We start from the raw sequence: 144,179 nt of genomic DNA, 5'->3' as shown, positions 1-144,179 counted from the left end.
CCTTTCAAATTAGTCCCCTTGCAGATGCATTGAGAGTACACTCAAAAATAATTGGTACATCTTGGAATCCGTGTTAGGATCAGCAAGTTGTGGAAACACTGTGCTACTCTGTTGGTTTGACTAAGGGCAACCTCTGAGAGCATTATCTATGTAGCATCCCTTCACCTTTTAACCTATACGGGGACGTGGACTTTGCTGCGGGGAGACTACCAGGTCACGTGATCTGTTAAGGTTTTCCGGGTTTGAATAGTGGCTGGCCCAGCAGACCGGGATACAATGGTCTAGTACACCGAGGGTACAAGCACTGGCAGATGATATGTTGGCAGACAAGTGTGGATCAGAAGCCACAGTCTGTAACCGGTAGTAAGTCTCAGGCTTGTCTCAGGTAGTTGGATACAGACTGGCAGTAGATAGAGTAATGCAGGAGGATGGTGGGGAACAGGATATGGACTGGTAGCAGGAAGCAGGAGGTATACTTGTAGCGAGTAGCTGGATACAACTGGTAGTGGATAGCTGGATACAGGCTGGCACTGGATAACTGGATACAGGCTTATAGCATATAGCTGGATGTAGGCTGGTCATGAATAGCTGGATATAGACTGGTAGTGGATAGCTGGATACAGGCTGGCACCAGATAACTGGATACAGGCTTATAGCATATAGCTGGATATAGGCTGGTAATGAATAGCTGGATATAGAGTGGTAGCGGACAGCTGGATACAGGCCGATAGCAGATTGCTGTATACAGGCTGGTAGTGAATAGCTGGATACTGACTGGTAATGGATAGCAGGATACAACTGATAGCAGGTAGCAGGGGGGGGGGGGGGAGACGAACAAGTGTTATTAATGTGTGCCTAATCGATGATAATAATACAGCTGATGGGGAGGATCGACGTATAGACTGAAGGAAGTGTGACTGCAAGTGAAACGCAATTATTTCAATCTCTGATCCAGACCCTTAAATTAATAAATCAAAGACCAGACCCCAGACAGACCCCAGAACAGGCCACCTAAATTACTTTGTACCCCAGATCAGACAAAAAAATAATAATTACTTATCGCTTCCCAATCCCCACTCCTCTTCTAATCTGGGCACTGCCACACAAAGGATCCTGATGCCGCCCAGCATCAGGACATTGTGTGCACTGCCACACATAACGTCTTGATGCTGGACGTCAACAGGACCTAGTGCGTCACAGCTCACCTTCAGCCTGTTATGTCAAGACGCTGGGTCGTTTTTGGTGGAGGCACTGCCTATAATCCGGTTTTGGTCATCTAGAAGCAACTGTGGCGTTGAGAAGCTCTTTGAAATTTGCTGGTTTGTGTAAACCATTCTAGATTTTGTACTGGAGAAAGGAGGTACACAAATGTTTTGAGGTAAATCCAATTGCGGCATTTTGGAGCAAATTATGATATATTTTTTTTAAATCTAATAGTTTTTATTAATAGTTTTCAGAGAAAATACAAACAAAAGAAACAATACTTACAAAAAGGTAAATCATACAGACAATACCTCACAGTACAAATTATAAATCCCCCACCTCCCACTCAACTCCCCCTTCCCCGAGAGATTAAGGAGCACAAAGCACACCAGTTCCCCAGAAAATAGATGTTTTTTTTAAAATCAACATGATGTCTATTCATGCAAAGTAGAACAGATATTTGAAAAGAGCTTTGCGTCAGAGGAGAGACGTCATGGAGAAGACCTACAGCAGGTAAACCAGGTGTCTCTAACAAAACTGACCATTGTCCCTCATATTACACCCCTTTTCAAATAAATATGTTTTTTCATATGAATAACCCCATTAGCCACATTAATAAGTTCTCTTTAGTATGATGGGTTAGCATCTAGCCAATGAATAGCAAATAATTTGCGTGCTTGATACAATATCTTTTGAGCAGTCAGTTTCAAAGGAGCAGTCTATGTCTAAATCTATGTGACTCCAACAGGGAAAGTAAGGGTCCCTCGCCCAGTAGATGAACCAGCAGTTTACAACTGGAGTCCCCAGGTTGTCCTACTCCCCATCCTTTAAAATGCTGTACTTGTGAAGCTAAAAAAATAAGCCCAAGGGTTGGGAACTGCTAAACCGCCATCATCAATTGGAACCTGTAGTGTTTCTAATTTTATTCTGGGTACTCCACCTTCCCAATTGAATCCCCAAAACAATCGATCCACCCTTTGGAATAATGAGTACGCTAAACATACCGGTGCATTATGTATAATATCTAGGAATTGGGGCATAAGTATCATTTAAATTAAACTAACTTTCCCAACCACTCCCAAAGGTAGCTTCGGTCTTGATTAATCTTGCCAAGTAGGGCTAAAAGATTTAAGGGGCCAAAGTCCTGCGTGTAATCTGTATACCCAAATAACGGAATTGCATGGCAATTTGTACTATTTCCGCTTGGTAGGGGATTCACTGAAGGATCTATAGGAAGAAGCATCAATTTGTCCCAATTAATGGAAGCAAATTAATTTGTTTTTCTTCATGCACATCAGTCCTGAGTGCAGGAGACTGTAGAGTGGCACCTGCAGCTTTGCAGGGACTCTGTATGCTATCATATGGTGCTTCTTAAGGTTAAATATGTTGGGCCTTCGTAATTTGTATGGAATCTGATAGAAAAAAAAATTCTACGCCTCCATATGAAATATGAGGAATATGTTGGTATGGTAGGGTCCTATAGAAGTCCATGGGTGGCCTATTACAGCTCAATACAAGATTGTACAGAGATTTATTACGGCCATGTGCATGGGGCCTAAATCCAAATATAAATGGGATCATTTTTTTTTTTAATACAAAAGTATGCTGCAGAACACCACAACTTCTATATAGTGAGATGTATACATATATACTAATTAGAAATTATTTGATCTAATCTGCAGCTATGCAGGACTATATATATAGTGTATATAGTGACTATACTGTAAATATACATAATATACTGCAAATAAAAGAGTATGCTCTCTGAGAGAAAGTGAATAGTAACTCATTCTGTATAAAAAAAATTAAGATTCTCTACACATACACATAATTCCTACTTGTATAAATTTCTAAACTCAACCATACCCTCTGAAGGTCGGTCACACAGAACTTGAGTACCATTTAATACCATAGTAGCATTAGTATGAATGAGCTATATACTATATATACACATACTAAGAGCGATCAATACAAATGCAATACTAAAAAGCCAAGTCAACATCGGCAAGGTGAATGTCTAAATGGATGAACCCAGAAGAACTTGAAGTTAAAAGCATTAATGCATTTATTAAGTAATCTGTGACTTTAAAGGACGTTTGTTATGTTTATAACATTTCCCATTACTCGGCCTGGCAAAGTGAAAAATGCATTGAAAGCAAAAGAAATAGCACTGTGGCTTAAGTAGATTTCCTATTCATTGAACAGATAAATGAAGCTAGTGTGATGTGTTATAGAAAGTGTTGTCTTGACTGCTACTCTATTACCTTGTGATATCCTCCATGGGATATAGTCTATCACAGGTACCTACTGTCAAATCCAGTTTCCAGCCAGGAAGCCATGCCCCCTACATAGACTTAAATGCAGCAGTTTGGCGATCATCAATTTATTATATATGTAAAAATGAAATAGAAATAGACAGCTTGTGCAAAGTAATTTCTTTCACAGCCAGTGACTGACAACAGAAATGCAATAAAGCACCTTATGCAAACAGTTAAAGAATTTATACAAGATGTTTTTCTATGAGTTCGGCCATATAAACAATGGGGAGAACTCTTAACTACACAGGGGGGTAAAGCATCCTTTATACACTATCACAGCCGAATGAACAACTTTCCTAAACAACTGGGATTGTTTGACTATGTTTATATTGCTCTAAAGGCCCAGACTTATTATGTAATTTATTATTATCTGTATTAGTTAAACAATATTTTACTTGCTGCCAGTTGCGTCTAACATGATGCAGAAACACATCACAATACAGATTATAATTAAGTTTGTTTCTTAAGCTCCTATATCTAAACATAGCTTTTGTGTGCGCAATCATTCTGAATACAAGGACTGAAAATAAAAATAATTCCCAGAACTTCTTCAATTCTATATAAACAGCATTGATATCTCTGCTGTGTGGTCTTACATGTATTGAAGGGTTTTTACCACCATTAGAAGTGATGGCATGTCGCTAACATATGCCATTACTTCCTAATTGGTGGAAGTCTGATAGTCAGGAGTCCCCACCAATTCCCAGAATGAAAGGGCTATGGCTCCTTCACAAGTTTTCTTGCACAATAGCTGTAATGTCCGTGGCTGTGGGCTGTCAGCTCCAGCCTCCCGCTGACAGCCGCAGCCACGAGTCGGCAAGCGCTGGCCCCAGCCTTCTCCTCAGGAGACGCCAGCGCTTGCATCCACTCACCTCCGCCGGAGGCCGCAGGGTGCGCGCGCACGCTCGTCCCCGCTCTTAAGGGGGCAGCGTGCGCACCGGACATCTTGAACGACGTTTGACTCGTGAGTACCCTGGGCTATAAGAGGGGTCCAGCCCCCTAGTTCGATGCCTGAGCGTTGTTAGTCTTTCCCAGTCTGTCTCGCAATGGTCCCTTAGTGTCTCCCGTTCCAGCTGTTACCCGTGCCCTGTTACCGTTCCTGTATTCCTTATTGTTCCAGTTCCTGTGCCTACCAGCGTTGGAATAGTGTCTTCTGCCACGTCCAGTGTTGTCTGCCACGTCAAGTGTCTTCTACTTCATCGGATACTGCCCACCACGTCTGGTGCCACCTGCCGCACCAGCCTCCATCCGTGCTGGAGCCACAGCCACCGCCCGGACTATTTCAGGTACCCAAGCATTACTGTCTGCCATTGACTTCCGTGTAGACTGTGACCTGGTCAGCTGCCTCCCCACTACGGCGGAGCGGCCTAGTGGGTCCACATACCCTGTGTCCATGACAATAGCGCTCCCATCCACCGTTGTGCAAGGGAAAGTCCAAAGCGTCTTCTACCCCTTTGTAGGGATCCCAAAGGTCAGAGCCCCACCAATCATAAAGTGATGGCATATCTTAGCATTATGTTGTCACTTTTTATTATTGGAAAACTTTATCATTAGAAAGTGTCAGTGCAGAAACATTACAGATTATCATATTATTGTATTTGTCGAAAAGTCTCGAATAACTTGTCATATGATCCTATATTTTTGCTATAGATATATATATGTGTGTGTGTGTATATATATATATATATATATATATATATCCAAGAAGAAAATTCAGCAGCACTCCGATGATAATGAAAAAAAGGTGACGTTTATTGTGCCAACATGGCAAATGCAACGTTTCCGTCCCACCTTGGGACCTTTCTCATGCTTGAGAAAGGTCCCAAGGTGGGACGGAAACGTTGCATTTGCCATGTTGTCACAATAAACTACACCTTTTTTTCATCATCATCGGAGTGCTGCTGAATTTTCTTCTTGGATATGTGTTAAGCCTTTGGATCAGGACTATCAGCTGGCACCCTTTATTACTTGATATCGTATTTGGAAACAGAGTGCTGCCGTTTTTCTACTGGTATATATATATGTACGTACGTACGTACGTACGTACGTACGTACGTACGTACGTATGTGTGTGTGTGTGTATATATATATATATATATATATATATATATATATATATATATATATATATATATATATATATATAGTGAAGAAAATAAGTATTTGATCCCTTGCTGATTTTGTAAGTTTGCCCACTGTCAAAGACATGAACAGTCTAGAATTTTTAGGCTAGCTTAATTTTACCAGTGAGAGATAGATTATATTAAAAAAAAAACTGAAAATCACATTGTCAAAATTATATATATTTATTTGCATTGTGCACAGAGAAATAAGTATTTGATCCCTTTGGCAAACAAGACTTAATACTTGGTGGCAAAACCCTTGTTGGCAAGCACAGCAGTCAGATGTTTTTAGTAGTTGATGATGAGGTTTGCACACATGTTAGATGGAATTTTGGCCCACTCCTCTTTGCAGATCATCTGTAAATCATTAAGATTTCGAGGCTGTCGCTTGGCAACTCGGATCTTCAGCTCCCTCCATAAGTTTTCGATGGGATTAAGGTCTGGAGACTGGCTAGGCCACTCCATGACCTTAATGTGCTTCTTTTTGAGCCACTCCTTTGTTGCCTTGGCTGTATGTTTCGGGTCATTGTCGTGCTGGAAACCCAGCCACGAGCCATTTTTAATGTCCTGGTGGAGGGAAGGAGGTTGTCACTCAGGATTTGACGGTACATGGCTCCATCCATTCTCCCATTGATGCGGTGAAGTACTCCTGTGCCCTTAGCAGAGAAACACCCCCAAAACATAATGTTTCCACCTCCATGCTTGACAGTGGGGACGGTGTTCTTTGGGTCATATGCAGCATTTCTCTTCATCCAAACACGGCGAGTTGAGTTAATGCCAAAGAGCACAATTTTAGTCTCATCTGACCACAGCACCTTCTCCCAATCACTCTCAGAATCATCCAGATGTTCATTTGAAAACTTCAGACAGGCCTGTACATGTGCCTTCTTGAGCAGGGGGACCTTGCGGGCACTGCAGGATTTTAATCCATTACGGCGTAATGTGTTACCAATGGTTTTCTTGGTGACTGTGGTCCCAGCTGCCTTGAGATCATTAACAAGTTCCCCCCGTGTAGTTTTCGGCTGAGCTCTCACCTTCCTCAGGATCAAGGATACCCCACGAGGTGAGATTTTGCATGGAGCCCCAGATCGATGTCGATTGACAGTCATTTTGTATGTCTTCCATTTTCTTACTATTGCACCAACAGTTGTCTCCTTCTCACCCAGCGTCTTACTTATGGTTTTGTAGCCCATTCCAGCCTTGTTCAGGTCTATGATCTTGTCCCTGACATCCTTAGAAAGCTCTTTGGTCTTGCCCATGTTGTAGAGGTTAGAGTCAGACTGATTAATTGAGTCTGTGGGACAGGAGTCTTTTATACAGGTGACCATTTAAGACAGCTGTCTTTAATGCAGGCACCAAGTTGATTTGGAGCGTGTAACTGGTCTGGAGGAGGCTGAACTCAATGGTTGGTAGGGGATCAAATACTTATTTCTCTGTGCACAATGCAAATAAATATATATAATTTTGACAATGTGATTTTCTTTTTTTTTTTTTTATATATAATCTATCTCTCACTGGTAAAATTAACCTAGCCTAAAAATTCTAGACTGTTCATGACTTTGACAGTGGGCAAACTTACAAAATCAGCAAGGGATCAAATACTTATTTCCTCCACTGTATATAAATTACTTCTATCATAATAATACAGTATATTAATGCCCAAGCATAAATATGTATTATGCTGGATTCAAACCAAGATACGAAATATGGACATAGCAGAGTGGACTTTTCCTGGGACTCCATAATGGGAAATATTTTACCCAAACTCTTTGCTTTGCTGCAGAGACTGCTTAGCATCAGGACAGGGCAAGATTTCAGCCTCTGGAGGTAATAAGTATTTCAGTGCCCTGGCACAATACATAAATCTTGAAAACTGTGATTAAAGAAGTTTTTACATCTGGACATCCATTGTCCATATATCTTAGTAAGGCATAGATGTCATAGCGGCAGTGTCTGCTTCGGGCCCCCTTTTGAACCAGTGTAATTTTATAAAACGACTTGTTAAGCTCTTGAATGTTTATGGAAGTAATGGATGTGCTCAGAAACTGAATTTGTCCAGCCATTTCTATCAGCACACTTGCTTGAGAGACAAGCATCCACTCTTTTAATTAACCCAGTTTACACACATTTATAGTCATAAGCCTCTCTTGTTGTAAGTATCTGAATATTATTATCTGACAGATTATTCCTTCATAGACACAATCAATAAGATGAGAATGGTTTAATGGCTTTGCAAAGTGAATTAAGGATTTGTAATACTGTATAAAAGAATCAATACAAAAGTGAATAAATGACTTTTTTTGCTGACATTTTACCTCCTTGGCCATGGGTTAAAGGTTAATAATCCTCATTCTGAGAAAGGATTTAGGGAAAAGAGCAATCATTTTAAATGTACATTATGTGAGTTTTACAAAATTATACATTGCCTTAGAATGAAAAATGAAAAGATTTCACGTGAGTTTTTGTACCAATGGACAAATTTATCCATATAATTTGAAATTGTATAAAGATTATTCTTTCTTCTTGTATCGTTAAGATTAACAGAAATGACATTAATATGTGAAGCTGAAGATACAACCTATTACAGGTACTGTAAATTAATATCTCCCCACCTCAACAGCATGACAAGATGCACATGCATCGATATCCAGAACATCCCATTTTTTTTGTGTCAATGGGCTGGTCTAGGTTCATGGTTTTCATATATTATTACATTGGTATGAGCTCAGGAAACCCATCCACAGGGCTGTATTTACAGCTCACACTACCCTAGGCACTAATGCTGAACATGACTACATTAAAAGGCACATTTAGATTTGACAATTGTCTACTTGATTCACTTGTTTCTGAGCAATCGTAGTGATAATTGGTCAGTGTTAAAAGAAAAATAGTTTATCATTGATCATCAGTTGTGATGCCATGAGATAATTATTTTGCCGCAGACATATTTTGCTCCATGCTTTCCCAGTACATCCCCATCCATTTCACAAACACCCATCGTGTTGCCGCCTTTAATAATGCCATCTTGCTGTTACCCCTAATAATATGTCTGTTGTGCTGCTCAGTGCCCCCAAACACTGTACTGCAGTAATAGTCAGTGCCTCACAGTAAATAGTGGCATACACATAGCACTCCCAAAAGTGTCCAACAGTAAGGGTATGTGCACACACACTAATTTAATTACGTCCGTAATTGACGGACGTATTTCGGCCGCAAGTCCCGGACCGAACACAGTGCAGGGAGCCGGGCTCCTAGCATCATACTTATGTACGATGCTAGGAGTCCCTGCCTCGCTGCAGGACAACTGTCCCGTACTGTAATCATGTTTTCAGTACGGGACAGTAGTTCCACGGAGAGGCAGGGACTCCTAGCGTCGTACATAAGTATGATGCTAGGAGCCCGGCTCCCTGCACTGTGTTCGGTCCGGTACTTGCTGCCGAAATACGTCCGTCAATTACGGACGTAATTAGTGTGTGTGCACATACCCTTAATAGAACTATACGGATAGTGCTCCATAATTAATAGCATCATACACATAGTGCCCCCTTTAAAGTGCCCTACAGTAAATAGTGCCATATGGACAGTGCTCCACAATAAATGATGGTGTACTCACCTGACTTGTAGTTTCAGCAGCTAAATAAAAAAGCAAATGTAAAACACTCCTGGCAGCTTCGGATACTATAAGCAGTGCCAGTGACAATCCCTACTTTTTTCTTCTCTACAGATGAATTCTTGATACCGGTTATAGCATGAGATCTTGGACAGTGGAATCATGGCTGTAGCTCTATCACCAACCCATTACTTTAAGGCATTTATGGGAGTTGTGGATCCCATCAGTACAACACCCATAGGTAAGTGTGTAGATTCACCCACCACCCAAATTCCTGTTTCTTAATTCTGTTAAGCACTTTCTTTTTCTTCTCTTAGCACTGTACATATAGTGCCCCATTTAAACATTTTTCATATACAGTGAAGGAAATAAGTATTTGATCCCTTGCTGATTTTGTAAGTTTGCCCACTGTCAAAGTCATGAACAGTCTAGAATTTTTAGGCTAGGTTAATTTTACCAGTGAGAGATAGATTATATTTTTAAAAAATCAGAAAATCACATAGTCAGAATTATATATATTTATTTGCATTGTGCACAGAGAAATAAGTATTTGATCCCCTACCAACCATTAACCCTTTCAAGACCGAGCTCATTTTGACCTTCATGACCAGCCCCATTTTCTCAAATCTGACATGTGTCTCTTTATGTGGTAATAACTCCGGAATGCTTTTGCCTATCCAAACAATTCTGAGATTGTTTTCTTGTGACATATTGTACTTTATGTTAGTGGAAAAATTTGGTCAATAAATTGATTGCTTATTTGTGAAAAACACCAAAATTTAGAGAAAATTTGCAAAAATTATGATTTTTCTCATTTTAAATGTATCTTCTTGTAAAACAGATAGTAATACCACACAAAATAGTTACTATTTTATATATTCCATATGTCTACTTTATATTTGCATAGTTTTTTGAACATTATTTTATTTTTCTATGACGTTACAACGTTTAGAACTTTAGCAGCAATTTCTCACATTTTCAAGAAAATTTCAAAAGGCTATTTTTACAGGGACCAGTTCAGTTCTGAAGTGGCTTTGAGGGCCTTATGTACTAGATAGACCCCATAAATCACCCCATATTAAAAACTGCACCCCTCAAAGTATTCAAAATAGCATTCAGAAAGTTTCTTAACCCATTAGGCGCTTCACAGGAATTAAAGCAAAGTAGAGGTGAAATTTACAAATTTATTTTTTTTTTGCTGAAATTCATTTGTAATACGTTTTTTTCTGTAACACAGAAGGTTATACCCGAGAAATGCAACTCAATATTTATTGCCCAGATTCTGCAGTTTTTAGAAATATCCCACATGTGGCTCTAGTGTGATAATGGACTGAAATACCGGCCTCAGAAGCAAATTAGCACCTAGTGGATTTTGGGGCCTCCTTTTTTTAGAATATATTTTAGCCACCATGTCAGGTTTGAAGAGGTCTTGTGGTGCCAAAACAGTGGAAATCCCCCAAAAGTGAGACGGTTTTGGAAACTACACCCCTCAAGGAATTTATCTAGGGGTATAGTTAGCATCTTGACCCCACAGGTATTTTGATATATTTATTGGAGTTTGTCTGTGAAAGTGAAAATCTACTTTTTTTCTGAAAAAAATATAAAAAAAAATAATATTTGCAAGGAATAAAGATTAAAAAGCACCCCAGAACTTGTAAAGCTACTTCTCCCGATTACGCCAATACCCCATATTTGGTACTAAACTGCTGTTTGGACCCAAGGCAGAGCTCAGAAGGGAAGGAGCACCATTTGGATTTTGAAGCGCAGATTTTGCTGGATTGGTTTTCCACGCCCTGAAGTAAGCAAAACAGTGGAATCCCCCCAAAACTGACCCCATTTTGAAGACTACACCCCTCAAGGAATTGTTCTAGGGGTATAGTTAGCATTTTGACCCCACAGTTTTTTTGCTGAATTTAGTGGAATTAGGCCGTGAAAATGAAAATCTACTTTTTTCAGAAAAAACATAGAAATGTTTCATTTTTGCAATGAATAAAGGAGAAAAATTAGCCCAAAATTTGTAAAGCAATTTGTCCTGATTACAGCAATACGCCATATGTGGTAATAAACTGCTGTTTGGACCCACGGCAGGACTCAGGAGGGAAGGAACAATATTTGGCTTTTGGAGCTCAAATTTAGCTGGAATGGTTTTCGGGTGTCATGTCGCATATGCAAAGCCACTGACGTACCAAAACAGTGGAAACCTCCCAAAAGTCCCTTTAGGGGACTGGAATGAGCGATCATTAGGTCGCTGGTACAATACACTGCAATACTAATGTATTGCAATATAATGTCATTTTACAGGCTCCTGTAACAGCGCGATCGCTGTTCCTATCCGTTAGTCCCGGGTGTCAGCAGTAATACACAGCGGGCACCTGCAGAATATGGAGCATGCACAGAGCATGAGCCCGCTCCATAAATAACCCCTTGCACCACGACATGCTATTAAGTCGTGGTGCACCAAGGCGTTACTGCGCAGCGGATGGTGCAAAGTGAAAATTAACATTTTCCACTGATATGCCATTTTAATGCACAATATATTGTGCCCAGTTTGTGCCACTGAAGATAAATACGTCATACAATGTTGAGCGGGTTCTCCCGGATATAAAATGTCATATATGTGGACGTAAGCTGGTGTTTGGGCACGCTGTGGGGCTCAGAAGGGAGGGAACACCATTTGGCTTTTGGAGCGCAGATTTTGCTTGGCAACTGTTCTGTTTGGGGTTTTGCTGGTATTTCAGTTTATGATGTGGGGGTATATGTAATCTGTGCGGAGTACATGAGGGCATAATAAGAGGGTATAATAATGGGGTACATAAATAATAGTTCGCAGATATGTGGCCGGTGTCGCACTGATAAATGGCGCCCTATCTTATCCGCTTTTGGAACACTCTGCACATTTTGCATCGCCATATTCTGAGAGCCAGAACTTTTTTATTTTTTCTCCAACGGAGCTGTGTGAGGGCTTATTTGTTGCGGGACAATCTGTACTTTTCATTAGTACCATTTTAGGGTACATGTGATTTTTTAAATCACATTTTATTAGATTTTTTTGGAAGTAAAGTGACAAAGAAACATAAATTCTGACAATGATTTTTGTATTTTTTTTTTTTTTTACAGTATTCACCGTGCGGTATAAATGACATTTTACTTTATTCTGCGGGTCGGTACGATTACGGAGATACCATATGTATATAGGTTTTTTATGTTTTGTGGCGATTGCGCAATAAAATCACTTCGATAAAATTATTTATTTTTTGTGTCACCATATTCTGAGAGTCATAATTTTATATTTTTCCGTCAAAAAAGCGGTGTAAGGGCTTGTTTTTTGCGGGACGGGTTGTAGTTTTTATTGGTATTATTTTGGGGTACATGCGACTTTTTGATCACTTTTTATTCTATATTTTGGGAGGGTTGATGACCAAAAAAAAGTGATTCTGACATTGTTTTTTAATTATTTTTTTTGCGGTGTTCACCGTGCGGGAAAAATAATATTATAGTTTTATAGTTTGGGTCGTTATGAACGCGGTGATACCAAATATGTGTACTTTTTTTAACATTTTCATTTTTTTCCTATAATAAAAGACTTATTATAGGAAAAAAAGCATTCTTTTTTTTTGTAACTTTTATAACTTGTTTTTACACTTTTATAAAACTTTTTTATTACTTTATTTTTTACTTTTTACTTGTTTTACTTGAAGCCTGGCAGCACTGATCGCTGCTATAATACATTACACTACCTAGGTAGTGTAACGTATTATAAACTGTCAGTGTGACGCTGAGAGTCACACTGACAGGAAGCTTATGAGATCCAGCATCCGGCTGGTTCTCATAGGCTGCTGTGCATGGCAGACCCGGGGGCTGTTATATGGCCCCCGGTTTTGCCTTATAACCGACTGCAGCACCCGCAATCGGTCCCCGGGAAAGTTTGTTGTAGCAACAAACTTTCCAGTTTGTTATAGCAACAAACTTTCCAGTTCGTTGCTACAACACACTTTCCCTGCGATCACATGACCGGGACCTGAACTAATCAGGTCCAAACCATATCTCCGGGACCAGAGGCAGGTGATAACAACGCGATCCGGGTGTCAGCGCTACTCTGAGACACCCGGATCGCGCTTTTAACACCCACGGTGAATTCACGTCAGCACTGCACAGAGCCCAGCAAGTGCCGACGTGAATATACAGTGGGCGGTCAGGAAGCGGTTAAGAGTTCAGCCTCCTCCAGACCAGGTACACGCTCCAAATCAACTTGGTGCCTGCATTAAAGACAGCTATCTTAAATGGTCACCTGTATAAAAGACTCCTGTCCACAGACTCAATTAATCAGTCTGACTCTAACCTCTACAACATGGGCAAGACCAAAGAGCTTTCTAAGGATGTCAGGGACAAGATCATAGACCTGCACAAGGCTGGAATGGGCTACAAAACCATAAGTAAGACGCTGGGTGAGAAGGAGACAACTGTCTGTGCAATAGTAAGAAAATGGAAGACATACAAAATGACTGTCAATCGACATCGATCTGGGGCTCCATGCAAAATCTCACCTTGTGGGGTATCCTTGATCCTGAGGAAGGTGAGAGATCAGAAGAAAACTACCCGGGGGTACTAGTTAATGATCTCAAGGCAGCTGGGACCACAGTCCCCAAGAAAACCATTGGTAACTGTAAAGGATCTGCCAGGTACTACGTCTAGGTATACTCCTGGGATTAATCAATCCACACCTGAGGCCAGACCTGTTAGACTGACACCGTCTCCCACCAACCAGGGTGGCAGGCTCAGGAGTGGGAGAGCCTATCGCGGCCTGGTCAGTCGGAGTTAGCTCCGCCCCCTGTCCTTTATTACCTGCCGTGTTCTCTTCCTCGGTGCTTGTAATTCTTCTGGATTCCTTGCCCCACTGCTGCTTGCTCCAGCCTGCTTCTGCCGTGCTTCTGCCTTGCTGCAGTTCCGCTTTACCTGCTTCGCTTTGCCCCTGGCTTGCTTCCTTCTCCGTGCTCACGTTGGTATACTCCACTTCATCCTGATCCTGACTGGCTCGTTCACCGCTCCGTTTCCTCGCGGCGTTCCGTGGGCTACTGCCTTTTCCCTTGCGTGTTCCCTGTTTGTTCTCCCGTGCACTTAGACAGCGTAGGGACCGCCGCCCAGTTGTACCCCGTCGCCTAGGGTGGGTCGTTGCAAGTAGGCAGGGACAGGGCGGTGGGTAGATTAGGGCTCACTTGTTCCCTTCACCTCCTTCCTGCCATTACATAATTACAAGCCCATACCTAGTCTACCATTCTCCTACGCTGACGCTATCATGGACCCCCTTGAGACCCTGACCCAGCAGATGCAGGGCCTCTCCCTACAGGTCCAGGCCCTGGCCCAGAGGGTCAACCAGGGTGACGCTGCCTTAGTAGTACCCCTCACCTCACCTCTAGAACCCGACCTCAAGTTACCTGACCGGTTCTCAGGGGACCGTAAGACGTTTCTCTCCTTCCGGGAGAGTTGCAGACTGTATTTCCGCCTAAAACCCCACTCCTCAGGTTCCGAGAACCAGCGGGTGGGTATCATTATATCCCGACTCCAGGAAGGGCCCCAAGAGTGGGCCTTCTCCTTGGCTCCTGACGCACCTGAACTTTCCTCTGTTGATCGTTTTTTCTCTGCCCTCGGACTCATTTACGACGAGACTGACAGGACTGCTTTAGCCGAGAGTCAGCTGGTGACCTTACGTCAGGGTAGGAGACCGGTTGAGGAATACTGTTCTGATTTTAGAAAGTGGTGCGTAGCTTCTCGGTGGAACGATCCGGCCCTAAGGTGCCAGTTTAGGTTAGGATTATCTGACGCCCTGAAGGATCTGCTGGTTAGCTACCGCTCTTCTGACTCCCTAGACCAGGTTATGGCCCTAGCAGTACGACTTGACCGACGTCTCAGGGAACGTCAGCTTGAACGTTTCAATGTGCTCCCCTCTGACTTTTCTGCGATCCCCCCCGAGGTCCCGTCCCCTCGCCCCTCCACGGAGGACTCGGAGGTACCTATGCAACTCGGGGCCTCCATGTCCCCTCGACAACGTAGGGAGTTTCGCAGAATGAATGGTCTCTGCTTCTACTGTGGGGACGACAAGCATCTACTGAACACCTGTCCCAGGCGCAAGAATAAAAAGCCGGAAAACTTCCGCGCCTAAGTGATCATCGGGGAGGTCACTTGGGCGCACAGGTATTTCCCGTTAATGTGAAACGCAATAAAATTTTGCTTCCCTTTCAGGTCTCGTTTGCTGGCCGGTCTGCCACTGGCAGTGCCTTCGTGGATTCTGGCTCATCTGCTAATATCATGTCTGTGGAATTTGCTATGTCTCTAAAGATGCCTTTTATTGATTTACCTTATCCTATCCCTGTAGTAGGTATCGACTCCACTCCTCTTGCTAATGGTTATTTTACACAGCATACCCCTGTTTTTGAACTCCTTGTTGGTTCCATGCATTTGGAGCAGTGCTCTGTACTGGTGATGCAGGGATTATCGTCTGATCTGGTATTAGGTCTTCCCTGGTTGCAGTTGCATAATCCCACGTTTGATTGGAATACTGGGGATCTCACCAAATGGGGTAGTGAATGTCTGATGTCATGTCTTTCTGTTAACTCTATTTCTCCCCGGGAGGAGGTAAACACGCTTCCTGAGTTTGTTCAGGACTTCGCCGATGTGTTTTCTAAGGAGGCCTCCGAGGTGTTGCCCCCCCATAGAGATTACGATTGCGCCATCAATTTGGTGCCTGGTGCTAAGCTTCCTAAGGGTAGGATATTTAATCTTTCATGTCCTGAACGTGAAGCTATGAGGGTGTATATCCAAGAATGCATGGCCAAGGGTTTCATTCGCCCCTCGACTTCTCCTGTAGGTGCTGGCTTCTTCTTCGTGGGGAAGAACGATGGTGGTCTTAGGCCGTGCATTGATTATCGTAACCTGAATAAGGTCACCGTAAGTAACCAGTACCCACTTCCTTTGATTCCGGATCTTTTTAATCAGGTTCAGGGGGCCCAATGGTTTTCTAAGTTCGATCTACGGGGGGCATATAACCTTATCCGCATCAAAGAGGGGGATGAGTGGAAAACGGCGTTCAACACACCCGAGGGTCATTTCGAATACCTGGTCATGCCCTTTGGGTTGTGTAATGCCCCTGCTGTCTTCCAGAATTTTATTAATGAAATCCTGAGAGATTACCTGGGTAATTTTCTTGTTGTGTACCTTGATGACATACTGGTGTTTTCCAAGGACTGGTCCTCCCACGTGGAGCATGTCAGGAAGGTGCTCCAGGTCCTTCGGGACAATAATCTGTTTGCTAAGACTGAAAAATGTGTCTTTGGGGTACAGGAGATACCATTTTTAGGGCAAATCCTCACTCCTCATGAATTCCGCATGGACCCTGCCAAGGTTCAGGCTGTGGCGGAATGGGTCCAACCTGCCTCCCTTAAGGCGTTACAGTGTTTTTTAGGGTTCGCCAACTATTACAGGAGATTTATTGCCAACTTCTCGGTTGTCGCTAAGCCTCTTACGGACCTTACTCGCAAGGGTGCTGATGTCCTCCATTGGCCCCCTGAGGCCGTCCAGGCCTTTGAGACCCTCAAGAAGTGCTTTATCTCGGCCCCCGTGCTGATTCAGCCCAACCAAGAGGAGCCATTTATTGTGGAGGTTGACGCATCCGAGGTGGGAGTGGGGGCCGTCTTGTCCCAGGGTACCAGCTCCCTCACCCATCTCCGCCCCTGTGCTTACTTCTCTATGAAGTTTTCGCCCACGGACAGTAACTATGATATTGGCAACCGCGAACTTCTAGCCATTAAATGGGCTTTTGAAGAGTGGCCGCACTTCCTGGAGGGGGCCAGACACCAGGTAACGGTCCTTACGGATCACAAGAATCTGGTTTTCCTAGAATCGGCCCGGAGGCTTAATCCTAGACAAGCTCGGTGGGCACTATTCTTTACCAGATTTAATTTCTTGGTTACCTATAGGGCTGGGTCCAAGAATATTAAGGCTGATGCTCTGTCACGTAGTTTCATGGCCAATCCTCCTTCCGAGAAGGATCCTGCTTGTATTTTACCCCCTGGTATAATCGTTTCTGCCACGGATTCTGATTTAGCTTCTGATATTGCGGCTGATCAAGGTTCAGCTCCCGGGAACGTCCCTGGGGACAAACTGTTTGTTCCCCTGCAATACCGGCTAAGGGTACTCAGGGAAAACCATGACTCCGCTCTATCTGGTCATCCTGGCATCTTGGGCACCAAACACCTCATTACCAGAAACTATTGGTGGCCTGGGTTGCTTAAAGACGTTAGGGCTTACGTCGCCGCTTGTGAGGTTTGCGCTAGGTCCAAAACCCCTAGGTCCCGACCTGCGGGCCTACTACATTCCTTGCCCATTTCCCAGAGACCTTGGACCCATATCTCCATGGATTTTATCACCGATTTGCCCCCATCTCAGGGCAAGTCGGTGGTGTGGGTGGTAGTAGACCGCTTCAGCAAGATGTGCCACTTTGTGCCCCTTAAGAAGCTACCTAACGCCAAGACGTTAGCTTCTTTGTTTGTGAAACACATCCTGCGTCTCCATGCGGCCCCAGTCAATATCGTTTCTGACAGAGGGGTACAATTTGTTTCCTTATTTTGGAGAGCTTTTTGTAAAAAGTTGGAGATTGATCTGTCCTTCTCCTCCGCCTTCCATCCCGAAACTAATGGCCAAACGGAAAGGACTAACCAATCCCTGGAACAATATTTAAGGTGTTTCATCTCTGACTGTCAATTCGATTGGGTCTCATTCCTTCCCCTTGCTGAATTTTCCCTGAATAACCGGGTCAGTAACTCGTCAGGGGTCTCCCCGTTTTTCTGTAATTTCGGGTTTAACCCAAGGTTCTCCTCCGTTTCCCCTGGTTGTTCCAATAATCCTGAGGTAGAGGATGTTCATCGAGAACTGTGCACAGTCTGGGCCCAGGTTCAGAAGAACCTAGAGGCGTCCCAGAGCGCACAAAAGATTCAGGCTGATAGTAGACGTTCTGCTAACCCCCGGTTTGTCGTCGGGGATTTGGTCTGGTTGTCTTCCAGGAACTTGCGCCTTAAGGTCCCGTCCAGGAAGTTTGCTCCCCGATTTATTGGACCTTATAAGATCATTGAAGTCCTCAACCCTGTATCCTTCCGTCTGGAGCTGCCCCCATCCTTTCGCATACATGACGTCTTCCATGCCTCCCTCCTCAAACGCTGCTCCCCGTCCTGGTCCCCCTCGAGGAAACCTCCTGTTCCCGTTCTCACCCCTGAGGGGGTGGAATTCGAGGTGGCCAAGATTATGGACAGTAGGATGGTCCAGGGCTCCCTCCAGTACCTGGTCCATTGGAGAGGATACGGGCCGGAGGAGAGGACTTGGGTACCTGCCCGTGATGTTCACGCTGGGGTATTGATCAGGAGGTTCCACCTTCTCTTCCCTACTAAACCGGGTCCTCTTAGTAAGGGTCCGGAGGCCCCTCATAAAAGGGGGAGTACTGTAAAGGATCTGCCAGGTACTACGTCTAGGTATACTCCTGGGATTAATCAATCCACACCTGAGGCCAGACCTGTTAGACTGACACCGTCTCCCACCAACCAGGGTGGCAGGCTCAGGAGTGGGAGAGCCTATCGCGGCCTGGTCAGTCGGAGTTAGCTCCGCCCCCTGTCCTTTATTACCTGCCGTGTTCTCTTCCTCAGTGCTTGTAATTCTTCTGGATTCCTTGCCCCACTGCTGCTTGCTCCAGCCTGCTTCTGCCGTGTTTCTGCCTTGCTGCAGTTCCGCTTTACCTGCTTCGCTTTGCCCCTGGCTTGCTTCCTTCTCCGTGCTCACGTTGGTATACTCCACTTCATCCTGATCCTGACTGGCTCGTTCACCGCTCCGTTTCCTCGCGGCGTTCCGTGGGCTACTGCCTTTTCCCTTGCGTGTTCCCTGTTTGTTCTCCCGTGCACTTAGACAGCGTAGGGACCGCCGCCCAGTTGTACCCCGTCGCCTAGGGTGGGTCGTTGCAAGTAGGCAGGGACAGGGCGGTGGGTAGATTAGGGCTCACTTGTTCCCTTCACCTCCTTCCTGCCATTACAGTAACACATTACGCCGTAATGGATTAAAATCCTGCAGTGCCCGCAAGGTCCCCCTGCTCAAGAAGGCACATGTACAGGCCCGTCTGAAGTTTGCAAATGAACATCTGGATGATTCTGAGAGTGATTGGGAGAAGGTGCTGTGGTCAGATGAGACTAAAATTGAGCTCTTTGGCATTAACTCAACTCGCCATGTTTGGAGGAAGAAAAATGCTGCCTATGACCCAAAGAACACCGTCCCCACTGTCAAGCATGGAGGTGGAAACATTATGTTTTGGGGGTGTTTCTCTGCTAAGGGCACAGGAGTACTTCACCGCATCAATGGGAGAATAGATGGAGCCATGTACCGTCAAATCCTGAGTGACAACCTCCTTCCCTCCACCAGGACATTAAAAATGGCTCGTGGCTGGGTCTTCCAGCACGACAATGACCCGAAACATACAGCCAAGGCAACAAAGGAGTGGCTCAAATGAAGCACATTAAGGTCATGGAGTGGCCTAGCCACTCTCCAGACGTTAATCCCATCGAAAACTTATGGAGGGAGCTGAAGATCCGAGTTGCCAAGCGACAGCCTCGAAATCGTAATGATTTGCAGATGATCTGCAAAGAGGAGTGGGCCAAAATTCCATCTAACATGTGTGCAAACCTCATCATCAACTAGAAAAAACGTCTGACTGCTGTGCTTGCCAACAAGGGTTTTGCCACCAAGTATTAAGTCTTGTTTGCCAAAGGGATCAAATACTTATTTCTCTGTGCACAATGCAAATAAATATACAGTGAAGGAAATAAGTATTTGATCCCTTGCTGATTTTGTAAGTTTGCCCACTGTCAAAGTCATGAACAGTCTAGAATTTTTAGGCTAGGTTAATTTTACCAGTGAGAGATAGATTATATAAAAAAAAAAAAAGAAAATCCCATTGTCAAAATTATATATATTTATTTGCATTGTGCACAGAGAAATAAGTATTTGATCCCTTTGGCAAACAAGACTTAATACTTGGTGGCAAAACCCTTGTTGGCAAGCACAGCAGTCAGATGTTTTTAGTAGTTGATGATGAGGTTTGCACACATGTTAGATGGAATTTTGGCCCACTCCTCTTTGCAGATCATCTGTAAATCATTAATATTTTGAGGCTGTCGCTTGGCAACTCGGATCTTCAGCTCCCTCCATAAGTTTTCGATGGGATTAAGGTCTGGAGACTGGCTAGGCCACTCCATGACGTTAATGTGCTTCTTTTTGAGCCACTCCTTTGTTGCCTTGGCTGTATGTTTCGGGTCATTGTCGTGCTGGAAGACCCAGCCACGAGCCATTTTTAATGTCCTGGTGGAGGGAAGGAGGTTGTCACTCAGGATTTGACGGTACATGGCTCCATCCATTCTCCCATTGATGCGGTGAAGTAGTCCTGTGCCCTTAGCAGAGAAACACCCCCAAAACTTAATGTTTCCACCTCCATGCTTGACAGTGGGGACAGTGTTCTTTGGGTCATAGGCAGCATTTCTCTTCCTCCAAAAACGGCGAGTTGAGTTAAAGCCAAAGAGCTCAATTTTAGTCTCATCTGACCACAGCACCTTCTCCCAATCACTCTCAGAATCATCCAGATGTTCATTTGCAAACTTCAGACGGGCCTGTACATGTGCCTTCTTGAGCATGGGGACCTTGCGGGCACTGCAGGATTTTAATCCATTACGGCGTAATGTGTTACCAATGGTTTTCTTGGTGACTGTGGTCCCAGCTGCCTTGAGATCATTAACAAGTCCCCCCCCCCTCCTGTGTAGTTTTCGGCTGAGCTCTCACCTTCCTCAGGATCAAGGATACCCCACGAGGTGAGATTTTGCATGGAGCCCCAGATCGATGTCGATTGACAGTCATTTTGTATGTCTTCCATTTTCTTACTATTGCACCAACAGTTGTCTCCTTCTCACCCAGCATCTTACTTATGGTTTTGTAGCCCATTCCAGCCTTGTGCAGGTCTATGATCTTGTCCCTGACATCCTTAGAAAGCTCTTTGGTCTTGCCCATGTTGTAGAGGTTAGAGTCAGACTGATTAATTGAGTCTGTGGACAGGAGTCTTTTATACTGGTGACCATGTAAGACAGCTGTCTTTAATGCAGGCACCAAGTTGATTTGGAGCGTGTAACTGGTCTGGAGGAGGCTGAACTCTTAATGGTTGGTAGGGGATCAAATACTTATTTCTCTGTGCACAATGCAAATAAATATATATAATTTTGACAATGTGATTTTCTTTTTTTTTTTTTATATAATCTATCTCTCACTGGTAAAATTAACCTAGCCTAAAAATTCTAGACTGTTCATGACTTTGACAGTGGGCAAACTTACAAAATCAGCAAGGGATCAAATACTTATTTCCTCCACTGTATATAATTTTGACTATGTGATTTTCTTTTTTTTTTTAATATAATCTATCTCTCACTGGTAAAATTAACCTAGCCTAAAAATTCTAGACTGTTCATGTCTTTGACAGTGGGCAAACTTACAAAATCAGCAAGGGATCAAATACTTATTTCCTTCACTGTAGACATTGCCCCCCTAAGTGCCCCATATAAAATTGTGACCTATGTAAATAGTGCCCTTATATAAAGTTGCTACCGGAAAACGTAGGTAAGAAATAATAATAATAATAAAATAAAAAATCGAAGTGTACAGCCTAGAGTATATCCAAACAGTTACAAATTTGTATTTGACACCAAAAAAGGTTTGGTGGTTTCTGTCTACATTTCAGAAATTGTTATATATTAAAGTGATATCCTTACTGGGATTTCTCACCTAGTCTGGCAGGGCTTATTCATCTTGGGGCTTACACACACTTTACGGTGTATCTTATTGTGTGGATCACTGTTTGTAATTTGGTATACAACACTTTTAAATTTGTCTTTGATTTTGTGTGTCAAATAAAATTTTGTAACTGATATACTCTTGGGTGTGCACATACATTTTCTTTTGCCCTACCTTTTCTGGTAGCTACAGTTGTTTCTTTCATATCTTTTCTCTTATCTAAGGTTGAGGCATATGTAGTGCCCCATATAAATCTGTGCTATATAGAAAGTAGCCCTAATAAACAGTGACAAGTTTACAGTATTTACATATTCTCGTTCCCAAGAGGAGTCAAGCGCTGTCTCCAATTGTCCAATGCTTAACAGTCAGCAGCCTCACGCTGGTTGGAGTGATAACATTACCACATCACGCTAGCCAGCATGTGGCCATGAAGAGCACCGAATAGGCTGCCCCCAGACAAAACCCCAGAGCAGTCACCCAATTCCATTCAGACCACTAAATTAATTCAGATTCCTGACAAGACCCATAAAATAAATCAGACCCCAGACCCCTGAATTAAGTTAGACCCCAGGCAAGATTCCTAATTTAGTTCAGACCCCAGACCAGACCCCAAAACTAAGTCAGACACCAGACCCAAACATAAATCATACTCCAGACCAGACCCGTGAATTAATTTTGACCCCAGACCACTAAATTAATTCAGACCCAAGGCCAGACTAAATTAATTCAGACACCAGATACCAAAATTAAATTATACCCCAGACCAGACTCCTAAATTAATTATGACCCCAGACAAGACCCTTAAATTAAATCAGACCCAAGACCTCTCTCTAAATTAAATAGGACCTCAAACCAGACTCCTAAAGTAAATCAGACCCCACACTAGACTCCAGATTTAAGAAAAAAAATATATTCTATTCACTTAACTCTCCTGACTTTTCTTTACTTGAGGACGCCACCACAAGGAAGGTCTTGGCGTCGGCTTAGTGTCAGGACCTTGTATGCGCTGACTCTTTCCTCCAAAATAAAGGGGCTTGTGTTAAAAAAAATAAAAAAAAAAATATATATATATATATATATATATATATATATATATATATATTTCATTAACACAAGACCTTCACTCAGGGTGGAAACAGGAGACGCCACACACCACATACTGACACAGGCAATCATCAAGACCTTGTGTGCCTTGTTGCACACAACATCCTGACGTTAGCCAGCTTCAAGACTCTGTGCACTGCCCCAGGCCCCCAAAGCCAACCCTCCCTCCCCCAAAATGTGCAGCTTGTAATATATATATATATATTTATTTTCTTGAGAACCCCTCTAAGGACTGCCCTAGTAAGTGGACCTCCAGTACCTAGGGCAAAATACGGTCAACTAATATTAACTATTGTGATGTATGGTAGCATGAGATCACCTAAGTTTAGATAAGTTGTACAAAGGGGTTAGATTCAGGATACACATGTACTACAAAGCTTTTCCATCTCCTGAAGAATCATGTACTACACATTTTTTAGTAAGCTGACTAACTAGATTGATCTTCATCGAGTAGTCCAAGATGCTGAATAAAATAGAGAGTAAAATGAGCAGTATGGGGCGCACTTCACGATGAGTGTTATGGACCTGTTCTGTATTTAGGTTTCTATTTCAAAATACCTTCACAAGGTCACAAGGACATCATTTTCTTTCAATTATATACATCAATCTATTAGCTTTCAATTCTAACAATCGATAAATTTTTTATTTTTTTTCAGATTCAAAATTTCTTATTGATTTTAATACAAACAATACAAACACAATTTGGGAGACATGTCCCCGTAATAAGCAGAGCATGACAAAGTGGGGCACAGTCCAAACATGAGGGCGAACATCACCACCCGTAAACAGCTCAAGATATGACATCTAGATGAGTAAGGATAATGGAAAGAAGCATAACTTGACAAAGAAAATAAAAACAGCAATTCAGCCTCCTATACATCCTAAAATGCCGTGGAAATAGTAGGTAAGCGTATTCACCGAAAGCAAATGACCACTTAAAACGGACACTAGAAAGGAAGGGAAAGATAGAATGGAAAACAAACAAGGACAAAGGAGAAGTTCATCGTGAACCTGGACTCCAGCCCCGGATCTATCATGGATAAAGAAGAGGAAGTAGCTACGTACCTGGTGGATATGTAATCGGAGCAAGCAAACCTCCACTCCCCCGCATGCTGACCCCGCCCAGAGGAAGTCTCATGGGAGAGGAAATGCAGCATGTCTCAAGTCACTGCCGTTCGGTAAGTGGAGGAAGAGAGGAACGTGAGCCACTGAGACCAAGTGTCCCTGTATTTTATAGAAGCAGCCGAGGAATGAGCCAGAAGGTGCTCCATCCGCTGTATCAACGCAATTTCCTGAAACCACTCATCTAGCTGTGGAGGGACTGCCATTTTCCACTTGCGGGGGACAACCAATTTGGCAGCTTGGAGAAGGTGTCTAATTAGGGAGCGTTTGTAAATGGGTAGTGATATAGGGAAAATAAATAAAAGGGCCGCCTCGGGAGAACTAGGGACCGAGAACCCAGTAACTTCCAAGATAATTTTAAGAACTGTCTCCCAAAAACTCTGCAAGGAGGGGCAACTCCAGCAGATATGAGACATGGATCCCCACGAACGCACCACAGCGCCAACACATGTCAGGTACAGATGGGTACCATTTATGCAAGGCAGTGGGGACTCGATACCACCTAGAGATGATTTTGTAGCTAGTTTCCTGCGCCCGTACGGCAATTGAGGCCATCTGGGAAAGGGAAAAACAACGTCTCCATTGCGCATCAGAGAATGACGTGTTCAATTCAGTCTCACACGCCCTACAGAAGGATGGGAGACTAGTAGATCGCTGGCAGAGGAGTAGTTTATAGAGTGTGGAGATGGTATATGTAGGGGGCACAGTAGAAACACATAGGTGCTCAAAGTCAGTAAGCGGCTGGTGAAGGTGAGTCTGGCGCCTAGTAACTCTATAGAAATGTTTAACTGTGAATATTCAAATATGTGACGCGGTGAAGGCGTATCAGCCGGACAGATAGTGGTTAATAGGAGAAGAGAGGAGTCAGATAGAACCTGAGTAAAGTACATGGGGTTGGTGGAAGACCTGCACAGGAAGGAGAGATGTCCCTCTCCAGCGGGAAAGGCAGGGTTGTCAGTAATAGGGGTCAAAGGACCCAGTGGGTCAATGAGGGAGCCCCCGATCCCAGAGGACCGCAGCGCCAAGAGAGTATGGAAGACAACAAAGGAGGCAGGCGCCAATCTGTTCCCAGGCAGGGTCCATGGCAGAGTAGATTTGGTACAAGTACAGAGTTGTTGGGCTAACCAAACCCAAGAGTTTAGAATCCTGAGTATGAAAAAAGTCAAGAACACGAGCATGTGTCGATGCCAGATAATAAAGACAACCGTCCGGCAGACCAACCTCACCCCCGTCCCTGGAGCGAGTAAGGATTGCCCTACTCAGATGGGGACGACCCGTTGGCCATATGAAGGATCCAAAACATTGTTGGATGCGTAGCCAATACGAGGATGGGATGGAGATAGGGATCGTCTGCAGGAGATACAACAGTCTGGTGAGGAGTGACATTTTAAAAATATTAATCCGACCAAACCATGAGAAATCCCTTTTATGCCAGGAGGCGAGATCAGCTCGAAATTTGGCCAATAAAGGGACGAAGTTATTGGTAAACAACTGTGAGAGATCAGAGCTGATACGTGTACCCAAGTATGTTATACCCCTAGCAGGCCAGGAGAAGGGAATATTACTTTTAAGGAGCGATAAGGTCAAGAGTGGGAGGGAGACATTCAAAGCTTCAGACTTGGAAAGGTTAATCTTAAAGCTGGACCATGTGCCGAAACAGGACAGCCTGGACATTAATAAGGGAAGACACATATGCGGGTTCGTGAGATAAACCAATAGGTCATCAGCAAATGCAGAACACTTATATTCTGTCCCGCCAATAAGAACACCCTAAATATCCGAGCTGTTCCGGATAGCAGCCATGAGGTGCTCCATAATGAGGACATACAACAAAGGGGATAAAGGGCAGCCCTGTCTGGTGCCATTATGAATAGAAAATGGCGCAGAGAGGGAGCCATTTATTTTCAATTGGGCGGACGGGGACTGATAAAGGGCCATTATTTTACTCGTAAGGGAAGGTCCTAGTCCTATATGTTGAAGAATTTGGTGAAGAGCGGGCCAGGATATCCTGTCAAACGCTTTTTCGGCATCCAGAGACAGGATCATGAGTGGGATGTGGTGAGTCTGGGTGTGATGGATAATATCTAAAGTTTTAAGGGTATTATCTCGCGCCTCCCTACCAGTCACAAATCCCACCTGATCTGGATGAACCAAGTTAGGGAGATGTTTATTCAGTCTATTGGCCAGCAACTTGGCATAAATTTTTAGGTCGACATTAAGCAGGGAAATGGGGCGATAACTGGAGCAGAGCTGAGGATCCTTGCCCGATTAAGGGATGACCATGACATGAGTCAAGGTGGAGCCAGTGGGGAACAAGACGTCAGGGGAGATAGAATTAAAGGCTCGAAGCAGAAGGGGTGCCAGACAGTCAGTCAATGTTTTGTAAAATTTGCCCGTGTACCCATCTGGACCGGAACTCTTCCCCCTGGGAGGTCCTTTATAACTGCAAGGATCTCCGGCAGGGTAAAATCAGCATCCATCTCCTCGGCTATCTCACCAGACAAAGGCGAGAAGGTAGAGGGGAGAGAGGCCCGATCCGGGGGGAGGTGGCAGCGGAGGGCCTAAGGTTATAGAGGTCAGAGTAAAATTTGTGAAAGCAGTCCGCAATCTCGGGGGTTGTATGAACAACATGGCCAGAAGAAGATTTAATATGAGGTATATGGGATTGGGCAAGCTGAGCCTTTAATGCTCTGGCTAACATGCGTCCGCTTTTGTTGCCAAATTCATAAAATTTGCTCTGACAGACTTGGAGGGCACGCTTTTGAGCCGAGTCTAACAGACATCGGGCCTCTTGTTGGAAACTCTGTAGTTCCCTTAAGAGCGGAAGGGAAAGTGCACGCTTGTGAGCCAGTTCAAGGGAGCTAATTGTGCCCTTTCGCTTTTAAGGCGGGCCCCATGCTTTATGAGGACACCTCGGAGCACACATTTAAGGGCCTCCCACTGCATCATACGGGATGTGGAGTCATGGGCATGATCGGATGTGAAGAGCTCAATTGTTTGCAACAGTTCCGCACTACAGACCCCATCAAGGAGCAGAGACTCATTACGTTTCCAAGACCAGGGACCCTTAGTGAGAAAAGGAAAGTGTAAGGTACAATACACTGGGGCATGATCAGACCATAAGATGTTGCCGATAGCTGTGGTAGCGGCCCAAGGAAGGGCATGGTGTTGAAGAAGAATGTAGTCCAACTGTAGGTGCCATGCGGAGAAGAGTAAAAGCTATAATCTCTGTCATAAGGGAGTTGAAGGCGCCAAGCATCACAGAGTTGCAGCTGCGAGAGAGCGCGTCTCACCCGTTTGATAGCACCATAGGCAATACTGGAGCGACCAGTAGAATTATCCAAAGTCGGATCTAAAGTAAGATTAAAGTCTCCGCACAGCACCACAGTCCCACGCACAATCGGAAGGGCAACATCCATGAGATGAAAAAGGAAAGGGACCTGACCGGTATTAGGGGCGTAGGCATTGACCACAGTGAACTCACGCCCACCAACGTTTAGAACTAGGATGATATATCTAGCATCAGAGTCAGTGACAACATTTACGACCTGATGAGTGAGGGACTTATGGAGAGCTATAGCTACTCCACAAGACCTGGAGAAAGAGTTGTTACTAAAGTGCCAGTGTGTGTAAAATTTGTGTCTTATAGCAGGGGAGTGACCCTCCTTAAAGTGCATTTCCTGAAAAACAAGCAATATGTACTTTACGTTTATGAAGATGGTGCAGGATTTGCGCTGTCTTTTTAGGCATGTTCAACACCTTCACATTGAAGGAGGCTATTGGACGCAGGCGAGACCGCTTTCTGAAGTATTCCGGAAAAAAACAGGAAAAGCAGGAGTCCAGGATCACCACAAGGAAGAGAAGGAAGGGATACAGTCTAGGGCAGGGGTCTCAAGCACGTGGCCCGCGGGCCGCATGTGGCCCCTGGGGAAGTCATCTGCGGCCCGCGGGACACAGAGCCGCTAGTATCGGCTCTGCTCCGAGACTCTGGAATTCCCTGACATCGCTGTCCACATATGAACAGCGATGTCTGGGGCTTCCCCAGAGCCAGAGTCCCGGGCAGAGCGCTAGTACAGGCTCTGCTCCTGGACTCTGTGGAATTCCCTGACATCGCTGCCCATATATGGACAGTGTGTCAGGGTCTTCCACAGAGCGGAGTCCCGGGCAGAGCGCTAATATCGGCTCTGCTCCGGGACTCTGTGGAATTCCCTCACATCGCTGCCCATATATGGACAGTGTGTCAGGGTCTTCCCCAGAGATGAGTCCCGGGCAGAGCGCTAGTATCGGCTCTGCTCCGGGACTCTGTGGTATTCCCTGACATCGCTGCCCATATATGGACAGTGTTTCAGGGTCTTCCCCAGAGCGGAGTCCCGGGCAGAGCGCTAACACTGCGACAGCATCCACAGAGGGTACAGCGGCAGCATCCACAGAGGGCACTGAGGCAGCATCTACAGAGGGCACAGCGGCAGCATCTACAGAGGGCACAGTGGCACTATCTAAAAAGGGGCTGCCCAATCTTGACATGTGTGTCTGCCAAATGCTGCCAACTGAGCCGCCGGACTGCATTTAGCGACACTTAAACTGGAAAACTGGATTGCTGAAATAAGCACGTGGAGAAATATCTCAAATTTTAAACCTAGCGGTATTATTATAGTAATGTAGTATTGTAGTAATGTAGTATTATTATAGTAATATAGTGTTATTGTAGTTCAAATAGCTGATTAATAATAATTTTGTATTGTATTAAATTTGAAAGTAATGCGGCCCGTCAACTTCCCATTTTTTCTATATGCGGCCCACTTACCCGGCCGAGTTTGAGACCCCTGGTCTAGGGAAAGAAATCACAGCATGAAAGAAAAACATAAACATCAACAAAAAATATACAAAAATGTGAAGGATCAAGAAGCGTCCACTACGCTCAAGGTTGGTCTGGTACCTACAAGGGGAAAATGGCAGCTATGCATAAGAGCAACGCATGCTCCCCAGCGTATAATAACATAATGGTAACCAGCTATTATTATAGACAAACTGAAAGTAGAGGGGAAAGCATGTTAGAACAGTAGGAAAAATAACACCTAAGGCATAATGCAAATTAGATAACCCACATGAAGCAGGAGCGAAAGAAAATTTCCAGGAACACAATCAATTACATGTTGTGAAATAAGTCCTAAACAGGGGATCGTACACCTCAGACCCTCAAGCTGAACGGGCAGGGTCCCTGGGCAGTGTGGGCTCCCTATCACGTCCACGACTAGACCGACTTCTGGGACTTCGCGCGGGGCGACCCCCAGCAGGAGGTGGATGTGAATAAGGAGGGTGTCCACATGAGAGACTCTGCCAGCAGAAGACAACAGCGAGGGCCATTCTTCTATAGCAATGGAAGGGAGGCCTAGGTCCCGCAGGAAATCAGGTAAGTCACTCGGAGCTCTGAGCGTATAGGTATGACCTTCTTGCCTGACCATTAGGGCAAAGGGGAAGCCCCATCTACAAATGATGCCTCGATTCCGAAGTACCTCCAGAAGGGGTTTGAGGACTGCCCGTTGCGCTAAGCTGTGTCTTGACAGGTCCGGTAAGATACTTATCTGCGTACCCTGATAGAAGATGGTAGGTTGTTGCCTGTTTTTTTGCAGGATAGAGTCTTTTATGGCATAAAAGTGAATCCGACAAATAACATCTCGGGGCCGCTGGTCATCAAGATTCAGCGTGCGCAGGGCTCTATGAGCACGATCAAGTTCAATATGAGTATTTGGTGGATAACCCAGTATGTTGTTGTAAATGGTAGACAGTGTAGAGAAAAGATCAGATGCAGGGATAGATTCAGGCAGCCCCCAAACACGAAGATTGTTCCTCCTATTACGATTCTCTACATCATCCAGATTCTGTTGTAGAGCAAACAATTGAGCAGAATGCTGTTGCAGAGTGGATTGTATAGTTGCAATTGATGCAGTGTCAGCGACACGGTCATGAGCGAGAGAGTCCACGCGTGTAGAGAGTGAAGAAAGTTCAGCACGAAACTGGGTAAACTCCATTTTACATTCGTCCACAATTTACTTGGAAAAGGAAGACATATCAGCTCTAGTGGGTAACGTTTGAACCATCTGACGAATATCCGAGAGTGTGGCCAGTCTATTTTCACAGAGAGGTACGGATGAGGCGTCTGGATGACTTAATCTGAAAACAACCGGAATATGGTCCGGATTGTGAGAAGAGTCCAGAACAGGAAACAGGTGGTGAGGTGAGGGCATAGACCAATGGTGCGCGGGGGAGACCGCTGAGGCAGTAAGGGCGGTATGGTCGGCCGGACATGGGGGGGCTGAAGAAGCCTGTGGACCAGGCGGGGATGCTGGGTGACCATCTTGTTCCCGTGCCTCAGACCGTGGGGGAGCCCGCAACTGCATTGGGGTCTGTCTTCCATAAAATGTCCCGATATCACCCTGCGGGGATGAGGGACGGGTAGAGGAGGGTGCCTTCGTCTTTTTGGATGCCTTCCCCATGATGTAAGCTGGATGGATAGTGATTATAGGTAGGCTGGTAGAGGAGCTCAGGGAAACACGTCCTTACTCTCCCATAGCTGGCCACGCCCCCAAAAAATCTATACATTTTATAGAAAAAAATATCCAGCAGTTGAACTGTTTTTAAGGAATCTACCAACTCAGATACTATATTCCCCATGTTCCACTCTTAAATGGGTTTTCTGGAGATAAAAAATAGGGTGAGCCATCAATATCTGATCAGTGGGGATCTGCGTGCTTCCTCCCCTTCCTTCTCTTGTAGCAGTGGTTCACAGCATTAAAGTTTTCTCCCATTCAAGTGATTGAGAAAAGGGTGTAATACTCTGACCCGCCGCTACTAGTGCATCGCTATTTCACACTATTGAGAAGCTTGAGCAATAAAGGGGAAGCAGCTGATCGGCAGGGGAGTGCCGAGAGTTGGACCCACACTGATCAGATATTGATGGCTTATCTTGAGGAGATGCCAGCAATTTTCTCTAACTCAGAAAACCCCTTTAAGTGAGTTTTCATAAGTGACTAGGCAGACAACACGTCATCAAAGGCTCTGGTTGCATCATGAACAGTCCAAAGCAGGATACTAGAAGAGTAAGACCTATGTAGGGAGTGGGAGACTGGTCCACGTCTGGAGAAATGTGCATTTCTAGTTTAGGCTAAAATTTTGCACTTTCATTATGAATAGGAATTTACATAAATTAAACATTGATATTGGGAACAATTATTCAATGCAATTCATTTATATGGGAGAATTTATTATGCACTCTACTGGCGTAGAAAAGTTGCAATTTGCACAAAAATGTAGACTCTTATTTTTTACAAGAAGTGGGTGTGGCCTAGCGGAAGGGTCTCGGCCAACCGCGGCCTGGCAATATCACTATAATTTATGCAATAAAACGGCGGAAATGTACTCCAGATCATAGCTGGCGTAGATTTCCCTTCTGGTACATGGACTTTTGACTATGCACCAAATTTATTAAGAGGCCTGCTACTCTTGAATAAATTAGGTGCATTTTACTCCAGTATTCTTTATATTAGGATTGGCATATGAAACGCCAGTCTTAATAAATTTCCCCTATGGTATTATGGCTAAGTAATTTCCTTTGATAGCCCAGAACATTAAAGTGTGAATATTTTAAACAGGACGATAAATGTACAGTAAATTAAGCCTTTAGGGTGCAAGCACTAAGATGTATCCTTGAAAAAGGGAAGAGTCCAGGGAGGACACAACACAGACAGAAATAATAAATTCTAAGTATCTTAAACAACAAGGAGAAAGTAGACTGGGTGCTCTCTTTAGGCTGACGACAGCTTTTTTACATCCAAGGTCTTTTATCAATGCAATGATGCCAAGCTTAAGCCATGCTTCATGAGCATTGCTGAAGAGTACTGATAAACTGCAGCTTCAGTTCCAGCATCAACAAACCCTGGAGGTTGTTTTCTATGTTATGCTGTAGAAAGCAAAAATGGTTAATGTTTTTCTCTGGTTTTATATCCGTAGGTTAAATATTAAAAAAATAAGATATTGCCCAATGTTTTACCCATATGCATGTGTACACATTATTAGGGCTGATTCAGTCGAACGTTGCGTTTTTGCGGGCGCAAAAAACGCGGCGTTTTGCGCGCGCAAAAAACGCGCCGTTTTGTGCGCGCAAAAAACACTTGACAGCTGCGTGTGTCATCCGTGTATGATGCGCGGCTGCGTGATTTTCGCGCAGCCGCCATCATAGAGATGAGTCTAGTCGACGTCAGTCACTGTCCAGGGTGCTGAAAGAGTTAACTGATCGGCAGTAACTCTTTCAGCACCCTCGACAGTGAATGCCGATCACAATATCAATAAACCTGTTAAAAAAAAAGAAAAAATTCGTACTTACCGAGAACTTCCCTCCCGGCCGTTGCCTTGGTGACGCGTCCTTGGTGACGCGCCTCTCTTGACATCGGGCCCCACCTCCCTGGATGACGCCGCAGTCCATGTGACCGCTGCAGCCTGTTCTTGGCCTGTGATTGGCTGGAGCTGTCACTTGGACTGAATTGTCATCCCGGGAGGTCAGACTGGAGGAAGAAGCCGGGAGTTATCGGTAAGTCAGAACTTCTTTTTTTTTTTTACACGTTCATGTATATTGGGATCGGAAGTCACTGTCCAGGGTGCTGAAACAGTTTAACTCTTTCAGCACCCTGGACAGTGACTATCTCCTGACGTCGCGTACCGGAAATTTTTTTGCCGGGTTCGGCCAAAACGAGTTCGGCCGAACCCGGTGAAGTTCGGTTCGGTTGTCCGGGTTCGCTCATCTCAAAGACACTCCGTTTGGATGTTTGGAAACAGAAAAGCACGTGGTGCTTTTCTGTTTACATTCATCCTTTTGACAGTTGGTGGCCTGTTTCAGTCGGTTCGCACGGAAGTGCTTCCGTGCGACCTGCGTGTTTTTCACGCACCCATTGACTTCAATGGGTGCGTGATGCGCGAAATATGCAGAGATATTGAGCATGTCGCGCTTTTTGCGCAGCGGACAAATGCTGCGCAAAAAGCACGGACTGTCTGTACTGCCCCATATACTTGTATTGGTCTGTGCGTGGCGCGTGAAAACCACGCGGCCCGCACGGACCCAATACACGTTCGTGTGAATCCCCCCTTAAAGTGGCAAATGTTCTGTTTTGTCCTTTGTTACATGCAGATTTCTAAGTGACACTCAGCATAATACCGTATATGTGTCCATGAGGCCACATAACAAAACTCAGAATGGGGCACCACTCCATGATGGCTTCTTTCAGCAACAAGTTAAGAACATGAAAGCTTAGAACTATTTTAGTTTCCACTCTGTCTCATCACTGTGCACATTATCCCTGGTATTGTAATAGTGAAGGGATAGTTAACTTTATGAAGTTACAGCACAGGAATCATGCACTCAGTTATGTTACAGTACAAGGATAATGCACATAGTAATGTCACAGTGCAAGAATTAGCTACTGAGTGAAGTTACAGTGCAAAAATAATAATAAAAACTGTGATGTCAAAGCAAAAAATAATGCACACAGTGATGTCACAGTACAGAGATAATGCGCATTATATCATAGCTCTGACATAGTGTCAGAGCAGCTTGTGCTGTGTGATCTCTCTCGTGAGATCATACAGTCTTGTCTGTAACGTCTATGGCCGCAGCCCGTCGTCCTGACTTACCCTCTGATGGCCGCGGCCATGGACGAGTGAGTTCTCCGCAACATCTCCCGCAGGGCGCGCGCGCCTGCGCGTGCACGACCTTAAAGGGCCAGTGCGCGCACAGTTGCAGAATGTCTGCAATTAGCCCAGAATGCTGCTGGACTCTAAAAGGGGCTCTGCCCTCTTGATCATTGCCTGAGAGTTGTTGTATTACCTAAAGTTTGTCATTGCAAATGATCTCCTAGTGTTTTCCAGTTCCCAGTGTTACCCGTTCCTGCTGCCTGTACCCTGTATCCCGTGCTGCCATGCCTCTGTCCCGTCAAGAGTTGGAGTCGTGTTGTGTCTTCCACTGCATCTATTGTGTCACACACTGCTGGGTGTCTGTCTGCTGTTGGAGCCTCATCTTAGCCTGAATCCACCGCTACTGTCTACATTGCCTCAGGTATCCTTTCTGGACTATAGACATTGCATTATACCTGTTTGGCCAGCTGCTATCCCGCTACGCGGTACGTCCAGTGGGTCCACAACCCGCACCGTGACATTGTCATCGCTACGTGTCTCACATGGGATTGTTATTAACTGGATCCTGTGTGTCAGAGACATGCAGGACCCGAACTCAGCTGAGACATCAGGTTAGCTGAGCTGACATAATCGGCTGGGACAGTACAATACAACTTCTTTGTATACAGGATACATAGAAACTGTAGTGTAAAACATTTTAAAAAATGTAATAAGTCAATCTATAGTTTAAAAACACATTAGAAGGTTTGTTTTTGTTTGTTTTTTGTTTGTTTTTTAATCAATGTTTTAAGGTGTACATAGCCTTTAATGGGGATCTAACTTTGGGCTAAATTATTTTATTTGCGAGAGAATTTAAGTTTTCCAGCATTTCAAAATATACCTTAAGATGCTGCCACTAAAAGCAGTTAATTCTAAGAAAATCAGCCCTGTTTTGTCTTTCACACGCTTTTAGAATGGAAGCTTCGTACTCCGATTTCAGCTTTCATTTCCAAAGCAGGTCTGATTTGTGAGCAATAATCTGATTGGATACCATAAGCAACAATGAATTTTTTTATTAGAACAGATTTCATGCATGAGGGCTACGTCCAGTTGACACACATCCCCCCCCCCAAAAAAAAAACAACAATTTTTCTCGATAAAACTTAACTATAAAGTCTCTGCTGGAATGAAAGATTTCAGCATTGTAAGCTCAAATATAAAATATACTCAAGATACCCAAATGTTTGGTGGTGTTTTGGCTTTAAATCTATCAACTTCCTGGAGATTACAAAGATGTTAGGGCCTGTTCACATCAGCATTGACTTTCCGTTCCGGGGTTCTGTCGGAGGTTTCCATCGGTTGAACCCCGCAACGGAAAGTCAAACTGAAACCACAGCTTCCGTTTCCGTCACCATTGATATCAATGGTGACGGAAACATTGCTAATGGTTTCCGTTCATCACCATTCCGTCAGGTTTCCGTTTTAATGACGGAATCAATAGTGCAGTCGACTGCGCTATTGATTCTGTTGGAAAAACGGAAACCTGATGGAATGGTGACAAACAGAAACCATTAGCAATGTTTCCATCACCATTGATATCAATGGTGATGCAAACGGAAGCTAAGGTTTTCGTTTGGCTTTCCGTTGAGGGGTTCACCTGACAGAAACCTCCGACCGAAACCCTGAACGGAAAGCCAACGCTGATGTGAACAGGACCTTAATGGTGCTACAAGTTTTTCCAATTGAAAATAAATGGCCTTTATTCAGTTTTGCAAGTGAAAAAAAATAAAAGGTTAATACATTTCAGCCCACATACATGGCAATTCTTCACTTCTACACCTTGTATAATACCTAAAAGCTAGCAATATATTCATTAGTTTAGCTGCAATCAGTTTCATTGACTGTATCTCTGGATACCAGTTCTCCCGAGATAGACAACCTGCACTGGCCAGGTCACTGAGGTTCTGCTTTTTTCAGAACACACGCAATACTGATGTTGTGATATCTCTCTCTCTTTCTCTCTCTCCCTCCCTCGCTCATATTTTATTTGTAATATCTCACAAATTGTCCTTCTCTAGTCTTATTCATTAATGGAGGTTACTACCGATGATGCCTATGTTCTACAATATCCAAAATCAGTAATGGAAAGATTTGTAGTAAACTACTGTATATTGCTAATTTATAGTGTTTTGTTACTATATATCATGCCTTATAATATGTATAGATTTGATAAATGTAGGCAGCTGTTATGAAGAGCACTTGAATATAGAATTCCCCTCAGTGCTCATAATATTTGCTTTAATAGCATACAGTGAGTACGCAGCTTGAATATCAGCAATATTACATTTCAAATGTCAAATTAATATTCAGCCTACAGAACATTTGCAGAGGATATTCTGATTCTTACCCAACCTCAATAATTGCCTATCATCTGCAGATTCAAAATTAAAAATCTAAATGAATCCTCTGATGTCACTGTCACACAAAATGTCATTCATACTTTTTTTTTTTTATTAGTTTTGCAATTATAATGCCAGCTCTCTCTGTTTGCAGAAACAAGAAAATCTGGAAGATTGTTTTAAGACAGTTACACAGGAGTAATAATGGCGAAAACACTAACTTTATTATATCTATACTGTTTTAGTATTAGTATTGCCTGCAGTGCTACATATAAACTTTTTATAAACTGTAAGTGCCTGATCAAAAACATTAAAAGGGTTGTACCAGAATCAATAATTATCAGCTAACCCCAGGATAGGTGATAATTGTCCAATCGCCAGAAGGCCCTAGTGCTAAGACCCCCACCGATAGCAAGAACAGGGGTCTTGAAGTCCCTGTTCTTCCTCACTGCTCTACTAAAGTGAGGAGAAGCTTGAATGTCTATGGGACTGATAAAAACAGCCGAGCGCTGGTACTTGGCTGTTTCTTTCATTCCCATAGACTTTAAATAAAGTGGCAGACTTGCAGGCTCGACCGCCACTTCATTCAATGTTCTCCTCACTGCGGTCGTGATCCCTGTTCTTGCGATTGGTGGTGGTCCCAGCGGTAAGGTCCCCAGCATTCGGACAATTATCACCTCCTGTGGATAGGTTATAATTGTCAATTGTGGTGCAACATCTTTAAGGCCCGTATGTATTATGTGTTTTTCGGCACTGCTGTGTAGGAAAAAGGTTACAAATTTAGGTGCACAGCTGTTTGGTGCAAAAATGTGTGACTTTTAGCACTTTTACGCCACATCTAACATTTTTCCAAAAGGGAGCATGGCTTAAAAGGGGCGGGTTCATTAGGGCCTAACAGATTTGACATATTTCTAGCAAAATTCTACAGCAGATCGAAGCTGCCGTAGATTTCCCCATCAATCCCACAAATAGCAGAAGATATAAGTAATAATTTATAGGCAATAAATTAAACGCATCTCAATGTTACAGGCTAGTGACTAAAATTGACGTATGAAATGCCATTTTTAGTACAAGTGGGCCTAAGTCTTCTCTTCTTTGCACATCATAGACAAAAGTCAAAGTACAGACTGTCCAACTTTGCCTTCTATAATCGTGGACTCTGCTAACATATCTTACCTGCATTCAAAGCAATGTAAGTGTATGTGTAATTTTTTAAGCCAATTACATCAATGTTATGTGCTAATTAACAAACCGACACCACCTTTGTATGGTACCACCTGATAAGAACATGTCTTCAATATGATAGCAAGCATTATGTAACAACATGGCATACTGTTTTAAGTATTTGAACAGTGTATTGTCTGCATAGTAATTTGTTGTCATCATAGCCACTGGGAAATACTGCAAATGTCTTCAGGCGACTATTACACTGGCCAAAAGACAGCTCATTGATCGGCGCTTGTTTGCTCCTGTCACAAGGAGATAGTATGGGGGTCAGCGGTCTTTACTCCAATAGCTCATCCCCATACATTTCTATTATGTCGGCAGGGAGATGAGCTGCCGACAACGATAATATTTCAGTTTTTTAAAACGATACGATCAGCAGATGAACAAGCATTTGCTCTTTCATCTGCTGATCGCTGCCCTGTTTACAAAGGGCAATTATCGGCAACGAGCGTTCTAAATTGCCCAGTGTAAAACCCCCTTTAGTCATGACAGATGTCCTGGGCAGCAAAGCTCCATAATGAACATACATATTTTGTTTACACTGTGTTAAGACTCTTTTACACGGGCCGATGATCTGGCAGACGATCGTTGATCTGTGTAAACAGGACAAAGATCAGCCGATAAAAGCGCAAACTCTCATTTATTGGCCGATCTGCTCGTTTATACAGCCAGTAGAATAGTCACTAATCGGCAGCAGATCTCCCCTTGTAAACAGATAGCTGTGCTGCCGACATGATGGAAATGTATAGGGATGAATGACCGTAGAAACGATCGCTTGACCCCATACATTACCGATCATTGCTCTTTGTGAAAGTAGCAAACGAGCGATGATCAACTAACTGTCTTTTTGAACGCCCATATTGGGCCATGTAAAAGGACCTTTATGAAGAGGGGTTTAGCCATTGCTGTTTTTTCACCACAGCCAAGTATTCTTTACTGTTCATAGGGAACTATATTAGAAAACTGTTCTACTGCCAAAATCAACCAACACGCTTATGGGGAGAAGGGCACCACTTGATGAGTGCATGAAATCACAGAGCAAAATAAAATAAAGTGTATGGAAACCTATCATACAAAATAATGCTGGAAGGGAATTTGCAAAAAAGTAAATCACAGAGACAACCCCCCGTACAGTAATACATAACTTTTACTAAATCATAATTAAAAAAAGATAGTGGTAGGCCGTCAGCCTAAAAGAAAACCGTAGTGGACCCTAACGAGGCCCTACCTAATCAGAGCACCTGAAAAGGATCGCCCTGAAAAGGGTGATCACGAACCCCGAGCTAGTTGGCAGGAGCGGGGAAGTGAAGCCGTCAAGGCCCTAGTGTGCCCTAGTATCACTAGTTTTTATAGTTAAGATAAAAACTTGTATGAATAGCCAACGCTAAACACAAAAGGTATATTTACTCCATCAGCTAATACACATGGGTGGAATTAGAGATCTGACAATACAGCAACGAATCAGTGAAAAAATAGTGTTTAAGTATTTTAAGGAGAACAGAATATAATTTAACGTTGACCTTAAATAATGAGCCTGAAGATAACAATAGCAAATAACTGTTTTGATTCTTTACATACTTTAGGCTTATGAGTCCTTTTCAGTGATAGACAAAAATGTAAGTGAAAAATTATACTGCATGGAAAAATAGCTTATTTACAACACATATTAACATAATACAATTTTATTAACTTCCTTTCAATTACAAATCCTCCTTGCTTGTTTGATCAAGGCACATAATAACCGTATTCTCAGTAGCAATAGTTCTGTAAAGAAAAAATGCTAGACATATACTGTCAGGAATATATTTATACACCAGTAACATTATGAAACTGCAAAATATATCAAGAATATGACATGAAATTGAATGATGCCTCATGCATTGTACAATCTGTAAGTTCTTATTCCATACAAATGGACATCACAGTCTTCTGTGCAGTCTACTGTGAGAATATATTATATGCTTCAATGTCTAAACTAGATACAGCCTGACAGCGATCTGGATATTGTTTTCAAGCTTCACCTGCATTTAAGTTCATGCCCTGTTTTCAAGTCAGAAGTTACTAAATATTGTCATTATTTAATGTTCTGTAATGTTCTGCATAGAAATAAAATAGATAATTTTTAAAAAGCTGCAGCGAGATGTTAGTTTGAAGTCAATTAGGAAATATAAAATGCGCTACAAACAACACTTTTTTTAGGTTTCATTTTTTTTTCTATTGTCTTGCGTTTTTGGGGTCAGTGGCCCATTTAAAAAAACGCAGCAAGGCTGGCTTTGGAATTTTTCCCAGCATTTAGGCTGGGTTGCCACAGTGCGGTTTTACTGCAGATTTTGCATGTATTTTTTTTAACCAAAACCAGGAACGGAACCTAACAGAAGAAATATTTAAGAAAGGCCTTATAGGTCTGCTTTCCTGGATCCAATTGAGGTTTTGGCTTACAAAACGCAGGCAAAATCTGCAGAAAATCTGCACTGTGGGAACCCAGCTTTAGGCGTGATTGAGACGAGCGTATTTAACGTGCGTGTGCTGTCCGTTTTTTGAAAGGACAGCACACGGACTTATGAAATTCAATGGGGCAATTCAAACAAGCGTTGTTTTTCACGCTGCGTGTGTCCGTTGCATGAAACTCACTGCATATCCTATATTGGTGCGTTTTTGCGCACTACGCAGTCCATTGAAGTCAATGTGTGCATGAAAAAAAGCGGACAGCGCACGAACGACATCCGTGTGCTGTCCGTTTTTCACGCAGCATTTGCTAAAGACATGCAAATCCAGTGAATTTTTTTTTTTTTTTAAAGGCAGGAACCCTGAAGTGTTTGGTGAGCAGCTAATACAATTGAGAAAAAATCCTGGATCAAAGCGCAACCATGCCTAGGTGTTTTGACGTAGAAAAACTCATCAACATGGTGCAAGAGAGGCCTGAGCTTTGGGACAATAGAGGGGATGATTATCATGACAGATTGAAGAAGGATGTAGCGTGGGAAGAAATTGGAAAAAACTTGCTTTCTCAACTGTGGTCTAAAAGTTCAGGTGATGTGCGTAAAAAAATGTGTAAGTCCAAACATATTTTTATATTTTTAATCCCTGTTTGTACACTGTGTCCCCATGCTATCATGTAGTACTAAAGGCCTGTAGTCCCAAGTGTCACTGTTGTAGATTCTATTGTTAAATTGGTCCCTCTAGTCCCTTTTTTATAGACATATTTTTTTAAGTTGATGACATTTTTCATATAGTCAATTATACACTTTATTTTTAATGTTAAAGTTGATGATGTTAAGACAAGATGGAGCTGCAGCAATTAGTTTGGCCATGAATATGGCGCCAAAGGAAAAAGTGTTGATGCCTACACAAAGAAGAGGAAATATCCGTATACCAACCAGCTGTTGTTTTTAAAAGACATTTTTGAGATGAGACTGTGAGTATTTGATTTTTTTTCTTTAAAAAATTAACATTTATTTTTTTTGCCACATTATTATTATTATTATTTTTTGGTCATACAGTCATTATTTTATAAATGTATAATATATTATCAAAAACATAATTTTACATGTTTATATTTTAATTGTAAATTTTATTTCATAGAACTACGGACAATCTACCTGAGACTGAAGAGGAGGTTGAGCTGGAAATGTCTCAGACACATGTGCTTTCATCAAACCTTTTGGATAATCCACCACAGCACAGTATGGAGGAGCCAATTGCGCAGTCTTCATCACACATTAAGAAGCCTACTGTTGAGCCTCCACAAAGACAAGCAACAGGCAGGAGGCACCGTCAAGACATCCCAGCTGCAGCAGCACAGGTGGATACACGAGTCCTGGAATATTTAAGCCGCAGCATCCAGGAGGATTGCTGTGATGCCTTTGGGCGCACTATTGCACCTTTTTTAAGACAAGTGCCACAAGAGCGTCTACTTCGCCTACAGACAAATATATTAATGCTGATAGATTCTGAATCCCTACCGAATAATCCACACCATTGTTTCAATGCTTTGGAACAGTGTCGTGGATATTCGGCTGTAGCCAGTGGTTCTGGGCCCCCACCACCTGCTGCACAACTATTTTTACCTCTGCCTTCAAGGCAGCATGCTTTTCGCCCTATGGCATATGAAGTGTCCCATGGACAACTTTCACAGGATAGACAGTATGGTGCCTACTCCAGACAGGTAGACATCATCTTACTTCCACCATCCACCGCTTTGTATTCTAGTCAGCATCAGAAGCAATATTATGGTTCGCAACACCATGTTCAGGACCGTGGAGAGCATAATAGTGCTGATCCATCCGCCAGAGCATCTTCTCCCGACCATTTCCAAGATCTTTGAATTGGTGCATTTTGAAATCATATCAATTGATGCTTTTGGTTTTATGTAATTTATGATCACATCATGTTGATGTAAGAATGTGTTTTCTTATAAGCCCTGATTGTTTATTCTTATTTAAAGAAACAATATAACATTTTTATTTTCCTTTAACGTAAAAAAGAGTTTTGACAGTTAAAAATTAGTATGTGTCATTATTTTCCTTGTTTTGTGATGGTCTTTGTGTATATTGCTTAACTGTATTGGGTTTTTTCTTTTACATAATTGGAAATTACTAATTTTAATGACAAAATGAGGTATTAGTTTATATCTTTGTTCAAAACATTATATTTATCGCTATAATCTTGGCAGTGCTGTGATTCAAGCTTTTCATGACTAACCCAATGTTTATTTAATTTATCAGGTTGTTTTTATAAAGTAATTTGGAACTTGAGCATATAAATGACTCACAGCACTGTCCAGCATGTAAATATAAAGATTATAAACAAAAATATTAAAGCTCGCAACCCACGTCAAGGGTCCTCATGTCTTGCGAGTCCCTACACTACACCAAAAACAAAGTAATTATCGCATTTAAAAAAAAAAAAGGTGTCAAGGTAAATATTCATCATACAACACAATCATTTATGTAGATAGAAGGAAAAAGGAAAAGGCTGGCACCGTTGAACCAGTAATTATTGAATGGAGTTTTTCAATGGCCTTTTTAATGGATCACGGCAGTCAAATTGCCCCGGAGGTGCTCATAGACCAGCACAGCACATACAACTTGAATTCAAAGATATAAAATATTGAGGCACTCACCGACTTTGCAATATTCAGGATCTTCGTCTATGATGTGGAATAAGCCTATGACCGTTTCGCGTACGTACACGCTTTTACAATCATTTATGTGCCTCCTATAATACAATCCTGCTGCTGTGGAACGGCTCCTGCATAGCTCACAACATAGTCTGCATATAATTCATGAATTCGAAGTCCAGATGTTCCGGGCTTTCCTTGGGAATTTTGATCAACAATGACCCGTCATGGTCTCAAGAAAATCAACATCAAATGAGGCATCATGTATGCATGTAAAATTATTCAGAACTACACAGGCCTGTATGACGATATTTACATTATCAGGATTCAGTTACATAGTGGACATAAACACCCTCCGCTTGTTTGACAAAATGCCAAAAGCACACTCCACTAATCGACGTGCCCTGCTGAGTCTATAATTGAAGATGCTTTTATGAATATCCAAGCCTCTTCTGCGAAATGGCCGCATTACATGCATGGTCAGTCCAAAACCCTCATCTGCCACAATTACATAGGGGGCTGGTGGTCATGTTGATTCTGGAAGTATGTGGGGTTCTGGTAGACTAAGATGGTTGCTCATAAGCCGCTGACCCATATGGGAAGCCCTAGATATGCGGGCATCAGCAGAGCTTCCATGGGACCCAATGTCTACAATTGTAAAGCAATAATTACTGTCAGCCAAGGCCAACAAGACTACAGAAAAATATTGCGTATAATTGTAGTATCTCGAGCCACAGTGCGGCGGCTTCTTAAAACGTATGTGCTTCCCGTCCATTTCTCCAATACAATTAGGAAATTGTGTAAAATCCATAAAGCCATTGGAAATCGCCAGCCACTGCTGTGGAGTGGGATGAGACCTTACCGTGTCTTTCAGTTTCTGCCAGATCACTAGACAGTTAGACCTCACAATGCTGGAAATTGTCAAAACTCAAATAAGGTATTCAAAATGTAGCTAATGAAAACTATTTCCTGTAGCAAGGAATCTGTAACAAAGTGACAATAATAATTACTTAAAAATATGTCAAATATATAAACCCCCCCAAAAAATGGAAAAAGTAAAATAAAATTACATTTAGGGATTAGTAAAATCATCAAAATCAAATTATGTCTAGGGTTACACCAGTAATACATGCAAACTGTAATCAAAATATAACTATTGTGGGTTAAATTTATTCCAAAGAAAATAACATTGATAAATAGACAATGGATGATTGTATGCATGTAATTATTACATAAAAATATTTAGGCCAAAAAAGCTTTTCATCTCAAGGTCACAATGTCCTGGTAGCTGATTCCTGGACGAATCTCCTCCAGCAGCTTATCAAAGGTAGGCACAGAAATGCGGCAGAATGAATTCAATTTATCAGGATGCTGACGAAGGTCCTGATACAGGGTATGGAAGTGTCCTTTGGAGGTCCGTTGGGGGACAAAAGGGTGAACCCAAAGCATCCTTCTTCTCTGTGGTTCTTCCTTGACCATCTCTCCAAATCGGCGTGAAATAAGCCATGCAAAAATCACACAGCCCACCGGTTTGTAAGCCATGTTTTGCACGAAAAAAAAGATCAACAATAAAGAGAGTAAGCGCACAATTCTGACCAAACTTTCTAGGCTGAAAAATCTGTAGAAAATGGGCTCAGAGCAATCATGTGACGTTCAACTTCTTGTGGGTGTTTTATAAGAATTGGGTCTTGCAGACACCTCTTTTTTAGTTTTTTTTTGCGACCGAAAAAAAACGTATGACATACGGATGACAAATGGACGTAAAAAACGCAGACACGCAACGTACACACATGCCACAAGGAACTGCAATGCAAGAGAAATGCATAGTTTTTTTATGGATGCAAAATGGACACGTTCATGTGTATCTAGCCTTAGTGTCCTGCGTGCTCTCTTCTCTCCAGCTCTTGCACTGTCTGTAGCAGTGACACGCCCCCTTGCCATTACTCGCCCCCTTGCCAGTTTGACAGACAAGTACAAGACTGTGTAATCTCTCGCAGGAGATCAGTCTTGTCCTTTTCTGTCAAGAGCTGAAGAGTGAGAGCATGCGTGCGCATGCGCACTCTCCTCTCTCCAGCTCTTGCACTGTCCGTAGCAGTGACACGCCCCCTTGCCATTACACGCCCCCTTGCCAGTTTGGCAGACAAGAACAAAACTGTCATCTCTTGCGAGAGATCAGTCTTGTCCTTGTCTGCCAAGAGCTGAAGAGTGAGAGCGTGCGCGCACACACGCTCTCCTCTCTCCAGCTCTAGGTGTGACACTGTCCATAGCTGATTGGACAGAGTCACAGCGATGTTACATGCCCCCTTGCCATTACACGGGCCATTGACAGTTCAGGGAGTTATTTAAATATCGGGCGCCAAATATAACGGCACCGATATCTAAATAACGGAGGAGGGTAGAATTTTTTTAAAGTGCCCCAGGGTTTGTGCAGCCCTGCCCATTACATGCTGCACTCAGCTGCACATGTATGGGAAGGTGAAAGGTTCTCTTTAAGTCATCAAATGCATACCTCTTACTAGAGCTATTTGCTGCTATATACACTGAAAAACAAAAAAGGCTCTATTCACACGACAGGGTCCAAGTGTCGGCCGATAAAAGCAGTCCGGGTTTCCATTTTTTTAATGGCCGATTTTGACCTGTTTTTCATCAGTTTTTTTTCCCTGTCCGTTTTAAAAACGGATGAATTTAATTTGTCAATTTTTTTTTGCCACACACTTCCCTCTGTAGACAATGCCACACACTGCCCCCTGTAGATACTGCCACAGCCCCCCTCTACATAATGCCACACAGCCCCTGTAGATACTGCCACAGCCCCCTGTAGATAATGCCACACACTGCCCTCTGTATATAATGCCAAACAGCCCCCTGTAGATATTGCCACAGCCCCCCTGTAGATAATGCCACACACGGCCCTCTGTAGATAATGCCACATAAAGAATCTGAAAAGCCCAGCTCTTCCGTGTTGAAATGTGTCCATGAGTTCCCAGTAAAATTAGAGATTTGGGGTATAAAATTTTCGGGGGCTATCCATATAAGGTCAGGGGCCACTTCAGTTGCAGTTCTGTCACGCCTTTTTGGGGGTTCTTTTTAGTCACTAGCAAATAACGAGGATGACGGTATATCAACTGGCATAAAAATTGTACTAAAAAATGACTGGTATACAAATTGCATTAAAACATGACTGATGCACAAATGGAACAAACAAATTACTGGCTTACAAATTATACAAAAAAAAAGACTGGTGTACAAACTGTACTAAAAATTTACTGGCGTATTAATTTTGTACTAAATACTTTGAAGGTGATCAAAGGGAAATTATCCTAGGGAGATGATTAAAATGATGACATGAAAAACTGTACAATTTATGTACTAAAAATTGATAATTAGTATACAATTTATGTACTTAAAAATTAACAACTAGCGTACAATATATGTACTAAAAAAAACGCAGAGGTGATCGAAGGGAGAAGATTGGGTGATAGTATGAAGTTGTCACAGAGGTGATCACAGGGAGGGGATCACAGGGAGATGATGGGGTAATGACGTGATGGTATCACGGAGGTGATCACAGGGGGAAGATAGTGGTTATGGTGTGAAGGTGACCACAGGATGTGATCAAGGAGGGTAATCATATTAAGGGTGATAACAAAGATGATGGAATGATTAAACTGGTACAATGGGAGTAAAAATCATCACTGGGAGTGATACTGTGAAGATAAAGGGGCAGATCAAAAAAGTTTTTTGTTTTTTTTACAGCAAACTGTTCTGCTCTTCACAAGGTCCTTCCCTAACTGCCACACATACTTAACTGCAACGGCTAATGTGAGGCGACAGAGAAGAAAAGACTGCCTTTTTTCACTTCTAACACTGTGATTGGTCAGTCAACATTGACCACTCTGATTGGTCCCCCGGTAGTCAACAGTGATTTGCTACTGTCGATGACAGCAGACATCACTACTTTGTCACCATGCGAGGTAGGTTTAGATAGCACCAGGTGATTAAGTAGAAGGGTGCATAGATAGGGGCCCAACCCACTATAGACTGTAAAAAGTATTATGCACACCAATAGGGGTAAATTTTCAGGTAAAAATCATTAATTTCTCATACCAGGGTGCAACATTTCGGTCCAAACACAGACCTTTCTCAAGCACTAGAAATTCATGATAATAAACATACATGTGTTATTTCCATATAGTTTCAAAGTATATACAAATATACAAGTGTACAAGGTGGTATCTTCGCTTTATTCAAATACGCACCATATAAGACGACATTGACTGAGACTTGTGACCGCATTGATCCGTTTCTTCCTGCATTGTATGATTACATCCACCTTGTACACTTGTATATTTGTATATTTGTATATACTCTATGTTTTGTAATATTATTTGACCTATCACATACTTTGAAACTATATGGAAATTACACATGTATGTTTATTATCATGAATTTCTAGTGCTAGAGAAAGCTCTGTGTTTGGACCGAAATGTTGCACCCTGGTATGATAAATTAAAGATTTTTACCTGCAAATGTACCCCTATTGGTGTGCATAATACTTTCTACAGTACTTTGTCACTATGTCACTTGACACGCTGACAGTTAAAGTGATGCCGTAACTGTACGGCAAATCGCACTAACAGCTTCCCACCCGTAACCTCGCGTCCTGGGACGGAAAGGGGTTAAAGCACATATCAAGCCTTGTTCCCAAAGAGCCAAGGGAATTGTCATCACTCTCAAAATAGATGTGGATTGGGGCTGCAGATAAAAGTTCTGCACCAGGGCCAAGGAGCTTCAAGCTATGTTTTTTTCTTGAAATATATACAAAACCTTATAATATTGATTACCTTGGTCTAATCAAGAACATTTTCAACAAGTTTGCTCATTTATACACAGTACAATTAGAGTTATGTTTCTCTTGTTTTGATTGAAGTATATATTACCTATGATTTACCTGCCTAGATTTCTAACCTATATTTCTAGATATTTTCTGTAATAGGAAACAAGAGCTGAATTTGACAAATAAGGCTAGCTATACCTTTGCAATTGGTAAAAAGTTCAAAAACTTGACAGTTACTTCTCATTTTTGGAGTTAGTCCTTGAATTGGTACAGATGTAGCAATCATTATCTAGGTTTCTTTTTCCATAATTTTTATATGCATACGTTTTGATTTTTTAGACTTTTAGGCTTACAGTTTTGAATATATATATATATTTTTTAAAATATGTTGCTTATTTTTTCTAGTAATAAAGTGTTACCTAAGTCTAGAATAGACTTTTGATTTGTGATCGTCACTGTCTACCATAATTTTTGATATATTACATGTCTATTTGAGAGTAATTGGACCAAGGCTAGCATTATAACAATGATTGTTGGGAGGAATGTTTTTTTTTGGGGAGGTATCTAATGTCTAGTTAGACCCAGAAGCAGTGTCCCACTATTGGCATCCCCGGTGATCATGTAACCAGACACATAATCACTGGGACCAATAGAGCTGCCTATTTCCTTTCCTGACTGCCGGGCACCTGACATTTATCTTCCTGATCTCTTGGCCAGCCAGATAAGGCTTGAGCCATAGATATTTTATAGCGCAGGCTTTAAAGACCCGGACCGCCCGCTGTATATAAGGGTCGTCAACCAGTTTATCGTTGTACTTTTCTACCTTAAATCTTTAAATGACAATTGCTAAAATGCTGCAATTTAAACTCCAGGTGCACCTATATTATCTAGTGTTAAATTTCCTGATTATATGGTTGCCCTAGTTTTTTAAATTTTTGGCAAGCGTTGTACTTTGATACGCAATGGTCAGCACCATGTAGCAATTAACAAGTACTTTAACTTTATATATAAAGGATGTGTAGTACATATCTGAAAATATTCTAATGGTACTGATCTGTAAAAGGAAGCCAGAGTGGCACTACAGCTGTTCATTGTCTGGCCGGTGGTGATTTTCAAAATTCTTGTAATTCCCCCTACTGCTTGCTTGTATAGCATTGATTAAAAAATTATATTCACCATCATTTTTGCCCTATTGTCATACGAATAGGTTACACAGTACCTATCTTTTCAAGACAAGTTGCATTGCTAATCATGCTAAATAGCATAAAACACACACTTATCAAATTGATGATGTCGTTTAATTATTCATCTGAAAATTATAAGTTTTAGGATTTCCTATCTGAAAACAAGGCATGTTTCTGCTAAGCTATTAAATTGGATTTGCAGTAATGTTTTTCTCTTTTGAAATGAAATTACCACATTTAATTAGTTTACTTGAAGTCTGTCTTAAGCCAAATTAGACTGTCACTTCACACCTACTGTACATACATCTCCAAAAAGGGTCACTACCTAGAAATCATAATTGCACATGAAATAGTTTTACAGAATAATTATCATAGCAGAATCTTATATTGTTATTTGGCTGACTTATAAGATGAATAATAAATTATTAAGTAGAGATTCTGAAAGGAATGGCATGCTCACAGTCAACTTATTTTTTTTCAAATGGTCTTATGAGAAAATAATTAAATTCATGTAGTATTGAGAAGAGATGTCTAAGGTGGGCATGATACAAAATGTTCCATAGAAAAAAAATAGAGAAAAGAAAACGTTCAATGTAATATTTCCTAACAAATAAAAGGGGGGGGGGCACTCCCTGCGGCTAGAGAAATAAAGGTTAAATCTCCAGAAGCAACAAGGCTTCTTTACTGTAAGAGCTGTGAATCTGTGGTACGGTCACATCACAATCTGATTTTAAAGGAAAGAGTTAATGGCTTCTTGGAAGGCTTAAATTATTTTGTAAAACTATTATTAACCCTTTCAGGACTGAGCCTGTTTTGGCCTTCAGGACGAAGCCGATTTTTTTCAAATCTGACATGTGTTACTTTATGTGGTAATAGGTTTTGAAGTGTTGAATGCTTTTATCTATCCAAGTGATTCTGAGATTGTTTTCTCGTGATATATTGTACTTTATGTTAGTGAAAAAATTTGGTCGATAAATTCAATATTTATTTGTAAAAAAACATCAAGATTTAGAGAAAATTAGCAAAAAATAGCATTTTTCTAAATTTAAATGTATCTGCTTGTTAAACAGATAGTAATGCCACACAAAATAGTTACTAGTTTACATTTCCCATATGTCTACTTTATGTTTGTATCATTTTTTGAAAACATTTTTGGGACGTTACAAAACTTAGAACTTTAGCAGCATTTTCTCATATTTTCAAGAACATTTCAAAAGGCAATTTTTTTCAGGGACCAGTTCAGTTCTGAAGTGGCTTTGAGGGCCTTATATATTAGAAAGTCCCCATAAATCACCCCATTTTGAAAACTTCACCCCTCAAAGTATTCAAAACAGCGTTCAGAAAGTGTTTTGCCAAAATTAATTTGTTATAAAATTTTTTCCGTAACACAGAAGGTTTTACCCAAGAAATGCAACTCAATATTTATTGCCTAGATTCTTCAGTTTTTAGAAATATCCCACATGTGGCTCTAGTGTGATAATGGACTGAAACACCGGCCTCAGAAGCAATGGAGCACCTAGTGGATTTTGGGGCCTCCTTTTTTTAGAATATATTTTAGGCACCATGTCAGGTTTGAACAAGTCTTGTGTTGCCAAAACAGTAAACACACCTCAAAAATGACCTCATTTTGGAAAACGACACCCCTCAAGGAATTTATCTATGCATATTGTTATCATCTTGAAGCAACAGTTTTTCGCTAAATTTATTTTAATTAGTATGTGAAGATGAAAATCTACTTTTTTTCTGAAAAACTTAGACATTTTTAATTTTTACAAGGAATAAAGGAGAAAAAGAACCCCAACATATGTAAAGCAATTTCTCCCAATTATAGCAATACCCCATATGTGGTAATAAACATCTGTTTAAACCCACAGCAGGGCTCAGAAGAGAAATAGCACCATTTGGATTTTGCTGGAGTAGTTTTCAGTGATGTGTCGCGTTTGCAATGCACTGGAGGGACCAAAACACTGGAAACCCCCCAAAAGTGACCCCACTTTGGAAACTGCAACCCGCAAGGAATTTTTTTAGGGGTAAAGTTAGCATTTTGAACCCACAGTTGTTTTGCAGAATTTATTAGAATTAGGCCATGAAAATGAATAGCAACATTATTTCCACTAAAATGTTGAATTTTTTCAATTTCACAAAGGATAAAGTAGGAAAAAGCAGCCCAACATTTGTAAAGCAATTTCTCCCAAGTACGGCAATACCCCACGTGTGGTCATAAATGTTTTTTCATTAGAAATTAATTAACCCTTTCAGACTGATCCATTCTTTGCTTTTTCTTTTTCGTTTTTCCCTCCCCGCTTTCCAAGAGCCATAACTTTTTATTTTCCCGTCAATAGAGTGGTGTGAGGGCTTATTTTTTGTGGGCCAAGATTTAGTTTTTATTGGTATCATTTTTTGGTACATATAACTTTTTGGGCACTTTTTATTACATTTTTTGGTAGAGCCAAGGTGACCAAAAAAACTGCGATTTTGCAGTTTTAAATTCTTTACTTTTCACTGCGTTAACCATGCGGTTTAAATAATGGTATATTGTAATAGTTTGGACTTTTACAGACACAGCGATACCAATTTTGTGTATTTTTTTTTTTTACATTACTTTAGAGAAAAAATGGGAAAAGTTTTTTTTTTTGGACTTTAACCCCTTGCGTACCTTCGACGTAATAGTACGTCGCTGGCCGCTTATTCCAGCGTACCTTCGACGTACTATTACGGCGCAGGAATAAACTGTCACTATGTGAAATCACATAGTGACAGAACAGCGGCGGCAGCTGTCATTGACAGCTAACCGTCTCTGCTACCGGCCTGGGGACCAATTAGCAGTCCCCAATGCCGGCGATTGCTGTGATTGGTCAGTCTCTGAAGACTGACCAATCACAGCCGTCTGTGACGTTTTCTGCAGGAGAAAGCTCCTGTCACTTTCTCTGATCTCCTCACTTCTGTGAGATACGTGAGGAGATCAGAGAAAGCGGTGTAAAAAAAAACAACACAATTTTTATTAACCCCTTCCCGAAAATGGGCGTATAGTAACGCCCTGAGGATGAAGCGGGCACAGGAGCTGTGCTCGCTCCATCTTCATCGGATGTCGGCTGTAATATACAGCCGACATCCCACTGCAACTACAGCGATCACTGTCCTCTCCGATCGCTGTAGTTTAACCCCTTAAATGCCGCTGTCAATAGCGACAGCGGCATTTAAGTGATTGATACAGAGGGAGGGGGCTCCCTCTGCACCTCATTGCCCCCCCCCCCCCGCGAAAAATCGCGGGGTTCTGATGGTTGCAATGGCAACCAGGAAGCCTAGCAACGGCTTTCTGGTTGCCAGGTACGGGAGCCTATTAGGTCCTGCCCAAGGCAGGACATAATAGGCTCAACTGTCAGTTGTAAAGTGACAGTTATAATACACTGCACTACATTAGTACATACAGAAGTAGTGCAGTGTATTGTGCAGGGGATCAGAAGATCAGATCTTCCAGTCTCCTAGTATGTGTAAAATAAAAAGTGAAAAAAAAGTAAAAAAAAAGTTTTAGATAAATAAATAAATACAAGTTTTAGGTAATAAAAACAATAATCGCCTTGTTTCCCTAACCAAGCCCTTTATAATTAGAAAAAAAATGAAAAAAAAGACAAAAACTAGACATAATAGGTATTGCCTGACCTAAAAAAATATCATATAATTTATCCCGCACGGTGAACACCGTAAAAAAAATACCATAAAAAACAATGGCAGAATTTCCTTTTTTGGTCACGTTGTTTCCAAAAAATGGAATAAAAAGTGATCAAAAAGTCGCGCGTAGCCAAACATGGTACCAATAAAAACGACAGTGTGTCACGCAAAAAATGTATGTATTCTGAAACACCAGTAAAACACTAAACAAAACTACTACCAAGCAAAATCTGCGCTCCAAAAGCCAAATGGCGGTTCTTCTGGGCCTGGCAGTGTGCCCAAACAGCGGTTTATGACCACATATGGGGTATTACCGTACTCTGGAGAACCGCTTAACAATTTATGGGGCGTATGTCTCCGGTGGTACAAGCTGGGCCCAACGCATTGGGCACTGAAATAGCATATATGTGGAATATATGTGGAAAATGTCAATTTTATATCTGCAACATCCACTGTGCACTAATTTCTGCAAAACCTTTGGGGGTCAAAATGCTCACTACACTTCTAGATGAATTCCTTGAGGGGTGTAGTTTCCTAAATGGGGTCACTTCTCGGGAGTTTTCACTGTACTCGTACCTCAGCGCAATGCAACATGGCGTCAAAAACAAATTTTGTAAAATCTCCACTCCAAAAACGAAATTGCACTTTTTCCGTTTAGACCCTTGCCGTATGTCCAAATAGCCGTTTACAACCACATATGGGGTATTTCCGTAATCAGGAGAAATTGTGTAACACATTTTGGGGTGTCTTTTCTCCTGTATTCCTTGTGGAAATGAAAAATTCTGAGCTAAAGCTACAGGTTATTGGAAAAAAAAAATGTTTTCATTTTCACGGACCAATTCTAATAAAATCTATAAAACACCTGAGGGCTCAAAATGCTCACTACACCTCTAATTTAATTCTTTCAGGGGTATAGTCTCCAAATTGGGATCACATCTGGGGAATTTCTACTGTACTGGTACTTCAGGGACTCTGGAAATGCGACATGGCCCCCAGAAACCAATCAGCAAAATCTGAGCTGCAAAATCCAAATGGTGCTCCGTCCCTTCTGAGCCCTGCCATGGGTCCAAACAGCAGTTTATTACCACATATGGGGTATTTCCGTAATCAGGAGAAATTGCTTTACAAATGTTGAGGTGCTTTTTCTCCTTTATTCCTTATAAAAATTAGAAAATTCTGTGTTTTTTCCAGAAAAAAAGTAGATTTTCATTTTCACAGACTAACTCCAGAAAATATAGCAAAATACCTGTGGGGTCAAAATGCTAACTATACCCCTAGATAAATTCCCTGAGGGGTGTAGTTTAAAAAATGGGGGTCACTTTTGGGGGTTTCCACTGTTTTGGCACCACAAGACCTCTTCAAACCTGACATGGTGCCTAAAATATATTCTGAAAAAAGGAGGCCCCAAAATCCAAGAGGTGCTACTTTGCTTCTGAGGCCTGTGTTTCAGTCCATTAGCGCACTAGGGCCACGTGTGGGATATTTCTAAAAACTGCAGAATCTGGGCAATAAATATTGAGTTGCGTTTCTCAGGTAAAACCTTCTGTGGTACAGAAGAAAATGTATTACATATGAATTTTGTAAAAAAAAAATGAAATTTGAAAATTTCAGCTCTACTTTCCTTCAATTCCTATAAAACGCCTAAAGGGTTGAAACACTTTCTGAATGCTGTTTTGGATACTTTGAGGGGTGCAGTTTTCAAAATGGGGTGTTTTATGGGGGTTTCTAATATATAGGGCCCTCAAAACCACTTCAGAACTGAACTCGTCCCTGAAAAAAATCGCTTTTTGAAATTTTCTTAAAAATATGAGAAATTGCTGCTAAAGTTCTAAGCCTTGTGAGGTCATAGAAAAATAAAAGGATGTTCAAAAAACGATGCAAACATAAAGTAGACATATGGAAGATGTTAATTGGTAACTATTTTGTGTGGTATTACCATCTGTTTTACAAGCAGATGCATTTAAAATTGGAAAAATCATAATTTCTTCATATTTTCGCTAAATGTTGGTGTTTTTCACAAATAAGCAATGAATTTATCGACCAAATTTTTGCACTAAACTAAAGTACAATATGTCACGAGAAAACAATCTCAGAATCAATTGGATAGGTAAAAGCATTCCGGAGTTATTACCACATAAAGTGATACATGTCAGATTTGAAAAAATGGGTCTGGTCCTCAAGGCCAAAATGAGCTGGGTACTCAAGGGGTTAAATATTTATTTAATTTTTTTTTCACTAATAATAACTATTTAATTTTGTTTTTACAGATTTTATTAGTGCCCCTAGTGACCATCAATTCTGACAATGTTATTTATTCTTTTTTTACGGCGTTCACCCTGGGCTATAAATGACAATTTTACCTTATTCTGCGGGTCGATACAATTACGGCGACACCATATGTATATCTTTTATTTTATTTATTTTTTTGCAGCGTTTGCACAGTAAAATCACTATTTTGTATAAAATAATTTATTTTATGTCACCATATTCTGAGACCCATAACTTTTTCATTTTTCAGTCAAAAAAGCTGTGTAAGGGCTTGTTTTTTGCGGGACGGGTTGGAGTTTTATTGGCACTATTTTGGGGTACATGCGACTTTTTGATCACTTTTTATTGTATATTTTTGGAGGGGTGGTAACCAAAAAATAGTGGTTCTGGCATAGTTTTTTTACTTTTGTTTCGGTGTTCATCTCGCAGTAAAAAATAATATTATAGTTTGGGTCATTATGAACGCAGCGATACCAAATATGTGTACTTTTTTTTAATGTGTTAATTTTTTTCCTATAATAAAAGACTTATAATAGGAAAAAAAGCATTTTTTGTTTATGTAACTTATAACTGTTAGTTTTTAAACTTTTATAAAGCATTTTTATTAACTTTTTTTTTACTTTTTTTACTTGTCCCACTAGGGGACTACGAGACTTGCAGCTCTGCTCGCTGCTGGAATACATTACGTTACCTAGGTAGTGTTATGCATTCTAGGCTTCTGTACATGGCAGCTCGGAAGCCATTGTTTGGCTTCCGGTTGCCATAGCAGCCATCGCCAGTCCCCGTGATTTCATGTGGGGGCTGACGATCTGCTCTAAACGCCTTAAATGCGGCGATTGCAATTGACCGCTGCATCTAAGGTGTAAACTGCCAAAATCAGTGGTGATGGGCCGTTGATTGGCAACAGGGAATGCAGGGCAAACACCCTGCACAGTTAACCGCCGCTGCGGTCTAGCGCCGCGCGGCGGTTAACTGTCAAAGTGCAGACGTAACTGCATGTCAAGGTGTGCCAAGTTACTGCACACCTTGACGTACATTAATGGCAAGGTGCGGGAAGGGGTTAATGCTTAGATAAATGTATAGAAACCTTACATGAATGTTGATCCAGTATAGTCGCCACTTATATGTATATTGAAGTTGATGGGATTGAAAGAACACAAAAAAGACAATGATGAAACTGTACACTTCACCATTATAAAAGACTTAACCCCTTAGTGAACAGCCTATTTTAGGACCTACTGACCAAGCAATTTTTTTTTTTCGTTTTTCTATAGTCGCATTCAAAGAGCTATAACTTTTTTATTTTTCCGTATACATGCTGTATGAGGACTTGTTTTTTGCAGGATTATTTGTTCTTTTTAATGACACAATTTTGGGGTACATATCATTTTGTGAGTAACTTTTATTAACTTTTTTGGGGGGAAATAGAAAAAAACCCTGAAATTCTGCCACTGTTCTATTACTTTTAAATTTGCGCCGTTCACTGTGCGGCATAAATAACACATTACCTTTATTCTATGGGTCGGTACGATTACGACAATACCACATATATATATAGGGCTTTTATGTTTTACGACTTTTGCACAATAAAAATACTTTTGAACTAAAATTATTTGTTTTTGCATTCCAAGAGCCGTAACTTTTTTATTTTTCCGTCAATGTAATGATATGAGGACTTGTTTTTTGTGGGACAAGGGACTTATTTTGGGGTAAATGGTACTTATTAATTAACATTTATTATCACTTTTTTGGGGGCAATGGAAAAAATTAGCAATTTCGTCATTGTTTTTTGCGGTTTTTTTACAGTGTTTACCTTGCGGTTCAAATTACATATTAACTTTATTGTTTAGGTCATTTTTTTTTCACTTTTACCATATAAAACCGCTTTTTATGGAAAAAAAATGGTTTTATTTATTTTTTGCTGTAATTTTTATTATTTTTTATTTCACATTACTTACTTATTTTTTTAGTTCCAGTAGGGGACTTTACTATGCGATCTTTAGATCGCTGCTATAATGCTTTGGTATTCTTAGTATACCAGAGCATTATTTCCCTCCAGTGTAAATCTGACAGGCAATCTATTAAGACGTGCCTCTGGCACATCCTAATTAGCATATGCCCAGGGCAGACCTAGGGGCTTTTATCAGGCCCCCGGCTGCGATGGCACCCCATCGGAGGCCCGCAATTGCATTTGCGGGCCACCGATGGGTGAGAGAGGGAGCTCCCTCCCTCTGTAAATTATTTAAATGCCGTGGCGATGTCTGTTCATTCTCAAGATACTTCAGTAAAGTTACTGTGGGAGTATGTGACAGCACAGCGTGATCACGCGAAGTGTATGACGCTGATTGGTCACTGATTGGTCAGCGTCATACACTTCTCTTTACAACGCCCACTTGGTAAAAAGATAAAACGCGCCCAGTTGTCTATTAAGAAACTAATTAGCATAAATCTAAAATTGTTCATAACTTGCTCAAAAATGATTGTTTTTCAAAATAAAAAAAGCACTGCTGTTATCTGCATTACAGCGCCGATCAGATTATGTAGGAGATAGGGCACTTATAATCTGGTGACAGAGTCTCTTTAACAAGCATTTATACAATTTGTGTCTCCCTTATTTCCTCATAGGTTGTAAGCTCTTGCGAGCAGGGTCTGCACTCCTCTTGTTTGAATTGTAAATTAGTTTTGTCACTATGTAATGTCTGATATTGTCTGTACAATGTACCCCCTGAATTGTAAAGTGCTGCAGAATATGTTGCCACTATATAAATAAAGATTATTATTATTATTATTATTATTATTATTATTATGGGCTGGTAAATGACCCTATATCACAACTTACAGGAATTAAAGAATCTGCTGCTAACATCTTGTTGCCAGATGCCACAGGACACCTCTATATGTCTTGGGCAGTCCATGCCTTGATGGGTCAGAGCTGTTTTGACGACATGAGGGGGACTTATACAATATCAGGCAGGTGGTTTTAATGTTATGGCTGAACAGCGTATATATTACTGGATTTTAAGTGGCCCTGGGGAAAGAACACCTGCTAAAGGGAGAATTTCCTAGTGAATAAAGGCGCAGTAGGCCTGGTCACCACTTGGGGTGATATTTTATTTTCACAAAAATCAAGTGAATTTACACTAAATATACTTTGACAATTTTATAGCACACAATGTGAAATGTAATTTTACTTTATTAAATGTAGGTCACATGGGAAGTATGTATTAAATAAATGGTGATTAATTTACATTTTTATTTTATGTCACATGTGCAAAAAAATGAGACACATTCTTTCCATAATGGCCTAATAAACACTAAACATTTACCCTAAAGAAATCAGGCTCAAATTACCCCTCAAGTCTTTTACTGTAATTCTTTGTTGTTATTTTAGTAGATGTGAACTGTTTCATTAGATTTGTTTTAAGTAACAGATGTGTATTTGCATAATGTGAAGATTTAGTTAGACTTGTGAAAAGAAAATTGCACCTTTATTTTACAATGCTTCTAATATATGTATGGATTTGACAAAGCAATCCAACAACAAGCATATGATTTACACTTTATTCTTAACTTGTTCTTTGTAGTTGAAGAGGTCCCAGATGTATTATAAATGTACACAGCTATGTCTAATTTAACAGCAGAGGTATGTTCCCTTTCTAAAATAGCTTTGTTAAAAATTCAGCTTCATTCACCAAGCAGCAAAACTGTAGCGCTGGATGATTTTTATTTCTTGACATGAATTCAATTATTTCACCTTCATCTGATACATCACTTTTCAAAAAGTTATATTTTAACACTTACTTGCTTGTTGTACTTTATGTATTTGCATTCTGTGTTTCCTATTACATTGCAGCAGGCTTCTTTACACCAATATCCTCAATGACATGTTATCCATCATAGTGATTTGATCAATTACAAGGAAAAAACTTATGGTATGTCGGCACGTAGCGTAAAACACTGCAGATTTTCCGCAAGGGATTTCATTGCGGAAAATCGGTAGAGTAATACAGTAGTAGGAGAGCGGATGAGAACAAATCTCATCTACACGCGGCGTAAAAAAATACCATAAAGAAACTGACCTGCGTTGCATTTTTTTAATTCGCAGAATGTCAATTTATGTTTAGAAATCGCTTCTTCTCTGTTGCGCATTTTCCCCATTGAATTCAATGGGTCGGTAAAACCCACAACAAACAGCAAATGTTCCACATTTTTGCGGGCGAAAATGCTGCAATTCCATCGCAAAAATCGCAACTCAGAAAATTAAAAAAAGTTATACTTACCCCGTTCTCCATAGTCATGTTGACGCGTCCCTCTGTTCTCCATCCATGCCGTCTCCTGGGATGGCGTTTCATCCAATGTGACTGCTACAGTCAATCACTGGCCTGCACGGACAACAGAGGGACTCATCACCATGAGTACAGTGATATGGTAAGTATAAGCTTTTGTTTTTGTATTTAACTGCTTCCTCAGCGGACCTTTTGGTGGAAGCTGATGGGGCACATGTGTGTGTCTAATGTAAATTGCTTTATGTTTATTTAATATGATTTATTGTGTTTTTGATTATGTTCGTATTTGTCATAGGTAGATATTATTGGTCTCTATAGGATTGTCATATAGGGAAATCAGCTCACTCTCTGTACTATATTATTGCTTACTTACACTAGAAAGTACACCCTTTCCCTGCCCTTCCACACATTGAACTGTTTGTTGTAGTCATCCTGGAGATTTGCCTCCTGTTTATTTGCTCTGCTTACTCCTGCCTATGAATAGCTTTGTTAACCTCCTGTCTACCAGCAGAATAACGCAGGCATAGTAAAGAGCATGCACGTAATTATAGCAGCCATGACATTTGCTATGGGGCCCAGAGGCTGAAGGGGCCCACTCAGGTGCTATCATTTAGATCATTTTTGTAAAGAAGTATTGCTATTTTGAACTACTATCCATCGATAGCTGCTCAAACTTTGATTCACACAAGAATATTGCAGCCCTGTGCATGAGTGTGCCAAGGACGTAATCCCATTCCTGACTTTGCTATGAGGGCCTATGATCTAGTACTGCCTTTGATGCAGAGATACAATCAAGGGCACAGAACAACCTTACAATTGCTCCTGCCCTGCCTAAGAAACTTAAAAGTTATGAACACCTTTGAGGGCATTTTTTTTAAATAAATACATTAGTCAGTCTGTTTAGTGTAACTTTGTAATTAGTCTTTATTAAAAAAAAGAATATTACTTTTGGAGATACAGCTGTTCTGTATTCTCTATACAGAGCAGCTATATCGCTCATTTTACACTGAATCCGTCAGTTCCATGAACCTGAGGGGTTCTGTGTTTGCAGTGCCTGCGTGTCTCTGACAAGCAGGATCCTCCTGTAATCATATACGAGAATCAGCAAAGTACCGGCACCACAATATATGTATATAACAGGGGTGCTGCAGAACGTGCAAAACTACTAAATTGATGAAAGCAAGAAAAAATAGCACAATCAAAATAGCGCACACCCAATACAAATAGTATGAAAAATTAAAAAAATGTCATTGATCCAAAACATATATATATGACACACAAATAAAAACGTTTAAAAACATGTATGAACAGACGCCCATGTGTAGATAAACAGGGCAAAACTACAGTCACTATACTTGTCTCAATAGGACAATAATATACCAATAGATGGATAGTACTGGGTAAATATAAATCCTCTACTCAAAAACATATAATAATCACAAGAACCAGAAACCTGGGATTACCTGGTGCTCAGCATGCTAAGAATTGTAGCTACACAAGGGATAAAGCTGGAGAATAAATTACAAGCAGGCACCAGAAAACAGATAGAAAACAGAAAGAGTAGACGCCAGAAATTTGAAGCACAAGGAATATCAGGTACGCATAACCCAGAAGTGCTGTAGTAAGGGAACTACCACCCCCCCCCCCCCGCGTATATGCGTACCTGATATTCCTTGTGCTTCAAATTTCTGGCGTCTACTCTTTCTGTTTTCTTTCTGTTTTCTGGTGCCTGCTTGTAATTTATTCTCCAGCTTTATCCCTTGTGTAGCTACAATTCTTGGCATGTTGAGCACCAGGTAATTCCAGGTTTCTGGTTCTTGTGATTATTATATGTTTTTGAGTAGAGGATTTATATTTACCCAGTACTATCCATCTATTGGTATATTATTGTCCTATTGAGACAAGTATAGTGATTGTAGTTTTGCCCTGTTTATCTACACATGGGCGTCTGTTCATACATGTTTTTAAAAGTTTTTATTTGTGTGTCATATATATATATGTTTTGGATCAATAAAAGTTTTTTAATTTTTCATACTATTTGTATTGGGTGTGTGCTATTTTGATTGTACAATCTTTTCTTGCTTTCATCAATTTCCTCCTGTAATCAATCACATCTAAATTATGAACTTATCGATTACAGGAGGATCAAGCAGGACCCACCGACACTGAACTTGCCAAGTCTGCGGGACTGACGGATACAGTGTAAAGCGAACTATACAGCTGTTCTGTATGGAGAATACAGAACAGCTGTATCTCCAAAAGTAAAACAATTGTTTAATAAAGACTAATTACAAAGTTACACAAAACACACTGACTAAGCTATTTATTTAAAAAAAAATGTCCTCAAAAATGTACGTAGCCTTTAACTTATTTGCTTCAAGTTTTGCAAGTCTTTTTTTGACCATACTTACTATGTAATAATTTTTTTATTAGAGTAGCACACATAGCAGTTTACTTAAGAGTTCTATACTACATGTATGCAGTCATGTGGCATTCTGCTTTACCATATTAGCATCACCGTAACATTCGCCATCTATTCGCCAGAGTGAAAAGACTCTGCAAAGAGCAGCTCCTGCTCTGGTGGATTCAGCACAACCATATATTACAGGGTCAACCCTTCATATGAGTAGGTGCCTCCTACTGAGAATATGTGTTGCTGGCAACTTCGGCAACCAGACCCACAGTGATCAATTTCTCTTTAGAGAAGGGTTTGTCCATTTGGAACAACTTACTTTTAATAAGATGTATGTTGAAATTGTTTTATGTTGCATTTGTAAGATTTATAGAACTGAAAATTTGCTGATATATTTGCAAATAAAAAAAGAAACATCCCTTTGGTCAGACATTCTGAAATGTTATATTTCCCAAAAAAAACAAGAGTGAATCCCAGCAGAAAGAAAATCTTACCCTTGGTAAATGGAGCTGTCAGAAACTGGAAAGAATGAGCCCTAATAAGTCGTTTCAATTGATCAAATGAAAAATATACTTTAAAGTGTAGTACATTATCAGCTTTACAAATGCCTGACAATTTTATATCTGAATTGCTGCACACTAACTTCTATCAAGCTATTTTCATTCTGAATGTGTCAGAGGTGATGTAAAGTTCAGGAGCAGCAGATAATAACACAAGGTGATGTGAAGGACCATGATATGATATTTTCAGCAGATCAGTCAATCTGAAGTAATAGATTAATACAGGCGCTGACAGGCAGTATAATATGAATTCTTTTTTCAAATGTCTGTTTGGGGTGAATGTAATTTAAATTCATGTGTTTATGTCTGTAGAATTAATAAGACTCTAAAGTCAGAAATAAAAAATACTTGCAATAATATCTTGTTTTCCTTCTCCTCAAAATCCATAGCATAAGAAAAAGAGAAAAGTCTCCTATATTTAACCCAAGGGGCATTCAAACTGCAGAAATCTTCAATGGAGACCAAGAAAGCTCAACCACACCCCTTTAACTAAGGCTTTTCACTATCAGATAGTTCAGCGGAACATGGTAAGGGTATGTTCACACGCACTATGTATGGCATTCTACGCCTGGAATTACGGACGAAAATACTGCTTGAAAGCGTCGGCAAACATCTGCCCATTGATTTTACGCGCCGCTGTCAAAAGACGGCACGTAAAGAAGATGCCCGTGTCAAAGAAGTGCCTGTCACTTCTTGGGACGTAATTGGAGCCGTTTTCCATTGACTCCATACAAAAACAGTTCCAATAACGTCCGTAATGGACACTGCAAAAAACGCCTGCACATGCCATTACGTCTGAAATTCAGGAGCTGTTTTCGCCTGAAAACAGCTCCGTAATTTCAGCAGTAACGGACGTGCACGTGTGAACATACCCTAAGGATAAGGAGTAAATGAACCCTGGATTTCTTGAAGAATGTTTCAAGAGCATTCAGACTGGCAAATATGCTTGTATTCTTCATCATCCCCATTTATTTTAAGATTAGCGTTACTTTGAATAACGTATACTAAATTTAGTAACTGAAATAAAAATGAAAAAAAAGGTGAAGTAATCGGCATTACGGTTATCCTGTATGTCAGAGGCACACAGAATCTGCTGTCAGCCAAGCCGTCAGTCCAGCTGACTGACGGATTCAGTTTACAGCGGTGCTATGCAGATTCTATGTATAGTGTATAAATAGATGCTGCAATGCAAACAGTAAATAAAAATTTGTAATAAATGTCAATATGAAAAATGTTTATAGACACATAAGGCATACATTTTATTAAAAAAATGGCTACAAAGATTTACACAGCCTTTATAGGATTCTTATTCTTTTAGCAATAAATTGTATTCTTTGTATAATGAAGAGTTATACAACTTTCAATATACTTTCTGTATACAACTGTATGATTTTAACTTGCTGATATGAATGTATAGAATATATTGAATCACTTTCCACACTAAGGTTATTTGTATTCTGGCCAGTATTTGCTTTCTTCTTCTGTTTACAGTTTGATACTGATACTTATTGAAATTCAATGCTTCATGCATTTTGACCTTTCATGGAAAGCCTGCTTAACTGTCTGTGAATAGTGGGTGCATTAAGAAAGTAAATACACTCCACACTTGTTATTCAAAGAATTTAGATTTGAAAAGTCATTGCCAATAGGTTAATCCTTTTGTAAAAGCAGCCCCTTCAGCTAAGAGGCATCTTGAGCAAACAGAGGCCTACTTGTCAATCACTGGAAAATACCCACAGAGCGATCTAAGACATGAAACTCCTATTTGAGGCACATCCAACTGAAATGATCAATTGCCTTGTGAAAGCAATGTATTATTAAATTACTACCGCATGGGTGATCCTACTTTTATATAGATCACATGCTCACTATATATATATATATATATATATATATATATATATATATATATTCCTATAAGTTCCAAGCCAAACAGAAAACCTGTTTCAACAATAAACGTCTATATATATATCGACACTAGAAGTGGAATACCTATAAGGACATATATTGACACAATAGCTCCAGAATATAAATCACCAATAGTACAAATATAGCACTATCCAATATATAAAAAAATATCTTCAGTAGAATATATTATAAAAACATATATCGGCCATCGCACATAGTATAAAACAACATACAATAAAAATGTGGTAGTGGTATGAGGGATCACAATGCATCACATTACATATACATGCGATAGTGCGGTATAGTATATAGATATTCAAAAACACTGTACATAATTATACCTCATAACTTACGAGTACATGAATACATAATCACTGGATAAGGGGTACAGATGAAACAGTAAAAAAGATCAAAGATCCAAATTAAGTCAAATACCAACCCATATTTTGCAAACCACAGACCACAACCAAGCACCCCAACGCGCGTTTCGCCGTCAGCATTTTCAAGTGGTAATGGTCAGTGAGGAGTCTTAACCTTAAATAGGAGGAACAGGAGCTTATGCTCCAATCAGAACATGTCATCCATCACATAAGCAGGTGTGGTATAAATGGATACATAACAGTTGGTTCACGCACCTTGTAAATAGCTGCCATGTCAATACTGCTCCACCATGATCCCGCCATCCCGGAGCGGCCGGGGGGGGGTGCGGATACCGCATATTCATGCGTACCCGCGTCACCACACGGCGCCGGAAGGGAGGGCGCAGGACGGCGCATACACATTGCATAGATGCGTGTGTCCATCTTACAGTAGGGCAAAGTTGCCAGGAGTATATATATTTATTAATTAACCCATCCGTGTTGGACGCAAAACACCAGCAGCTCCGGAACAGAGGAGGGGGACCGAGGGTTCAAATGCATCACATACGAGTAGATATTTAAAAGAGACATATATAGAGCATGAGCCAAGTACATCAGCTGAAAGCCCATTGCAGAACCATAATTTATATCAGTATAACATTTCCATATAGGATTATATCATCATAGCTTTATATGGATATATAGAGAATTTTTAGATAAAAAAAAACCCTATGTGATTGTGAAAAACATGAAACATATAAAATAATAAAAATGAAATAAAAAGTACATCACCAAAAATGTAAACACACGTGAATAAGTGCCAAGTGAAAAATTAATATACAAGCCTCCTCCTGTGTAAAAAAAGATTTTATTTCCTTTCTAATAAAATACATTATAAGATGTCTATTAGATATATGGATAATTAATGAAATAATGAAATAATATAAACACCTGCTATAAATCTATATGTATGTTACATAACATATATTAGTCAAGCAAGGTCTTTTCGCTTATCATAAGGTTATCTAACATACATATGTGTAGAGTATAAAATTAGTGTATGTGTGTAAATTTTAGTATTAGATATATAGCAATCTCCTCCATATGAACAGTATATGTATATATATATATATGTATATATATATATATATATATATATATATATATATATATATATATATATATATATATATATATATTAGATTAAATAGCCATAAGTGAGCCATTAAAAAATTAAAATTGTAAATTAATGTATTAACCCCTTCCCGCTCAGCTCAGTAATATTACATCGCGCTGAGCACATCGTTCGCGCTCAGCTCAGTAATAGTACTGACCTGAGTAAACACGGCGCGTGTTTGAGCTGTGATTCCTGCTGTTTCCGACAGCAGGCTATCACATATCAATACTCTGGTCCCACCCCGGCGATCGCTGCTATTGGTTAGTCAGTGACTACTATCCAATAACAGCGAATGCATACATCATTTCCTGCCCTAGATCCAACATCCTGCCGCACCCGCCCTGAACTTCTCTGTTGGCGTTGAAGAGCTGTTCAGAGCGGTTGCGTCGGAGAATTGTGCTGAGAAAACTTGAAAAAGACTTACTAAAAGTAACTTTTTTGTACTTCCCACTTGCTCCATCCACTTCCCACACCTGTCCTCCTCCTCCTCCTCCTCCTTGTGTTCCCCTTGTCATCCCTGTTTTTGGTCAGTGATCTCCTATCACTGACCACTTCTTAGTCTTCAGGGCCACATTTTCTTGGTCCCTGTGGATTATTTTTTTTCTTTTTTTTTTCTTTATAAAATCCCAAATAAATAAATAAAAACAATGTATTAAAAAACAAAAAAAAAGTTAGTTTAGAAAAGTATCATCTAGCTAGTTTATTATTAGGGTTAGTTAGTGTGAGGGAACCGTAAAAAAGCGTTTTGAGGCTTAGTGTCAGGGAATTTAGCGTCAGGAATCTGTCACCGTAGTTAGTTTTAGCATTAGGGATCTATCACTGTAGTTAGCTTTAGTGTCAGGGAAGCTCAGAATAATCTATTTAGGTTTAGGGTTAGGCACCCATTACTATAGTTGGGCTTAGTGTCAGGGAAGCTCGGAATAATATAGTTAGCTTTAGTGTCACGGAATCATCGCCGTAGTTAGGCTTACCGTTAGGGAAGTTTAAAAAAAATCTAGTTAGGTTTAGTGTTAGGAACCCTCGCCCTAGTTAGCTTTAGTGTCAGGGAAGTCCACTTGTTCTCTAAAAAAAAAAAAATTAAGTTTGAGGTAGCTTTCTATTGCTTTTAGTTAGGGATTTTTTTTTTTGTTGCTTTATACATAATACACGTGTCTAAGCACACAATTTACACGTGTCACAGAAATAATAAAAGATATCCCAAAGGTAATTTTCTGCCGAAGAGACCTATGCATTTCTTGCCTCCGACACAGACTCATCGGATGGTGGGACTCTTTTTATTTGTCAACCTCCTCATCTAGTGATGAAGAGGAGGGACCACCTAGGAGACGTCCCAGGACCACACCAGTACCCATGTACCTGTATGAGGTACCAGTACAGAGACCCCCAAACCAGATTGCATCCTGGACTATAATAGGTACATGGGAGGGGTGGACTTGTCAGATCAAGTCCTGAAGCCCTACAGCGCCATGCGGAAAACGAGGCTGTGGTATAAGAAGTTGGCCATGCACATCATACAGATGGCATTGTAAAATGCGTACGTGCTACATCAATGTGTAGGCCAGAAGGGAACTTTCCGGGAATTTCAAGAGGTGATTATCAAATACCTAATCTTTAGGGACCAGGAAGGGGGGGCACCCAGTACTTCTGGAATCGAGGCCACACGCATCGTACCAGGGCAACACTTTCCAGGAGAAGTTCCCCAAACTGGCAAGAAGTGAAAGAATCAAAAGAGGTGCAGAGTCTGCTCAAAGAGGGGGATAAGGAAGGACACAATATGCCAATGTGACACGTGTCCTGAAAAGCCAGGGCTCTGTATGAAAGAGTGTTTTAAAATTTATCATAAATCCCTTGATTTTTAATTTACCCCAGTTTTATTTACTCTGATGCACTCCGCAAGGCTTATCCCCCTCATCTTTCTCTTCTGAGCCCTGCTATGTGCCCAGGCAGCTGATAACAGCCACATGTAGGGTATTGCTATACCCAGGAGTACCCACATTACAATTTATGGGTGTATATATCCGGTGGCGCTTGCTGGGCACAATATATTGGACACTGAAATGGCATATATATATATATATATATATAAAATTGCAAATCTCACGCTGTACCATCTGCTGCGCAATACCTTTTACACAATACCTGTGGGCTAAAAATGTTCACTACACCCCTAGATGAATACCTTGAGGGGTGTAGTTTATCACCACAAATGGGGTATTGCCGCACTCAGGACAAATTGGGCAACAAAATGGGGTGTTTTATTCCTTGTAAAAATAAGACATTTTGAGCCAAAACTATATATTATTGGAAAAAATGTCATTTTTTTTAAATTCACAGCCCAATTCAAATAAATTCTGTGAAAAAACTGTGGGGTCTAAATGGTCACAACACCCATAAATGAATTCCTTGAGGGGTGTAGTTTCCAAAATGGGGTCACTTCTAGTGGGTTTCCATTGCTTTAATACCTCTGGGGCTCTGCAAATGCGAAATGGCACCCGAAAACCAATCCAGCAAAATCTGGATTCCAAAGTACACATAGCGCTCCTTTCCTTCTGAGCCCTACCATGGGCCAAAAGGGCAGTTTATCACCACAAATGCGGTATTGCCACACTCAAGACAAATTGGGAAACAAAATGGGGTATTTGATTCCTTGTGAAAATAAGAATTGTTGAGCCAATACTACATATTATTGGAAAAAAAATAAAATTTTTTAAATTCACAGCCCAATTCAAATAAATTCTGTGAAAAAACTGTGGAATATAAATGGTCACAACACCCATAAATAAATTTCTTGAGGGGTGTAGTTTCCAAAATGGGGTCACTTATGGTGGGTTTCCATTGCTTTGATACCTCTGGGGCTCTGCAAATGCGACATGGCACTCGAAAATCAATCCTGCAAAATCTGGATTCCAAAGAACACATAGCGCTCCTTTCCTTCGGAGCCCTCCCATGGGCCCAAACAGCAGTTTATAACCACAAATAGGGTATTCCCGCACTCAGGATAAATTGGGCAACAAAATGGGGCATTTTGTTCCCTGTGAAAATAAGAAATTTTGATCAAAACTGACATCGTATTGGAAAAAATTTCATTTTTTAAATTTCACAGCCCAATTCAAATACGCGCTGTGAAAAAACTGTGGGGTCAAAATGGTAACAACAACCATAAATGAATTCCTTAAGGGGTGCAGTTTACAAAATGGGGTCACTGTTGGGGGCTTCCTACTGTATTGGCACCTCAACACCTCTTCAAACCTGGCATGCTGCCTAAAATATATTCTAATAAAAAAAGAGGCCTCAAAATGCACTAGGTGCTTCTTTGCTTCTGGGGCTTGTGTTTTAGTCCACGAGCACACTAGATCCACATGTGGGACATTTCTAAAAACTGCATATTCTGGACAATACATATTTAGTAGTGTTTCTCAAGTAAGACCTTCTGTGTTACAGAAAAAAATGGAATACATTTTAAATTCAGCAAGAAAAATGAAATTTGCAAATTTCACCTCCACTTTGCTTTAATTCCTGTGAAATGCCTGAAGTGTTGAAAAAAAACTTTCTAAATGCTGTTTTGAATACTTTGAGGGTCTAGTTTTTAAAATGTGGTGTTTTATGGGGGTTTATAATACATAGGCCCCTCAAAGCCACTTCAGAACTGAACAGGTACCTTAAAAAAAAGGCTTTTGAAATTTTCTTAAAAATATGAGAAATTGCTGTTTATGTTCTAAGCCTTGTAACATCCAAGAAAAATAAAAGAATGTTCAAAAAATGATTCCAATCTAAAGTAGACATATGGGAAATGTGAACTAGTAACTATTTTGGGTGGTATAACCATCTGTTTTACAAGCAGATGCATTTAAATTCAGAAAAATTCAATTTTTTCAAAATGTTCTCTAAATTTTGCCATTTTTCACAAATAAACACTGAATATATCGACCAAATTTTACCCCTAACATAAAGCCCAATGTCTCACGAGAAAACAATATCAGAATTGCTTGGATAGGTTTAAGTATTCCGACATTATTACCACATAAAGTGAAATATCTCAGATTTCAAAAATGGCCTCTGAGCCTTAAAGAGGTTCTGTCACCAGATTATAAGTGGCCTATCTCCTACATAGTCTGGTCGGCACTGTAATGTAGATAACAGCAGTGGTTTTTATTTTGAAAAACGATCATTTTTGAGAAAGTTATGAGCTAGTTTAGATTTATGCTAATGAGTTTCTCAATGGAGAACTGGGCGTTTTTTTTAACTTTTTACCAACTGGGTGTTGTACAGAGGAGTGTATGAGGCTTACCAATCAGTGATCAATCAGCATCCTGCACTTCTCATTGTTCCAGCCTAGCTTCTTTCACTGCACAATCACACTGTACTGTGGATCATGCTGGGTCACTGATTGGTCACTGATTGGTCAGCCTCATACACTCCTCTGTACAACACCCAGTTGGTAAAAAGGGCAGGTAGTAGGACGAGAAGAAGAGAGGAGCCTGGAGACTTCTTCTGTTGTTGGGTCAAATGCTGAAAGTGAAGAAGAGGGAGTGCGGGAGGGAAGGGGGTCGATGTTACTTGGTGATTGGGAGATAATATCATGCCGGATGTTGTCAATTTTAACTTTAAAATAAGTGGCCAGGTCTTCAGCACTGAGATCTGGTATTGGCGTCTGCACTTTAGGACTAAGGAGGGAGTGAAAAGTATCAAAGAGGCGTTTTGGATTATTAGATAGTGTGGAGATAAGAGAAGTGAAATAGACTTGTTTGGCACTGTGAAAGGCAGAGTTGTTAGTTTTGAGCATAAATTTGTAATGGAGGAAGTCTGCAGTCAAATGCGATTTTCTCCACAGTCGTTCAGCACATCTCAAGCACCGCTGAAGAATGTGGGATTGAGGCGTGTGCCAGGGTTGTCATCGTCTTTGTCGAGTGGTTCGGAATGCATTTTTGAGAGTGTTATTGTAAAGTTTGGCAGCCAGATTGGGACAGGAGAGTGAAGAGATAGGGGACAATGAGGACTGTAGACTATCTATGAGTTGCTGAGTGTAATTGGCATGTAGATTTCTGTAAGTCTGACAGGTAGGCATGTACTGAGGAGGAAGAGAATATTTGATAGTAAAGGAGAGAAGGTTGTGGTCCGAGAGCGGGAGAGGAGAGTTAATAAAGTCAGAATCTGAGCAGAGACAGAAGAAGACCAGGTCAAGCAAATGCCCGTCTTCATGTGTAGGAGAGTTAGTAAGTTGTGACTGACCTAGGGAGGAGGTTAAAGATAGAAACTGGGAGGCAGATGGGAAGATTGGGTTATCAATGGGGATGTTGAAGTCACCCATGATGAGAGTTTCTGTTTCAGAGGATAGAAATTGTGGAAGCCAGGCAGCAAAATGATCCAGGAATTGTTGGGGTGAGCCCGGGGGGCGGTAGACAACTGCCACTTGGAGGGAAAAATGGTGAAAGAGTCTGAAGGTGTGGACTTCAAAAGAGGGAAATGTGAGCTAGGGGACCGTGGGAATGATCTGAAAAGTGAGCCCTTGAGAAATATTCAGATGTGAACTGAAACGTCGCTCACTTTGTAGTGAATAAACCAACATTATTTTATTTACTTTGAAGACCTGGTGCTTTGATTTACGGTTATCTCTATCCATTTCCAGACAAGGATTTGATTCATCCCTTGCGGTAACGTGCACATGGCCTGATTTTCGGTTTTTCTAGGAGTGCTGGGCTCCTCCAAATTGCTTTATATATATATATATATATATATATATATATATACAGTTTTATATATATATATATATATATATATATATATATTTACACACACACACACATATATATATACACGTGCATACACACACACACACACACACTATAAGGACAAAAGTATTGGGACAACTGCACATTACACCGACAGGAGCTTTTATGACAACCCATCTGAATCCAAAGGCATTAAGATGGAGTTGGTCCCCCTTTGTAGATAGAGCTGTTTCAACTTTTCTGAGAAGACTGTCTACAAGATTGTGTCCACAAGCGTGTCTGCGGGAATTTTGCCCATTCCTCCAGATGAGCATTTGTGAGTTCAGACACTGATGTTAGACTAGAGGGCCTGGCTCGTAATCTCTGTTCTAGTTCAAACCATGCCTTTATGGACCTTGCTTTGTGCACTGGGGAACAGTGAAGCTGAAACAGAAAAGGACTTTCCCCAAACTGTCCCCACAAAGTTGGAAGCATGCAATTGTCCAAAATGACTTGACAAGCTGAAGCATTAAGATTTCCCTTTACTGGAACTAAGGAGCCTAGGCAAACCCCTGAAAAACAACTCTATAGCATAATCCCTTCTCCACCAATCCTTACAGTTGACACAATGCAGTCAGGCAGGTAACATTCACCTGGCATTCACCAAACCAAGACTCATCCATCAGACTACCAGATAGAGAAGCGTGATTGGTCATTCCACAGAACACGTTCCCAATGCTCTAGTGTCCAGTGGTGGCGTGCTTTACACCACTCCATCCAATGCTCGGCATTGTGCTTGGTGATGTAAAACTTGCATGCAGCTGCTGCCATGGAAACCCATGCCATGAAGCTCCTGGCGCACAGTTTATGTTTTGGTGTTAATAACTGCAAAGTTCCAAACCTACACTGGCATTGAGTCACCAGAGCGTTGGCAACTTTTATGCACTTGGTGCCTTAATACTCAGTGACCCCGCTCTATAGATTTACATGGTCTGCCCATTCGTGGCTCAGTTGCTGTAGTTCTTAAACGCTTACACTTTGCAATAATACCAGTCACAGTTGCTCCTGGATTATCTAGGAGGGAAGAACTATCACAAACTGACTAGTTGTAATGCTGACATCCTATTACAGTACCATGCTGTAATTTAGTGCGTGCTTTGGAACGACCCATTATTTTACAAATATCTGTAAAGGCAGACTACATGATTAGGGATTAGGTGCTTGATTTCATTCATCTGGGCAATGGGACTGAATGAAACCCCTGAATTCAATGATTAAGAGTTTAGTCCCAATACGTGTGTCCATATACTGTATATATATATATATATATATATATATATATATGTATATATATATATATATATATATATATATATATATATATATATATATAGAAGACAATGTAGAAAGCAGTGACGGCACCAGGACTTCAAGGCAGATGCAAGCAAAGTGGATTTATTCACCTCAAAAAAACACAGCAACGTTTCGGTTCAACAGGAACCTTTCTCAAGCCATCAAGCCGAAACGTTGCTGTGTTTTTTTGAGGTGAATAAATCCACTTTGCTTGCATCTGCCTTGAAATCCTGGTGCCGTCACTGCTTTCTACGTTGTCTTCTATCCATAAAATAGGGGAATTGATTCATCCCCTGGTGACGAGCACATGGCCTGATTTTCTGTTATTTTGGAGTGCTGTGTTTTTCCATTGCTGGACTGTATATATATATATATATATATATATATATATATATATATATATATATATATATATATATATACTTATATATATATTAATTTAGGTAATATTTATTTTAAACTAGTAAAACTAGTAAAGCCAGACATTTTTGTTTGGTCACACAGAGTGATTGTACAACTAAACAAAAAGGGATATTTCATTAACATCATGCCCAATGGTGCATAAATCCTATTAGTTTACCTGTGCAAAAATAGTCCTCAATTAAAATGAAAACCTGAATTATTTGAAGATCTTTAATTTAAGGCCGAAAAAAGTGAGATACCATGCTGGGAGAAGTTGGAAACGAGGCAGCAACAACTTGTCTATGAAGGCTCAAGTTGCCAATTTAATTTTAGGGCATGTTCACACGCTGAGTCAAAAACATCTGAAAATACAGAGCTGTTTTCAAGGGAAAACAGCTCCTGATTTTCAGAAGTTTTTAAGCCCCTCGCGATTTTTGCAGGGTTTTTTACGGCCGTTTCTATAGAGTCAATTAAAAACGGCTCCAAAAACGTCCCAAGAAGTGACCTGCACATCTTTTTTGCGGCCGTTTTTTTTACGCGCCCGTTTTTAAAACGGCCGCGTAATAAAACGAACCGTCGAAACAGAACGCCGTTTTTCCCATTGAAATCAATGGGCAGATGTTTGGAGGCATTCTGCTTCTGTTTTTTCTGGCATTTTTCGGGTGTTTACGGCCAGAAAAACGGACAAAAATAGGCCGTGTGAACATACCCTAAAGCATACTAAGACCCGATGTACACAACCCTATTATGGTTTTGTACAAGGCACCCACAGACGTTTAATAGACCCTACTGTACCTCCATATTACTCAGCTTTAATATTAAAGAATATAGAGCCTTTTCTTTACAAGATTTATACCGCAATCATCAGAAATTCTCTATCTTCCATTGGGTGCTAACATAATGAATATGTTCTTGCCTAGTAACATTGCTTCTAGAGGTGAACACCTCTGTAATATGGTTCCATATGGTGACTTCAAAGTACAGAGCCATAGAGACTGTGCACTGTCTTACAGGTCCTATGCACACAGCTAAGCCTTGTGAATGAGGCCTTAGGGCACATGCATAAATATATGTTTTTATATGCAGAAGGTATTGCACAACTAATGCGGTGTTTTCAGACGAGATGTCAAGTCTATTCCCCTCTAACTTCAGTGTTAAAAAATAAAAACAAGGAAAACATATACTTTTTTTTTTTGCATGGAGAATTCTTTACCCTGGCATGTTTACTTCAGTTGTGCACATACTACAGCAAATTATAACCTAAAAAAAAGCTAGTGTGCATGTGACGATTTTTGCACAATTATTAGATTAATTTAAAATTAATCTAAAATTAGATACATTTAGTTTTGGATTGCAAAGTGACATAAAATCAATAAAATACATATCTCACACACATTTATAAAGATATTATTTTGTATCTCTGATCAAGACTTTCTGAAATACATTGCAGGTAATTTATCATGTCTGTCTATCCCAGTCACACTAAAGAGAATATATTTTAATTTCATATGAAGCCCTTAGCAATATGCAACTCACAGTAATTGCCGCCTGTTAAATGCCGTGCTGAAGAAAGTTTTCTGTATCCTCTGCACAACGATAGAGCGGAATACTAAGTCACATCTGTACATTTCCCAGATATTTATTCTGAAACAATTGTGTACATGGTTTCCATATCAATCCACTAGTAAAGGTGCCCCCCTCTATCTGCTCTATCTGCTCAAGAACCAGGTGTGCCCAATTAACAAAGGAAAGGTCAAGAAAGTACCAGCTGTAGAACGCACACGGAAACCTTTCCGGTGACAGATTCAGCAGAAGACGGCTCATATTTTTTTCTTATTTTTTACATTTCCTTCTGTTATGTATGGAAATAATAGATTCAGTGACAGATCAGATATTTCTGTTCAACCAACTGAATCAAACACAATAAGCTGTTAAAAAAAATTGCACAGATGAATTCCTACAGAATTGCACTTTTTTACCTCCTACGGAGAATAGTTATTTTGGAAATGGTATATATTAGTTTAAATGATGGCTATAAATCAACACATGCAATCATTAACATAAGACAATACTTTTTATTTTCTCAAATAAACTTGATGAAAATAAATTATTATTGTTATTTAGAATGGCAACTGCAGCACCTAAAAACTATTTACCCCTTTTACATGTATTAGGCTGGGTTCTAAAAACTACACAGCGTATCCGAGCTGGAACCCACAGCACATTCCATCCGTAAAACCACACTACACTGTGGTGCCGTTTTTTGGGTGGAATTTCTGCAGCGCAGAAGAAAAAAAACATTTATACTTACCCCCTCCTTCTCTTTTGTGCATAGTCCAGCCTCCTAAGATAACATTGCAGGCCATATGACGCTGCAGCCTGTGATTGGCTGCAGCGGTCACATGGGATGAGATGACATCCCAGGAGGCTGGACTAGAGAAGAAGCAGGGAATTCTAGGTAAGTATAACTTTTTTCTCTTACGTGCGATTGACTTTCTATTGCGGTTTTGCATTATTTGAATTCAATGGGGAATACACACAACAGAAAAGCAATGAAAATGATGATTTAATATCCGCACCGCAGGTAAATTTATTAACGTTTACGCTGCATTTTTTATCAGTAGCTTGGGGAGATTTTCTAAATCTCATGCACTTTGCTGCTACTGTAAATGTTGCGGAATTTCCGCACAGAATTTCGTTGTAGATATTCTGCAGCGTTTACGCTACGTGGGAACCCAACCTTAAGCCTCCTTCATACATAGTTCTTTTCTGTTGCTTTAAACTGCATAATAAAAAAGAACGTTGAAATGCTAGCATTATGTAAAATGTAACAGCGGTTTTTTATGGCATTTTTAGTGGTGTTCTTGGTATAGTTTTTTTATTTAGTGTTATTTTGTACATATTTTTTTTAGTACGTTTTTTTTTATCCCAAAAAAATGCCACAAAGTGAAAACTCTGTTGTATGTAGTACTTTTTATATTTCACTATAGACCCGTATTGCCTGCAGATACATGAAGGTAACGAAGACCTTTTCAAACCTATTGACAGGCCAAGATTATGCAAATAGAGAATTTATCAATTGCAAAACGAAGGGTCTGGTCTACCTGATGACGTGTAATGGCGCCATACATATATACGACACTGTGCAGCAACTACCTATCGCTCGTGTTGTACATGTATGGTGCCAAATGGGTTAAATATATAAAAAAAATAAAAGTATATTTTTAACAATGTTGTAACTCCATATATCATGTAACAAATTGTTATTATCATGTATCTAATGATGTGGCAATGACTGGGCATTATATAAAGCTATAGAAGCACAGAATTATAACAGCTGTCTATACAATTTTTAGCATTCAATTTAAAAAAGTACATATTTTTTAGTTGCAGAATATTGCAGTATATACCTTATAACTCTGGTCTCGGGCGTTAGAGCGGGATGTCCGTTACTGCTGGCACCCGCTGCTGATGGTGCAGGCACAGCTTTTCGCCGTGACATACTAAATATTCGTACCACATTTGCTGTGTGCCTCCGTACAGCCTACGTTCCTTATTGTTGTGCTAGGAAAGCATTTTTTAAAACATTACTGCAATATTTATATCTTTCAGAAGTCAACCTTTAATGTTTTGGAGCACAATTAATCTAAATTATATTATGCAATGAATTTCTAACCTTGACATTGCAAACTATTAAAAAAAATCTGTTTAGTTGTGAGAACATAGAAGACAGATACTAATTGCTTGTTTGAATGGTGCTGATAGGTCAATATTTCCTAATTATTTATAACCTGATGCAGTTCTAAATGCTTTTCAGGCCTTTTGGAATCTTTTACTTGTTTATCTGTCCTTTTAACTACACGTTATATTGAATGCATTAATGTGGGACAAGGAGGCTAAGTTCACACTACCGTATATATACGTTTACCTCTCTTCCGTTAGAGGAAGAGAAGATCGAAAGATGTTTTCCATTTGTCTCCGTTCGCTAGGTTTTCGTTTCTTTGAACGGAAACAATAGTACAGTCTTCAGAACTTTTGTTTCCGTTCAAAAAAACGGAAACCTAGCGAACGGAGACAAATGAAACCAACTGAAACAAAAGACTTACTATTGAAATCAATGGTAATTCTAATGGAACCGTTGCTTTCCGTTTAATCTTTTGATCCTCTCTTCCTCTGACAGAAGAGAGATAAACATATACTAACGCTAGTGTGAAAGAAGCCTAAGCTACATAAATGTGTGACAATAAGCTATCCTTTTTAAAGAGGCTCTGTCACCAGATTATCAAATCCCTATCTCCTATTGCATGTGATCGGCGCTGCAATGTAGATAACAGTAACGTTTTTTTGTTTTTTTTTTAAAACGATCATTCTTGGTTAAGTTATGAGCAATTTTATATTTATGAAAATGAGCCTTTCTAATGGACAACTGGGCGTGTTTTCTCTTATTTCCAACTGGGCGTGTATTGTGTTTGTAACATCTGGGCGTGTTTACTTCTTTCACTGCACAATCACACTGTGCTGTGGATCATGCTGGGCTGGAACAATGGGAAGTGTATGACACTGATTGGTCACTGATTGGTCAGCGTCATACACTCCTAAGTACAACACCCAGTTGGTAAAAAGTAAAAACACGCCCAGTTGTCCATTGAGAAACTCATTAGCATAAATCTAAACTAGCTCATAACTTGCTCAAAAATGATCGTTTTTCAAAATAAAAAACACTGCTGTTATCTACATTACAGCGCCGATCAGATTATGTAGGAGATAGGGCACTTATAATCTGGTGACAGAGCCTCTTTAAATAGCCGAATCAAAATACTGTAATTATAGGCAACAGATAATTTGATAGGTACTAAATTTGGCTTTTGTGATTTATATAAGATGCTATCCCTACATAAGTTTGTAATCTTTGACTTCAATAGTCACTCATTCTGACTATGACTAGGTGTAATAACCAGCCAGTCACCATGATGCTTGTGGTGGCATGAACAATTTATCTCTGCTTTGCAGCTGGCATTTCCTCTAAACTGTCTCCTCTATATTTGAGTGAATAGACACCTGCATCAAGTATTTGTGCATTTTTTTTTCTGATTTAAAGGCACAGTTCACAAGAAGTCTTGACATACTCAGAAATTATCCTCAAAACCTTCTCTTAAATAGATACAGTATATTTTGTATATATTCTTGCTTTAGCCTGTTTTTCAGACATTTTCTTGCCTTAACCCATGCTTGTGTAGTGTACTGGATTTAGACTACTTCAGTTGTATTTATGATGAGATGTTTTCATGAAAATGACTTGTAGATTTTGGTGACTGGAAAGATCGCAGGTTCATGTTATCTCTAAGATGCTTCTGGATGGGGTGAAGAGAGAAAGCTCTCTCAGAAGGAGCTGAGAGAAAGGTGTGTGAGGTGAAGATTCCTTGGACCTCACACCTGAGACTACGTTACTTAGTCACTGGCCTAACCTAGCAATTCCTGCAGCTTCCATCCTGCACTGAAGTTATTAGTTTGGTATTACTACCCAAAAAGTCCTGCACCCTCCAACTGGGGACTGCATATCGGGAATAGCTGACCAGAGAAGGAAATAAAGAAGTGAAAGACCTGCAAGTTTCCTATCAAATTTGCTGTGTCGCAACTTTGTCTTACATCAGTCTTAAGTTGTTTCCTACAAAACACTACTAAGTGTTCAATGCGCATATAATATGTTTTCTAATATTTTATTTTATGACATTTTGCACTTCTAGGTGAGAGAAAGTTCTTATAAGAGATACTGAGAGTAACAAAAAGCCATTATTTGGACATTGAACAACGCCACCATATATGTTGGTGTGTTTCATCCTTCATACATTAGCCCTGACTACCCATTAGAGGCAGTAGTAGCACAGGCCAGGAGCCATTACAGATAATGCAAAGAATTGCAGAATTGGACAGATATTGTATTGTCCCACTTACTATGGGGTCAGCTATGCCCTAGAATTGCCAAGGGTTGTATCAGAAGAAAATCAGCGAGAGAGGGTCGCCCACTCCTGCATCTGGCACTTTATTGTATTGAAAGGACTGAGTTTATTACAATAAATTGTGCCTCCATTTCATGTGGAAGGTTGTAACCGCCATTTTGGAAACTAAAGTAAAGTGTGTGCCGTGAGCTAGTCTGCTAGCCTGTTCAACTCAGCCTACTGTCTTTAATTGCACCCAACACCAAAGGCACCCCAACCGCCATCAGGCAGGAGTCTGTTACAAGGGAGTGCCCCGGGGGAAAATACTGTCGTCATCATCATAATTTATGCAACCCCCTCATCACTAGCTGGGAGCAAGCCCCGAGAGAGTGGGAAGGCCTGTTGGCAACCTTGATCCACACTGGGAGCCCAACCGGCCGCCATTTTGTCGGTTTATGCCTTTCCTCTCCATTCTCGGGTCTGCCGCTTGCCTCTACCTGAACCTTTGTGGACAATTGCTGGCTACCTTGACCATCTGCCTGTCCGCCTACAGCTGTGACTGGCATTTCAGTACTGTGTTTCTAGCTCTCAGACCGCCCTCCATCAACTATTGCTTTAGTATAAGATTTATGGAGCTGAGACCTAGAGACCATCATCCAGCCAAGTCAATACCTTTGTGAGAGGGTTCAGAATGAACAGCAGATAGCCCTTTATAATTCACACCTATATCTAGCCACAAGCCAAATCCCATAACAGCTCAGTGAATATACTACCTGGTTAATGACACTAGTTTATTTAGTGTTTAGAAGTTTTCTACAGGGATAATTCCAAATGGAGCAACAATAGGATGTTGTATTTTCTGTATGATAGAAGTATTCATATTATTAGTAGTCTGCTTAGGATGATATGTGAATGTATTTTGTAATGAAATGTATCCAGTCAATTGAAATACACAATTATCTAGTCTTTAGAGACAATAATGGTTATCTGAGCTGTATACTAATTATATTAAAATATACAGTATGTAGAGTGAAGCCCAATAGCCAACAGCTACCACTATGCTCTATGACCAGTAAACTACAGTGGTAAATGTACTGTGTGCGTTTCTAGTTTTTTCAGTGGTCTAATAGAGGTTTTATTATTGACCTTGAATTATAAGTAACATATTGTAAAGGATCTGCCAGACACAGCTTCTATGTCGTCGCCCGTGGTTACTCAGTCTGCACCTGCTCCTAAGTCTGATAGAGTGACTCCTTCTTCTACCACTCAGGCTGGTAGGCTGAGGAGTGGGAGAGCCTATCACAGCCTGACCAGACTGAGCTAGCTCCCGCCCTCTGTCTATTTATACCTTCACTTCCTGCTTCTCCTTTGCCTGTGATTCTGCTTGTTTCCTGGCTCTGCTGCTGCTTGTACTATTTGTCCTCTGCTTCATATTGACCCTGGCTTTACTGACTACTCTCTTGTTCTGCGTTTGGTACCTCGTACACTTCTGGTTTGACTCGGCTCGTTCACTACTCTTGTGGCTCACGGTGTTGCCGTGGGCATCTGCACCTTTTCCCTTAGCTTCTTTGTACCCTTGTCTGTCTGTCTGTCGTGCACATAGTGAGAGTAGGGACCGTCGCCCAGTTGTACGCCGTCGCCTAGGACGGGCCGTTGCAAGTAGGCAGGGACTGAGTGGCGGGTAGATTAGGGCTCACCTGTCTGTCTCCCTACCCCGTCATTACACATATCATGGCAGATGTACTAATGTGTCTACAGCTCAAATGTGTTGTAAATTGCACCAAAATCTGGAGCATCTTGGCACAGTTTGGAGTATTTCATGTTAAACCAGATGTTTGCGCCTCACTAGACTCTTTTTTAAAAGTATTCCAAAAAGGGATGTGACTTAACTGTAAAAGGGAAGTGGCTTAAGATGTGCCATTGTGTGCCAAAAATAATTGTCACAAAATTCTGTTGCAGACTAAGGCCCCATGCACACGACCGTAAAAATAGTCTGTAATTGCGGACCGTAATTATGGAAACATTCACTTCTATTGACCATGGACAACTTCCCATATATTTGCGTGAAGGTGTCCGGACTGTAGAAATGTTCCAAAAATTATGGAACATGTTCGGTCTTTTGCTTTTTACAGTCCGTGCTCCCATACTTTGTATGGGAGTATGGGCTGAAAATGCGGACGGCTGTCCACGGCCGCCGGTGGCTAGCCGTGCCTGTAGTCTTGGACCTTGATTACGGGCATGGCCGTGTGCATGAGCCCTAAGCCAAATCAAAGCTTGTATAAGAAGGAGGTCAAGCAAAATGTGCCAAATTTATTACACAGCATTCACCACTGAAACTTTTTACATTCTTACATTAATTTTGCTAGACTTTCACTTTTTTTCTACCTTTGATTATTTGTCTTTTTATTTTATTTTTTTAATAATATGCATTGGAATGCATAAATGATCACTCCTTGCATTATACTTCCCCTTCCTTTTGTAGAAGAATTGGTGTACAAAGTATATTAGAAAACTGTATAACTTTTCATAATACAATAAATAAACTTTATTTGAAAAAACCGAAATACCCCTTTAAATGACCTTTATATTTTACAGATTATTCTATTTGGACAATATGTGCACCCAGATAGAAAATATTTACAAATTCTTGGTATGAATGGATGGTTTTCTATCTGTTTGGGAATGTAATGATGGATAACATAACTGTGTGTGCAGGAACTGAAATAGCAAACATAAAATAATGAAGCATAGTATATTTCACAAGGTCCATGACTTCTGACATATTGGTTCCCCTCTATGCAGTATAAGAGTGATTGGTTCATTATGTTCTGTTTATGTGTCAGACCTTTAGTCTTTCTCATAAAATAATTAGCTGTTTAGTTAGAATACCAATCTAAACAAAACATAGATAATCAGATACTATATCTTCTTCTTCAGGTTTGTTTAGTGAAGGTCATATTTTTATGCAAATAAAGTCACTTGCTCTTGAATTAGGTCTCGGTTTTGAATGTCGTACTCAAGTTACCAGTTATAAATTTATGATGGTGCATACTGGAAATAATATTTATTATGAATTCTTGAACATATTGTTTTGATGGGAAAGTCACAGAAATAGCTATTCATATAATATTGTATAAACTGTATGTATATATGCATTATATGAATCTAAAAAGGAACTGTTGTGTTCATTGATAAAACCTGTCACTAGGTCATAAAAGTTGAACTGGTTTACTGACCTGAATATCGCTGTCTCCCTGATTTAAGCACTGGTTTTTTTTTTTGTTGATGTTTCTGGACCCCCCTTCTTTCTAGAGATGTGGCCCGCTGTTGTGTTGGCTCCCTCTATGCTAATTTGCTGCAGTTAGCCAACAGGGAATTAATGACCCTCAAGCTGCCTTGCGCTGATTGGTCAGTATCAGAGGCAGGGAAGCTAGCTACACATAGTTCGCTAACTACAGCAAATTAGCATAAAAGGAGTCAACACAACAGATGGCCATATCTCTGGAACGGGGTAGGGAGGTCAGGGGTGTTACAGGACAAAAAAAACAAAACCACGCTGGAATCAATGAGACAGCGCTATTCAGGTCACTTAACCAGTTTAATTTATGTGACCTAGTGACAAGTCTTATTTAAGTGCTATTAATTTGTATAAAGTTTCATGTTTTTACAGCAATAAGATTTGTAGGGCTTATAAGCAAATAAACACAGCCTTAAATAATGCATTGGTCATCATGTAGTTCAAAAATAATCTAACTTCAAACAATGTCCACACTCTGCCAGTTTTGCTATAAATATGTTCCAAGATAATATTTTCTGGTAATTAGCATAATGACTTTGTCAATTAAATTATGGAAAAGAGCAGATGAGAGCGCACTATGCATCTCAGTCATGGTTCGTAGAAGCACTTAATTATTAAATCCCATTTGTAACATATACTGAGTTAAATTACATCACTTACATCAGTAGGTCAATGCATTTCATAAATCAAGTTTCATGCCCTTTTGAAAAATAAAAAAAAAAAAATTACGACATTTCGGTTAACACATTATAAGCTGCATTTCTGTACACACACACAATCAAACAAACAGACAAACAAACAAACAAACAAACAAACAAACAAACAAACAAACAAACAAACAAACAAACAAACAAACACACAAAGAAACACACAAACAAACACATAAACACAGACTTTACTTTACTTCACTGTTGCCCTTCCGTTGAGGGTTTCCATCGGAGGTTCCATCGGGTTAACCCCTCAACGGAAAGGCAAACAAAAACCTCAGCTTCCGTTTTCCTCACCATTGAACTCAATGGTGACAGAAACCTAGCTAATGGTTTCCGTCTGTCACCGTTGTGACTGGGTTCCGTTGTTTCGTACGGAATCAATAGCGCAGTCGACTTCGCTATTGATTTAGTCAAAACGATGGAGTCCTGTCACAACAGTGACAGACGGAAACCATTAGCTTGGTTCCGTCACCATTGAGTTCAATGGTGAAGGAAACGGAAGCCGAGGTTTCCGTTTGCCTTTCCGCTGAGGGGTAAACCCGATGGAAACCTCCGACGGAACCCCTCAGTGGAAACTAACGCTGATGTAAACACACCCTTAGTTTTTTTAAATCTATTGTTTGATTCAAGATCTTGGATTGTGATGGACTTCAACTGGTCATGATTTTGGTTCTAGATTTGGTTTGGCTTGTGTAAAGAAGTCTATTGTTCTGTTATTTTTTTGTCATTGTGCAGGCTGCAGTCTTTCAAAAGCCCAGGAAAGATCTGAGGCCTGTTCTTTATATGAGTCCTGGGAGAATGATGTACTACAGCATGAGTTAAAACTACTAAATAATGAATTAAGGAGGCACTGGGCACTGCATGGTACTATATAGTAACTGGATTCGCTATCTGGAACATGTATACAATATTTGTATACTACAGTACGTTGTTTAGGTACAATGGTTGATGTGCATAACTTGAAAGTATTACTACTCACCTACATTGATATTTTTATTGTTTAGAAATAAGTAATGGGAATGTGACCAATGGTGAAGTGATGAGAATAATAATAATAATAATAATAATAATAATAATAATAATAATATTAAAGGCTGTATATCCCTTTACAACTTTTTTATTGGTCTAGTTTATTTAAAATAAAAAATAAGGCAAATTTGCAGAATGACTTGATAAAGTTTCTGATCATTTGTGTCTAAAACTCCTATGCATTTCCATGATAACAGACTACATATAAACTCTGTGTAGTCTGATCCTGCAGTCATATTCCTTACATCTATCTCCCATTTTTTTGCTAAGATACATTTGGTAGGTTAGCAAGAAGTTGGAGACAAATGTTCACATAATAATATTATTAATAAAAAATTTGCCTAGGAAAAAATATAATACATTTCTAGGTAGAAAAGTCAAAACATGTATATGTAGATTATATAAAACACCTGCGTTCACAAATATATTTCGGTATTTTATCAATCTATCCATAATATATAATAAAATTTATAATTATCTAATATAGTTGTAGAATCAAAAATCTAATTTATTTTAATCATGCTGTATTTATGCTGCAGTAATTTGCGATTAATTCCTCATTCTCCTTAGATTAACAATACCTAAAACACACATAGTTATGATCATTCTTCACTTACTAAATTCCATTCCTACACGTTTCAGTCATTAATTGCACATGTTGGTGCAGTAAAAAGATTTTTTAATTCTGTTTTATACATTTTTCAATAAACAGGTAACAAATATGCTGTCAAATTATAAATGTACAGCCCGTACAGTAATTAAGTGATAGTTTATCACCTATCCACAGTCTGATCGCTGGGGGGGGCACCAGTGGGTCCTCCACTGTTCACTGGAACAGAGTCCCAAAACCCATGTGCATCTTCATTGTATGATCGCAGTGCGTAGGAGTTTGAAGGAAGCTGCAGTTGAGAATGCTTCCTGCAGCTCCCTTCAAAGTCTAAGGGACTGATATAGTCAGCCCCATAGATATTGAATGGAGCAGCAGGGCGTATGATCGGCCGCCGCTCCAATCAAGCTTCTCCCCACTGTGATTGTGTAGGTACAGGGGTCTTAGGAGTTCTAGTGATCAGTGGGGGACCCAGCGGTGAAGCCCACAGCAATCTGACATTTATCACCTATCCTTTGGATGATACATTTTAATTTTGGGATAACCGCTATAAAGCAGCATTCACAGTCATAGCAAAAGTAGCAGAACAACAAATGCATAAAGAAAGGTCACCACAGTAGGAAGGATATAAAAGGCAAACAAACAGTAACCTTCAAATGGCCTCTGCATTGTGCCATTCCCCTATTCATACATTTACAGGAGGAATAACAAATTGAATACTGGTCATTACCATTCCCATTGTCAATATGGAACAATGAGAAGTGTATGACGCTGATTGGTCACTGATTGGTCAGCGTCATACACTTCTCTGTACAATGCCCAGTTGGTAAAAAGTAAAAACATGTCCAGTTGGGCTTTAAGAAAAGAATTAGCATATATCTGAATATGCTACCAGTGATCAAGAAGGTCAGATCAAAAATAGCGGTATGGCAGAAACTTCCCTTATCCAGGGCTGATAGGATTGGTCTGGTTAAAATGGTGGTGCTCCCACAGGTCTTATATGTTCTGACCGCAACACCAGTGTGGATAGATAACAATACATTTAAGTTGTTGGAATCTTTACTAAATGAATTGATTTGGGGAAGAAAACGTGTTAGGATGAAACAGGTTTATTTGTGCAAGAATATGTCTGAAGGGGGACTATCCTTTCCTTACTTCCGGGGGTACCTTGTGGCCGCCGGATTGAGGCTTCTGATTCAATGGGAGAAGGACCCGGCCCTCAGGAGGTTGCTTGAGTCAGTGGGAAAGAAAGCTGGGAATATTTTAGAGTTATTGGAGACAGGCCTACTGGAGATGGAACCACAGAATAAATGGCCCCTGAGTCTGATGTTGTCCCATTCATGGCGAGCACTGAGAGAGATGTTAGGTTTTAAAGGAATTTTCAAGTTTACTCCAATTTGGGATAATTATAATTTTAGAGAATTTGGGACAATTCCGGATATAAATTTCTGGAAAAATAGAGGGATTTTTTTTATCTCACAGATTATTATGGATAAACAAATAGTCACTTTTGATAATTTGAAAGAATGGTATCGTATTGAAGAGAAGTATTTATTTAGATATTACCAGATTCAGCACGCATGTAAGCAAATTGATGTAGCACGGATTCAATTGGAATCTCACAGGGTAATTGATTATTTATTAGTAGTTTCACAAAGGAAAAAAAATCACTTTCACATATTTACCGCTCTATTATGAGCACATTCGGAAAGCAAATTCACTTTAGAGCACAAGCCAAATGGGAAAGAGATCTAGGACCAAAGGATGAATCTCACTGGGATCATTGTTATAGGAGTATTAGCACAGTCTCTATCAGTGCCGCCATAGGATGGTTCAATTCAATATAACGCATAGATTGTATTATACGCCTATATCCCTTCAGTCAATGAATTTGAAGGCAAACTCTTTCTGCCTACGTTGCCAACACCCTCAGGCGGCCTTCTTGCATTTAATTTGGGCTTGCAATGGAATAGCCCAATTTTGGAGGGAGATCTGCTCGGAGATCAGCGGTTCTTATGGACTGGTTGTCCCATTAGAGGTTGAGTACCTGATTTTGGGCAATTTAAGCGATTTGCAGATGTCAAAGGACAAAAGAGCTTTATTGGGGAAATTTCTCTTCTTGGACCGTCTTCTGATTGCTAGGCTGTGGGGGTCTAGCTCTCACCCAACACTGCAAAACTGGCTGGGCTTGGTTGGTAAAATTAAGAAATATGAAAAGGTATGGTATGGCAATGCCAACAACATCGCTAAATGGGAACGAACCTGGTTATAGAGTAACAAGTAAGATGGAGATAAAAGGCATATTTCTTTTTTTTTTCTTCATTCATTTCCCTCCCCCTCCCTCCGACCTCCTCTCCCCCAAGGGTTTCTATAGCGTTGCATATTTTTTTTTACATGTTTGTATGTACTTTGTACTTTTTTCCTTTTTGTATTGCTGTAGAACAAAATAAAGATATTATAAAAAAAATAAAAATAAATTAGCATATATCTAAAACTGCTCATAACTTGCTCAAATATGATAATTTTTCAAAATAAAAACCACTGCTGTTATCTACATTACAGTGCCGATCAGATTATGTAGGAGTCAGGGCACATAATCTGGTGACAGAGCCTCTTTAAAGTTAAATGGTTTGTGTTGGTGTAGAGCAGTCTTCAAGTCATGCCACAGATTCTCAATTGGATTGATGTCTGGGCTTTGACTAGGCCATTCCAAGACATGTAAATGTTTCCCCTTGAACCACTTGAGTGAAACTTTAGCAGTCGGTTTGGGGTCAACGTCCTGCTGGACTGTGAACCTCGGTTCCAGTCTCAAATCAATGCAGACAAACAGGTTTTCAAGAATTGCACTGTATTTACTGCTATCCCTCTTTCTTTCAATACTGGCCAGTCTTCCAGTCCTTGCCCATGCAAAGCATTCCCACTCAAAGTGTGTTTATCGTGTTTTTTTCTTTAAACAATGGCTTTTTCTGGCCACTTTAATAAATCTTATAAAGCCCCACTCTGTGGAGTGTATGGTTTATACTGGTCCTTTGGATAGATACTTCCATCTTCGCTGTGGATGTTTGGAGCTCTATTAGTGTTATCATTGGTGTTATTGTTGAATCTCTGATTAAAGGGGTTTTCCCACAAACACATGTAAAGGGATACATGTGTGATCTCTGGGGCTCCGAATGCTGGGATCCCCAGCGATGAGGAGATCGGGGGACCGAAAGTCCCCCAAAGTGCTACATGCTCAACCAGCGCTCCATTCATTTCTACGAAGCTGCCGGAGACAGAGATCCTGGAAGTCCCATATAAATTAATAAAGCACTGGCCGTGCATGTGCACCAGAGTTCCTTTCTCATGGAGCACTTCGGGGGACTTTTGTTCCTATGTTCTCCCAGTGGTCAGACACCCACCATTCACACATATATCCCCTATCCTGGGGATAGGTGATAAAATTGTTTTGTGGGGAAACCCCTTTAATGCCTCCTGGCCCGCTCTGTGAATTTTGGTGTACGATCTTCTCTCGTCAGGTTTGTAGTTGTGCCATATTCCTTCCATTTTGTTATAATAGATTTTCAGACTGGAGACTCAGATTGCAATGCTTTAAGCTTGTCAGAGAATCACTGACAGGAAACCTATTAGGCGGGATTCACACGACCGGGTCCCGCCCGAGCCCGAGTGTCGGCCGGTAAAATCGTCCATTTTGCCTGGCCAGTTTGCATAAAGTTTTGCATCCGTTCCGGGCCGGGCAGATCTGGACAGTGACATCAGCGGCAACTCCTGAAGGGGAATCCCCATGTGTTCGGGGATTCCGCTTCAGGAGTTTCCCCTGATGTCACTGCCCAGATATGGACAGAGACATCAAGCGCTCTGTCCAGGAGCGGAATCCCCGAAAACACGGAGCTAAAGTGGGGCTAGCACATAGCAGAGCGGGGAGATACCTCCCCGCTCTGCTATAGTGGCGTCGCTACAGTAGTAGCAGCCGCAGCAGCTGCTAGCGGCGCAATGGAAGGTGTCGCCGGGCCAGGGCGCTTTTAACAGGCAGGGGAAGGGAGCCAGCGCAGCGCTCCCTTCCACCTGCTGTACACCCCGGCCCTGCCACACAGTGTACAGCGTAGCCATTCATCCGAATGGCATCAACTCCTCCTCCTCACATGCACTCTGCGCTGTGAGGAGGAGGAGATAGAGCGCAAGCCACGGAAAACCCGCCCATCACTCGGGACACATTCCGGTGATGGCCGTGTATTACCCGGCCCCATAGACTTCTATGGGAGCCGGGCGGCCGGGTACCCGGCCGAAAGCAGAGCATGTCCTATTTTTTGACGGCCGGTTTTCCCGGCCGTCAAAAAATCGGTCGTGTGAATAGCCCCATTAGTGGTCTATTATTCCTAATGCAGCCGGGTGCCGGCCAATTTATGAACGGCCGGCACCCGGACGGGAAACCCTGTTGTGTGAATGAGGCCTTAGTCCCTTACTTAGGCATAGTTTGGGGTCTCTGGCTGCTGTGGCAATCGCATTACAGGGGAGTTAATGTGCTAAAAGATGGGGACCCTTTCATTTGCTTTGGAAAAGGGAAAATGGGGAGGGAAAAAAAATAAAAATGAAAAGGGCTCCTCTAAGGTAAAAACATCGGGGAGCACTTAAAATGAACTTTACGTGCAGGATAGTTATCTATGATAAATCACCTTTTTCAGTTGAACAGGTTCATCGGCACAACTCAATTTTGAAGCGTGATGAGTCTTTCACTCTATGGTCCACAGTGTGCTAGCCCTTAGATTTTATAACGGGTTCGGCATGGCAGAGCTTCCCTGTCATCAAGACAGATCTAGTGGAAACAGAAAAAGGACTCCTATTAGGCACTCCTGTGTTCACCATGATCCAGTGTGTTGGTTTTTTTTTGGGGATAGATAGAAAAAGGTTCGTTATTCACAGGAAAGAAACTCTTTAAAAAAGGTTCTTTATTTTCTATTCAGGAATGCAATGCGTTTAGACCTTTCACCAGGGTCTTCATCAGGCATATCCTTTACAATACAACTTTGGTGCTGTGGTCAATATTGACCACAGCAACTAAGGGGTTAACTGCCTGGGATGAGAGATATCTGTGCCCACGTCATCCCTGTGCCATACATGTACGACACTGTGCGGGAACTACCTCCCGCCCGTGCTGTACATAGGCAGAGCAGAATGGATTAAATAAAAGGAAAATGTAATATAAAAGTATATTCTTGTCAATCTAAATGTTATATTCCGCACAAGAGAAAGTTGGCACTACCGCTAGGCAATAATTTCACCAATGTTTTTTGTATAGCGTTTCAGGGGTTCCTCTATTGATTCGATGGTGCTCAGCATATATAATAGTATTTATAATGTAAAAGCAGAGAAGTAAGGGTAGAACATGCGACACTCACCATAACAATAAAACTTCATTCATTTATTTTGACATTAAAATTTGCCACTTCTAAGGGAGGATGTAGCAAACAGCAACAAGGTAACAGCCTGTTTCACGCTAAATAGCACTTTTTCTGACCTGACTTACCTGGCGTCTCCAGCGTGGTTTCATAGCCCCTCTAGACGCCGTCACCACATCAACCACTCAAACTTAATTTCACTGGAAGAAGAAATAATAATGACCAGTGGACTACAGATTCGGATTCCAGTTTTTCAGATGACCCTGGCACTTCAAAATTAAATAAAAATCCAAGTACCCCTTTATGAAACGCACGAGACAGGGAAGAAAAAGAAAAGGAAAGAAAAGAGGGAAAAAGTGGTCGGCAAAGGAAGCAAGTGACCTGGAAGTAGTAAAAGTGAATTAAGATAACCCCGTCTGAATATTGTCAATCTAACTAATTTGGAACTGGACATCGATTATTAATAATGTGTTTTTAAAATGTCTAAACTCTCAAAAAAAACTTTTGCCGTAATCTGCCCTCTCACTGTGACCTATAACCTAACCCGGTAGTCATCTTGACCACCGACCTGAGATAGGGACTATATAATGGCCGAGATTTCTCTGTTGTAACTCACTTGTACTTGACCTGACGAAGAGGCCGGTACGGCTTCGAAACACATATAGTGCTGTCATTTTATGTACAATAAAAGTTATTTCAAACATAGCTGCGCCCTTGGATTTTCCGTCCCCTTTTTCAGCCCTTCCTCTGGATATATACAGCGGAGATTGTCTCTACATCTCCGGATCGGGAATTGGGCTGCAACTACCTTACAAGTGGAACTTGGACACGCTTTTTTGGATGTTATTCTCCTAGCATAACACAATCAGGTCAGCACAATTGACCACCTCTTTTTTCCTCGTATTTCTACAGGTTCATGCACAATGTTGCGCTTTGTTTCCTTTCTTCTTACAGTTCAAATAACAAGGGGGCACTCCCTCCATCTGGAAAAAAAAAGATTCAACCTGCAGAGGCGACAAGCCTTCTTTACTGTGAGAACTGTGAATCTATGGAATAGACTACTGCAGGAGCTGGTCACAGCAGGGACAGTAGATGGCTTTAAAAAAGGCTTAGATAATTTCCTAGAACAAAAAAATATTAGCTCCTATGTGTAGAAATTTTTTACTTCCCCTTTCCCATCCCTTGTTTGAACTTAGTAGGCATGTGTCTTTTTTCAACCGTACAAACTATATGTAACTATGTAATGTGGTTATTAAAAGGGCAGACAAAAGGTGTCAAAATAACAAAAGAATATTATGTTTCAGAAGCCAACAGACAATGATCAGACAAAACCACTTACTCCAAATTGAAGAAGGGTCCCACCCTGAAGTTCCAGGTCAAACTGCAGACTCTACTTCGTAGGAATGTGGAAATTGGTGTATTATCTCATAAAAAAGCTGAAAAGCTCTATCCCTCGTATCCCCAAAAACCAGCATAACAAAGGAGTAGAAATCGTGAAAAAGGTCTTATTTAATGCAAAAAAAAAAAGGTAGCGAATATGTTAATTTCATCTGTGGCGCCATAAATTTCATCTTGACCCATAACGCATTTAAATTTGGCAAGGACTGGTACATTCAAAATAATGGGATAGCAATGGGCACGCCTATGGGATGTACAATTTCCAATCTAATTTTGGGTGTATTTGAAGATGAGTATATCATAACTCATCACAATCCCTTTTCAAAAGAGATCAAACTTTTCTTCAGGTTTGTGGACGATATTTTTATTGTGTGGTCCAGTACATTATCCCATTTCCTCCAGTTTGTTGATTATTTGAATGAGACCAACAAAATGAATATGAGATTTACATAAAAAATAACTGCTACATAATTAGAGTTCTTAGATGTTAAAATAAAAATTGATGAGGGAGTACTCCATACTGAAGGTTATGGGAAACCTACGTCCAAAAATGCTTCACTACAATATCAAAATCTTCATCCTTATCTTACAAAAAGGGCCAATTCATAAGGTTGAGAAGGATCAATCACACAAATGAAACCTTTTTGTAACAGGCTAGTGTCTTAAAACAATGACTACTGGAAAGAGGTTATCCCCACTCCATATTAGATAAAGCTTTTGAAAGGTCGTCTAGTAAAAGTCAGAAATAATTATTCAATTTCAATAAACAGAGGAAACAGAAAAAGTCCAATAATCGTAGATTCTCCTTGACTTTAAATACAATTCTCAGGCTCAAATTATTAAAAATGCCATATATAAAACACTGGCACTCAATCGAAGAGGAACCCTCTACAAAAGAATTGGCAAGTAATAAGCCACTTATTTCCTTTAGAAGGAGCCAAACTATCAAAGACAGTCTGATGAGAAGTAGATTTTCAGACCCCAGAGGTACTTGGCTGGAAAAAATGATACCGAAAGGGAATCATCGAAGCGGGGACTGTGCTTTTTGCCATTTTAATCTTCAGGCAAAAATTTTGTATTTTGGTGGCATAACACACAAAGTCCACAAATGTATTAACTGCAAAACCCAATTTGCAGTGTACATCATATTTTGTCCATACAGACAATATTATTAAGTAGACCACAGGCCCTGGGTTGTTCCACAAACTTGGGCCCCCCTTCCCTACTGCCACCTGCCATGTCTTTAGTGAACACCACCTTTCTGTGCGAGCATTGACAAATGGGTATTACGATTCCCCTTGTCAAAGGGCTGTGTCCCTACATACTGACCGTCTCCAACCATTGTTCACAGTATCACACTGTGTAGGGACATATCCTCTTGACAATGGGAATGGTAACACGCATTTGTCTATTAGTCCTGGGTACACAAAGACTTTACGTGAAATACAAGGATTTCCTACAATAGACATGTCAGAAGAGTGGACAGATCCTCTATAAATCCAGTGACTCACAAGTAATGTCTTCTCTGATGGGAGTCGTTCTCTTTTCTTCTCCATTTGACACAGACCGTTATGGTGACTTCTCCTGATGAGACATCTTTGGCCCTTGCTTCTGCAGGCATTTCCAGCCTCTATAGAAGCACACAAATTCGGAGACCAAGGCTCAGGCCCATACATTAAATGGGTTGTCCGGGCACGGACATTTTTTCCTACTGATGACCTAACGATGTGCCTGGACAATCCCTTTTAGTCAGACTATTCAATTCGGAACCCAGACTAGATCCTAGAATATATACAGACCCCAGACCTTCTAAACTATTGAAGTCTCGAGACCAGACCCCCCTAATCAAATACAGACCTCAGAACAAGCACCCTAAATAGATACAGACCCCAGAACAAGCATCCTAAATACAGACCTCAGACCTGACCCCCTAAACTAATACAGACCCTAGACCAGACCCTCTAAACTAATACAGACCCCAGACCAGACACCATAAATAAATAAATAAATACAGACCCCAGAACAAGCACCCAAAATAAATACAGACCCCAGAACAAGCACCCTAAATAAATACAGACAACAGTACAAGCACCCTAAATAAATACAGACCTCGGACCAGACCCTTAAATGCAGACCCCAGACCTGATCCCCTACACGAATAATGACCCCAGACCTGACTCCCTAAAGTAATACAGACCCAAGACCAGACACCCTAAGCTAATATAGACCCCAGACCAGGCCCCCTAAATACAGATTCCATAAACTAATACAGACCCCAGACAAGACCCCTAAATACGGAGACACCAGACCCCCTAAATACAGACACCAGACCCCCTTAGACTAATACAGACCCCAGACTAGACCCTCTAAATATACAAACCCCAGACCCCCTAAATAAAGACACCAGACCCCCTAAATACAGACCCCAAACCAGACCCCCTAAATACAGACCCCAGACCAAACACCCTAAATACAGACCCCAAAACAGACCCCCTAAATACAGACCCCAGACCAGACACCCTAAATACACACCCCAGACCCCTTAAACAAATTCATCCCCTTATACTTACCTAGCAGCTCACCTCACAGTCTTCTCTGTAAAGTCTTGCTGCTGTTCTAGGACCTGCAGCCATGTCACCAGCAGGTCTCTAAACAGTAAGGGTATGTTCACACGGCCGTATTTTTGGCCGTTTTTTGGGCCGTAAACGCTTCGAGAAGGTCAGGTGATTGACGCGATGTTGTCATTGTACCGTCATGTGACTAGTTCATTGACGCGCAGGAGCAATTGCTAGAATTGGCTGGTGCGCGCAAAATGTTTTAGTGGTTGCTGTGGTGACGGCGCCAAGCAGGATTTTAAAACTACGCTGGAGACGCCAGGTAAGTCAGCTCAATAAAAGCGCTATCTAGCGTGAAACAGGCTGTTACCCTGTTGTTGTCTCCTACATCCTCCATTAGAAGTGGTCAATTTTAAGATGTCATAATAAAGAAATTACGTTTTATCGTTACGGTGAGTGCCGCATGTTCTACCCTTTCTTCTCTGCTAAATGTTATATTCCATATATAATGTAACACATTTCTCTTGTTATTTCTATAATATTGTTGCACTGTGTCTGGGCCTTTTAGAAAGCTATACATGCATAGATACATAATAACTGTCCATACAATGATAGCGTACAATTTAAAGAAAATACATATTTTTACATTGCAGAATACTGCAACAAATACTTTAGCGGTTACTTCACTTTCAAACTTGCTTTCTTTAAGTGAAAATCAAGTAACTGCATACCATTTGAATGTATCTAGAAAATATTCTCTAACACTGTAATCCTGTGAAGTTGTAATTTTTGTTAGACTCTCAGTGTGTTGACTTTCCACTTTCCAGCACTAGGTACTAGAAAAGCAGAAAAGCATTTAATGTTGCCAAAGACCTGTCAATCACAGAAATGTCATACACACTAAAGTGTAGGTGCCGGTGATTTATCTACTGTGACAAAAACACTTTGACTTAAAATACTTTTTTTCCCCACATCTTTCCGTTTTGTTATACAAATAATTCTCGGCTGATGACAGACTTCACATGTTCTACCCTATAATTTTCATCCAGTGGGAGGTAACATAGCTATAACTTCACAGCAAGTCCTGAGCCCATGAGTGCTTGTAATTTTGAAATACCTGCTGAGCATACAGAGTTAAAACAAACCACAGTCTATTGATAAAAGTCTATTGATTTATATAGCAGTGGACCCCCTACTGTGCATTTTTAATATTCATTTTTGGAAAAGAAAAACAAAGTGTTTTGTTAGTGCTAGGGCACCGCATAAAAAACGAAATTAAAATATAAATTATTATGTGTAAAAACTTGGGAAGTTGCTGACATACGGTGCATGTGCTGAATTCTGAGCACTTCACCTCACAAAAGCAAACTTCCTTTTGGCTTCTTGTTGGTGCATTAGTTCAGATTGAAATTAATTGTGAAAATTGGATGATTAATATTTAGTTTATTTAGACATAGTAGGTAGTATATGTAGTAGATAGTAGTAGATTAGACACAGAAGATGAAATATAAGACTATTAACCCCTTCCCGACCACCCCACATAGATTAACAGACTGCAGGGCTGGTCCTTGTGCCTGCAGCCCGTTAATCTATGTGTTCTCCTATCAGAGCACACAGGTGTTCCCCTATGCCTGCCATCTCCCAGTATGGGCTGCTACTAGCATCCTTAGTACTGGGGGAAAACATCGGGTCGGATCACAGTGGTGATCCTCGCAGATTAATCCCTTAAATGCGGCGGTCAATAGCGACCGTCGCATTTAAGTTGTTATAACAATATCGGCACCCCGCTATGTGATTGCGGGGGACTGATTGTTGCTATGGAAACCAGAAGCCTAACAAAGGCCTCCGGTCTGCCATCTATGGAAGGCAATTAGGTCCTGCCAGAGGCTGGGCCTAATATGCCCCCTGTCAGTGTGAAACTGACAGGTATAATACCTTGCAATACATAAGTATCGCAGGGTATTATAACAATGATCCAACAATTGGATCTTCAAGTCCCTAGTGGGACTAAAAAAAAAAAGTTACAAAAAGTGACAAAAAAATGTACAAAAATAAAAAAGGTACATTTCAAAATAATAAAATTAAAAATCGACATTTTTCCCTTATAAAGTCCTTTATTATTAGAAAAAAATAAATGAACTATGGACAATTGGTATCGCCACATCCATAACGGCCTGAACTATAAAAATATAATGTAATTTATTCCGCACGGTGACCGCCATAAAAAGATAATAAAAACACTATACCAGAATCGCTATTTTTAGTCACTTCAGCTCCCAAAAAATGTAATTAATAGGGATCAAAAAGTAGCATCTACTCAAAATTGATACCAATAAAAACTACAGTTTGTTCCGCAAAAAACAAGCCATCGCACAATTTTCTTGATGGAAAAATAGTTGTGGCTCTTAGAATATGACGACACAAAAACGAAATATTTTTTTTAAAACTGTGATTTTATCGTGTAAAACATAAAAAACCTATATACATATGGTATCAACATAATCGCATCGACCCACATAATAAATTAAATATTAAATATGCCGTAAAAAAAAAAGAATAAAAAACTATAGAAGTTTTCATGGCTTTATTACACTAAATCCAGCAAAAAACCTATGGGATCAAAATGCTCACTATACCACTATATAAATTATTTTTAGGGCTGTAGTTTCCGAAATGGGGACACTTCTTTGGGATGTCCAATGATTTGGTCCCGTAGGGGCTTTGCAAATGCAACATGACACCCGGAAACCAATTCAGCAAACTTGAGCGCCAAAAGCCAAATAGCGCTCCTTCCCTTCTGAGCCCCGGCGTGTGTCCAAACAGCTGTTTATTACCACATATGGGGTATTGCCGTAATCAGAAGAAATTGCTTTACAAATCTTGGGGTGCTTTTTCTTCTTTATTCCTTGTAAAAATTGATAATTTCTAAGCATTTTTTGGAAAAAATTTAGATTTTCATTTTTACAGATGAATTCCACTAAATTCAGCAAAAAAACTGTGGGGTTAAAATGCTCACTATACCCCTTGATAAATTCCTTGAGGAGTGTAGTTTGCCATTCTAATACAAAGGAGGCCCCAAATTCCTCTAGGTGCTCCTTTTATTCCGAGGACTGTGCTTCAGACCATTAGCATACTAGAGCCACATGTGGGATATTTCTAAAAATGGCAGAATCTGTGCAATAAATATTGAGTTGCATTTCTCTGGTAAAACCTTTTGTTTTATAGAAAAAAAATGGATTTAAATTGATTTTCTGTAAAAAAAAAAAAAAAGAAATTTGTACATTTCCCCTCTACTTTGCTTTAATTCCTTTGAGACACCTAAAGGGCTAAGAAACTTTCTAAATGCTGTTTTGAAAACTTTGAGGTGTGCAGATTTTAAAATTGGGTGACTTATGGGGGTTTCTAATATATAAGGCCCTAAAAGCCACTTCAGAAGTGAACTGGTACCTATAAAAATAGGATTTGGAAATTTTCTTGAAAATGTGAGAAATTGCTGCTAAAGTTCTAAGCCTTGTAACGTCCTAGAAAAAAAAAATGATCAAAAAACAATGCCAACATAAAGTAGACAAATGGGGGATGTTAATTAGTAAATATTATGTGTGGTATGGCTATCTGTTTTACAAGCAGATACATTTACATTTTGAAAAATGCTAATTCTTGCAAATTTTCTCTAATGTATGGTGTTTTTCAAAAACAAATACTGAATTTATTAAGCACATTTTTCCACTAACATAAAGTACAATATATCACGAGAAAACAATCTTAGAATCGCTTGGATAGGTAAAAGCATTCCCAAGTTATTACCACATAATGTGACACATTTGTGTCAGATTTGAAAAAATCGGATGCGTCCACAAGGCCAAAACAGGCTCAGTCCTGAAGGGGTTAACGTAAAGGGCTTCGCAAGATTTAAGGACAAAATAATTTAAAGACTATGTAAACCTTTGAGCACATTTTTAAAAAAACATATTAGGGGATTTTAGGCAACTTTTTAATTGGTTATTACATTTTTTTATTTTTACTTTAAGATACAGCTTCTATGTATCCTGGATACATAGAAGCTGAAACTTGCACTCAAACCCGAATTTGTCAGATCAGCGGGACTGATGGCTTATCGATCACATCTAATTCATGAACTCAGATGTGATCGATAGCAGCTTGATCCTGCGTGTCAGATGCCTACTGGATTATGACTGTCCTTCAGCCCCAATTAATTGGACTAGATTTTGCCAAACAGGCTATACAATTAATAAAATTAAATTAAAAAATAAAATATAAGGGGACTCCTGCATGTGGGGTGGTTGCACACAATACATGGCAACTCTTGCCGTCATATTTTTAATTAAAAAATATATTTTTAGATATACCTAATAAAAGTAAAAAAATAAATAAAAAAAAGTGCCCTCTATGTCACACTTTCCTTTCCCCATACGATACGCTACTGTATCTGGAACATCTAGTCACCTTGCAAAACAGTGTCTGGAGCCCAGTGACAGTGGGCAGGGTGGGGGACAGGGGGCCCTATTTTAGAGATAGTTATGGGTAAGTAGCATATCCTGCCAATATGTCATAAATTTTGGGATAGGAATACCCCATTAACCCCTTAAGGACGCAGCCTAGTTTGGGCCTTAAAGGGAATGTGACGCTAGAAATATTTTTTTTTTTTTAGTTAAACAATTAGTGTATGGGTGATTAAACATTGTTCTAATTTTTTTAATTTTTTTCACGAGTCAGGAAATATTATAAATTAGATTCTAATTTATAATATTTCCCAGTGCTGGTCACTAGATGGAGCAATTCCCAAAATTGCAGCATTGCATGTGGTAAAGCAACCACATTGCTTTATGCTGCAAAATTTGACAAAACTCACTCACTCTAGTGAGCTCTCAGAATCCCCCCCCTCCTTTATCCTGGCTATTGCCGGGAGAAACGAGGGGATTGAACGGTCAAACCTCCTACACTGTGTCGCCATTTTTTGAGCTAACACACAGTGTAGTAGGTTTACATACACTAGTAAACACACAGTAAAACACTTACATACACAGAAATAATTTACCTGCTCCAGCCGCCGCCGCTCCCTCCAGTCCATCCACTCCGTCTGCTACCTCCCGCTCCAAGTGCACAAGTCCGGAAGCCGCGACCGGAAGTAGTAATCTTACTGTCCGGCCGCAACTTCCGGTCCACAGGAAAATGGCGCCGGACGTCGCACAGTTCAACTTGGACTGTGTGGGAGTGGCGCATGCGCTGTTCCCACACAGACGGCGCACAGCATAGTGGATGGAACGGGCCCCGTTCACATTCACTATGGGACTGTATGTGCCGTATTCCATGTCTGTATGTGTCGTTAATCGACACATACAGAAATGGAAAAAAAAATGGCAGCCCCCATAGGGAAGAAAAAGTTCAAAAATAAAAAAAAGTAAAACACAAACACACAAATAAATCTAAAAGTTTTTAATAAAACACTAAAATCAAACTGATGTAAAAAATTTTTTTTTTCGTGACACTGTTCCTTTAAGACTCAGAGCCCATTTTTCAAATCTGACATATTTCACTTTATGTGGTAATAACGTCGGAATGCATAAACCTATCCAAGCGATTCTGAGATTGTTTTCTCATGAGACATTGGGCTTTAGGTTAGTGGTAAAATTTGGTCGATATATTCAGTGTTTATTTGTGAAAAATGGCAAAATTTAGAGAAAATTTTGAAAAAATAACATTTTTCTGAATTTAAATGCATCTGCTTGTAAAACAGATGGTTATACCACCAAAAATGGTTACTAGTTCACATTTCCAATATGTCTACTTTAGATTGGCATAGTTTTTGAACATTATTTTTTTTTTCTTGGACGTTACAAGGCTTAGAACATAAACAGCAATTTCTCAGATTTTTAAGAAGATTTCAAAAGCATTTTTTTTAAGGTACCTGTTCAGTTCTGAAGTGGCTTTGAGGTGTCTATATATTAGAAACCCACATAAAACACCCCATTTAAAAAATTAGACCCCTCAAAGTATTCAAAACAGCATTTAGAAAGTTTTCTTTAACCCTTTAGGCATTTCACAGGAATTAAAGCAAAATGGAGGTGAAATTTGCAAATTTCATTTTTCTTGCTGAATTTTAATTTTATTCTATTTTTTTTACAAGTGAAACAATACTAAATATGTATTGTCCAGATTCTGAGGTTTTTAGAAATGTCCCACATGTGGCTCTAGTGTGCTCGTGGACTAAAACACAAGTCTCAGAAGCAAAGAAGGCCTCTTTTTTATTAGAATATATTTTAGGCAGCATGCCAGGTTTGAAGAGGTGTTGAGGTGCCAAAACAGTAGGAATCCCCCAATAGTGATACTATTTTGGAAACTGCACCACTCAAGGAATTTATTTATGGTTGCTGTTACCATTTTGACCCAGCAGTTTTTTCACAGCGCGTATTTGAATTGGGCTGTAAAATTTAAAAAATGACTTTTTTTCCAATAATATTGTCATTTTTGATCAAAATGTCTTATTTTTGCAGGAAACAAATTGCCTCATTTTGTTGCCCAATTTGTCCTGAGTGCAGCAATACCCCACTTGTGGTGATAAACTGCCATTTGGGCCCATGGGAGGGCTCAGAAGGAAAGGAGCGCTATGTGTTCTTTGGAATCAAGATTTTGCTGGATTGGTTTTCGGGTGCCATGTTGCTTTTGCAGAGCCCCAGAGGTATCAAAGCAATGGCAACCCACCAGAAGTGACCCCATTTTGGAAACTACACCCCTTAAGGAATTAACTTATGGGTGCTGTGACCATTTAGACCCCACAGTTTTTTCACAGAATTTATTTGAATTAGGCTGTGAATTAAAAAAAATAATAATTTTTTCGAATAATATGTAGTTTTTGCTCAAAATTTCTTATTTTCACAAGGAATAAAACACCGCATTTTGTTGCCCAATTTGTCCTAAGTACGGCAATACCCCATTTGTGGTGATAAACTGCCGTTTGGGCCCATGGGAGGGCTCAGAAGGAAAGGAGTGCTGTGTGTTCTTTGGAGTCCAGATTTTGCTGGTTTGGTTTTCGGGTGCCATGTCGCATTTGCAGAGCCCCAGAGGTATCAAAGCAATGGAAACCCACCAGAAGTGACCCCATTTAGAAAACTACACCCCTCAAGGAATTCATTTATGGGTACTGTGACCATTTAGACCCCACAGTGTTTTCACAGAATTTATTTGAATTGGGCTGTGAATTTAAATAAATGTACGTTTTTCCAATAATATGTCATTTTGGCTCAAAATTTCTTATTTTCACAAGGAATAAAACACTCCATTTTGTTTCCCAATTTATCCTGACTGCGGAAATACCCCATGTATGGTGATAAACTGCCGTTTGGACCCATGGGAGGGCTCAGAAGGAAAGGAGCGCTATGTGTTCTTTGGAATCCCGATTTTGCTGGATTGGTTTTCGGGAAACCCACCAGAAATTACCCCATTTTGAAAACGACACCTCTTAAGGCATTCATCTAGAGTTGTAGTGAGCATTTTGAGCCCACAGGTATTGTCTAAAAGGTACTGCGCAGCAGATGGTGCAGCGTGAGATTTGCAATTTTATTTATATATATATATATGCCATTTCAGTGTCCAATATATTGTGCCCAGCATGCACCACCGGAGATATACACCCCTTAAATTGTAATGTGGGTTCTCTTGGGTACGGCAATACCCTACATGTGGCTGTTATCAGCTGCCAGGGCTTAGTAGAGAAGGACCACCATTTGGCCTACTGGAGCTTTTCTGGTGCTAAGTCATGAATGCAGAAGCCCCTGAGGTACCAGTACAGTTAAAAAACCCAAAAAGTGACCCTATTTTAAAATCTACACCCCTTAAGGCATTCATCTAGAGGTGTAGTCAGCATTTTTACCCCACAGGTATTGTCTAAAAGGTATTGCGCAGCAGATGGTGCAGCGTGAGATTTGCAATTTTATATATATATATATATATATATGCCATTTCAGAGTCAAATATATTGTGCCCAGCATGCGCCAACGGAGATATACACCCCTTAAATTGTAATGTGGGTTCTCCTGGGTACGGCAATACCCTACATGTGGCTATTATCAGCTGTCTGGGCACAGGGCGGGGCTTAGAAGGGAAGGATCACCATTTGGCCTACTGGAGCTTTTCTGGTGCTAAGTCATGTATGCAGAAGCCCCTGAGGTACCAGTACAGTTGAGTCCCCCGAGAAGTGACCCCATTTTAAAAACTACACCCTTATGACATTCATCTAGAGGTGTAGTGAACATTTTGACCCCACAGGTACTGTGTAAAAGATAATGCGCAGCAGATGGTGCAGAGTGAGATTTGCAATTTTATATATATATATATATATATATATATATATATATATGCCATGTCAGTGTCCGATATATTGTGCCCAGCATGCGCCACCGGAGACATACACCCCATAAACTGTAATGTGGGTTCTCCCGGGTACGGCAATACCCTACAAGTGGCTGTTATCTGCTGCCTTGGCACATGGCAGGGCTCAGAAGGGAAAGATGAGGGGGATAAGCTGTGCGGAGTGCATCAGGGTAAATTAAAAATCAAGGGATGTATGATAAATTCTAAAACAATCTTTCATACAGAGCCCTGGTTTTTCGGGACACGTGTCACATTGGTATATTGTGTCCTTCCTGATCCCCCTCTTATAGCAGACTTTGCACCTCTTTTGACTTTATCCCTTCTTGCCAGTTTGGGGAACTTCTCCTGGAAAGTGTTGCCCTGGTACGATGCCTGTGGCCTCTCTTCCAAAAGTACTGGCTGCTCCCTCTTCTTGGTCCCCAAAGATTAGGTTCTTGATAACCAACTCTTGAAATTCCAGGAAAGTTCCCCTCTGGCCTGCACATTGATGTAGCGCGTACGCATTGTACAATGCCATCTGTATAATGTGCACGGCCAGCTTCTTATACCACACCCTCGATTTCCGCATGGCATTGTAGGGCTTCAGGACTTGATCTGACAAGTCCACCCTTCCCATGTACCTATTGTACATGAGTACTGGTGTGGCCATGTATTGTTGTCAATACAAGGACAATTCTCTTGTCCTTGTACTTGACACACAATATGTTGCTGCTAGAATGTGCCCTGCTCTCACCCCTTCTAAGTGTTTGCCCAAGCAGTGTTTTAGGGAGGCCTCTCATATTTTTTTCTAGCAGTGCCGCATGCCACAGTACTTCTAGAAGTGAGGCACTGGAAGAGTGGGACGCTAGTATAAAAATTATCCAAGTAGAGGTGGTAACCCTGGTCCAGCAGTGGGTGCACCAAATCCCACACAATTTTTGCATTAATTCCCAGTAAGGGGGGACATTCTGGGGGCTGAATACTGCTGTCCTTCCCTTCATATATCCTAAATTTGTACATATACCCTGATGCACTCTCGCACAGCTTATACATCTTCACGCCATAACTTGCCCTCTTACTCGGCAGGTACTGGCAGAATTGAAGCCTCCCTTTAAAATATACCAGGGACTCATCAATAGAAATACACTTCTCGGGGGTGTATGCTTGGGCAAACCGGGCACTGAAATGGTCTAATAGGGGTCTCAGTTTGTACAAACGGTCAGAAGCCCCATGTTCAAGTGAAGTCCCCAGAACTTGCCCAAGTCTGCTGCATCTACAGGGGTCCACCTGTGGGGTTGGGCATAAAATGATGTGGGGTTCTTAGTAATATACTGTTGAGCATATAAATTAGTCTGGGAGACCATAAGATCTATAAAGTAATCAGTCAAGAAGAACTTGAAAAAGTCAATTTCACTGAGCCCTGTCGTATTAAATTTTATTCCTGAGCTGCCCGTGTACTCTGGGATTTGGGGCTCATAAATGGTTGGTGTGGGGGTCCAAATGGGGTCACTTCGCTCTGGGGTTTCAACTGCGGAGGGGTTAATTTGCTCTGGGGTTTCAACTGCGGCGGGGTCATTTCGCTCGGGAGTTTCAGCTGTAGTGGTGGTCCTGGGGCGTCTCCTAGGGGTTTCCTCTTCTTCATCACTGGATGAGGAGGTGGATAAATAAAACAGAGTCTCACCATGTGACGACTCTGAGTCGGAGGCAAGAAATTAATATGCCTCTTCGGCACTAAATGTCCGTTGGGACATATTTGTTTTCTTCCCTAACTAGGAGCGATAGGCTGCTACCTAAACCAGCCAAAACAATTGGTGTTTTTATAGAACGAGTGGGCTTCCCTAACTAGGGTGAGGGTTCCTAACACTAAACCTAACTAGATTTTATTTGAACTTCCCTGAGACTAAATCTAACTACAGCGACTATTCCCTGACACTAAACCTAACTAGATTATTCCGAGCTTCCCTAACACTAAACCTAACTACGGTGACGGGTGCCTGACACTAAACCTAACTAGAATATTCTGAGCTTCCCTGACGCTAAACCTAACTACGGTGATCGACCCCTAACGCTAGATCTAACTACGTGATGGATTCCTGTCGCTAAATTCCCTGACGCTATACCTAACTACACTTTTTGAAGGTTCCCTGACACTAACTAACCCTAATACTAAACCAACCAGTTACATTTTCTAAATTAACTGTTTTTGTTTGTTGTTTTTTAAAAAATGTTTGGTTTTTTTGTTTTATATATATTTTATAAGAAAAAAAACAAAAAAATAATCCCCAGGGACCAAGAAATTGGTTCTGAAGACTAAGAAGTGGTCAGTGATATGAGATCACTGACCAAAAAGAGGAAGGGTACAGGAGTGGGTAGTGGATGGGAGAGGTGGGATACAGAAAAAAGTTGTTATTTGAGTCTTTTTTTTACTTTTTTTTTACTTTTTGTAGATCTCTCTCTGTTCTTCACACAACCGCTCTGAATGCCTCGCTATCTCCAACAGAGGCGGTCAGGGCGGGTGCGGCAGGATGTGATGTCAGGAAGAGGAAGTTTAGACATCGATCGCTTCTATTGGACAGTTACTCACTGACTGACCAATAGCAGCGATCGTGGAGGCAGGACCATCGCGACAGTTCCCGGCGTATTTAGCTGTGATAGCCTGCTGTCCGAAACAGCAGCTGTCACAGCTCGTGCACGCGCCGGCGGAAAATGGCGCTGCATTTTCCCTGTGACGTACTATTCCGTCATTGAGCGCGAACGGGGCAGTCAGCATGATGGAATAGTACGTCCCTGAGCGTTAAGGGGTTAAGGTTTAACCAAGGACAAGGGGAAAACATTTCTTAGTCGAGTTGAGGATGGGTCAGGTTTAAATATAAATATCTGTTCAATTTGATCTTTTGTAACTTTACTAAAAAAAGGTTTATTAACAAAAATAAACTTTCAAAGAACTAGAAAACTACTAGTAGCTACCAACATACAGGCTGAAGTAGTGAATTTAAAATGACTGAAGATGGGTTACCAAATAAATATAATTATGATCTAGGCAGAAGTTGATAAAAAAAGATGGTGACATCAATAAACTATCTGCAGACAGGGTAACTGAAAATTATTTTCAAAAGAACCAGAAGTCAGTTATATATTGATTATGAAATAATTGCAGAGCATAAACTTAGAAATTGAATTCAGAAATGGAATTTCAAATTATTTCAAAAGCTGAATACTTTGATACAATATGATCAGAGTAGAAAGTCTACTAGGAAAGAATTAGAGAATGAAAGACAGAATGAATTAATTTTATAAAATCTTTTTTAGACTGCTACCTGAAATGACTTTAATCATTGCATTAAAAACAAAATATTAAGTGGCATTTAAAGTTCTGTTCACAATTCTACTAGTGTTTATTCTAATCAGGTTTCCAATAGTTTTTTTTAATGGCCAAGATAACGTACAGTATTATGCTTCTCTATTCTGTCCATTATAAAAAATAAACTCACTATAAGTCAAAAGGGTCTGTTACAAAACATATCAAAACATCTACATCATATACCTCATGGCTCCAGTAAAAACAGAAGCCACGAGGCCAGTGGGAACAGAAAGTTAAGGGAAGCATCCTTTCCAACACTACACAGTTGAATTACTCTAAAGTGCAGCTTTGGACAACAATATACAGGGTGGGCCATTTATATGGATACACCTAAATAAAATGGGAATGGTTGGTGATATTAACTTCCTGTTTGTGGCACATTAGTATATGAGGGGGGAAACTTTTCAAGCTGGGTGTTGACCATGGTGGCCATTTTGAAGTCGGCCATTTTGTATCCAAATTTAGTTTTTTCAATGGGAAGAGGGTCATGTGACAGATCAAACTTATCGAGAATTTCACAAGAAAAACAATGGTGTGCTTGGTTTTAACGTTACTTTATTCTTTCATGAGTTATTTATATCATTATGGGTGTCAGGTCCGAGCATTCCTAGATGAACAGTTTCATGGAAAGTGGATTGGTCGTCGTGGGCCAGTTGAATGGCCCCCTAGGTCTGCCGATCTGACCCCCTTAGACTTTTATCTTTGGGGTCATCTGAAGGCAATTGTCTATGCTGTGAAGATACGAGATGTGCAGCAACTGAAACTACGGATACTGGAAGCCTGTGCTAGCATTTCTTTTGCGGTGTTGCTATCAGTGTGTGATGAGTGGGAGAAGAGGGTTGCATTGACAATCCAACACAATGGGCAGCACTTTGAACACATTTTATAAGTGGTCATAAACTTGTAAATAACTCATGAAAGAATAAAGTAACGTTAAAACCAAGCACACCATTGTTTTTCTTGTCAAATTCTCTATAAGTTTGATGTGTCACATGACCCTCTTCCCATTGAAAAAACTAAAGTTGGATACAAAATGGCCGACTTCAAAATGTCCGCCATGGTCAACACCCAGCTTGAAAAGTTTCCCCCATCCCATATACTAATGTGCCACAAACAGGAAGTTAATATCACCAACCATTCCCATTTTATTTAGGTGTATCCATATAAATGGCCCACCCTGTAGTAGAAAAAAGTTATGAAGAATTTTAAGGAACAGTTTCAAAATTGCTAGGTTACTTTTGGATTTGTTTACCTGCTGGCTCCTTACAACATAATGTAGGTTAAACGCCATCTGACATCTAAGCCTAAATTCACACTTTGTCACATTGGGCATACTCTCCAACGTATCAACAGCTTCTGTACCCTATAAGCTATTTGGTCTAGAGCTAACATATTTAAAAATTTCACCTGAAGACAGATACAGATATGTCCACTCTTACCTTTGCTTAAATTTAGTTAAATATTCCAATTTATCAAAAAACACATTCAATTGATTATCGTGACATGCTAGCAAAACCCGCGTCAGTTTGCAATTCACTAGGTTGTATTGCAAAAATCATGGTTTTTTTTTCTTCAAAGCTGGTCATCTAGCTCTAAACATCTGAGGATATGTTGAGATAAGAGGAAAGGTAAGGAAGGACACTTCTGTACAACTGCGACTAGGCTTTTTCAACTCAATAAAATGTGGTTTTAGCTCCTTCTTTTCCAGAGCACACAGTTCAGAGTAAACACTACCAGCCACATGTTATAGACCAGGGGCTGAGTAGATTGATAAATAGTTTTGTAAGGAAAGACTCCACCTAACTTGGATTTATTTATTTATTTCAATTCCTGCTCAATTCAAGCCATGCTCCAACTTTTCAAAAATATCAGAAAAAATGTTGGGGTCTTAACAAACATGTGTTTTCATCTCTATTTTCTCTCACATTGCTAATACAAATAATAATCTATAAAACAAATATCATTTTAAAGTAATATATGCATTAGTACTACGGATACTGTTTTTTCAAGCTCCATTGACTGCGATAGAGAGACTTCGGTCGTCAATAGAGCATCCTGTCTATTGAGTTATGCAGACCCAACATGGTAATTCAAGCCAATAAGACACATTAACATGTTCACTGTCCCATAAACTATCAAATTGCTCCATTTTCATAAAACATAAAATAAAAAAGGGGGATTTACATACACGATATTTCAATATTTTTTTTTCTACTTTTAAAATATTGTAGAAACAGGAAATATGACATTGTAGTCCAAAAGAGGTCAGATTGTGCAAACGAAATCAAGTGTTTTAAGTTCAAGTTTCAGCACAAAGTTTAGTTTTACTTTAAAGGGCAAAATATGATATCCATCATTATGTAGTACAATTGAAAAGGTCCACAGGCATCAGCATGTGTTGTAAACAAAAAAACAAAAAACACATTCAAGTAAGGACATCCTATGCAAAGATTTTGTTTTTATAACATATGTGGCTATACTAAGACATTTTGTTTCTACAGCTTCTATGCAGACCTATTTTTTCCAAACTTTATATGTAATCTAATCCTACATTCATCACCTTTCCATTTGCCCCCTACTACTTGCTAACATATATTATATAAGTTTGTAAGAAGTGGGAGACAGATAGAAGGAAGTATAATTACACTATCAGACTACAAATGGTTTATTTGTAGTCTGTTACCATGGAGATATATAGGTTTGCAATGGCACTGTAGACACAAAAACAATATGATATTTAATCAAGTCCAGTTATTTATGGTTTTTAGATGCATTGAAGCAATAACAAATTGGTTGCAATGATGTACATACTCTTTACCCCATTCCCTTTATCTATTTCTCCAAATATAATAAAATAAGCGAGCTAGGGGAGTTTTGGAAATCTACATGAGGTTGTTCTCAGCCACAGTTTGGAAGAGACCATTTTAGCTTGAGCCCCATTATAAAGTATTGTGGAGGTATAGATCACTAGACGTGTGTATATAGTAGCCAAGGACACAGACACAGGCTAACATCGGAGGTCAAAGGCTTAGTTTATTTTATAAATTACAAAATAAGTGCAACTTAAAGCAGCTTTCTTCAGAAAAATTTCATAAGCAGTAAATGGTAACACAAAAAGTCCTTACTTTAGGCAGAGCATTCTAAATAAATCAGGTTGTTCTCACCATTTCGTATGGTTGGGATATAGCAGAAGTACTCAGCTACAGAGCGTGTCCGGCCTGTAGGCAGTTTAAGGCCTCCTGCAGGCTGTGTGCACGGTCTGTAATTATGGCACGGGTGGGCCACGGACTGTCATCCGCAAGCCGTCCACAATCCCGAACCATGCACACACAAATTGTGCATTGATTTCAATGAGCCCAGACCGCATATGCGGACTGTATAATGACATGTCCTATTTTTTTTGCGGTCCAGGCTCCGAGCAATTCACAAACCATGGAAAGCAGTGTTGGCCCATAGGTTAATATGTGTTTTATCCTATCTACAATAGCTGCTCCGCAATTGTGGATAGTATACGGCCGCAAATGCACGGTCGTGTACATGAGGCCTAACATGTGCAGAAGCCAGCACAACACACTCCACCCTGCTACTCTGCTTCTAGTCCTCTCTCTCCTCTTCACATACCATGCTCTGTCTTCTTTTCTTAAAGAGGCTCTGTCACCACATTATAAGTGCCCTATCTCCTACATAAGGAGATCGGCGCTATAATGTAGGTGACAGTAATGCTTTTTATTTAAAAAATCGATCTGTTTTCACCACTTTATTAGCGTTTTTAGATTTATGCTAATGAGTTTCTTAATGCCCAAGTGGGCGTGTTTTTACTTTAGACCAAGTGGGCATTGTACAGAGGAGTGTATGACGCTGACCAATCAGCCTCATGCACTCCTCTCCATTCATTTAGTCAGCGCATAGGGATCCTTTTAGATCACTATGTGCTGTCTTATACTTACACATTAACAATACTGAAGTGTTTAGACAGTGAATAGACATTCCACGGGATGTCTATTCACAATCTCTGCACTTCGTTACTCTTTCTGTGGTATTTACAGCAGAGCAAGCGTAATCTCGCAAGATTACGCTGTAAATGACAGGTTACAGCGAGATTACGCTTGCTCTGCTGTAACTACCACAGAAACAGTAACGAAGTGCAGAGATTGTGAATAGACATCCCGTGGTATGTCTATTCACTGTCTAAATACTTCAGTGTCGTTAATGTGTTAGTATAAGATAGCACATAGTGATCTCAAAGGATCCCTATGTGCTGACTAAATGAATGGAGAGGAGTGCATGACGCTGATTGGTCAGCGTCATAAACTCCCCTGTACAACGCCAACTTGGTCTAAAGTAAAAACACGCCAACTTGGGCATTAAGCAACTCATTAGCATAAATCTAAAATCACTAATAAAGTGGTGAAAACAGATCATTTTTTTCAATAAAAAGCACTGCTGTCACCTACATTAATAGCGCCCATCTCCTTATGTAGGAGATAGGGCACTTATAATGTGGTGACAGAGCCTCTTTAAGTAAAGTCAGGTATAAAACCCTTAATGGAGTATGGGAGCAACCTTCCCATCCAAGGTCTTCAGTCACTCCTAAATCCTGAACACAAATTCCAGTTAAGGAAACCACTTTGTAACCTATTACTACTGGTGCAAACTTTTCCAGGATTTACATCACTGAAGCAAGCAACCTCAATGACACATACACATTATCCAGGACTTTGCCTGCTGGGTTAGTACAGTACCCTTGTAAAAAGGCAGTAATTTAAAATAAGTAGAGGCCACTGTAAAAACACAATTAGCAGGATTCACACAGCATTCATATCAGGTTTTCATGGAGTTTTGTGTATTTTTTTTAATAGATAAAAACGCAGCAGCCAGATGTTTGTTGGTAGAAGTTTATTTCTTTTTTTGCATCTTTAGCCTTTATTTCAAATTCACGGTATGTTGTATTTGTGGCATTTTCTACCTATAGAACACAATTTTAATAAAAACTTCACACCTTATATTTGGTTAGTTGTTTTGTATTTGTTTTACAAATGTTAATAAAAACTGCAACTTCCTGTGTGATCTCTGTTGTAATTATTTGAGCAGTTATTTATGGTATTACCTTTTTTTAAAACATGCTGTTTTTAAATAGCAAGAGACTGCATAAGAGTTTCTACCTATTTGTTCTCAGTTTGGCCACTGAGACTACAAGGAAAGGTAAGCTTTTTCCTTTGATTCACTTTTTTGTGGTGTTTTTTGTTGCTGTAGTGCTGTATCTGTAGGGGGACATGGCCCAGAGACAAGACTGGCATCATGAGTGCTGTTGTCTCCTGAGTTGATCCCTCTGCAGATGCTGTGTTGCAGCGGCATTGGTTACCATGCGATACTGTACTTGATAGAGTAGGGACCCACTTAAAATAGGTCGCCGTGAAGTTGCAAGTTGGCTTGAACAAAATGTTTACTAAGAACCCCATGTTCATATATTTTAAAATTTTGCTGAGCCACAAGAAATCAAGCATAGCGTAGTAGATGTGCAGTCCAGGTTTTTTCTCTTCCTTTATGAATAAGATAGAGGACTTACACATATGTAAAGGAACTACAGTGGCTAATGGATACAAAACAAATTGAGATTATTATAGCACAAACACCACTTTAACAGCATTTACCATGAAAAAAAAATATATATATACATCTATATATATATATATATATATATATATATATATATATATATATACATATATATATATATATATATATATATATATATATATATAGATGTATATATATCTACAGTGGATATAAAAAGTCTACACACCCCTGTTAAAATGCAGGGTTTTTGCATGTTACAAAATCATTTCAGGACTTTTTACACTTTTATTGTGACCTATAATCTGTACAATTCCATTGAAAAACAAACTGAAATCATTTAGAGGGGGAAAATAAAAATAACAAAACTACAATAATGTGGTTGCATAAGTGTGAACACCCTCTTATAATTCGGGATGTGGTTGTGTTCAGAATTAGCCAATCACATTTAAACTCATATTAAATAGTAGTCAGTACACAGCTGCCATTATTTAAAGTGATTCTGAGCAACCCCATATAAAGTTCAGCTGTTCAATTAGGATTTCCTGACATTTTCTTTGTTGCATGTGACGGCAAAAACCATGGTCCGTAAAGAGCTTACAATACATCAAAGGGATCTGATTGTTGAAAGGCATCAGTTAGGAGAAGGGTACCAAATAATTTCCAAGGCATTAGATATACCGTGGAACACAGTGAAGACGGTCATCAAGAAATGGGTTCTATTTGGCACAACAGTGACATTACCTAGAACTGGACGTCCCTCAAAACTTGATGAAAAGACAAGATGAAAATTGGTCCGTGAGGCTACCAAGAGGCCTACAGTAACATTAAAGTAAACTCCTCAGGGTGCTTCCCCTGATTTAAGAGGAAGTACATCAGCAATTGAGGGGGGACGGCCGAGAAGAGACAGGAAGGTGGCATGTTCTTTTCCCTCACCTGTGGTGACAAAGAGGAGGAGGGGAATCTCTGTGGACACCAGGGAGACAGGCCAGGAGGCTGAAATTGGACAGCGCCATACTGGAGAAGCAAGCAGGAGAGTCAGCAGGATTGACACAGCGGCAAGCAGCACCAGAGGAATGGCACAGTCAGGATGTACTGAGAGACCACAGAGCACGGCTGCAAGGTACTGCTTGCCGATGCTGCATGAAGAAAGAAGCAGCACAGCGGGGTTTGCGGCCAGTGGTGCCAGCGGAAGGGAGCAGAGACCTGGGTCTGGTGAGATATATATAAACATGTCTGTTAACTGAGCATGTTTTGGCCTTGAGGACCAAGCCGATTTTTTCAAATCTGATGTGTCACTTTATGTGTTAATAACTTCGGAATGTTTTTACCTATCCAAGTGATTCTGAGATTGTTTTCTCGTGACATATTGTACTTCATGTTAGTGAAAAAATGTGGTAACATTTCGATAAATTGAATATTTATTTGTGAAAAACACCAAAATTTTGATAAAATTTGCAACAATTTGCATTTTTCTCAATTTAAATGTATCTGCTTGTAAAACAGATTGCAATACTGCACAAAATAGTTACTACTTCACATATCCCATATGTCTACTTTATGTTTGCATCATTCTTTGTACGTAGTTTTATTTTTGTACGATGTTACAAGGTTTAGAACTTTCGCAGCAATTTCTCCCATTTTCAGGAAAATTTCAAAAGGCTATATTTTCAGGGACCAGTTCACTTCTAAGGTGACTTTGAGGGCCTTATATATTAGAAAATCCCCATAAATCACCTCATTTTGAAAACTGCACCCCACAAAGTATTTAACACAGCATTCAGAAAGTGTTGTAACCCTTTAGTGTCTGACAGGATTTAAAGCAATGTAGAGGTGAAATTTACAAATTTGGTTTTTTTTTGGTCAAAATTTATTTGTAATACATTTTTTCTGTAACGCAGAAGGTTTTACCAGAGAAATGCAACTCAATATTTATTGCCCAGATTCTGCAGTTTTTAGAAATATCGCACATGTGGCCCTAGTCTGAAACACAGGCCTCAGAAGCAAAGGAGCACCTAGTGGATTTTGTCAACTCTTGGTCTTGTGGTGCCAAAACAGTGGAAATCCCCAAAATGTGACCCTGAAAAAATGTAGAGATATTTAATTTTTACTAGAAATAAAGAAGAAAAAATAACCCAACATTTGTAAAGCAATTTCTCCTGATTACGGCAATACCCCATATGTGGTAATAAACTACTATTTGGACCCACAGTAGAGCTCAGAAGCGAAGGATCGTCATTTGGATTTTGGAGCGCTGATTTTGCTGGAATAGTTTTCAGTACCGTGTCGCATTTGCAATGCACTGGAGGGACCAAAACAGTGGAAACCCCCAAAAGTTACCCCATTTTGGAAACTACACCCCTCAAGGAATTTTCTAGGGGTAGAGTGAGCATTTTGACCCCAAAGTTTTTTTTGCTGAATTCATTGGAATTAGTTTATGAAGATGAAAATCTACTTTTTTTCTTAAAAAAACTTAGAAATGTTAAATTTTTAGAAGTAATAAAGTAGAAAAGTCACCACAACATTTGTAAAGCAATTTCTCCCGATTAGGGTAATATGCCATATGTGGTAATAAACTGCTGTTTGGACCCACAGCAGGGTTTAGAACGGAAGGAGCGCTATTTGGCTTTTGGAACTCAAATTTAGCTGAAATGGTTTTCGGGTGTCATGTCGCATTTCCAAAGCCCCTGAGTAGAGATGAGCGAACCGGGACAACCGAACCCGGTTTCGGTCCGAACTTCCGGTAAAGTTCGGTTCGCAGCGAATCCGAACTTCACCGGGTTCGGCCGAACCCGTTTTGACCGAACCCGGTCAAAAACATTATACAAATCGGCAGCCACTTATCTCTATCAATCACTGATAGAGAAAAGAGGCTGCTGATTAAAAATAAAATAAAAAGCATTTCATACGTACCCGGTCGTTGTCTTGTTAACGAGTCCCTCTTCTTCCTCCAGTCCGACCTTTTCTGACGCGGCAGCCTGTGATTGGCTGCAGAGGCCTCTGCAGCCTGTGATTGGCTGCAGAGGCCGCGGCAGCCTGTGATTGGCTGCAGCGCTCACAAGGCTGCATCGTCATCAAGGAATGTCGGGCCGGATGTCGAGAGGGACGCGTCACCAAGGCAACGGCCAGGAGACCGGACTGGAGGAAGCAGAAAGTTCTCGGTAAGTATGAACGTCTTTTTTTTTACAGGTACTGTGATCGGTAGTCACTGTCCAGGGTACTGAAACAGTTACTGCCGATCAGTTAACTCTTTCAGCACCCTGAACAGTGACTATTTAGTGTATGTGCACACACACTAATTACGTCCGTAAATGACGGACGTATTTCGGCCGCAAGTACCGGACCGAACACAGTGCAGGGAGCCGGGCTCCTAGCATCATACTTATGTACGATGCTAGGAGTCCCTGCCTCTCTGCAGGACAACTGTCCCGTACTGTAATCATGTTTTCAGTACGGGACAGTAGTTCCACGGAGAGGCAGGGACTCCTAGCATCGTACATAAATATGATGCTAGGAGCCCGGCTCCCTGCAGGGTGTTCGGTCCGGTACTTGCGGCCGAAATACGTCCGTCAATTACGGACGTAATTAGTGTGTGTGCACATACCCTTACTGACGTCACCTAGCAACGCTGCCGTAATGATGGGTGCACACATGTAGCCACCCGTCATTACGGGGCCTCATGCACACGAGTCGACCATAAAAACACCCGTTATCACGGGTCGTAATTACGACCCGAAATAGCGGGCCCATAGACTTCTGTTAGCCACGGGTACCTTCCCGTTTTCTCACGGGAAGGTGCCCGTGCCGTTAAAAAGATAGAACATGTTCTATTTTTTTATTTTACGGGCCGTGCTCGTAATTACGACTCGTAACTACGAGCACGGCCGGCCGGCCACGGGCAGCCGGCCGCTTTTGCGAACCGTGCTGTCATTATAATTATAGCAGCACGGCCCGTAAAATAGAAAAATAGAACATGTTCTATTTTTTTAACGGCACGGGCACCTTCCCGTGAGAATACGGAAAGGTACCCGTGGGTAACAGAAGTCTATGAGCCCGTTATTGCGGGTCGTAATTACGACCCGCAATAACGGGTGTTTTTACGGTCGTGTGCATGATGGGAGCACGGCTCGGAAAAACGAACGGCTGCCCGTGCTCATCTCCTGAAATACTCTGTGCTGCCTTAAACTCTGTGGACAGGTCAGGATCCTGTTTCTTTTAAATGCTGCTAGGGAACCCGCTCGATCCACTATATAAGGCTACGCTACAGTACAGCATTTAAAAGAAACAGGATCCTGACCTGTCCACAGAGTTTAAGGCAGCACAGAGTATTTCAGGAGATGAGCGTGCAGATTCAGTGCTGTTGTGAACTCTGCTCTTACCATTACGTAGCTCTCAGTCTGTTATCTCTCCTCCACTCCTGTCCTCAAGAACACCTTCACATGATTGCCAAGTCACCACGTAATGGTAAGAGCAGAGTTCACAGCAGCACAGAGTATTTCAGGAGATGAGCGTGCGGATCTTGTGCGTGGTGGTGACTTGCCAATCATGTGAACGTGTTATAGAGGACAGGAGTGGAGGAGATGTAACAGACTGAGCTACGTAATGGTAAGAACAGAGTTCACAGCAGCACAGAGTATTTCAGGAGAGGAGCGTGCAGATTCAGTGCTGCTGTGAACTCTGCTCTTACCATTACGTAGCTCAGTCTGTTACCTCTCCTCCACTCCTGTCCTCAATAACACCTTCACATGATTGGCAAGTCACCACCCCGCACAAGATCCGCACGCTCATCTCCTGAAATACTCTGTGCTGCTGTGAACTCTGCTCTTACCATTACGTGGTGACTTGCCAATCATGTGAAGGTGTTCTGGAGGACAGGAGTGGAGGAGAGGTAACAGACTGAGAGCTACGTAATGGTAAGAGCAGAGTTCGCAGCAGCACTGAATCTGCACGCTCATCTCCTGAAATACTCTGTGCTGCCTTAAACTCTATGGACAGGTCAGGATCCTGTTTCTTTTAAATGCTGCACTGTAGCGCAGCCTTATATAGTGGATCGAGCGGGTTCCCCAGCAGCATTTAAAAGAAACCGTGTTTGTGTATGTGTGTTTGTGTATATATGTGTGTTTGGGTATGTGACTTTGTCTGTTTTTGTTTTTATATGTGTGTGTGTATATATGGGTGTGTTTGTGTATATGTGTTTTGTGTATATGTTTGTGTATATATGGGTGTATTTGTGTATATGTTTGTGTGTAGATGTTTGTGTGTGTTTTTGTATATGTGTATATGTGTGTATATGGGTGTGTGTTTGTGTGTATATATGGGTGTGTTTGTGTATATGTGTTTGTGTATATGTGTGTTTGGGTATGTGTGTTTTTGTTTGTATATGTGTTTGTGTATATGTGTTCGTGTATGTGTGTATAACTGTGTGTGTGTGTGTGTGTGTGTGTGTTTGGATATGTGTGAGTTCGTGTATATGTGTTTGTCTGTTTATGTGTGTGTGTATATCTTGTTGTGTTTGTGTATATATGTGTGTCTGTGTATGGTTGTTTGTTTGTGTGTGCGTGTATATATGTGTGTAGGAGAGTAGAAGTATTGGTATTGTTCACATTGATAACTGTTTTTTTATGTTGTTGCAGATTTTGATGTACCGATTGGACTACATCTACGATTCGTTGGACTACTGCGTAGATCTGCGTTTTTTCAAATTTTAATAAAATGGTTAACGAGGGTTTTGTTGGGGATTTCTTATTTCAATAAAAAAGAATTGTCTTTGTGTTTTTTTTTCAAACTTTATTAGTGCCTAGATAATGGCAGTTGGCTGATTGACAGCGTCCATTATTAAGGCGGTACTTAGTGTTAGCCGGTGCAGAGGCTAGCACTAACCACCCATTATTACCCCGGTACCCACCACCACCAGGGGTGCCGGGAAGAGCTTGGTACGATCCAGTACCCGACCATCTGTTGTGATGGTCGGGTACTGGGGCGGCCGTAGGCTGGTATTATGAGGCTGGGAAGGGCCAAAATCAGTGGACCTTCCCACCCTTGTAATGCTAGGCTGCTGCTGCTGTGTTGTATCGGGCTGGTTATAAAAATGGGGGGGACCCCCACGTCGTTTTTTTTTTGGAATTTAACAAATTTAGCAATAGACGGGTCCCCCACATTTTTAATAACCAGCCATATACAAGGCCGCAGCAGTCTGGCATTACATGGGTGGGAAGGGCCACTGGTTTTGTCCATTCCCAGGCTAATAACACTGTGTTGTATGTGGCTGGTTATGATAAATTGGGTGGAACCCCATGTCTTTTTAAAAAAAAAAAATGTAAATAAATAAATAATTTAAAAAAATGACGTGGGGTCCCCCCCACTTTTATAACCAGCCAGATACAACGCAGCAGCAGCAGCCTAGCATTACAAGGGTGGGAAGGTCCACTGTTTTTGGCCCTTCCCAGCCTCATAATACCAGCCTGCGGCCGCCCCAGAGCCCGACCATCACAACAGATGGTCGGGTACTGGATCGTACCTGGCTCTTCCCGGCACCCCTGGTGGTTTTGGGTACCGGGGTAATAATGGTGGTTAGTGTTAGCCTCTGCACCGGCTAACACTAAGCCTCGCATTAGTAATGGATGTTGTCACTCAGACAGCGGCCATTACTAAAGTGGTAATAATAAAATTTGAAAAGAAAAAGACAAAGATATAGATAAAATATTTTATTGAAATAAAGCACCCCCAACACAACCCTCATTAACCATTTTATTGTAGAAAAAAAACCGTCATCGAAGTAGTCCTCGAAACCGACGTAGTCCAAACACCAAACCTGTAAAAAAATAAAATAATGAAATAAAACATGTCGTAGGCTTAGATTCAGTTTAATGTGTGATACTGACTGTTATACCATGTATAGAAGCCTGCCGTGAAGTTGACTTAGATACAGGGCGCCAGCAGACAGTATCATACATGGCCATACATACATACATATATACAAATATACATACATATATACAAACATACATACATACATATATACAAGCATGCACATATATACATGCAAATATACATACATGCAAACATACACACATATATACATGCAAACTATCATACATACATGCATACACACACACACATGAAAACATACATACAAACAAACATGCAAAGATACATAATACATATATACAAGCATGCACAAATATACATGCAAACATAAATACATGCACATATATATATATAAACATACATGCAAACATACATGCAAAAATAAAAACATGCAAACATACATACATGCACATATATACATACATACATGACAACATACATACAAACATACATGACAACATACATACATGCAAACATACATACATGCAAACATACATACACACATGCAAACATATATACATGCAAATATACATACAAACATGCACATGTATACATACATGCCAACATACATGCAAACATACATGCACATATATACATACATACATGACAACATACATACATGCAAATATACATACATACATACACACATGCACATACATGCCAACATACATGCACATATATACATACATACATACATGACAACATACATACATACATATATATATATACACACATGCAAATATACATACAAACATGCATACATACATGCAAACATACATTCATGCAAACATACATGCAAACATACATACATACAAATATACATACACACATGCACATATATACATACATGACAACATACATACATACATACATGACAACATACATGCAAAAATACATACATGCAAACATACATACATACATACATGCAAATATACATACAAACATGCACATATATACATACATGCCAACATACATGCAAACATACATGCACAGATATACATACATACATGACAACATACATACATACATACATACATGACAACATGCAAACATACATTCATGCAAACATACATTCATGCAAACATACATACATACATACATACATACATACAAACATACATTCATGCAAACATACATACATGCAAACATACATACATACATGCAAATATATACATGCAAATATACATACACACATGCACATATATACATACATGCAAACATACATGCACATATATACATACATACATACATGACAACATACAACATACATACATACATGCCAACATACATACATGCCAAAAAATAATAATAATACGTTCATACTTACTTTCCTCCTGTCCGGCCTCCAGCGATGACGTTTCATTCATGTCGCCGCTGCAGCCTGTGATTGGCTGCAGAGGCGGTCACGTGGGATGAAGCGTCATCCTGACGTACGTGACCGCCACTACAGCCTGTGATTGGCTGCAGCGGCGAAAGGGATGAAACGTCATCGCTGGAGGCCGGACAGGAGGAAAGTAAGTACGAACGTATAATTTTTATTTTTTTATTACATTTAAATGGTATTTTCCGCGCGCCGAGCATGTACTGTGAAGGTTGCTGAAAGAGTTAGTGCAGCCCATTAACTCTATCAGCACCCTGGACAGTAGCATGCTCGGCGCACGTAAGTGACAGGTTCGGTCAGAACTAGTTCGGTCCGAACCGAACTTTTTTGTGAAATTCGGCGAACTAGCCGAACCGAACTTTTGATAAGTTCGCTCATCTCTACCCCTGAGAGACCAAAACACTGGAAACCCCCCAAAAGTGACCCCATTTTGGAAACGACACCACTTAAAGAGGCTCTGTCACCAGATTTTGCAAGCCCTATCTGCTATTGCAGCAGATAGGCGCTGCAATGTAGATTACAGTAACGTTTTTATTTTTAAAAAACGAGCATTTTTGGCCAAGTTATGACCATTTTCGTATTTATGCAAATGAGGCTTGCAAAAGTACAACTGGGCGTGTTGAAAAGTAAAAGTACAACTGGGCGTGTATCATGTGCGTACATCGGGGCGTGTTTACTACTTTTACTAGCTGGGCGTTGTGTATAGAAGTATCATCCACTTCTCTTCACAACGCCCAGCTTCTGGCAGTGCAGACACAGCCGTGTTCTCCAGAGATCACGCTGTGACGTCACTCACAGGTCCTGCATCGTGTCGGCACCAGAGGCTACAGATGATTCTGCAGCAGCATCGGCGTTTGCAGGTAAGTCGATGTAGCTACTTACCTGCAAATGCTGATGCTGCTGCAGAATCAACTGTAGCCTCTGGTGCCGACACGATGCAGGACCTGTGAGTGACGTCACAGATCTGCACTGCCAGAAGCTGGGCGTTGTGAAGAGAAGTGGATGATACTTCTCATCAGAAAGCCCAGCTAGTAAAAGTAGTAAACACGCCCCGATGTACGCACATGATACACGCCCAGTTGTACTTTTACTTTTCAACACGCCCAGTTGTACTTTTGCAAGCCTCATTTGCATAAATACGAAAATGGTCATAACTTGGCCAAAAATGCTCGTTTTTTAAAAATAAAAACGTTACTGTAATCTACATTGCAGCGCCTATCTGCTACAATAGCAGATAGGGGTTGCAAAATCTGGTGACAGAGCCTCTTTAAGAAATCTATCTGGTTGTATAGTGAGCATTTTGATCCCACAGGTCTTTTGCAGAATTTATTAGAATTAAGCCGTGAAAATCAATATCAACATTATTTCCAATAAAATGTTGAATATTTAAATTTTCACAAAGGATAAAAGAAAAAAATCACCCCAACATATGTAAAGCAATTTCTCCCGAATACGGCAATACCCCACATGTGGTCATAACTGTTTTTTTTTATTTATAGAGAAATTAATTAACACTTTCCGGACTGATCTATTTTTTGCTTTCGTTTTTCTCTCACCGCATTCCGAGAGTCATAACTTTTTTATTTTTCTGTCAATAGAGTGGTGTGAGAGCTTATTTCTTGCGGGAGGAGTTGTAGTTTCTATTGACACCATTCAAAGTACCATTTAATATACTGAGAAACTGAAATTAAAATTCTTTGCAGGCTGAAATTGGGAAAAACTGCAATTCATCCATTGTTTTTATGGTTTTTGGCAAGTTAATTTTTTCCTGCGACTCAATATGATTATGGTGATATCAAATTTATATATTTTTTAATATTTTACTACTTTTACAAAGTAAAAACTATTTGTTAAAAAATATATATTTTTGTTTGCCCATGTATCCGAGAGGCATAACTCTTTTACTTTTTTGGTCGATTGAGAGGTGTGAGGGCTTATTTCTTGCGGGATGAGCTGTAGTTTTTATTGGTACCATTGTTTGGTACGCACATCTTTTTGAGCACTTTTTATTAAATGTTTTTTCGAGACCTAATGTGAGATCTAATGTGACCCAAAAAATTCGATTTTGGCGGTTTAAATTCTTTATTTTTTACGGCGTTTACTGTGCGAGTTAAATAATGGTATAGTGCTATAGATCGTACTTTTACGGACGATACCAATTTTGTGTATTTTTTTTATTTTTTACATTACTTTAGAGAAAAAATGGAAAAGTTTTTATTTTGGACTTAATTTATTAAATTTTTTTCACTTATAATAACTTTATTTACTTTTTTTTTTTACACATTTTATTAGTCCACTTAGGGAACTTGAACCAGCGATCATTAGATCGCAGGTAGAAAACACTGCAATACTAATGTATTGCAATGTATTGCAGTATATTGTCATTTTTATAGGCTCCTGTAACAGCGCGATCACTGTTCCTGTCCGTGTCAGCTGTAATACACAGCTGACACCCGCAGCGAATGGCGTGGGCTCAATGCATGAACCCGCTCCATACGTCACCCCCTGCCTCGCGACATGCTATTAAGTTGTGGTGCGCGAAGGGGTTAACGCGCAGCGGATGGTTCAAAGTGAAAATTACAATTTTCCACTGGTATGCCATTTTAGTGCACATTATGTTGTGCCCAGCTTGTGCCACTGAAGACAAATACCAAATAAAATGTTAATCGGGTTCTCCCGGGTATAGTGATTCAATGTCTGTGGATGCAGATTAGAAAGAAAAAGCTGCTCCTCTGAACGGGCGCTCAGGTGTGGATTGTACTGGTATCTTCACAAAATCGTCAGGGTGTATTTTCAACGATTTTATTATTAAAAGAACAATATAAATATAAAATTCGATTGCTGCAACGCGTTTCAACCACGCACTGTGGTCTTCATCAGGCATATAAATTTGGTTACAATACATCATCTTATATACTTCTATCATATGCTTCACTTCCAGGTTAAACTGGCAAGGTGAAGGTTCATCATGGGCGTTTCAGCAAAGGTGTGTGTATGTTTTTTTCTTTTTCTCAGACTGATTTTCTCTTAATTGCTATTTCTCCTCTTTTCTACCTTTTAACCAACTATTTTCTACCAAATGGTAGATATTCTTAGCTTTATTATAGAAGAAGATAAATTTTTTATATATATATATAAGTTTATATGCAGGTGACCGTATATTTAAAAAAAATCATCATCGTCCGCGTATTCTCGCCGCTGACAGACAGTGTTAGTACTCTTAGTTTCTTTGATAATTGTGTTTATTCCTTTTATAGTTTTGATGCTATCCTTTATTCTAACTAAGATAAGTAAGCTACTGGTAAAAAATGCTTCTAGTTTCATTGCTGTTCGTTTGAATCTAATTGTCGGGAGCCGGGCGCTCCTGTTTTTTTTTTTTTTTTTTTATATATATATATATATATTTGATTTTAAGAAGAGAAATGTTCCCATTATTATTTGTTCTTTGTAGGTGTATTACACTCAATCTTATCCTATCATTTTGAATACAGATGTCATTGTATTTTAATAGATCGTTCTATTATAATTCCATATAGTTTGCTAGTCCTTCACTTTCCTGGAGTCCCAAAAATTACCTATACTTTTCATAAATTACAGTACAGAGTTTTTTTAGAAAATATATATTTCAGACATAAACTTAATTCTATTTTTATTTTTATTTGTTTATGCAATTCCACCTCATTCATTTTGATATTTCGAACTACACTTGATCAATTTTTTCATTGAGTCCGTTTGGGCTCAAGGTCCCAAATTTAAATATCCAGAAGGACTCCCTTTTATTCAGGGTAGAGATTCTGTTGTGTGTTTTAACATTTACTTGTTCGATTGGGGAAATTTTTATTTTAGAAAAATCAGATAAATGGTTATATAGTAAATGCCTTGATAAGCTATGTTTGAGAAAACCGTTTTTTTCATTAAAGCGGTGACCATTTAATCTCTTTCTTAGTGTTTGGGTTGTTCTTCCAATATATTGCAATCCGCACTCGCATTCAATCATATAAATTACATAATCAGTTTCACAGTTCATATAAGTGTCAATTTCAAATATTTCTTGTGTTACGTTTGATGTACCTTGAGTTTTTCCTTTGTTAATATTAAAACAACACAAACAGTTTATTTTCCCACATTTATGGATCCCTGCTGGTTTATAATAATGATCTTGGGTAGAGGTGGGGATATTCGTTTTCAACCTACTAGGTGCTAATATATTTTTAATAGTTCTCCCCCGACGGAATGTTATCCCTGGTTTTATAGGGATCATTTTATTTAAAATCGGATCGTTTAAAAGTACATTCCAGTGTTTTTGCAATGCACTTCTAATAACATTATGATCTTTATTAAATGTTGTAATAAAATTTTTTGAATGTCTTTTCTTTAAAACATCCTTGTTATGTGCTATATGTACTTTTTCTACAAGGCATGCTTCTTGAGATGTATCTAAAAATTTTTGATGCGCATGTTTAAGGAGATCTTGAGGATATTTTTTCTCCTCAAACTTTGCTTTGAGGATTTTGGATTGTTCTTTGTATCCATTAACTGAGGAGCAATTTTTTCTTATTCTCTTATACTGACTGTGTGGGATATTTGTTATCCATTTTTTATAGTGTGCACTTTTGAAATTTAAAAAACTATTTTTATCTGTGTCTTTAAAATGTGTTTTTGTTAAAAATTTATTATCAGAATGACTGATATTATCAATACTTAATTTTCATTCCAGCTGTATCCTTGTAATTCTCTGATCAGACTCGTAGAGTCTTTCAAATACGATGGTAATTTTTTCACTAGATTTTGCAAATGTAAATCTATATAATGTGAAAGCTGACTTGTCAGGGAATTGATACCAGATATTATTGGTCTACCTGGAGGATTCGTTTGATTTTTATGAATTTTAGGTAGATGGCAAAAAAAAGGTGTTTCCGGATTTGCTGTCATTAAAAATGAGTTTTCTTTTTTATTTATAATGCCCTCTTCGAAGTTGATTTTTATAACATTTGAAAATTCTTTTTCATATTGATCTGATGGATCAGATGTTATTGTTTTGTAATATTTTTTATCAGAAAGTATTCTCTCAGCTTCTTGGATATAAGTTTCTCTATCTTGTATTATAATTCCTCCTCCTTTATCCGCTGATCTTATTACAATATTTTTATTATTTTGAAGGTCTTTGAGTGATTTTTTCTCTCTTTTATTAAGATTACATTGGCTAGGTATGCTTTTTTTCTTATTGATTATTTTCAATTCATTTGACACTAATATATAAAAAGTTTCTAAAAAATTGCCCTTATGATGCAGTGGGTAGAAGCTCGATTTTCCATTGACTTCAAGATGTGTATATGGGTCTTCTACACTATTATCTTTTTCCGTTTGTTTGGATTTCCCTTTTTCTATAGAAAAATGACGTTGCAATGTGAGTTTTCTAATAAAATTATTTAAATCTAAAAAAAGTTGAAATTCATCGGCAAGCATACTAGAGGTGGTTAAAAGTTCAGCCCATTCACTCTTTATTCAACAAAATGGAATATTATCAACATCGGTTAGACAATCGTAACAAATTGATCTTATTACTCACTAATACCATTCCAACTGAGAAAAGAAGCCCTACAAGGAGGATCGCAACAAAAATATATACTACTGAAGAAACAAAATACATGACTGACTTATTTTTAGAATTTGAAGATTTTAGTAAAGCGGAACTGATGCATAATCTAGATGCCACTTTTTTAAAAATGTATATCACAGAGAATCTCACCCCTAGAGGTTTAAGATTACCCTTTTTATCAGCATTCCCTGATGATACACTCTTTTCCTTAGAATGGAAAGAATACATGTCCACATGCTCTAGAGGTATGATGGAGCGACTATATAATAAAAGGACATCTCTATCTGACCATTTTTCCAAACTTCTCAACATCACGTGGGTCAAGTTAGAATTATACAAAAAACACCAAGATTTCCAAAAAATAGAATTATCTATAAAGAATAGATTGTTGAAATTGGAGAGAGATGTAATTGAAAAAAAAGCAACAAAATTTAAACGTGATAGACAGAATTTTGCATGTCAATCAATTGACACACCCACTACAGAATCCCTAGACAAAGAACAAAGCAAACAGTCAACTCTATATCATCATAATCGACCATATGGAAATCCTAAGATTAATAAAAACATAAGTACAAATACAAAAAGATATAGTAGGTATACCTACAGAAGAAATACTAATACACCTCAACAGGAAAATGTAGAGACCAACAGAATCTATAAAAAATATAATGAAAACAAAATCAAGGATTATAGTCACCAGAACATAATAAGGCAAATAGATCATCACCAAACAATAAAGAATACGGAACCATGGATTCCACCCAATATTAATTTACCCCCACTATTTCCTAAAGCTACTATGGAAACAGCGCATATAGATATGTCACATCATTCTAATTCAATAGATAACACATTTTTTACCACGCATGACTCACCTGACGGTATAAATACCACTTTCCGTTGGATAGGCACTCCGGTCCACACAGGTAGTCGCCCAGAACCGACTTTTTCATCACCTTTGATACTATATCTCAATGACATGGATAGACCCACCGCAGATCCTATCACTCCTGAAATAGAAACATCGAACTCTACAATAAATAGCACACTAACCAATATATCTTTTTTAGAGTTCCCCCCAAGTTCGAACATCAGTCCTCAAACACAAAAATCCAAGACATCACCCCCTATAGGGAATCATGTAATCACAAAATATTTTCAAGCCCTCCCAAATCAAATGCATCTGTCCAGATCTACGAAAAGAAAAGAAAGATCAGAGGATGCAGAGGGGGGGAAAAAAGAAACCCACAAAAAAAGCAGGGAGGATTAGAAACCGACTTGCAAGAATCTATTGAAATTGAGAATATACATGAAAAATCCAGTAATGTGTTTAATTTATCACAATATATACTCAAAAAAGGAGAAATAGAGTTACTATCTAAAGGCTTGTCGTTTTGTCCCACACAATCAGCTGATGAATTTCAACTTTTTTTAGATTTAAATAATTTTATTAGAAAACTCACATTGCAACGTCATTTTTCTATAGAAACAGGGAAATCCAAACAAACGGAAAAAGATAATAGTGTAGAAGACCCATATACACATCTTGAAGTCAATGGAAAATCGAGCTTCTACCCACTGCATCATAAGGGCAATTTTTTAGAAACTTTTTATATATTAGTGTCAAATGAATTTAAAATAATCAATAAGAAAAAAAGCGTACCTAGCCAATGTAATCTTAATAAAAGAGAGAAAAAATCACTCAAAGACCTTCAAAATAATAAAAATATTGTAATAAGATCAGCGGATAAAGGAGGAGGAATTATAATACAAGATAGAGAAACTTATATCCAAGAAGCTGAGAGAATACTTTCTGATAAAAAATATTCCGAAACAATAACATCTGATCCATCAGATCAATATGAAAAAGAATTTTCAAATTTTATAAAAATCAACTTCCAAGAGGGCAGTATAAATAAAAAAGAAAAATCATTTTTAATGACAGCAAATCCGGAAACACCTTTTCTTTACCATCTACCTAAAATTCATAAAAATCAAACGAATCCTCCAGGTAGACCAATAATATCTGGTATCAATTCCCTGACAAGTCAGCTTTCACATTATATCGATTTACATTTGCAAAATCTAGTGAAAAAATTACCATCGTATCTGAAAGACTCTACGAGTCTGATCAGAGAATTACAAGGATACAGCTGGAATGAAAATTACGTATTGATAACATTGGATGTCACTTCCTTATATTCGAATATCGATCATACCCTTGGATTAAAGGCCATAATTTTTTTTTTAGAACATGCAGGTATACTCCCGAAAAAACAAAATTATTTTCTATTGGAAGGATTACATTTTATTCTCACCCACAATATTTTTAAACATAATTCTAAATTATATAAACAGATAAGGGGCACAGCTATGAGGACACGAGTTGCCCCTAGCTATGCCAACCTATTCATGGGACATTTTAAATTAACACATATAGAGAATACTCATATATATCGGAATAAAATTGTCTATTATAAAAGGTATATTGACGATATTTTTTTAATCTGGTCTGGTACTAGGGAGGAAGCGAACAGCTTCATAAATATTTTAAATAAGTATACGTGGGGAATACAATTTACACAAAATATATCAAAAGAAAAAATAATATTTTTAGATTTAGAAATCAGTCATTCTGATAATACATTTTTAACAAAAACACATTTTAAAGACACAGATAAAAATAGTTTTTTAAATTTCAAAAGTGCACACTATAAAAAATGGATAACAAATATCCCACACAGTCAGTATAGGAGAATAAGAAAAAATTGCTCCTCAGTTAATGGATACAAAGAACAATCCAAAATCCTCAAAGCAAAGTTTGAGGAGAAAAAATATCCTCAAGATCTCCTTAAACATGCGTATCAAAAAAATTTAGATACATCTCAAGAAGCATGCCTTGTAGAAAAAGTACATATAGCACATAACAAGGATGTTTTAAAGAAAAGACATTCAAACAATTTTATTACAACATTTAATAAAGATCATAATGTTATTAGAAGTGCATTGCAAAAACACTGGAATGTACTTTTAAACGATCCGATTTTAAATAAAATTATTCCTATAAAACCAGGGATAACATTCCGTCGGGGGAGAACTATTAAAAATATATTAGCACCTAGTAGGTTGAAAACGAATATCCCCACCTCTACCCAAGATCATTATTATAAACCAGCAGGGATCCATAAATGTGGGAAAATAAACTGTTTGTGTTGTTTTAATATTAACAAAGGAAAAACTCAAGTTACATCAAACGTAACACAAGAAATATTTGAAATTGACACTTATATGAACTGTGAAACTGATTATGTAATTTATATGATTGAATGCGAGTGCGGATTGCAATATATTGGAAGAACAACCCAAACACTAAGAAAGAGATTAAATGGTCACCGCTTTAATGCAAAAAACGGTTTTCTCAAACAAAGCTTATCAAGGCATTTACTATATAACCATTCATCTGATTTTTCTAAAATAAAAATTTCCCCAATCGAACAAGTAAATGTTAAAACACACAACAGAATCTCTACCCTGAATAAAAGGGAGTCCTTCTGGATATTTAAATTTGGGACCTTGAGCCCAAACGGACTCAATGAAAAAATTGATCAAGTGTAGTTCGAAATATCAAAATGAATGAGGTGGAATTGCATAAACAAATAAAAATAAAAATAGAATTAAGTTTATGTCTGAAATATATATTTTCTAAAAAAACTCTGTACTGTAATTTATGAAAAGTATAGGTAATTTTTTGGACTCCAGGAAAGTGAAGGACTAGCAAACTATATGGAATTATAATAGAACGATCTATTAAAATACAATGACATCTGTATTCAAAATGATAGGATAAGATTGAGTGTAATACACCTACAAAGAACAAATAATAATGGGAACATTTCTCTTCTTAAAATCAAATATATATATAAAAAAAAAAACAAAAAAAAACAGGAGCGCCCGGCTCCCGACAATTAGATTCAAACGAACAGCAATGAAACTAGAAGCATTTTTTACCAGTAACTTAATTATCTTAGTTAGAATAAAGGATAGCATCAAAACTATCAAAAGGAATAAACACAATTATCAAAGAAACTAAGAGTACTAACACTGTCTGTCAGCGGCGAGAATACGCGGACGATGATGATTTTTTTGAAATATACGGTCACCTGCATATAAACATATATATATATATATATATATATATATATATATATATATATATATATATATATATAAAAATTAATCTTCTTCTATAATAAAGCTAAGAATATCTACCATTTGGTAGAAAATATTTGGTTAAAAGGTAGAAAAGAGGAGAAATAGCAATTAAGAGAAAATCAGTCTGAGAAAAAGAAAAAAAACATACACACACCTGTGCTGAAACGCCCATGATGAACCTTCACCTTGCCAGTTTAACCTTTAACAGTGCGTGGTTGAAACGCGTTGCAGCAATCAAATTTTATATTTATATTGTTCTTTTAATAATAAAATCGTTGAAAATACACCCTGACGATTTTGTGAAGATACCAGTACAATCCACACCTGAGCGCCCGTTCAGAGGAGCAGCTTTTTCTTTCTAATCTGCATTACTTCAAAACCGCAAGGAGAGGAGTTCCTGATACGAATTCACCCTATGCAGTTATGGCTCCAGAGGCAAGCACAGTGTGATCAAGCGTGTACAAGCTACAAAGTCAAGTTGTGCTGGCGACATTGCACAACTCACCAAGGTGAGCTCCATTCATTAAGTTACTCATTATCCTACAAATACCAGAACGATATCACCTTAGAGGAGCGCCGTTTTCTCTCTTTTTTTATCCCCCTTTTTATCTTAAGAATGTCTGTGGATGTAAATTGCTGTTTGGGCACGCTGTAGGGTTCAGAAGGGAGCACAGATTTTGCTTGGTAGTTGTTCTGTTTGGGGTTTTACTAGTATTTCAGTTTATAATGTGGGAACATATGTAAGGTGTGCGGGGTACAACACGGTACAGTAAGCAGGTATAGTAATGCGGTAAATAAATAATAATTCATAGATATGTGGCCGATGTCGTACTGATAAATTGTGCTCGATCTTACTCACTTTTGGAATACTTTGCCGATTTTTCGTTGACACATTCTGAGAACCAGAACTTTTCTATTTTTTTCTCCAACGGAGCTGTGTGAGAGCTTATTTGTTGCAGGACAATCTGTAGTTTTCATTGATACCATTTTGGGGTATATGCGATTTTTTGATCACTTCGTTCAATTTTCTTGGCAAGCAAGGTGACCAAAAACCATAAATTCTGACAATACGGCGTTCACCCTGGGCTATAAATTGCAATTTTACTTTATTCTGCGGGTCAATACGATTATGGCACTACCAAATGTATATAGTTTTTTTTATGTTTTGCAGCGTTTGTGCAGTAAAATAACTTTTTTATAAAATAATAAAGTTTTTTTGTGTCACCATATTCTGAAAGCCATAACTTTTTTAGTTTTAGTCAAAAAAGCTGTTTAAGGGCTTGATTTTTGTGCGACGGGTTGTAGTTTTTATTGGTACTATTTTGGGGTAATTGCGGCTTTTTGATCACTTTTTATTCTATATTTTGGGAGGGGTGGTGACCAAAAAAAAAATATGTGATTCTGGAATTGTTTTTTGTGGTGTACACCATGTGGGAAAATTAATATTATACTTTTATAGTTTGGGTCGTTATGTACGCAGTGATACCAAATATGTGTACTGTTTTTAATGTTTTCATTTTTTTCCTATAATAAAAGTCTTATTATAGGAAAAAAAAACATTTCTTGTTTATATAACTTATAACTTTTATTTTTACACTTTTATAAAACATTTTGATTACCTTTTTTCTTTTTTTTGTCCCACTAGGGGACTTGAAGACTTGCAACTCTGATCGCTGCTGGAATACATTACACTACCAATGTAGTGTAATATATTCCAACTGTCATTGTCACGTGATAATCACTCTGACACAAAGCCTATGAGGACCAGCCGCCGGCTGGTCCTCATAGGCTTCCATACATGGCAACCCTGAGGCCATCGTCTGGCCTCTGGTTGCCATGACAACCATTGGCAGCCCCCAAAATTGCATGTGGTGGCTGCCGATCTGCTCTAAACCTCTTAAATGCAGTGATCACAATTAACTGCCGCATCTAAGGGGTTAATTGCCAAATTCAGCGGCGATGGGCCGCTGGTCGGCATCAGTTAACAGCCACTGCGGTGTAGCGCCGCACGGCGGTTAATGGTTAATGCGCGGACGTTACTGCTCACCTGGATGTGCATTTACGCCAAGGTGCAGAAAGAGGTTAATGATAATGCTGTTAATGCTATAGGTGAATTTTTTTAATGTATGTCTGCTGCATTTGCCAGGATTGTACCTCCGCCTATTGATGTGCTATATTCTGCCAATTGAATAGTTAATGAGTTCAATAATGCTGTGGATGTTAGTCCAGTTTTTTTCTGATTCCCCTGTTGTTCAATCTGTTAGTAATCTGGTTAACCCTGATTTAACCAAAGGTTCTGGTGTAGTAGAATTATGCGCCAATGAAGCGTTAGCATGTGAGGTATCGCCTTTGGGGTTTCATCTTTCCCACACAATCAGAGAAAATATTTGGCGAAATGAGTTTATTGATATTTTGTCATTATTAACTTCTTACAAAGAATACCGGAAAAATGATAAGAAAGGTGATGAGAAGGATGATGACCGTAGAAGAGCGGTACCAAGAAAGTTCAATAACTGGCTCCAGGCTTTTTGCATATATGCAGCTGTTTTAGGAGAAACATTTCTGAAAAAATGTAGTTCGCTGTTTCAAGACATTGATATCATTTTGGAAGCCTTCAAACATTTTGGTGGGTATGGCATGGTTCTCTTATGACGAGATGTTACGCAAAAAATTGTCCATTCCAGTTTGAGGTGGGGTGTAAGGGATATTGGGTTATGGCTTAATCTTATGCTGCTGGAAAGGGTTAATTCAACACCTTAGCAAGTTACTGTAGCAGCTTCAGGTGTAAAGAAAGGACTGCGCTTTGCATTCAATGATGGACAGTGTAAATGGCAGGCTAACTGCCAGTACAAACACGAGTGTTCCTTTTGTGGTGGAACACACGGTATGTCCAGATGTTTTTAAGAAAGCCAATCAGATCAATCAGCAGCAGTCAGCATGAAAATAATTTCTTTCAAAAAGCCTGGACGCCAGTGAAGTGGCTAAGAATGCTGCCGTATTTAGAGGTGTTCCCAGACAGGCTGAAGGCAGCGCAAATTAGAGAAGATTTCAGTTTGTTTTTTATGTTCCTAGTTGTAATGTTAAAGGTTGTCAATCAGTTGAGAATTCAACCCGTTCGGGACTGAGCCATTGTTTTTATTTTTTATGTTAGTTTTTTGCACTCCAAGAGCCATAACTTTTTTATTTTTCCATCAATAGAGTGATGTGAGGGCTTACTTGTTTGCAGTGGGGGTATAGTTTGTTTTGGTACCATTTATAGTTCCATATAATGTACTGGGAAACGGAAAAAAATTATTTGCGGGCTGAAGTTGGAAAAAACTGTGATTCCTCAAATGTTTTTGGGGTTTCGTTTATACGGCTTTCACTGTGCGGTAAAAACGACAACTTATCTTTATTCTGTGGCTCAATATGATTACGGTGATACAAAATTTATATATATATTTTTATTATATTTTACTACTTTTATTGATATAAAACTTTTTGTTAAAAAAAAAAGTTTTGTGTCACCACATTCTGAGAGCCATAGCTTTTTAATTTTTGCACTGATTGAGCGGGGTGTGGGCTTATTTTTTGTGGAACAAGTTGTCGTTTTTATCGGTACCATTTTTTGGTACGTAGACCTTTTGAACACTTTTTATAAAAAAAATTAGAGAGCTAAGTTGACCAAAAAACATTTTCAATTTTTTATTTTTTACGACGTTCACCATGCGCATTAAAGACTTTTAAGAACGCAGCGATACCAATTTTGTTTACTTTTTATATTTTTTAGATTACTTTAGGGAAAACCTGGGAAAAGGGAGTTTTTTGAACGTTTAATATATATTTTTTCACTAATAAAAACTTTTTTTCACTTCTTTTTGCACACTTTATTAGCCCCCCTGGGGGACTTGAACCCGCAATCATTAGATCGCTGGTGCAATACACTGCAATACTAACGTTTTGCAGTATATTGTCATTTTTACAGGCTTCTATTAAGCCCTGCCAAAGGGCTTAGCAGAGACAGAGTGATCATCACACCCCGATCTCGATGCAGAGAGGGGCGTTGAGCTATCGGAGGGGGCTGCCCCATTTTTTTCAACGCCTCAGATTTGAGGGGTTAAACAGCCAGGAACAGTGCGATCGCTGCTTCTGGCTGTTAGTCCCGGGTGTCCTCTGCAAAATACAGCCGACACCCGCAGCGCTCCAAAAATTACCCCTTGCACCCGGACTTAATAGCACGTTTGGGTGTGTGAAGGGGTTAAAATCAGTTCAATTACATATGGAGGTTGTGAGAAATAAATAGTGGTCTGAATAAGAAGAAAGAAGAATAGCAAGCACATTTTCATCACCATCTTTTAGTGATTTCAGATTGTCTCCATTGGGAGTGGTGCCGAAAAAGGAGCACAATACTTTTCACATTTTTTACCATCTTTCCTTTCCAAAAAAGGCATCTCTCAATGATTCTATTGACAGATCTTTAGTATTGGTTAAATATTAATCTTTTGATTAGAGATGAGCGAACTTATCAAAAGTTCGGTTCGGCTAGTTCGCCGAATTTCACAAAAAAGTTCGGTTCGGACCGAACTAGTTCGGACCGAACCTGTCACTTACGTGCGCCGAGCATGCTACTGTCCAGGGTGCTGATAGAGTTAATGGGCTGCACTAACTCTTTCAGCAACCTTCACAGTACATGCTCGGCGCGCGGAAAATACCATTTAAATGTAATAAAAAAATAAAAATTATACGTTCGTACTTACTTTCCTCCTGTCCGGCCTCCAGCGATGACGTTTCATCCCTTTCGCCGCTGCAGCCAATCACAGGCTGTAGTGGCGGTCACGCACGTCAGGATGACGCTTCATCCCACGTGACCGCCTCTGCAGCCAATCACAGGCTGCAGCGGCGACATGAATGAAACGTCATCGCTGGAGGCCGGACAGGAGGAAAGTAAGTATGAACGTATTATTATTATTTTTTGGCATGTATGTATGTTGGCATGTATGTATGTATGTATATCTGTGCATGTATGTTTGCATGTATGTTGGCATGTATGTATATATGTGCATGTTTGTATGTATATTTGCATGTATATATTTGCATGTATGTATGTTTGCATGTATGTATTTTTGCATGTATGTTGTCATGTATGTATGTATGTTGTCATGTATGTATATATGTGCATGTGTGTATGTATATTTGTATGTATGTATGTATGTTTGCATGTATGTTTGCATGAATGTATGTATATTTGCATGTGTGTATATATATATATGTATGTATGTTGTCATGTATGTATGTATGTTGTCATGTATGTATATATGTGCATGTATGTTGGCATGTATGTATATATGTGCATGTGTGTATGTATGTATATTTGCATGTATGTATGTTGTCATGTATGTATGTATATATGTGCATGTATGTTTGCATGTATGTTGGCATGTATGTATACATGTGCATGTTTGTATGTATATTTGCATGTATATATGTTTGCATGTGTGTATGTATGTTTGCATGTATGTATGTTTGCATGTATGTATGTTGTCATGTATGTTTGTATGTATGTTGTCATGTATGTATGTATATATGTGCATGTATGTATGTTTGCATGTTTTTATTTTTGCATGTATGTTTGCATGTATGTTTATATATATGTGCATGTATGTAATTATGTTTGCATGTATTTATGTTTGCATGTATATTTGTGCATGCTTGTATATATGTATGTATGTATCTTTGCATGTTTGTTTGTATGTATGTATGTTTTCATGTGTGTGTGTATGCATGTATGTATGATAGTTTGCATGTATATATGTGTGTATGTTTGCATGTATGTATATTTGCATGTATATATGTGCATGCTTGTATATATGTATGTATGTTTGTATATATGTATGTATATTTGTATATATGTATGTATGGCCATGTATGATACTGTCTGCTGGCGCCCTGTATCTAAGTCAACTTTGCGGCAGGCTTCTATACATGGTATAACAGTCAGTATCACACATTAAACTGAATCTAAGCCTACAACATGTTTTATTTCATTATTTTATTTTTTTACAGGTTTGGTGTTTGGACTACGTCGGTTTCGAGGACTACTTCGATGACGGTTTTTTTTCTACAATAAAATGGTTAATGAGGGTTGTGTTGGGGGTGCTTTATTTCAATAAAATATTTTATCTATATCTTTGTCTTTTCAAATTTTATTATTACCACTTTAGTAATGGCCGCTGTCTGAGTGACAACATCCATTACTAATGCGAGGCTTAGTGTTAGCCGGTGCAGAGGCTAACACTAACCACCATTATTACCCCGGTACCCACCACCACCAGGGGTGCCGGGAAGAGCCAGGTACGATCCAGTACCCGACCATCTGTTGTGATGGTCGGGCCCTGGGGCGGCCGCAGGCTGGTATTATGAGGCTGGGAAGGGCCAAAAACAGTGGACCTTCCCACCCTTGTAATGCTAGGCTGCTGCTGCTGTGTTGTATCTGGCTGGTTATAAAAGTGGGGGGGACCCCACGTCATTTTTTTAAATTATTTATTTATTTACATTTTTTTTTTAAAAAAGACATGGGGTTCCACCCAATTTATCATAACCAGCCACATACAACACAGTGTTATTAGCCTGGGAATGGACAAAACCAGTGGCCCTTCCCACCCATGTAATGCCAGACTGCTGCGGCCTTGTATATGGCTGGTTATTAAAAATGTGGGGGACCCGTCTATTGCTAAATTTGTTAAATTCCAAAAAAAAAACGACGTGGGGGTCCCCCCCATTTTTATAACCAGCCCGATACAACACAGCAGCAGCAGCCTAGCATTACAAGGGTGGGAAGGTCCACTGATTTTGGCCCTTCCCAGCCTCATAATACCAGCCTACGGCCGCCCCAGTACCCGACCATCACAACAGATGGTCGGGTACTGGATCGTACCAAGCTCTTCCCGGCACCCCTGGTGGTGGTGGGTACCGGGGTAATAATGGGTGGTTAGTGCTAGCCTCTGCACCGGCTAACACTAAGTACCGCCTTAATAATGGACGCTGTCAATCAGCCAACTGCCATTATCTAGGCACTAATAAAGTTTGAAAAAAAAAACACAAAGACAATTCTTTTTTATTGAAATAAGAAATGCCCAACAAAACCCTCGTTAACCATTTTATTAAAATTTGAAAAAACGCAGATCTACGCAGTAGTCCAACGAATCGTAGATGTAGTCCAATCGGTACATCAAAATCTGCAACAACATAAAAAAACAGTTATCAATGTGAACAATACCAATACTTCTACTCACCTACACACATATATACACGCACACACAAACAAACAACCATACACAGACACACACATATATACACAAACACAACAAGATATACACACACACATAAACAGACAAACACGCACATATACACAAACTCACACATATACAAACAAAAACACACATATCCAAACACACACACACACAGATATACACACATACACGAACACATATACACAAACACATATACAAACAAAAACACACATACCCAAACACACATATACACAAACACATATACACAAACACACCCATATATACACACAAACACACACCCATATACACATACAAAAACACACACAAACATCTACACACAAACATATACACAAATACACCCATATATACACAAACATATACACAAAACACATATACACAAACACACCCATATATACACACACACACATATAAAAACAAAAACAGACAAAGTCACATACCCAAACACACATATATACACAAACACACACATACACAAACACGGTTTCTTTTAAATGCTGCTGGGGAACCCGCTCGATCCACTATATACGGCTGCGCTACAGTGCAGCATTTAAAAGAAACAGGATCCTGACCTGTCCATAGAGTTTAAGGCAGCACAGAGTATTTCAGGAGATGAGCGTGCAGATTCAGTGCTGCTGCGAACTCTGCTCTTACCATTACGTAGCTCTCAGTCTGTTACCTCTCCTCCACTCCTGTCCTCCAGAACACCTTCACATGATTGGCAAGTCACCACGTAATGGTAAGAGCAGAGTTCACAGCAGCACAGAGTATTTCAGGAGATGAGCGTGCGGATCTTGTGCGGGGTGGTGACTTGCCAATCACGTGAAGGTGTTATTGAGGACAGGAGTGGAGGAGAGGTAACAGACTGAGCTACGTAATGGTAAGAGCAGAGTTCACAGCAGCACTGAATCTGCACGCTCCTCTCCTGAAATACTCTGTGCTGCTGTGAACTCTGTTCTTACCATTACGTAGCTCAGTCTGTTACATCTCCTCCACTCCTGTCCTCTATAACACGTTCACATGATTGGCAAGTCACCACCACGCACAAGATCCGCACGCTCATCTCCTGAAATACTCTGTGCTGCTGTGAACTCTGCTCTTACCATTACGTGGTGACTTGCCAATCATGTGAAGGTGTTCTTGAGGACAGGAGTGGAGGAGAGATAACAGACTGAGAGCTACGTAATGGTAAGAGCAGAGTTCACAACAGCACTGAATCTGCACGCTCATCTCCTGAAATACTCTGTGCTGCCTTAAACTCTGTGGACAGGTCAGGATCCTGTTTCTTTTAAATGCTGCACTGTAGCGTAGCCTTATATAGTGGATCGAGCGGGTTCCCTAGCAGCATTTAAAAGAAACAGGATCCTGACCTGTCCACAGAGTTTAAGGCAGCACAGATTATTTCAGGAGATGAGCACGGGCAGCCGTTCGTTTTTCCGAGCCGTGCTCCCATCATGCACACGACCGTAAAAACACCCGTTATTGCGGGTCGTAATTACGACCCGCAATAACGGGCTCATAGACTTCTGTTACCCACGGGTACCTTTCCGTATTCTCACGGGAAGGTGCCCGTGCCGTTAAAAAAATAGAACATGTTCTATTTTTCTATTTTACGGGCCGTGCTGCTATAATTATAATGACAGCACGGTTCGCAAAAGCGGCCGGCTGCCCGTGGCCGGCCGGCCGTGCTCGTACTTACGAGTCGTAATTACGAGCACGGCCCGTAAAATAAAAAAATAGAACATGTTCTATCTTTTTAACGGCACGGGCACCTTCCCGTGAGAAAACGGGAAGGTACCCGTGGCTAACAGAAGTCTATGGGCCCGCTATTTCGGGTCGTAATTACGACCCGTGATAACGGGTGTTTTTATGGTCGTGTGCATGAGGCCCCGTAATGACGGGTGGCTACATGTGTGCACCCGTCATTACGGCAGCGTTGCTAGGCGACGTCAGTAAGGGTATGTGCACACACACTAATTACGTCCGTAATTGACGGACGTATTTCGGCCGCAAGTACCGGACCGAACACCCTGCAGGGAGCCGAGCTCCTAGCATCATATTTATGTACGATGCTAGGAGTCCCTGCCTCTCCGTGGAACTACTGTCCCGTACTGAAAACATGATTACAGTACGGGACAGTTGTCCTGCAGAGAGGCAGGGACTCCTAGCATCGTACATAAGTATGATGCTAGGAGCCCGGCTCCCTGCACTGTGTTCGGTCCGGTACTTGCGGCCGAAATACGTCCGTCATTTACGGACGTAATTAGTGTGTGTGCACATACACTAAATAGTCACTGTTCAGGGTGCTGAAAGAGTTAACTGATCGGCAGTAACTGTTTCAGTACCATGGACAGTGACTACCGATCACAGTACCTGTAAAAAAAAAGACGTTCATACTTACCGAGAACTTTCTGCTTCCTCCAGTCCGGTCTCCTGGCCGTTGCCTTGGTGACGCGTCCCTCTCGACATCCGGCCCGACATTCCTTGATGACGATGCAGCCTTGTGAGCGCTGCAGCCAATCACAGGCTGCCGCGGCCTCTGCAGCCAATCACAGGCTGCAGAGGCCTCTGCAGCCAATCACAGGCTGCCGCGTCAGAAAAGGTCGGACTGGAGGAAGAAGAGGGACTCGTCAACAAGACAACGACCGGGTACGTATGAAATGCTTTTTATTTTATTTTTAATCAGCAGCCTCTTTTCTCTATCAGTGATTGATAGAGATAAGTGGCTGCCGATTTGTATAATGTTTTTGACCGGGTTCGGTCAAAACGGGTTCGGCCGAACCCGGTGAAGTTCGGATTCGCTGCGAACCGAACTTTACCGGAAGTTCGGACCGAAACCGGGTTCGGTTGTCCCGGTTCGCTCATCTCTACTTTTGATGTTTGATGATGCATTGAATTTATTACTCAAATTTGGTAAAAAAACTCAGTTAGCGAAAGTCAATATTAAATCAGCTTTTCGCTTGCTTACAATTAATCCTGAAGGTTTTATTTAGTTGGGTTTTCAGTTTGATGTTTTTTTTTTTTTCATAATCTAGTTTTTATTGTAGAATTTTTCAAATACAGAAAAAACAAGCCAAATGTTCATTTCAAGATATAGACAAAACATTAACAGTGGCATTACTCACATCGGGAATACAGATATATAGAAACATGTTTCCTACATACGGTATCAAAACAAAATCAGGCATATATCGTGTGATTCATAATGTACGAAACAGGCATCAGCAAACCATAAAGTCGCAACAAAAATAATGTGCGTGTGTTACATACAAATCAATGAGCAGAGAAAAAGAAGAAAGGGAGAGAAGGACAGGAGACTTAAGGGAGGAGGTGTAGAATTAAGGGGTAGGAGCAAAGAGGAGAGAACTATTTGTAATGTTAGATATATGATATGAAAAAGGAAGGATAGACTAAGGGAAGAAAGGTCATTCCCCTTTCCAGATGAAAGGCGCATCTGCAATTGGGTTGCTTGACCCAGACTATAAAGAAGTTGGTGTTCAGCTCAGCCATTCAGTAAAGCGCGGACCGGATTTGAAGGAGGACCATGCAAACCAAGGAGACATAACTCTATCAGAGTGATCTCTGTCTTCCACTACAAGAGATTCCATTCAACACAAAAGGTCCATCTCAACCACCCATTCACCAATTGTAGGCGGTATAGTAGACTTCCAGCGTCTAGGAATGACTGTTCGGGCCGCAGTCAAGAAGTGTCTCAGGAGATCCTTCTTTATGCTTCGCAAAGGGCTAGGGATCAAAGACAAAAGAGCCACTTGAGGAGTGGGTATGATAGGAGAATTCTCGACTATTGCATTAATGGCAAAAATAGCTTACCGGAAAGTCTGTAACCCTGGGCATGACCACCAAATGTGCAACATCGTCCCGGTCTCATTACCACAACGCCAACATGTATCAGACACATCGGGGTACATCCTGTGTAGAATCTGTGGGCAATAGTACCACCTAGGGTTTTTTTTGTTTTTTTGACAGATGCCTCCCAGTGGGTTTCTCTCTCTCATGTTATTATTTCGAAGCAGTGTCATCTTTTTTACATTGGGTAGTTGAGACAGAAACCCCAGAGGGAGGCATTGTTCATTATTTAGATGACTTTCTTATTGTTGGGCCTGCTGATTCTAACTGTTGTTATGATTTATTGTCTAAATATTTGGAAATAGCTGAATTTTTCCCGCTGGTTGCGTGAGAAAACGGTTTTACCATGTACGGTTTTGGAATTTTTAGGTATCAATATTGATTCTGAGGTTATGGAATTCAGACTTTCTATGGATAAAATTAATAACACTGGAGAATTTATTTAAAATTGTTTGAGAAGAAATAAAGTTAAATTAAAATAATTACAGTCGCTATTGGGTTTACTGGTATTTGCTACCAGAGTTATACCATTAGGTCGGATATTTAGTAGATATTTATACTTTGCTATTAAAGGCCTTATGTCTCCAAGGGCCCATATTAGGTTCACTAATGCCCCATGCACACGAACGTAAAAACGCCCATAATCACGGGCCGTAATTACGGGCCCATAGACTTCTATTGGCCACGGGTACCTCCCCGTATGCTTACGGGAAGGTGCCCGTGCCGTTGAAAAATATAGAACATGTCCTATTTCAGGCTGTAATTACGGCAAGGGCAGGCCCATAGAAGTCTATGGGGCTCCCGTAATTACGGGTGACTACGTGTGTGCACCCGTAATTACGGGAGCCCTTGCTAGGCGACATCAGAGTATAGTCACTGTCCAGGGTGCTGAAAGAGTTAAACGATCGGCAGTAACTCTTTCAGCACCAGGGACAGTGGCTACCGATCACAATATAGACAAAGCTGTAAAAAAAAAAAGACGTTCATACTTACCCAGAACTCCCTGCTTCTTCCTCCAGTCCGGCCTCCTGGGATGATGTTACAGCCCATGTGACTGCTGTAGCCAATCACAGGCCAATCACTGGCTGCAGCAGTCACATGGACTGCGCGTCATCCAGGGAGGTCGGGCTGAATGTCAAGAGCGGGACGCGTCACCAAGACAACGGCCGGATAAGTATGAATTTCTTTTACTTTTATTACGGAAAGGGCTGTCCCTTCTCTCTATCCTGCACTGATAGAGAGAAGGGCTGCCGATTACTGCAGTGTAATTTTGCAGCGAAAATGTGCCCGTAAATACGGGTGGAATACGGGTGACACCGGACCCGTATTTACGGGCACGGGTCCGTAAATACTGGTGCAATACGGGTCAAATACGTGTGACCAAGGACCCGTATTTACGCCAGTATTTACGGGTGGACAAAAATACGGTCGTGTGCATTTGGCCTTAGTCGTTAAAAGAGGATTTAGCTATTTGGGTATAATTTCTATCTAATTTTAATGGTCATAGCATGTGGCAGGAAACTTTTGTGGAAGCATCTGCCATTGAATTATTCACAGATGCTTCAGGAGCTATTGGCTTTGGAGCTTATTTTCAAGGGCATTGATGTGCTGAGATATGGCATGAGTCGTGGTTGGTTAAGGAAGTTATTAAGAATATGGTTTTGTTAGAGTTGTTCCCTGTTTTAGTTTCAATAGTAATTTGGGGTATGCTGTTTAAGAATAGAAGAATAATTTTAAATACAGATAATATGGGAGTTATAAATGCAATAAATTGTTTATCTACAAAATGTGAATTGGTTACCAAATTACTTTGTCAGTTAGTGTTGTATTGTTTTAAATTGAATATATGGATTAAAGCGAAACACATATCTACAAAGAATAATGAAATAGCGGATTCTTTGTGAATTTTGTTATGATAAGCAATCTTCCATTTTTTCAATTGATTTGTACTTGTCTCTCCCCTTTTTAGCTGCTCTATTTAAAAAGGGTTATGCATACTCATCAGTAGTCAAGACTTTAGCTGGGGTTTAATTTTTTTAAGAAAATTGATAATTGTAAAAGTATTAAAACAGGCGTTAAAGGGTTATAGATGTTCTTATCCGGTCAAGGGTTCTAGAAGGCCTATTACAGGTGATATGTTATTGTGAATTGTTGGAAGTTTGCCTGAGGTTTGTTTTTCCTTTTTTGAGTCTTTACTGTTTAACCCTTTAACAGCATACCACGTACTAGTACGCAGTAGCTGTTAAGGGGAAATATGGAGCGGGCTCACGGGCTGAGCTCACTCCATACTCAGTGGGTGATGGCTGTGTTATACAGCCGACACGTCACTGCAATGGGCGGTATAAAAGATCACTTTGATTCCGCCCATTTAACACCTTAAATGCCGCGGTCAATTGACTCTGACAATTTATACTTGTTGCCATAATAATCTCATCAGTAATATTGTGGAATTATACATTTTTGTGTATGCGCTTATGGAAGACCTAAAAGCTGCATTCATCTTTTATCCATTGGAAAACTAAGGCCCCTTACTTGAAACCTTTTACAATAAGATTTTGCAGGATTTAAGATTACTCAAGAGATCAAAAAATATATTTTTCATAAATCTAAATTTCGAAGCTAATGGAAATGTTGGAAAACCAGGCATCCAATAAAGAGATTATAATAAAAAATGCCAATGGGGGAAAGGGGGCTTCTTTTAATGAATTGTGAGTACAATTATTCAAAATCACAGAGGATTATATACAGTATGATAACAATTATTACACAAAAATAAGTAAAGACCCCTCTATAATCTGTAAGAAATGACTAACTAAATTAAATTAAACCCTGTTCTGGAGAATAATTGCCATACTAAAAAAGAAAAAAATGCATTCATATTCCTTACTCTAATATTCCCTATTTTTATTTTTTTACGAAAAATCCACAAATTCTAATGACTCCCCAGGAAGGCCAACAATACATAGGTATAGGTTTAATCACAAGTAATCTCTCTGAATACCTAGACCATCAATTATAACAATATGTGGGTTCCTTGTCAGCTTATTTTAGGGATACAGGACACCTGTTAAACCTCCTTAAGATAATTATATTTAGACATTGCTTAATGTATCATCTCTTTAATATTTCTCTTCAATCCTCTAATGCCATAAACAACAGGAATTTATTGCAAACTTAATCTATTTTATCTTTGACCACAATTATTTTAGACGGAATGGTCAGCTTTATCATTAAACAAAAAGGACAGCCATGGGCACTAAATTTGCACTAATTTATACATGGAGGACTTCAAAGCAATTTTTTATAATCCTAGAATAGTTTTTAATAGATGTTTTATTGACAATATTATTATAATCTGGAAGGTAGTAGAGTGTGACTTAATGACATTTCTTGATAACCTCAATTATAATGATTGGGGATAAAAATATATGGGTCATATTAGTAAACAAGAAATTATATTTTGACGTGAGACACAATAATAGGTTAACGCAAATAGCTATCTAGAGAATAGAACTTGCCACCATAAAAATTGGGGTAAAAATATAACTTTTGGCCATGTGAAAAGGGTTCAGAGGAATTCTCCAACCAAAATTTTAAATCTTAACTATCTGTACTTTGTGACAGATTTTAAGCAAAATAATACCCACAAAAAAACTCTGAAATGCCTCCTGTAGCTAAATTATGAGTTTTAGTCAAAAATTATATCAAACCACAAAAATTGTGTGACCAAGCTACAGACCCCTGTTGATGAGTATTGAAACGCGTTGGGTCGGTTGTGAATAGGAATTGTTTAGCATTGGGAACACTAGCATTGTTTGTATACCTCAGCACTAGGAGCTTCCGGTGCGGTTATCACGGACTCTAGTGTG

Source organism: Rhinoderma darwinii, chromosome 8 (assembly GCF_050947455.1).
Source record: "Rhinoderma darwinii isolate aRhiDar2 chromosome 8, aRhiDar2.hap1, whole genome shotgun sequence".
In the NCBI taxonomy this organism is placed as follows: Eukaryota; Metazoa; Chordata; class Amphibia; order Anura; family Rhinodermatidae; genus Rhinoderma; species Rhinoderma darwinii.
The sequence above is the reverse complement of the archived record's forward strand: the minus strand, read 5'-3'. Positions refer to the sequence as shown.